At 42.2% G+C, this 123,437-nt stretch overlaps 7 protein-coding genes and 1 non-coding gene across 12 annotated transcripts; 6 read left to right on the forward strand and 2 right to left on the reverse strand.

The window, feature by feature from the left end:
* Window positions 1-11,142: 11,142 nt before the first annotated feature.
* On the forward strand, window positions 11,143-45,563 carry LOC147249470 (sushi, von Willebrand factor type A, EGF and pentraxin domain-containing protein 1-like). Its single transcript, XM_086225118.1, has 39 exons — window positions 11,143-11,929; window positions 12,035-12,217; window positions 13,564-13,669; window positions 13,835-13,911; window positions 14,058-14,240; window positions 14,381-14,563; window positions 15,014-15,208; window positions 15,342-15,521; window positions 16,259-16,432; window positions 16,666-16,833; window positions 17,748-17,915; window positions 18,247-18,459; window positions 18,645-18,830; window positions 20,489-20,680; window positions 20,781-20,975; window positions 21,693-21,875; window positions 22,177-22,356; window positions 22,962-23,152; window positions 26,885-27,011; window positions 27,117-27,299; window positions 29,753-29,858; window positions 30,024-30,100; window positions 30,247-30,429; window positions 30,570-30,752; window positions 32,066-32,260; window positions 32,394-32,573; window positions 34,037-34,231; window positions 34,365-34,544; window positions 35,282-35,455; window positions 35,689-35,856; window positions 39,213-39,299; window positions 39,529-39,708; window positions 40,159-40,264; window positions 40,357-40,433; window positions 42,557-42,748; window positions 42,849-43,043; window positions 43,581-43,763; window positions 44,065-44,244; window positions 44,850-45,563. Exons 1-39 carry the CDS (start codon window positions 11,860-11,862, stop codon window positions 45,041-45,043), a joined length of 6,372 nt encoding a protein of 2,123 aa, XP_086081244.1. The 5' UTR covers window positions 11,143-11,859; the 3' UTR covers window positions 45,044-45,563.
* Window positions 45,564-48,366: 2,803 nt separating this feature from the next.
* Window positions 48,367-70,311, reverse strand: aspm (assembly factor for spindle microtubules). Its single transcript, XM_086224065.1, has 26 exons — window positions 69,920-70,311; window positions 68,888-69,031; window positions 66,803-68,354; window positions 65,860-65,958; window positions 65,305-65,406; window positions 65,061-65,207; window positions 64,726-64,965; window positions 64,570-64,637; window positions 64,010-64,151; window positions 63,469-63,599; window positions 62,773-62,948; window positions 61,788-61,933; window positions 60,969-61,054; window positions 60,683-60,895; window positions 59,939-60,143; window positions 59,274-59,416; window positions 58,769-58,897; window positions 58,191-58,385; window positions 52,863-57,485; window positions 52,332-52,481; window positions 52,056-52,247; window positions 51,472-51,664; window positions 51,145-51,299; window positions 48,972-49,148; window positions 48,695-48,867; window positions 48,367-48,593 (listed from the first exon to the last, which is right to left on the reverse strand). Exons 1-26 carry the CDS (start codon window positions 70,187-70,189, stop codon window positions 48,491-48,493), a joined length of 9,954 nt encoding a protein of 3,317 aa, XP_086080191.1. The 5' UTR covers window positions 70,190-70,311; the 3' UTR covers window positions 48,367-48,490.
* A 573-nt stretch (window positions 70,312-70,884) lies between these two features.
* Window positions 70,885-70,956, forward strand: trnah-gug (transfer RNA histidin (anticodon GUG)). The gene has a single exon. It is a non-coding gene; the product is annotated as a tRNA-His (tRNA).
* Window positions 70,957-73,937: 2,981 nt separating this feature from the next.
* depdc1 (DEP domain containing 1) lies at window positions 73,938-82,652 on the forward strand. The gene is made up of 12 exons (XM_086224820.1): window positions 73,938-74,157; window positions 75,125-75,390; window positions 75,502-75,646; window positions 75,746-75,867; window positions 76,012-76,142; window positions 76,318-76,365; window positions 76,920-77,057; window positions 77,412-78,431; window positions 79,350-79,522; window positions 80,289-80,465; window positions 80,549-80,755; window positions 81,403-82,652. The coding sequence occupies exons 1-12, from the start codon at window positions 74,110-74,112 to the stop codon at window positions 81,538-81,540; spliced, it is 2,613 nt and encodes an 870-aa protein (XP_086080946.1). The 5' UTR covers window positions 73,938-74,109; the 3' UTR covers window positions 81,541-82,652.
* Window positions 82,653-83,611: 959 nt separating this feature from the next.
* Window positions 83,612-91,615, forward strand: LOC147249474 (retinal Mueller cells isomerohydrolase-like). 5 transcript variants are annotated; one of them, XM_086223566.1, is made up of 14 exons: window positions 83,612-83,761; window positions 85,363-85,445; window positions 85,535-85,593; window positions 86,496-86,603; window positions 87,195-87,336; window positions 87,641-87,788; window positions 88,102-88,183; window positions 88,448-88,580; window positions 88,815-88,957; window positions 89,029-89,158; window positions 89,321-89,435; window positions 89,743-89,837; window positions 89,926-90,037; window positions 90,665-91,615. In XM_086223566.1, exons 2-14 carry the CDS (start codon window positions 85,419-85,421, stop codon window positions 90,808-90,810), a joined length of 1,440 nt encoding a protein of 479 aa, XP_086079692.1. In that variant the 5' UTR covers window positions 83,612-83,761; window positions 85,363-85,418; the 3' UTR covers window positions 90,811-91,615. The 5 variants fall into 5 exon arrangements, with proteins under 5 accessions (XP_086079692.1, XP_086079691.1, XP_086079693.1 ...); XM_086223565.1 differs by having other exon boundaries at window positions 85,535-85,685; window positions 90,665-91,614; XM_086223567.1 differs by lacking the exon at window positions 83,612-83,761 and having other exon boundaries at window positions 85,115-85,445.
* LOC147249475 (methylcrotonoyl-CoA carboxylase beta chain, mitochondrial) lies at window positions 90,762-98,719 on the reverse strand. The gene is made up of 13 exons (XM_086223563.1): window positions 98,583-98,719; window positions 97,493-97,576; window positions 96,862-97,026; window positions 96,233-96,429; window positions 95,868-96,046; window positions 95,610-95,690; window positions 95,002-95,180; window positions 94,629-94,848; window positions 93,953-94,044; window positions 93,615-93,771; window positions 93,383-93,505; window positions 92,968-93,198; window positions 90,762-92,716 (listed from the first exon to the last, which is right to left on the reverse strand). The coding sequence occupies exons 1-13, from the start codon at window positions 98,600-98,602 to the stop codon at window positions 92,630-92,632; spliced, it is 1,815 nt and encodes a 604-aa protein (XP_086079689.1). The 5' UTR covers window positions 98,603-98,719; the 3' UTR covers window positions 90,762-92,629.
* Window positions 98,720-100,222: 1,503 nt separating this feature from the next.
* On the forward strand, window positions 100,223-102,391 carry fkbp2 (FKBP prolyl isomerase 2). Its single transcript, XM_086223569.1, has 2 exons — window positions 100,223-100,847; window positions 101,961-102,391. The coding sequence occupies exon 1, from the start codon at window positions 100,396-100,398 to the stop codon at window positions 100,807-100,809; it is 414 nt and encodes a 137-aa protein (XP_086079695.1). The 5' UTR covers window positions 100,223-100,395; the 3' UTR covers window positions 100,810-100,847; window positions 101,961-102,391.
* Window positions 102,392-103,031: 640 nt separating this feature from the next.
* Window positions 103,032-106,590, forward strand: ncbp2 (nuclear cap binding protein subunit 2). The gene is made up of 5 exons (XM_086223978.1): window positions 103,032-103,193; window positions 104,221-104,307; window positions 104,568-104,662; window positions 104,821-104,959; window positions 106,072-106,590. The coding sequence occupies exons 1-5, from the start codon at window positions 103,119-103,121 to the stop codon at window positions 106,168-106,170; spliced, it is 495 nt and encodes a 164-aa protein (XP_086080104.1). The 5' UTR covers window positions 103,032-103,118; the 3' UTR covers window positions 106,171-106,590.
* Window positions 106,591-123,437: the final 16,847 nt, after the last annotated feature.

A 123,437-nucleotide genomic window follows, 5' to 3' on the forward strand; every position in this document is an offset into this window, starting at 1 on the left:
ACACAGCAGCTCCAGTGATGACTTAAGTGCTCGTCTTCCTGACTGAGCTCATTAACAACATCAGTAAGGATGCATGAAAATATACATATGCAGTGACCTAGTTTCCTGCGAAGCTACTCTTGCTCCAGCTGAGCACTATCACAGGGCCATCTATAAATAATAGTGCCGCCGTGAGTTGGCTCCATTTTGCTCTGACCCCACAGAGCGACTGATTTTAGATTGAGTCTCCAGGGAAGCTATTGAAACTGACCTCAGGGAGTCTGTTCAAGAGGTTTTAGGAGGGAAGCTACACTATTTTGTCTCATGGGCGTTGCGTGATTTTCAGTCAGCATTAACGCCATCGGGGTCTAATGTCTCCCTTGTAGTATTCTAGATGTGCAGCTAGAGGATCAATAGCTACAGGACAGATTGGATTTTGCAAGAATAATAGCCTTCATTTGCACGGTCGCTCTCTCTTACTTGCCTTTAGGTAGAAAGAGTAGGATGCAAACAAACATATTTTGGTTGCACAGAGATTCACATTCAAGGTGATGGGAGGAATTATCCCCCTGACGGAACAGCTGGCAGGTGAAGTGCCTTGCTTAAGAAAGTACATACTTACGGATGGAGGAGACAGCAACTCTGACTCTTGCAAATACAAAAACATGGCTCACCTACATCCATTTCCTGGCCAGTTCTGGCATTTCAAAAGCACTGGGTAAGTGTGGCTCAGTCGTAGTTCAACCAATGCACCCGAAAACAACATGGTCCCTCTCTGATGTACCAAAAAGTTGTTTTTGTTTGTTTATTGCACCTTTTACAGGGAAACCCATGAGTACCAGGAGCTGAAAGTTCACCTTGTTGGAGGTACACACTGTTGGGCTCTGTTTGTGTCAGAACTAAAAAAAACAAAACCAAAAAACTTTTATTTGATTTTGCAGAGAAACAACTCCAAATTTCCATATTTCATTTTTTTTGCAAATTGTTTCAAGATAATGTGACTGCTTGGATATTAATTCACCACCATGTTCTTGAAAGCATCTTCATTTTTATGAGCTATTCTTTAAACCTGGGAAGGACTGAACAAAGGTCGTGATTAAAATGAGTGTGGAGCTGCTGTTGTGACATCACAAGATTACACTGAGGCGAAAGCGATGTTAATTGGCTTGGAGGCTGAAAAAAAACCCTTGTTTTGACTTGGACAGAGACTTGAACCAGTCTCATCATTATAATATAATTTCCTTTTTTGTTGTCATCCAGGGACACGGAAATAAACACATTCTAATAAATAAAACTTTGTGAACTCATATAGACTTTGATTAAAAATGATTATCTCCATTTGAAAATGCAATTCTTCAACACAGAAATTATTATTACCATTTGTATGATTCAACCATTGCTGTTGTGGCTACCATTTGAAACTATTCAGCATCCGGCAGCGGTAAAACTTCACAAGCTGAAACTGAGTCCTTTTCCTTGCTATGTTTTGGTTGTTAGCGAGCCACTAATTTTAGCCTAACTAGCAGGTTAGCAGGTTGTGGAGGATGTAATCAGGAAATACCAACATCAGCTCTGCTGCAATAAACCCGTACCTGATTTAGACTTTTTATGAGGCAAAATGCAGCCTCCGCTTGGCTGCTCGGTGACTGAATGAACATGCAAGAATGAAATGAATAAGGAAATTAAAAAGGAAATAGGAATAATGTGAGAAAATCGTAATCTCGGTTTTTGAGGGAGGAATATTGTGATGAACATGTTATCAAGAGGGGCTGCACGGTGGTGCAGTGGTCAGCACTGTCGCCTCACAGCAAGAAGGTTCCGGGTTCGAGTCCCGGCTCGGGCGCGGGATCTTTCTGTATGGAGTCTACATGTTCTCCCTGTTCCTGCGTGGGTTCTCTCTGGTACTCCGGCTTCCTCCCACAGTCCAAAGACATCAAGAGGGGACTAGGCTGATTGATACTCTAAATTGACCGTAGGTGTGAATGTGAGTGTGAATGGTTGTTCGTCTCTCTATGTTGGCCCTGTGATGGACTGGCGACCTGTCCAGGGTGAACCCCACCTCTCGCCTGTAGATGCTGGGATAGGCTCCAGGCCCCCCACGACCCTTACTTGTAAGGAATAAGCGGAAGACGACGATGGATGGATGTCATCAAGTTTCACTTACTGTTTCACTTACTGAATTTGAAGACTGTGGAGCAGGTTAAGTGTTGGAAAAACTTGCGTTGCGTTCGGGTATTTTTAGTTGTGACTTAAATAATGCCTGCTGAAATTGAGGGAAGCTGTAAATCGGATTACCGCTTTGTTATTTTTTCGAAAACAACACGTGGGATAAATGATAGTGTTGTAGTGGCATCAAACATCTAAAATTCCATTTTAAAAGTCCACTACCTGCTTCCATACAAAACATAAAAGAGGTGTTTTAAAGTCTCTCTGCGCTTCCTCACTCTGGCTTTGTATCAGCACAAATTCAATTATAGAGCCACTGCCATTGCTGAATGTCATCTTATTTGCAGATATATGCTTGCATCTCTACATAGTACATTATTTTTCATCCAACTCTGACTGCGGCTCCTGAAAATCTTTCCTAACTAGATTTCTCAGCCAGCTTTGCCTCTGATAAAAAATGTTCTTTCATCAATCTGATCCACAAATGGCCCATCAAAGTGGCCACACAATGACTTTATTAGGTTTTCCTTTGCCTTTTCACCTGCAAATGGTTGAAAAATTAACCCAAATATAGCTCATATATTTCTCAACAGTCATTTAACACAACCCACTGAGTGTAATTTCCTATCCCAGAGACAAAGCTTAGGTAAAGTGAGTATTTTAAGTATTGCTTTGGAACATATTTGATGCATTTATCACATGAATCAGTAGCAACGTCATAAACAGGAGAATGACACACAGTAATCCCTTTATTCCCTTTCAGCTCCTCTGAACTAATGAAGAGTTATTACAGAGGTTAGTCGACCACAGGGACTCTCTCTCTCTCTCTCTCTCTCTCTCTCTCTCTCTCTCTCTCTCTCTCTCTCTCTCTCTCTCTCTCTCTCTCAGGAATTAAAGTTAATTGACTGTACCGGGGATTAGGTAAGGCCAGGAGCAAAGACTGCCATTTGAGATGCAAAGTCATCCTACATCCTCAAATTGAATGGATTACTTTCACCACAGTCCTCTGTATTTTTGTCATATTTAACTACAGCTGGTGGGAATCATGCAGCCACAGTATGTTTTCCTCCTGTGAAGCCGTTGAGCTCAACGTAGGCTTGGACCAAAAATCCCAGACTTCCCCATCTCAAACCTTTTCCTATGGATGACAACTGTTCAGTTATACTGCAATAATCAAAGAATGGCTTGGTGTTCAATGCATCGGTGTCATGCATGCCGACGGCACTGTGCACAACAGATGTAAGTCTGCTGCTGATGCAGGATTTATTTTTGAAAAAAATGTCAGAAAAACGGATTATTTACAAATAAAACGTGGTGTTGCTGTTGCCCTGTGTAGTGATGCAAACTGATGTAATTCATAGCCAAATTCTTATCGATCAATTGATTTAATAGCTCAAATGGCGTTGTGTGATCAAGATGTCAAGGGAGAGGTCATAGGTGCATTACATGCAAATAACCAATAGGGCAAATGGCGCAGGGAAGTCAGATCCGATTGCAGGAGACGCATTTTAAAGCCAAGCGTGAACGCACTCAGCGGGGTTTTCCACTTGTGGTCCAATCACTGTTTGCGATGACAGTTTTTGTTGTTGTCAGCCCTCCAGTATGAAACCAATGTTCCCTGAACTCTGGATTCACCAAGAAGTTACAAAAGAAAAACCTCTTGTCTGAAATATAGACATGAGGGTTGAGCAGCAAGTCTGCTGAATCCTGAGAATGTTTCTTTAACACAACACATGTTTGAGGCCTTGCAGCCGTGACGTAGCATCATCATAGGTGAGAGGTTGATGGGTTGGGCTTCTAGCTCTCTTGGACTCTGTAGGAAACTGTCGAGGGGGGGGGGGGGGGGGGCTCAGTGGTCCAGCTCCTGCGCACTGAGCTTGTTCTGTCAGCACGATGACAGCAGCAAGCATCAACGTACCAGCCAGCTTTCAGTTCTACTTCTCCATTCTTGTTCAGACTGCCAGAATCCTTCCAACCTTTTTTAGAATGTAAATATTACATTAAGACACCATTTTTAAGCTTGAGTATTTTGGAGCTGAATATTAATCAGTTTGACCCTACGGAATGCTTTTCTTGTCAGGCTATGTCATGGTTCCCTGTCCGTCAACACATTTCCTTCAGGACATATAGTTCATTTGGTTACATCAGCTAGCCTTGCTGCACTGATGAATTATTTCTGCAGCCTGAGAACTGCCAGAGCTGTGTGCATTGCCTTGGTTCTTCTGCAGCTGAAAGAGCAGAAAGACAGAGAATAGATCCTTTCACTGATGGGGGATTTTGAAGACACATTTATAGTATTTTTAGACCAAAATCCAGACGATTTGACCTGAGACAATGTTGAGTTTGTCAGCAGGTTTCTTGCCAGAGCATTGAAACACCCCTCAGACCAGACTGAAAATCTGCAACTTTTGTTTACAGTTTCACAGCTGCATGCAGCCTCCACACATGTTCTGAGGCTATAGATAGCTTAAGGTGTGAAAGTGGTCACATAAATAAAGAGGAAGAGCCTCTAATAATAGCTGAGATGGGGAACAGGCTTGGAGTAAAAATCTGACAACATTATTTTCCCGGAATATAAATTGACTCAAGTATGAGTATTTTGGCACAAAGACAGAAAGCATTTTGCTGATGCATTCCAAATTGACACCATCTTCCACCCGTCTCATCACTCATCTGGTTACTTTTGACGAGTGGCGAGGCAACTGGAGTAAGTAAGTGTTCCCTGCATGTTGGATGGCTTGTGATTGGGCTTTTTGAAACAAGGAGTTGAACTCTTCAGTGACCTCCTGTTTCATCACTCTGAATCATTCATTATTCCTCCACAAGTAAGAAGCTGCGGGAGGCTGAGCTGCAGAGAGGAGATAGAACGGATTTGAGTCGATCAGCCATGTGTTTCAACAAGGCCTCTTTTCTTGACAGGCCGCTGTACGAAACATCAGGATCAAAGATTCACTGGAACATAAATGAGTATCGACTCTGCAGAAAGCCAGTGAAAGCTGAGACTAAGACTGTATGAATATGATGAGGGGGGAGGGGTCCCTATCAGGAGTAGGTTATGTGTTTCTTCCAACTGAAAGGAGGCGTAGTTCAAACTTTTCTGCAAGACAAGCGCAGGGCTTTTACTTTCTAATCCCAGATAATTGTTTTATTTGATTACATTTCTTTAAAAAGCTTCAAAAGACCAAAAAATAATTTCATGACATTTCTGCTGTTTTTCAATATGAGTTTTGTGCACTGCAGGTATTAAAGGTCTGCTTGGCCATATGCAAATGATCATTTATTGGATTTCCCTATCAAAATCTGACAGGGTCCCTCAGTGTTGCCTTAAGTGATGAGTGAATATTACCTCAAAATAAAATCACTTCCTGGCTTCGGCTCATCCTGCATCCTAACAATAAAAATTAGACGATGGCAAACATAGCTAAAAGCACTGCAAAGTTAAATAGATCATCCTATGTCTAAGTTCATGGGTTCTTCCAGGGCTCATGTTGTACCCCTCCACCGAGTTTCAAGAGCGGATGAACAAATTATCATCAAAACAGGTTCATATATTTTCTTCTGGATCATGCAATGCCAACGGAATTTGATCCAAATCCCTCTGAGGCCTGTCCAGAAAGACTGCGACTGGCTGAATCCTGCCCAGCTAGATCTTTGTAATGATCCTGATCTTTTCATCAAAATCAGATTGGTAGGTGAGGTATTATATGAACACACAAACATGTCAATGATCACATTAACTCTTGTTGTTGTTTTCTTATTTTAATCGGAAACGTTTGATGTGAAAGTCCATAATAGGATGTTCTGCAATTCGTTTTCGGTTGGATTTTATTCATGCATCCTCTGCCTGGTGACTTTGGGCACCTCGTTTTGAGATTTGACTCAGTGAGAAGTAGCGAAGCTCCAGAAGGGTTTTATACGATGTTTGTGCATGCTGTCAGTTCTGTTTATCACAAAGAAAATGAGAATCAGTCAAAATCTGAATCCACAAGTGAACCTTAGATATATTTCCCCCAGGACACACAGGACAGGATTGCAGTTTTTGTTTCTAATTCCGGGTGTAAATATAATCAGGTTGATTCATATACAATCCGGATTCACATTTATTAAACCGTCCCACCCGGAAACTGCAATCAATTTCACACCAATTCAAGCAAAATCTTCTAAAACTGCTAGGTTTTGCAATTCTGAAATTTTTTTGCCAGATCTCTCAACATTGAAAATACACATTCATTCAATTTAAACCATACTTGGCCATATTTGAAGACCTTGTAATTTGATAAAACTCCTGTGTCCAAGCCCAGAGCTGCGCCGTGCCCAACAGAGTGCTTAGAGGACATTGTTAGAGGAAACCATATTTAGCGGAGATTCTTCTTAGCATTGAAATACATTTGTTCTTTGACGACACAACACCTCCACAGCATGCAGTGCTCAATCCAAACTTCTCTGGTCATTAACACAGGAAGTGAAGTTCATGTGGTCCCATCATGAGAACTAAGTTACCGTGGCTGTATAACTCCTCATAACACATTTTCCCGCAAACACCAATTGTCGCACTTCTCTGCATCAATCAAATCAGAACCAACCAATATGGTGATGTGTCAAACCGTCGCACTTGTTCAGGTGAATACTGGGGAACAAAGCAAACCCTTCCTTCACCATATCAAATATTTTGTCTTGTTTCGTAATTTCTACTCATTTCTCCAATTTTACACAGAATGTGTTTTAATTTCTGAGAAAATCAGCTCCAGAATCAAGCGTTGTTGTTGTTGTTGTTGTTGTTGTTTCCAAAACAGCATATCTCATCCAGATGAAATCAGGTTTTCAATTAATCTTTTTCTTTAGAATATATACACGACAGTAGCTTTCTTTCCCCCCACCCCAAAAAAATAAATAAATAAAATTCAACCTTTTGCCTTTCCCCTGTAATATAATCTATTGTTTTCACAAGCTAGCCCTTACAAAACATTATCAGTTGGTCTTCTGGAAAACACCCAGTTCATTAACCTGTGAAGAGGAAAACATAGCTGCTTACTGTATATCATTATCATTAATCTGAACTCCTCGGGGAGGGTTTACTGTTTGTTTGCTGTGGGCTTAGACGTTCATGTGAATAAACAGGCTCAGATTATCCAACACGCTGATTTTAGCAGCAACCTCAAACACATCCCTGCTCATCTGGAGCATGACCATATTATCTCTAAAAGGTGCAGATGAGAAGATCAAATTCACACAAATTAAAAACTAACCCCATCCGTGGCAGAATTATTCATGGGGCAAATTTTATATCAGTTGGATACATTATTTATAACCCTTTACCGTCATGTATATTTCACATTATACTCAATAATGGATTTAGAGGGAGACTGAATCAGTTCAGTATCTTCCTCCTTTGCCATAAAAATGTTCAATGATCTATTAGTTTAGAAAAATAAACCTGTGACAACCAGAAAACTGGAAATGACTCATTGCAGTTGCAATGACCTTGACCTTTGACCACAAATTTGTTTTTTGGTCATCCTTGTGTCCAAGTGGATTTTTGTATTCTGTTTGAACCCATTTACTTAAGGTGTCCTGAGATATACTCTTCATTATAGGGGACATTGACTTTTGACCACCAAGACCTTTTTTAGTTCATCCTTGAGTCCCAGTGGAGATTTGCGGCGAGTTAGAAGAAATTCTCGATGCACTTCAGAGATGGTTGTATGAACGGGCCGGACATGGACGGACAGGTGGACAACCCGAACACACAATACCTCTGAACTTCTAAAACTTGAACCAGTTTCCTCCATGGTCCCTGCAACCACACCACAGCTGGTTTGATTCACGTGGTTCTGGCTCTACAGCTGCTGTTACATATCCTTCATTATGTTCCTGGAGGTCTTGCTGGTTCCTCCTTTGTGGAAATGAAAGGCACAGAGGCCTGTCACTTTACAGAGGCCTCGGAGGGCAACACGCCCAATGCAGCCTGGTTATTGTACATTTTCTACCCTTTGAGTGAAAATGAAGACCTTTTTCTCAGTGTGTGTCGGCTTGTTTGTGCTTTTATACTGCACAGACAGCTCCATTTCATCAAAAGACCAAATTTCCATCTGTGAATTACTTTTTATGTCTAAATGTATTTTAGCTACATCTTTAATTAGGAGTCTTTATGTTTGAAAGGGAAATTTTGAACAGGATTCAGACCTTTTTTTCATCATGAAATTTCACATCCATAAATAATAAAAGATGGCTTGAATGGAAGTCAGAAATAGCCTCAATAGTCAGAATTCAACACTTTCAGTACCTCCTCTGTGTGCAGCCAAATGAGCATGAGGACACAGGCTTGCAGAAGCAAAACCATGTCAACGTGTCCCCTAAAGTACATAAACAGTGCAAAGGTCAGGTAGCATTTGTGCATTAAATCCTTTTAATACCAAGTACTGTAAGCACAAGCTGAACAGGATATTTCAGGTCAATAATAAATACTGGCAGAAATGAAAACCGGTTGGAGCCCATTTTTGTTCCTGTCCAACCTTGCTGTGATAATAGAAAATCTGTAATTTATCATATTCTAATTGATTCTTTTATTTTATCCTTTTTTCCTGTATTTTTCTTCAGCTTACTGCTCTCTGCTCTACCCTTATGGATCACTTCTGCCCTCTGGTGGAGACATCTAACAAGGGCACAGTCGGAAGTAAAGAACAAGCTTATGAAAATAACTGTGCCAAAGCGGCATTTTTGCCAATGAATCCTTATTTTCTTCGCACATTTGAGTACATTCATAATCACTTTGCTGCAGCAGACTATTGTCGTGGGACAAATGCCCTCTATGAGCCTGTACGAGACCGTATGTGCTGCAGGTGGATATATTTAGCCACTGCAGCATCCACACTAAGTGTAGCCTAGCATCTAGGCTGTCAGGCCCCTGTGGGAATGGAGTAGAGTGATGTGGGTGGCCCGGGGGGAACTGAATCTGCCTGTATTCCTCAGCTGCCTCTCATCTGTGCTCTGAAGAAGGCAGACCCATAAAAAACACAGAAATGAAACCTGCATTTGACCTTATTATAAATGTGAAATTATGTTGACTTCCAGTAAGACGATGCATTGGACTATGGAAATGCAGCTTTCTGATATTTCATTCACTGACTGGATATCTGGCTGTTCCTACTGCAAAGATTCACAGCTTCTTATCTTGAAAAATGTATTTTATACAAGCGATGCTCTTTTCACACAAGTACTTGTGTCAAAACAAAATCAAGTAAGAGAGCGCGTTAGATGTTTTCCGACCAAGCAGTCACAAAGTTATTGGAACGAGCCACCGATCAACAGCGCTGGACAGCACTCCGTTGGACTGTCTTTCACCAGTGAACAAACTCGTGCATCTCTTGTTGCTCATGTTGCGCTGGAACAATGCGAAAGCTGAAAGATCTAAAAAGGTTCCTTTAAAACGGGTTTGTAGGACTACAGTTGTTACCAGTTCCTTTAGCTCAGGTGCACCAAACTGTAGCAAAAAGCAAAATGATCTTTTGTTGTGTTGTTCAAAAAAATCTGAACGATGAGGCTGATTTCACCAAACTTAGAAGGGGAGTGCAGGTCACTTTTACATCATGGAAAATTGCCTTTTCCTTCTCTGGTTTTGGCTCCTCGATGGAGATATACAAGTATACAAGCTCTCCGGGTCTCTTTTTGCTTAAGAATTATGAGCCCTCATTTCCCATATATTGACTAAATTATGATTTTACTTCTTAAGTTTTCATCCTCTTTATTAATAATAAAGTCTTTATTAGCCTTTCAAGTCTGTTTGGTCCAGTGGTGTCAAATTCTTCTATGCTCTTGTATTTAATACACCATCCACCAAAATGTCACCCTTTTTTCATGCCTCACATCCTTTTTTCAGATTTATGAAATAATTTCCAAATATACATAAAAAAAAAAAAACACAGATGAACTGGCTCCATGTAGAGGACCTCTCACTGAGGAGAAGACATCTGCTGGTTAAGGGTTTGGTATTCTGCACCATCTTCTTTAACTTTTCATTTTTCTGAATCAAAAAGGCCTGGTTTGAGCTTGTTTGCTCGTATCAAATTGCACCCATTCAACAGTTATTAGAGCAGCAGGTGATTCTTAGTTGAAATTTGGGACTTTAATATGAAAACGGTCCATCACATTATAATGTTGCTACGTCTGTGTTCCAGTTTAATGTGTCTCTTTGCATTATTGCCTGTCCACTGCCTCAGGAGGTCACTGCTGAGCAACTCCCACAGCAGCTGTGTCCTTTAGTGTAGTGTGGTGAGGAAAAACCAAATGTGAATAAAATAGTAGCTATTGACCTGTACGTGAGTGTTGTTTTGTGTCACTGTGTTGCAGTTTGCTGTCTGTACCGTCAGATGGAGGGACTGGGAAAGATTTGTCATGCAGGAGGAGCCAAAACTGCATCAAATACAGGACACATGCAGGACTGTTTTTTGATGCAGTAACAATCTCACACCATTTTGGTCTATTTAATTTTTTGAGGAACAGAACCAGCCTTCCGGGTCTTGACACACAGTCTTAGGTTAGGGTTACTTTCCATGATGAGTCTTTTGAACCGTTCGTTGTCTGGCCCTTCACCTAGGACCAGTCCATCTTGGGTGTCCCTACCAGGGGAAAAATGCCCCCAACAGCATAGCTCCTAGGGTCCTTAGGGCACTCAAACTCCTCCACCACGATAAGGTGACAGTTCCAGGAGGAGAAAGCTTTAAAAGTAATAATTAAAATGTTAAAATCAATTCAAAAACCAAAGTAGAGATGCTAATCTGGGGTAATTTCTAGTGTGCGAAACAGTCGAGAATACAAACAATTGCAGGCTGTAAAAGAAGTTGCTGTGTGCTGTTACAAATCAAAAAAGAGACAAGTATGACGTGCATTTGTGTGTTCAGCTACCCACAAACTACCTTCAGGTTTGAGCAAGTTGTTCGAAAAACAAACTATGAAGCATGTTGTGAAATAAAGGCAAGTTTGCATTGCTTAGCAACTCTGTCAGACCGTCTGTGTGACGCATTCCAACACAGACTTTTATATGTAAAAACCTTTTGTCTAATTGTCAGTGAAATTCAGCTTGATTCCCCATTTTCTTTGGTAGTCATACTTTTGGTCAAGTCCTGCTCCAGCAAGCTGCTCTCCTTTGTTTTTTTTTAATCTCATACTGACTCCAGAATAGTCACAGCTGACTTTGCAGCCTTTGTTTGCTTTATTGATCACTGCAAATGATTACCAAGGACGTAAATCAAAGAGAAAAGAAACGCCAAACTTTTCGGAAAACTTTTACATACACACTGAATGAAGCAAACAGGTTGGCATTCCATTTAACAACATTTTAAGATAGACTTAATGGTGCCCATGATACATACAGTATAACTCATCCTTCAATATAAATAGTATATATAAGAACATGTATTGAGGATTTTATTAAGGCTCAAGTGCATCATATAATGTGTGTGTGTGTGTGTGTGTGTGTGTGTGTGTGTGTGTGTGTGTGTGTGTGTGATTGTGACTGTGTGAATTCACTTCTCACTTCCTCTTTTCTCCTCTTGTCTGCTCCTCACCAGTCTGAGATGTTATTGGAGGCTGGAACAGACTTGCGTAATTCATTGGGCAATCCCCTTTTTGAAGTGCACTTTTTGCCCACACATAAAATAGTGTTTCAGTCCCAAGTTTCTAGTCCTGCGTGGTGGGTTCAGGGTGAGGAAAATAAAAATGCACCCAATAACCAAAGGCTGTGTTCTATTTTTGTGGATGCATACGCTGACCTTCATAAAATGTGAAGGTAAGACAAAACATGAAAACATTCAAGTTGGTGTGAGTTTATCTTTCAGGGTGATATTTTGCTGTCTGAATTTTAACGTGCATTTTATTTACTTTTGTTTCTCAGACTGTACACTTGCCCAGTTTTTAGAGAGTTCCCTGTTTGATTCAAATTTTGACATCACCAACTTGGACCAGAGCTATCCTGCTGGGAAACAAGTGAGGGTGCCCTGCAACATTGGCTACAGTGGCTTTTTCAAACTGACCTGTAAGGAGGGGAAATGGCAGTCTCTTGGTGATTTGTGTAAAGGTAAGTTACAGTTCTGCATTCATTGTATTTATTGTGGACTCATCAAAGGAAAGGAAGATTAGATATTGGTCTTTAGTTGGCCAAAACTTCTGGGTCCAGGGTTGTTTTTTTGAGGAGGGTTTAATTACTGCTACTTTAAAGGACTGAGGGACGTAACCAGATACCAGCGACACACTGATCATATCTAAGAGGGAGGTGCGAGCGAGGGGTAGAGAGTCTTTAAGCAGCTTAGTTGGGATGAAGTCTAGAACACCGGTGGATGGTTTTGAGGAGGAAATCATTGTACGAAGCTCATGAAGGCTAATGGGAGAAAAACATTCAAAGTGTATGTTTGGTCCAACAGTTAGCTCCAGGGTTTCTGGGGTTATAGGTGACATGCTGTCAGCTGATGGCTGGAGGAGAAGAATTTTCTCTCTAATTAATAGAATTTTGTCATTGAAGAAGTCCATGAAATCTTTGCTTCCCAAGGAAACAAGAATACTTGGTTCAATCGAGCTGTGGCTCTCTGTCCGTCTGGCTCCAGTACTTGTCAAGACAGCATTTGTCTGAATGTGCAGCTCCCTATTATACGTCAAACAAAAAAAGAAAGAAGTCAAGTGTTTCTGTAAAGAGTCTCACTAACTTGTGGAAAAGCACTTATTTACCATCCAAACAAGAGCTAGATGGATCAAATACCCTGCGAGAGCTGCAGCCCATATAGACCAGCTGACTGCTAGTTAGCTGGTCACAATGAATGATAGCAGATGGACAGGTTAGCCAGTAAAACTCCGTCTTGCTGCTGCTCAACTTCCAAAACCTGTTGTTCCTCCTCTGTGTATTCTGGTTCTCCTCATTCTCTCTGCCAAAGCTTGCAAGGATGAGCGTTTACTCTTCAAGCCTTCAACAATAATTTTTTTTTTTTGGGGGGGGGGGGGGTTGGCCAATCTTTAAAGTTTCTGCATTAAATCACTGCAGCTAGTCACGACGATATGTTTGACTCGGAAACGATCATAATGATCATATATCAAGCACAACTCATGTAAGCCCATGTTGTAGAAAACACTTCCCCTCCACCACCATTCATTACAGTAAGCTAACTAGCTGTCAGCCAGTCTGGAGGAGAGAAGACTATCATCTTGTCCAGCTCTCTGGAAGTTGGATACTTCCCATAAAGTTGGCATGTTCCTTTCAATTTTTTTTTTCAAATTTCAAAAAAATTATTCATGGAGGACTAAATCAAATACATTTTCTTTAGAATTCAAGAAAAAAAATAGTTTTGTTGCTGGAATTAAGTTCAGTGCACTATTTTATGACATAATGTCTGCAATGTACTTAATCATAATCCCTCTTTTTTTTCTTTATTTAAGCGAGGCCATGTGGTCATCCAGGTGATGCCCCGTTTGCTGACTTTCATCTGCACAAAGGCGATGATTTTGTCTTTGGATCGCAAGTTGTGTACACCTGCCACAAAGGGTATACAAATATTAGTGACAATAAACTCATACTGTTGTTCTCGTATTTCTTGCTGCCATTTTCTGATCTAGACACTGTGCACTCCAAGGATTTCCTTTCAAATTGGCCTCTCTTAATAACACTTTTTCATTATACTGTCCATTTCGTATATTACACTTATTTCAGGTATCAAATGGTCAGTCGGACAAACTCCCGGCAATGCATGGCGGGGGGCTGGGATGGTGTTGTACCTGTCTGTGAAGGTAAGAGCTACAATACAGGATCTGCAAACGCATGGAGAAATGTCTGTTTATCTCTGTAAATCAGACATAAGTCTTTATTACTCACAGCTTTTTACGTTTGAACTTCAGGAGTCGTTCAAATGATTTCATCTTCTGTCTCCTTGTAGCTCAACAGTGCCCAGAGATTTATGTGGAAAGTAATGTCAATGTAGTTGGTGATCCTGTGGAAGCAACCTTTGGAAATGTGGTGCGATTCAGCTGCAAGTCCAGTTCTGAAATCCTGATCGGACCGACAGAGATCTACTGTGACGAAGGGGGAGAGTGGAGTGGCCCACCTTCAAAATGTGAAGGTACATCCTGACAAAGGGACAGCCAACATATTCATACATGCCTGCCTCCATGTGTGCACCTTAAGACCAGATGATCTGCTTTTTTCATAAACAGTTGTTAAAGTCACATTAACACGTGCTTGTCTTGTGTTCTTCAACAGAAATAAAATGCACAGTACCTCTCATTGAAAATGGTTTTGTCAACGGGGACCAAAACGAGTACAAAGAACATGATGTCTTGCTTTTTGAATGCAATTCTAAATACAAACCCAGTGAGGACAGACCTTCAAAATGCACAAAAGCAGGAATACGAGCAGAATGGAGCCCCACTCCCAGGTGTGAGAGTAAGTATATTGGAACATGGCATGGTAATTTGATTCTATATAGAACACTGAAGTGGCAATGTACAGAGTTTTTCCCTCGAATAAATAAAAGCATTGGAACAACATGCATCTAGTGACCAGAAGTTAATCATAGCATGGGCAAAGTTATCTTTTTTGCTTGTGGCCACAAATCAATCAAGCTGTGGGATCAAGTTAAATCTTATAGCTGAAAGCTCATGAAATAGTTGGAACATGTTACAACTTCTGGCAAGAAAATTAATCAAAATTGTGGGAGCAGCTGGTATCTTGGGGCCACAATTTAAATAATGGTTAAAAAAAGAAGAAGTTATATCTGATGAAGGAAGTCTCTCTTTATAGCAGCTCAACGGTTCCACTCGTGTTGTGATGGAGGTCATGATGTCCTTCTCGTTATAACCAACCAACAATTCTGCTCATTTCCCAAAAATGCAGTCATAAAATGTCAACTTACCCTGCCGGCACTTGAAGGAACCAGCTATGACCCTCCTACCAAGAGTATGTTTTCACCTGATGACACAGTCAAAGTCATGTGTGGAGAACAGCACTGGATTTCTAATCACAATCAAACCTCAGCAGTTTCGACCTGCTTGAGCAGCGGAGAATGGAGCATTAGACCCATATGCAAAGGTATCAAGAAACCTCTCTGTCCAGGGACTTTTTATGTTGTTCTCTGTTGTGTTTCAAGGGTTCAGGAGCCATGGTTATGACGATGAATTTGATCTTGATCACTTCATGTGCACAATTCTGTCTCCTATTCTAGAGGTCACATGCAACAATCGTCGGCACAACACTATATATTCCTGGTACATATATTGGGGGGAAAAAATACTACTGGGCAGAAGAGTAAATTATGCATGTAAGTCAGGCTACAAAAAACCAGATGGCTTCAGCTGGCTCACATGCACAAGAAGTGGTTGGACTCCGGATCCACCGTGTCAAGGTATCTTTAAGTGAACGTTATTCAGTTGCAGTTAATTTTGTGTTCATATGGGGTTGAAAGTACATTGAATGAAATTCTTAAAACAAGAGACATACAGTCACGCTATTCATCGATCATGTCACAATCTGCTTTGGAACAGCAAGTATTTGCCCTTTTACACAGAAAGTTATGGAATTCTCTACCAAACACCAAAAAAAGGAATTCATACAGAACCACTGCTGATGGACACATCCAGAAAACAGAAGCTTGTTCATCAGGATTCATATTCACCAAACATCGACCACTGGAACTTTTCCATAGACCAAAGAACTTTTTTAATACTTTAAATCTACGGCTGAAAAAAACGTCACATCCATAAGTTTCCGCCTGCAGAACGTCCTCGATCCAGTCGTGGTTGAAGACTGATCACCGCGCTGAGCGTCTGGTTCACCACAAACCCAGAGGCTGCTACATCTTAAGAATGCATTCATACAGTAATCAAAGACCAGCAGACACCAGGATAAACAGAACATCACAACTACATATGAGACTCTGGGAATGTTCACTGACGTCGGTGTGTCATGGACCACGACACACAGGGAGACTCCACTGAAATATAGCTACACTACACAACATTTTAACACAACGTATCAATACTAAGGGCTGGGATAGTGACACATTATTGTGAGTTTAAAAAAATATAGATTTATTTTACGGCTGTTGCAAGTTAACTGAATCTCCCTTTTTTTTCTTTTCAGAAAAAACATGCCCCAGATTTGAACTCCAATATGCAGATATCATCAATGACAAGCAGGAATACAAATTAAATGAACAGGCCAATTATGTCTGCAAGAACATGTATGAAGGGCAATTCACTCTGACCTGTTCTGAAAGTGGATGGTATCCAGACAATCCAATCCAAAAGTGTAGAGGTAAGGAAGTAACAAAGTGACTTTTACATGCTATTTTCAGTAGTAACAGAGTTTAAGAAAGGTATTGATGATGGCAAAACGTACCAAAACTAAATCCATGTGCAGACTGTGTTCATTTGGGCTCATTTGTGTCATAAGGGTATTAGGGTAGGTGTGACAAAGATAAAACAGACAAAATAGAGAGCTTGTCTACTGTTCTTTCTTACTTCAGGGTTCCATTTGATTTGTTTCAGAGCGCTCATGCCAAAGACCTGACATCAGCAATGCACACATCACCTACAACAGCAAGTATACGTACAGATCCGGTGAAAGCTTAGGATATCAATGCACGATGGACAATAACCAAAGGTTTTATGCGACCTGTGACCGCGGTGATTGGAGTGGACTCAATAGCTGTCCAGGTGAGTATCATGCTTTTAGGGGCATTTGGTGTTGCTGTAGTTAGTGCCTCATGTGTTTGAGGAATATTTGAAAGTGTACAGTTGTATTTACTGTCAGTGACCGAGCGGTAAAACTAAACGTGCAAACTCATACCCCTTTTCCCACAACACACACCCATATACTCTTTCAACCTGGGTGAACCAGCTCGTGAAAAGTAGAAGGAGCTCCCTGGTGAAACGATTGGGATTATGGACCCAAATGCAACACACTCGAAACAGGAGTTGAATTCGAAAATGTCCTTTATTCAGGCTTAACAGAAAACTGAAAATGTCCTCAAAAGAAACTGAACTGGCAAAAAACAGGCCGTCAAAAAACAGAGGCAGACTTGTACTTCTCAAGGGCAGAAGTGGTTCCAGGGCTGAGGCAAAGGGTCAGATCAAGCAGGGTCGAAGCTGGGAAGTCAGGCCGAGCGATATCGCTGGAGAGTTTCGCACAAACACGTCACTATCAGGCGGAGAACAAAGGGAGAGGGAGACCTGTATAGTGTGGGGACAGGTGCAGGTGATTGATGTTGATTGGCAGAGGAGGCGGCTGAGGGAGTGAGTAAGTGAGTGGTAGTGCATTCAGGGAGACACGGAGAAACCAGTGGTGAACTGCAAACCATGACACCTCGTTTGTTTTTCTCTGATGCTTTTGACATCAAACAGTGACTGTGATTCTGTTGCATTTTTGGCTCCGGCCTTTTTTTCAAACTCAGAACTGACTGATCGATGTTCGAGCGCGTCATCACGTGAAGACAGAGGGGTTGACGAACAGCCAAGTCTTTTGTACTTCTCAAGGCTGGAAAATCTGTCTAATCATGTTGTGGCTGTGTGCAAAAAAAAAATAATAATAATACATCGACTGATTCTATCTGTCTGTGACTATTTGACAGGAACTAAACCATGTCCAAAACTCACATTGGAAAATGGTTTTGCGGTTGGTCCATTCAGTGACATGTCCTACTACACTTGCAACAACGGCTATAAACTCCGCAGCAAAGGCTGGTGGGGTGAAGCCAAATGTGATAAAGGCATCTGGACTGGAGTCGAGCAATGTGTCGGTAATTAATTTTTCATTGCCTAACGACTGACATGTTAAACAAGAAAATGAAAGGAGAGTTAGGTACTTGCAATATAGGAATGCTTCCGTCTATATTGTGCGATGCAGAGAGATTTACAGAGATGAGCTTAATGGGAACTGTGAGAACCTTTTAGCGAGCATGTAAAGGCTGTCTTATACATGCACGTGCAGCACTGTTGGCTTTAACGTCTCTCAGTATACCATGTTGTTCTCGACGTTTGACCTGGTTTGTTCTATCATGCTATGTATGACTTACTAACTGCTCGTTTGCTGGCATCAGTATACTCACTGAATTCTTTGTGCAACTCTAGAGGCAAGTATGTGTGGAGACGTACCTGCAATTCCTAATGCAGAAGTGAAACTGGAAGCTAAAGTGAATGGACGCCACCAAAGCGCTGTGATTACTTGTAAGGAAGGATACCAGGCTAACATTAGCCACTTAACTTGTCACGAAGGAGAATGGCACTCAAACGTATCGTCCCTCAAAACCATCTGTAAACGGGACCCATCTTCAGTTTTATCAGGTGTGATGTCATTACAAAGTATTTCACCAATTGTGAATTCTTTTGATTTCCTTTTGAGTCATAATATTTCTATTTGTTGAATTATTTCAGTTCTGATCTTCAACATTTTCCTGTTCTTCTGGGGGGTTTTTTTGTGAAGCAGTTTTCAGAAGTGCTTTACACTTAAGTAATGTTATATTTTGCAGCTGTGGCTCAAACCTGTGGTCCCCCGTCAAAAGTTTACAATGCAGTCATCATGACCCCATATCAGCAAGAATACCTGTCTGACTCTCAAGTCACTTACCAGTGCCGTGCTGCATACAAGATGGAGGGAGAAGACACGATTAGATGCCACAATGGGAAATGGGAAGAGAAGAACATCACTTGTGCACGTACGTACTTTAAAAAGTCAAGTCAATTTTATTTGTACGGCGCCAAATCAGAACAAACGTTACCTCCTGACTCTTTACAAGTAGAGCGGGTCCAGTACCACACTCCTTCAATGAATCTACACCCGACAATTCTCCATCAGCAAGCACATCCTGCAACAGCAGCAACAAAAAGCTTCCCTTTCAAAGGCAGGAACGTGGAGTAGATCCAGGATCAGTAGGGACAGACGTCTGCTTTGACCAGCTGGGGGGAAAGAGAGCAGGAGAGCGGGGCAGAGACAAAGACAGATAATGGAGGAAATCAGGTACAGAGAAGGAAAAAGAGGGAAAGAGACAGAGAGAGAGAAAGGGAAGGGACTGATGGACAGATGGGGACCTGAGCAGGTGGAGCTATGGATGGCCGCTTGAGCCTCTTCAGGTCTGTAGCCTCCTCCAGCAGCACCCGGGATCTGGGATGTGGGGAGCCTGAAGGCTCTGAAGAAGATGACTTAGAAACACATAGGAGTGTGATTTATGTATAAGAGAGATATATGAAGAGAGGAGGAGAGCGAAGCCCAGTGCACCATGGGAGATCCCCTGGCAGTCTAAGCCTATAGCAGCATATCTAAGGGCCAGCCTAAGCAGTCTTAACCTTAGACGCAAGAAGGGGGGTGCTACAGGTGCTGCAGTCCCCCTTGTAATCGTACCAGCCACCCCCCCCCCCCCCCCCCCCCCCCGCTGGGGGGCTGTGGACTAACATAATATTGCACAAAGAGACATTAAATAAAAAACTGTATAGATAGATGGATATAAAAAACATAACATGCTGTGTTGACATAAGAATAAAATGATGGGCAGCGTATGAGATATAAACTGATACTAAATTATTTAAATATTTCATTGATAAAAGACCAGCCTTCTACTCAGGAAGTGCTTTGCTGCTTTCATCACCTTAAACTCTAAATGACTTCCAGCGTCCTTTGTTATGCAATGGATGCTGTTTTTGTTTTTTAACCTGAAGCCTGCCTTTATTCATGTTGATGTTGAGTTTGACTTGTGACCCGAGTCTCTCATGTACGTGGTTGATGATTGAAATGGACAGCATTCACAAACATTTTATCTTTTTTTTTTTTTTTTGCGTTCTGTAACAAGCTCAAAGACGTGGAGCAGATAATGACCTTCCTTCTGGATAAAGAGAGTTATGTGGAAGGGGAAGTCTTAATATATTAGTGTGTGACATCTGTCGTTAAAATTCAGAGAAATGCAAAATGACTCAACTGGAAGTGGAGTGAACCAATAACATGTATAAGAATAAAGGATCTGCTAACGCATGGAGAAATGTCTGTTTATCTCAGTAAATCAGACACAAGTCTGTATTACTCACAGCTTTTGATGTTTGAACTTCAGGAGTCGTTCAAATGACTTCATCTTCTGTCTCCTTGTAGCTCAACAGTGCCCAGAGATTTATGTGGAAAGTAATGTCAATGTCGTTGGTGTTCTAGTATTATAGTATATATACTTCTATATTAAAGCTGAAAACACACTGACGCTCTACCGGGAGGCTGCTTCCTCTTTTGCCGCCCAACTTTTACTTTCAGAGGTTTACGTTTATTCATCCATCAGAATCTTGTTCATTTTCCACTTTTTTCAGTGACCTTACTGACCATTTGTGTCTCTTTCAGCTTTGCCCTGTGACCTGCCACCTGCAGATGCAGGGATCATAGTCAAAGGTCTTCCAGACAATGATGAAACCGTCCTTCCTGACCGCTTCCTCACGTTCAGTTGTGATGACCCTGGGAAACATCTGAACGGCAGCTCCACGCTGATATGTGGCAAAGATGGACAGTGGGATCATCCCTTCCCCACTTGTGAAGGTCAGGTTTCCAGGTCAAACACTATAAAGAAAAGGACATAAACCTCTCAGTTAACTGTTTGATGATGTTTGGTTTTTGTCTGTTTGTTTTAAATTTCTAGACATCACTTGTAAAATTGCCGCGGTTCCCCCTGCTCTCACTGTAGTTGGACTGCCACAAGCAAATGAAATAATAAACATTGGACATAAGTTACGGTTTCACTGCAGTGATGACAACTTATATACTTTGGAAGGGACTGAAGAAGTGCAATGTTTAGAAACTGGGGAGTGGAATAACCCCTTTCCAACATGCTCTGGTGAGTTCAGTCTTAACCATTTCAAACAGAAAATAAAGGAGTCCTTTTATGAATTTGTAGTAAAAAATTCTGCTTCAATTTAAAGTTAAAACTCCTATAATCTTAAAATTCTCATGAAATTTCCATCCATCCATTTTCTTGCACTTATTCCTGTTAAGCGTCGCGGGATGGCTGGAGCCTATCGCTGCGGCTACAGCCAAGAGGTGGGGTTTACTCCGGACAGGTTGCCAGTCCGTCACAGGGCCAACACATATAGACAGACAACCATTCACACTCACAGTCACGCCTCAATCAGTTTTGAGAATCCAATCAGCTTCGTCCCCAATCGCATGTCTTCAGACGGTGGGAGGAAGCCGTAGTACAGGAAAGATGCCCCGCAGGCACAGGGAGAACATGTAGACTCCACACGGAAAGACCCCGTGCTTGAGCCGGGACTCGAACCCAGAACCTTCTTGCTGGGAGGCAACAGTGCTAACCACTGCACCACCGTGCCACCCTCATGAAATATAAATATCCATTTCCTTGTGCACCTATACATCAGCCAAACATGAAGGGAAAAAAATGAATTTTTTTCTAGATTTTTGAAGAATTTTTTTAAGAGATTGGTGGTTCCTGCTAAACAATTTTGAATGGACGAACTACACCACATGGATGACATGGATGTTTGACTGTTTTTATTAACCTCTTCAATGAACCTGAGTTTCTTCCTTCACACAGAGAAATGCCAAGTTCCATATGTTCCCATCAATGTTGCCACAACAAGCTCATATGGCACATATGTAAGAGGAGGACAAAAATTAAGGTTTACTTGCCAATTGCAAGGGCAATTTCTTCAAGGGAAAAATGAAGTCACATGTTTAAGAAATGGCAAGTGGAGTGATCCCTTCCCAAAATGTGGAGGTAAATACATTCATCTCCTTTTCATCTCAGGCTTGATTATTGCTCTACTTGACCTCCATTAGAAATGCTCTTTCAACTGCACAGTTGTTTGGTTGTCAGGTGGAACAGTCTGCAGGGTTAGAGGAATGTCCCTGTCTGGTGGACTGATGAAGTTAGCCAGCTTTATTCATGAGGGGTGGGAGGTAGAATTCTGGTGATTATTGTTTTAGACTGGAATGTCCAATTTTGGTTGAAAATAAAACCTAAGCTCAGTGAAAACCACCCAATGAAGAGTCACCCTGATCATGACTTTCTCTTCCAGCTCCTTTGGGTTGTGGTCAAGCACCTCCCCTTATTGATGGTGACATCAAGTTTTCTGTTAAATTTACTCATCAAAATAATGAGCAGGTGCGATACACCTGTAAGAGATACTACTTCATGGAGGGCACGCCTTACAAAACCTGCGTCAATGGCGAATGGAGGGGAGACATAAGATGCCTCAGTAAGTCACAACTCTCTTTGGATGAATCAAGGCACTGGTCGTGCTTCCTTTCACTGTCAAAGGAATTGAAGTGCTCAACTCCATCAGCTGCTTTAAAACAAGGCTACACAATCAGAATCTCATCCAAAAAGGGCGTACCAGCAACATTACGCATGGCTGTAACAGAGCAGGAGAGCCATCTCACAGCGACAGATGGAGAAAAGATGGAACAGTGATTTAAACCTTTGAAGGGAAGAAATCTTCAAGTGGTGAACATATGGTGTAAGACTGTTCCTAGAAGGCTGCAGGGATGACCTCGTTCTGGAGACAAACCCATCACCATAGTTTCCCTCGACCAAAAGCTAAAGGCATTTTAACACTGGAATATGGATTACTGATTATTCCATAGAACAAAATGATAAAATATCATCCACAGATCTTATTTTATCAGTTTAAAAATCCCGTTTAATTTTAGACAAGGGAACCAGACATGAAGGAACACTGGCTCTCCTCTGGTTGTTACATCTCTTTCCTACACACTCATTCTGTCTGTACTGTTGCTGTGGATGGAGACGATGCCCTGTCATTTCTACTATTAACACATTTATATCTGCTGTCTCTTACAGAGCCCTGCACTCTGGACAGAGAAGTTATGAACAAACACCACGTTGAATTCAAATATAGACGTGATGACAAATTGTATTCATCTCACAACGATGAAATTGAGTTCCGTTGTCAGTATGGAAGAAGACACGTTGGCAACCTGTTGATGCGTCAGACCTGTCTTGAAGGTGTTATACACATTCCCACTTGTCAATAAGGCTTTTAGAACAGGGAGTGATAAACATTTGCTGGATAAACAAATATACAGATTATTAGAGTCACTAGTTATGTGATGATTTACTGTCTTCGGCACTGTCTGGTCATGTAAGTACGACCTCTACATCCACTTTTTACGACTCCTGCATGAATAAAGAAAAGCGCGACTGTTTACTTTTTAGGTTATAACCTTGTCTTGAGAAAACTTTCCTGTGAATATGGCTTTAAAATGTTAAGTTTGAAGACATGAATGTAAGGAAACTATGTTTAAATGAATGGATCCCCAGCTGTTCACTGCCGAGTGAACGTGCTTAAATAAAAATGAAAAATGTTCACAATCTGCATGTTTTAATCATGTTCACAACATCGCCTCCTGGCAGCAGCAAAGCCCACTGAAAGGAATAAGGTGGCATCGGTGAGGCTGGTAATGTTTTTGTGTTAAGAGGCGGCGTGGCTCCGAAGGTGGAAGTAACTGAGGGGATGCTGGCCCGAGCCTCTCTTCCCTGGTGACCATGTTGAAGTGTCCTACAGTAACATACGCAACCCCGAATGAACATGAACGGGTGAATGCAGCAACAATGCCAAGTGACTTCTCCTGAGGTAGACATTTGAGTAAATGCGGTCCATTTACCACTGGATGTTCCTGTCAAACTTAAATCCGTCCATCCTCAATCCAAAAAAGGGTGTGAGGTTTTGTGTCAGGGCCTCTTCTCAAGTAAACCAAGTGTCCTGAAGCCTCCACATGATTTCATCGCAACTTCATTTACGCCATGTTTTTAGCCATGTTGGCCTTGGTTTACCGAGGCCTAAAAATACTTGCCAGGTCAACAGGGGAAAACCAGAGCTTGCATCAGGGACCATTTCTTAGGGGAAAATTTGTGCACAGGGCATTACTTTTTTGGTTATCAACACAGCACAGAAAATGAAGGCTCTCCCACCAGCGTAATATGCTGCCAGTAACACACCTTCAACACCTGTTGTCCCCTGCCATTAGAACACAAGAAGAAGAAAATGGAGCAGTGTGTCACCCATATCTGGCTGTAAGTACTAAAGAGACTGAGTGGTAGGGGCTCCTCTCTCAACAATATACATGGTACTTTTTGTCATCGGCCACAAGTTCAACCCATCTGTGATCAAGCAGAAGAATCAGCAATATTCTGAGAATATCAAAATTTGTCATCAAAACCCTGAGGCAGAAGAGGATGCTTTCAAGTGGTCTCATAATTCTCAGTTCTGTGTTTATGATCAAATTTTCAATAGAAATGACAAAAATGTGGTTAAAGGTACAAGAGAATCGGAGTCTGCACACGTCAGCTTTTCAAGACTTGATTTGTTTCACCAAGAAATCAATCTGGGGAAAAAAGACAAAAAAAACCCAAATGACCCCTTTGACCAGATGTAGGTTAAATACCAAATTATAATCTACAAGAGGGAAGCATGGAAATGTAAAGTTGTGGTGTCTTTTTCAATGTAATCATGTTAAGTTTGTGACATATATAACAAACAGTTTCGTTGGTTTTCAGTGGTAGGAACTCACTGTTGTTGCACAGGGAACATTTTATGTCGGCTTTCAATACATGAGGGGATTCATATATCAGGGTTTGGCAAGCAAGAGCTCGGCTCACTGCAGGTCCTTGGTGTCCCCAGCTGACAACAACAGTGACACTTGTTTAGTACACATTTTGAGCAACACTGTGTGAAAGGTCAAAGACTGATTGATTATATCAGAAACATTAAATTGCATCTGACTCAAATTAAAATGTACCTGTATGGGCTCATCAGGCTGATGTGAAAATATATAAACCGTTAAAGGAAGCTTTATTTAATGTGAATTATTACGTCAATGTCAGTTTGTCTGTTACTGTGCCAGAGATACTGTGCTCTTGATAAGGTTTGCTGGAAGTTTTGGTATTGCTTAAGTGAACGGTGTGTGTGTGTGTGTGTGTGTGTGTGTGTGTGTGTGTGTGTGTGTGTGTGTGTGTGTGTGTGTGTGTTATTGGTCATGTTGTGTTCATACAGCCTTGTGCAGTCTCACTGAGCTGTCCATGTTGGGTCACTCCCAGAGGACTGCAGCTGAGGACAAGGGGTCTCGCTTCACTTTGACTCTCACTCGACGCTGCACACCTGCTCGCCAAAATGCGACTGTCTCTAATCCTTGTCTTTCTTGACTTGTGGGCAAGCTTGGAAGTGTCTTTGTCACAGAACGGTAAGATGGACTTTTTGAAATACCAGAGATTTAGCTGTGTGGAGCTCTGTGTTGAAGGCTTGAGACATTTCAAAATGTTCCATTCCATTCCATACATTGTTTGCTTCCATTTTTTATGTACTAACACATTTCCCTGAAGACCAGACGTTTGTCAATTTTTAACATGTGCATGTCTTTGTTCTTAAACAGAAATAAAATGAACACTACCTTTCCTTACTCCAGTCATGGTTGAAGACTGATCACCGCGCTGAACGTCTGGTTCACCACAAACCCAGAGGCTGCTACATCTTAAAAATACATTCATACAGTAATCAAAGCCCAGCAGACACCAGGATAAACACAACATCACAACTACATATGAGACTCTGGGAATGTTCACTGACGTCGGTGTGTCATGGACCACGACACACAGGGAGACTCCACCTGCTGTCAATACGAAAAAGCTGAAACAATGACCTCACAAGGCAAACATCTCATAAGACACAACACACTATTTGGGTCATTTATTATGATATAATGCAATGTATAATTTACTGATCATGTCAATAGAGCTGTAAATACAACTTGCTGCTTTCCACCTGGGGAGGTCATCGTGTGTATCACATTATATTGTTCACTCAGTGGACAAGTATAGTCATTTCATTCCCTGTGAGAGCTGCAGCCCACACAGACCGAGCTGACTACTAATTTTACTGCTTGTAAAAGATCCCATGTGCTTTTGGTTAAGAGAAAATGCAAATATGCATAAGAGATGTCAAGGTGTCCAGGTCAAAGCAAGTTGTTCGAAAAACAAACTATGAAGCATGTTGCGAAATAAAGGCAAGTTTGCATTGCTTAGCAACTCTGTCAGACCGTCTGTGTGACGCATTCCAACACAGACTTTTATATGTAAAAACCTTTTGTCTAATTGACAGTGAAATTCAGCTTGATTCCCCATTTTCTTTGGTAGTCATACTTTTGGTCAAGTCCTGCTCCAGCAAGCTGCTCTCCTTTGTTTTTTTTTAATCTCATACTGACTCCAGAATAGTCACAGCTGACTTTGCAGCCTTTGTTTGCTTTATTGATCACTGCAAATGATTACCAAGGACGTAAATCAAAGAGAAAAGAAACGCCAAACTTTTCGGAAAACTTTTACATACACACTGAATGAAGCAAACAGGTTGGCATTGCATTTAACAACATTTTAAGATAGACTTAATGGTGCCCATGATACATACAGTATAACTCATCCTTCAATATAAATAGTATATATAAGAACATGTATTGAGGATTTTATTAAGGCTCAAGCACATCATATCATCTGTGTGTGTGTGTGTGTGTGTGTGTGTGTGTGTGTGTGTGTGTGTGTGTGTGTGTGTGTGTGTGTGTGTGATTGTGACTGTGTGAATTCACTTCTCACTTCCTCTTTTCTCCTCTTGTCTGCTCCTCACCAGTCTGAGATGTTATTGGAGGCTGGAACAGACTTGCGTAATTCATTGGGCAATCCCCTTTTTGAAGTGCACTATTTGCCCACACATAAAATAGTGTTTCAGTCCCAAGTTTCTTGTCCTGCGTGGTGGGTTCAGGGTGAGGAAAATAAAAATGCACCCAATAACCAAAGGCTGTGTTCTATTTTTGTGGATGCATACGCTGACCTTCATAAAATGTGAAGGTAAGACAAAACATGAAAACATTCAAGTTGGTGTGAGTTTATCTTTCAGGGTGATATTTTGCTGTCTGAATTTTAACGTGCATTTTATTTACTTTTGTTTCTCAGACTGTACACTTGCCCAGTTTTCAGAGAGTTCCCTGTTTGATTCAAATTTTGACATCACCAACTTGGACCAGAGCTATCCTGCTGGGAAACAAGTGAGGGTGCCCTGCAACATTGGCTACAGTGGCTTTTTCAAACTGACCTGTGAGGAGGGGAAATGGCAGTCTCGTGGTGATTTGTGTAAAGGTAAGTTACAGTTCTGCATTCATTGTATTTATTGTGGACTCATCAAGGACAAAGCCCTTCAAGCAACAAAGACTATTATGTTTATACTGTCAGATTTATCCAAAGGCCTTCATATAAAAGAGAAACCCCATAAATTGTTGTGTTTTTGTGGGATAACAGGGATTGGTTTCAGACATTATAATCTCAGTTCAAGAAATATTGATGAGTATCTAGAGTCATCACTTACTTGAGAATTTTTTGCTAGAAATTTGCCAAATACACTTGTCAAGACAGCATTTGTCGAAACATGTAGCTCCCTATTCTATGTCAAAAGAAAGAAGTCAAATATTTCCGTAAAGTGACTCACTAACTTGTAGAAAAACCCTTATTTACCATCCTAACATGAGCTAGATGGATCAGATACCCTAAGAGAGCTGCAGCCCATTTAGACGTTTATATCCCCTCGATTGAGTTGGCCCAACCTGATGTTCTTGAGGCTAACCTACCAGCGGAGCAAGATGAACCTGAAGGTGTTGACTCTGAGAAGGAATCTATCAGCCTTGGTTCTGAGGAAGACAAGGAAGACGACGCCTTCTCCCCCTTGGCGACATCACCTATCGCTGCAGCAGCCTGTCCGGCTGCACCCAGTGGCTGCTAGCACAGACTTGCACGAGACCTGTAAAGCCTGATTAATGTTTCTGCGTCGTGGCGACGCCGTACCTACGCCGTCAACGCAGACCCCTACGCCGTAGCCCGACGTGCACCTCCAAAAAATCCTGACGTTTCACGTCAACGGACTGTGATTGGTCCGCTCACACGACGTTTCCGGTTCAGCACAACAACACCGCCATTTTTAAAGTTTCTGTGGTGAGAGCAACACGCAAAAATAAAAACGGACTATGTCGAAGAAAGAGTTATCGAGGAGGTTCGCAAGTATGACCACCTTTACAACTTCCATTGTTGTCTCTGTCTCTGACCCATGTGCTATGACCGGAAGAAAACTAAGGAATTCGACAAGAGTCCCCCAAAACCCTACGAAGATAAAGCCACACCCCTCTAGTGGCTTGGCGGTGAATTACAGAGCAATGCGTTCCCTCGACGCAGAACTATAAATGCACAATGACGATGTAGGGGCTACGACGTAGGGGCTACGGCGTAGGTACGGCGTAGGTACGGCGTAGGTACGGCGTCGCCACGACGCAGAAGCATAAATCAGGCTTAAGAGGGCAGCCGCAAGGTTAACATCCAGTGGCCTGAAGCCCCCGCCAGGACCGTTATGTTTCACTACAAGAGTAAATGGCTCCCAAAAGCCAAAGCCTCCGCCAGTCTGCTGCTGCCACTTTCCCTGAATTCCTGGAGGTAGCAATGCAGACATGGAGCAAGCCTCTATCAGCAAAAGACCCCATCCACTGTTGTCACACTGGATTGTAGATGCTATGACCATAGCCCAAAGTAGCAAGGGGTAGGAACCCCCACTGGGCTTGCAAGCACATTCCAGCCATGGAATGGCTGCATCCTGGGCACTCTTTTGAGGTGTCTCCGTGGAGGAGATATAAGGCTGCCAGCTGGGCAACGCCTCACACTTTCACCAGATTCTACAGGTTGGATGTTACAGCGGCAACACTGTCCCACTCAGTATTGAGGGTAGGGTCACTCAACGTGTCTGCTTGATGACCCGTGTTTTATCAGTTTTTGAGGTGGCTTTGCCTGGCAATACGGGAGTAACGATATCCCATAGTGAGATACCGAGCGAATGTTGAAAGAAAACTTAGGGTTAAGGAATTAACCAAGGTTTTCTGTGAGTTACCAAACCACCCTCCTTGCCTGGAGCCAGGAAGAGGTGTGGAGGCTTTTATCATCAGAGGTTGACCCTCCTCCTTGAAGCAGACGTCACTTCTGGCTGCCAGTCAAGACTAGCGTAGTGTAATATTGCTTCTGGGGACAGTACAGGGGCCATGCTCCATCATGTGATACCCAACTCTTGTATCAGAAAATCTTCCCTAACCCTCACTTTTTTGGCCAATCTTTTGAAGTTCTGAATTGAATCGCTGCAGCCAGTCACGACGAATTTGATTCGAAAAATTCGAAAAACACAGTTTGATTCGAAAAATGATAATGTTCAATATTTCCAGTGATCATATATCAAGCACAGCTCATGTAAGATCATGTTGTAGAAAACACTTCCCCTCCACCATTCATTACAGTAAGCTAACTAGCTGTCAGCCAGTCTGGAGGAGAGAAGACTATCTATCATCTTGTCTGGCCCTCTGCAATTTGCATACTTCCAAGAAAAGTTGGCATGTTCCTTCAGTTTTTTTTCAAATTACAATAAAATTATTCATAGAGTACAAAATCAAATAAATTTTTACTTTTGACTTGACGAAAACATTTAGTGTTGCCGCTGGAATTTAGTCCAGTACCCTGTTTTATGACACTGTAATGTACTTACCCATAATCTCTCTTACTTTTTTAAGCGAGGCCATGTGGTCATCCAGGTGATGCCCCGTTTGCTGACTTTCATCTGCACAAAGGCGATGATTTTGTCTTTGGATCGCAAGTTGTGTACACCTGCCACAAAGGGTATACAAATATTAGTGACAATAAACTCATACTATTGTTCTCGTATTTCTTGCTGCCATTTTCTGATCTAGACACTGTGCACTCCAAGGATTTCCTTTCAAATTGGCCTCTCTTAATAACACTTTTTCATTATACTGTCCATTTCGTATATTACACTTATTTCAGGTATCAAATGGTCAGTCGGACAAACTCCCGGCAATGCATGGCGGGGGGCTGGGATGGTGTTGTACCTGTCTGTGAAGGTAAGAGCTACAATACAGGATCTGCAAACGCATGGAGAAATGTCTGTTTATCTCTGTAAATCAGACATAAGTCTTTATTACTCACAGCTTTTTACGTTTGAACTTCAGGAGTCGTTCAAATGATTTCATCTTCTGTCTCCTTGTAGCTCAACAGTGCCCAGAGATTTATGTGGAAAGTAATGTCAATGTAGTTGGTGATCCTGTGGAAGCAACCTTTGGAAATGTGGTGCAATTCAGCTGCAAGTCCAGTTCTGAAATCCTGATCGGACCGACAGAGATCTACTGTGACGAAGGGGGAGAGTGGAGTGGCCCACCTTCAAAATGTGAAGGTACATCCTGACAAAGGGACAGCCAACATATTCATACATGCCTGCCTCCATGTGTGCACCTTAAGACCAGATGATCTGCTTTTTTCATAAACAGTTGTTAAAGTCACATTAACACGTGCTTGTCTTGTGTTCTTCAACAGAAATAAAATGCACAGTACCTCTCATTGAAAATGGTTTTGTCAACGGGGACCAAAACGAGTACAAAGAACATGATGTCTTGCTTTTTGAATGCAATTCTAAATACAAACCCAGTGAGGACAGACCTTCAAAATGCACAAAAGCAGGAATACGAGCAGAATGGAGCCCCACTCCCAGGTGTGAGAGTAAGTATATTGGAACATGGCATGGTAATTTGATTCTATATAGAACACTGAAGTGGCAATGTACAGAGTTTTTCCCTCGAATAAATAAAAGCATTGGAACAACATACATTTAGTGACCAGAAGTTAATGGACAAAGTTATCATAGTAGCTTTGTCATCTTCCTCTGCTTACCCGGGATCCCGGGGCAGCAGCCTCAGCAATGAAGCCCAGACTGTCCTCTCCCCAGCAACCTCCACCAGCTCTTCCGGGGGAATCCCAAGGCGGTCCCACAGTAACTAAGAGATATAATCCCGCTAGCGTGTCCTAGGTCAGCCCCAAGGCTTCCTCCCTGTCGGAGATGCCTGGAAGACCTCCCAAGGGAGGTGTCCAGGAGGCATCCGCGCCAGATGCCCGAACCACCTCAACTGACTCCTCTCGACACGGAGGAGCAGCGGCTCTACTCTGAGTCCCTCTTGAATGACTGAGCTTCTCAACCTATCTCTTAGGGAGAGCCCAGCCACCCTGCGGAGGAATCTCATTTTGGCCGCTTGTATTTGTCATCTTATTCTTTCAGTCATTACCCAAAGCTCATGACGATAGGTGAGGGTTGAAACAGAGATTGACCGGTAAATTGAGAACCTTGCCTTTTGGTTAAGCTTCCTCTTTACCACAATGGACCAATTTAGCACATCACTGCGGACGCCACCCCAGTCTGCCTGTCATTCTCCCGCTCCATCTTACCCTCACCCGTGGACAAGATCCCTAGATACTTAAACTCCTTAGCCCATGAGGTCCGGCCAGGCCAGATCCCCCCGTGGACCAACCACCTGCAAGGGGACCTGGAAGGCTCCGGTGCAGTGTGATTTGGGCAGCAGACCAAGGCGGGAGCCTTGTCTGTCTGATCCCCAGGCATGCAAGCTGGCTTTTGGGTCATGGAATGTCACCTCTCTGGTGGGGAAGGAACCCGAGCTGGTGGAAGAGGCTGAGCGTTACTGGCTAGATATCGTCGGCCTCACCTCGACACATAGCTCTGGGTCCAGAACCCAAGTCCTTGAGAGGGGTAGGACTCTCTTACTAGCTTGTGGCCACAAATCAATCAAGCTGTTGGATCAAGTTAAATATTATACCTGAAAGCTCATGAAATAGTTCGAACATGTTACAACTTCTGACAAAATTAATCAAAATTGTGGGAGCAGCTGATATCTTTGGGCCACAATTTAAATGTTAAAGTTTAAGTTATATATGGTGAATGGCAACTCAACGGTCCCACTCGTGAAATGTAGTGCATTTTGTTATAACCAACCAACAATTTTGCTCATTTCCCAAAAATGCAGTTATAAAATGTCAACTTACCCTGCCGGCACTTGAAGGAACCACCTATGACCCTCCTTTCAAGAATTTGTTTTCACCTGGTGATACAGTCAAAGTCATGTGTGGAGAACAGCACTGGATTTCTAATCACAATCAAACTTCAGCAGTTTCGACCTGCTTGAGCAGTGGAGAATGGAGCATTAGACCCATATGCAAAGGTATCAAAAAATCTTTCTGTCCAAGGACTTTTTATGTTGTTCTCTGTTGTGTTTAAAGGGTTCAGGAGCCATGGTTATGACGATGAATTTGATCTTGATCACTTAATGTGCACAATTCTGTCTCTTATTCTAGAGGTCACATGCAACAATCGTCAGGACCCCACTATACATTCCTGGAATATAATTTGGGGGGAAAAAATACTACTGGGCAAAAGAATATATTATGAATGTAAGTCAGGCTACAAAAGACCAAATGGCTTCAGCTGGCTCACATGCACAAGAAATGGTTGGACTCCGGATCCACCGTGTCAAGGTATCTTTAAGTTAACGTTATCAATCCATCCATCCTTTTTGTTTTGCATGTCCTGTTCAGGGTCCCGGCCGCCCAGTTTCCTTCGGGCGAGACGCAGGGTTCACTACTGCCAGCAATGCGTACCAGACTCTCACTCCTCCTGCAGAAAGACTGATTGGCCCCTGGTCAGGGAACATCCAACCCATACTCTCGCAGTATTATACCCTCCCCCCCACAGGATGCTCCTGAGAACATGGTCATAACCCCTCTCATAATACACAAAGCACATGTGGACTGGTTGGGCAAACTCCCATGCCCCTTCCAGCACCCAAGTGAGGTTGGAGAGCTGATCCACGGTTCCATGGCCAGGACGAAAACCACATCACTTGTCCTTGATCTGAGGTTTGACTATCGCCCTCACCCTCTTATCCAGTACCCTGGCGCAGACCTTTCCAGGGAGGCTGAGGAGTGTGATCCCCGAAAGTTGGAACACACCCTCTGAAAGATGGGGACCACCACACCGGTCTGCCACACTAAAGGCACCACTCCTGATGTCCACGCAATGTTGCAGAGACATGTCAACCAAGACAGCCCTACAACATCCATAGCTTTGAGATAACCAGCGCTGAAGTCATCCACCCCGGAAGCTCTGCCTCAACGACTTCTGGCCTGGAGATTGGACACCCCTGCCCCAATTACTCCCCTAAATCTGTTTCCTGCATGGAATACATATTGGTGGGATTGAGCAGTTCCTCAAAGTATTTCTTCCACCGTCCAATTATCTCTCCAGTTAACATCTGCAGCCTCTTGTCCCCACTGTAAACAGTAGGGGCAAGTTGCCACCTCCTGGCCCTGAGGCACAGGACGGTTTGCCAGAACCTTTTTGGAGCCAAATGATTCTCCGTGGCCTCACTGAACTCCTCCCATGCCTGAGATTTTGCCTCGGTGGCCGCCTTGGCCACACACCATTTGGCCTGCCAGTACCAGTCAGCTGCCTCTGGAGACCCAGAAATAAGCCACGCCCTGTCGGCCTCCTTCTTGAGCCTGAAGGCCCCCCTCATCTCTGGGGTCCACCAGTGAGTTTGGGGATTAACGCCGCGACCAGCCCCAGCAGCCTTACAGTCACAGCTCACAACAGCCACCTCAACGATGGAAGAGCAGAACATGGTCCATTCATAATCAGTGTCCCCCAGTGCCCCCTAAATGCGGTCAAGCGCTGCCAGAGATCAGAGTTGAAGATCATCCTGATAGGGTCTTCTACCAAGAACCGTCACCTTATTGTGGTGGAAGAGTTTGAGTGCCCTAAGGACCCGTGGAGCTATGCTGTCTGGGGCATAAAATTGTAACAAAAAGTTAAATCTGGTGAAGAATATCTCTCTTTATAGCAGCTCAGTGGTTCCACTTGTGAACTGTAATTGATGGAGGTCATGTAGTACATTTTGTTATAACCAACAAACAATTTTGCTCATTTCCCAAAAATGCAGTCATAAAATGTCAACTTACCCTGCCGGCACTTGAAGGAACCAGCTATGACCCTCCTACCAAGAGTATGTTTTCACCTGGTGACACAGTCAAAGTCATGTGTGGAGATCAGCACTGGTTTTCTAATCACAATCAAACTTCAGCAGTTTCAACCTGCTTGAGCAGTGGGAAATGGAGCATTAGAGCCATATGTGAAGGTATCAAGAAACCTCTCTGTCCAGGGACTTTTTATGTTGTTCTCTGTTGTGTTTCAAGGGTTCAGGAGCCATGGTTATGACAATGAATTTGATCTTGATCACTTAATGTGCACAATTCTGTCTCCTATTCTAGAGGTTACATGCAACAATCGTCAGGACCCCACTATACATTCCTGGAATATAATTTGGGGGGAAAAAATACTTCCCGGAAAAAGAGTATATTATGAATGTAAGTCAGGCTACAAAAGACCAAATGGCTTCAACTGGCTCACATGCACAAGAAATGGTTGGACTCCGGATCCACCGTGTCAAGGTATCTTTAAATTAACATTATTAATCCATCCATCCATTTTCTATTGCTTGTCCTTTTATGAGTCCCAGCTGCTCAGCTTTCTTCAGACAAGAGGCAGGGTTCACCCTGCCAGTCCATCGCAGGGCCAACACATATAGACAGACAACCATTGGCTCTCCAGCCACACCTACCGAGTTTTTGGAGTCTGGATTAACCTCGTCCCCTCTTGATGTCTTTGGACTGTGGGAGGAAGCCGGAGTACCAGAGACAACCCACGCAGGCACAGGAAGTACATGCAGACTCCACACAAGAAGACCCTGTGCTCAACCGGGGCTTGAATCCAGAACCTTCCGACTATGAGGCGACAGTGCTGACCACTGCACCACCATGCTGCCCATGTTAACATTATTAAATTGCAGTTAATTTTGTGTCCATATGGGGTTGAAAATTACTGACTGCGACATCTTAAAAATGCATTCATACAGTAATCAATGACCAGCAGACACCAGGATAAACAGAAAATCACAACCTCACTCTGGTAATGTTCACTGACGTTTGTGTGTCATGGACCACAACAGACAAAGAGACTCCACTGAAATATAGCTACACTACACAACATTTTAACACAACTTGTCAATACTAAGGGCTGGGATAGTGACACATGATTGTGCGTTTTAAAAAAAATTGCAATGTATTTCTGTATAGATTTATTTTACGGCTGTTGCAAGTTAACTGCATCTTCCTTTTTTTCTTTTCAGAAAAAACATGCCCAAGATTTGAACTCCAATATGCAGATATCATCAATGACAAGCAGGAATACAAATTAAATGAACAGGCCAATTATGTCTGCAAGAACATGTATGAAGGGCAATTCACTCTGACCTGTTATGAAAGTGGATGGTATGCAACCAATCCAAACCAATTTTGTAGAGGTAAGGAAGTAACACAGTGACTTTTACATGCTATTTTCAGTAGTAACAGAGTTTAAGAAAGGTATTGATGATGGCAAAACGTACCAAAACTAAATCCATGTGCAGACTGTGTTCATTTGGGCTCATTTGTGTCATAAGGGTATTAGGGTAGGTGTGACAAAGATAAAACAGACAAAATAGAGAGCTTGTCTACTGTTCTTTCTTACTTCAGGGTTCCATTTGATTTGTTTCAGAGCGCTCATGCCAAAGACCTGACATCAGCAATGCACACATCACCTACAACAGCAAGTATACGTACAGATCCGGTGAAAGCTTAGGATATCAATGCACGATGGACAATAACCAAAGGTTTTATGCGACCTGTGACCGCGGTGATTGGAGTGGACTCAATAGCTGTCCAGGTGAGTATCATGCTTTTAGGGGCATTTGGTGTTGCTGTAGTTAGTGCCTCATGTGTTTGAGGAATATTTGAAAGTGTACAGTTGTATTTACTGTCAGTGACCGAGCGGTAAAACTAAACGTGCAAACTCATACCCCTTTTCCCACAACACACACCCATATACTCTTTCAACCTGGGTGAACCAGCTCGTAAAAAGTAGAAGGAGCTCCCTGGTTTGTTTTTCTCAAAGGCGTGGAGCAGATAATGACCTTCCCTCTGGATAAAGAGAGTTATGTGGAAGGGGAAGTCTTAGTGTGTAACATCTGTCATTAAAATTCAGAGAAATGCAAAATGAGTCAACTGGAAGTGGAGTGAACCAATAACATGTATAAGAATAAAGGATCTGCTAACGCATGGAGAAATGTGTGTTTATCTCAGTAAATCAGACACAAGTCTGTATTACTCACAGCTTTTTATGTTTGAACTTCAGGAGTCGTTCAAATGATTTCATCTTCTGTCTCCTTGTAGCTCAACAGTGCCCAGAGATTTATGTGGAAAGTAATGTCAATGTAGTTGGAAGAAATGAAATGATAAGAAATGTCACGCAGATGAGACATGAGATTATCGTCACCATGCAGCATATAGGATGACAATCACATGACAATGATACTGAGGTTTAGCAGGTGGACTGTTTCCATGAAAATGTAAAGAAATATAAGTGTTAGAATTTATTTTGATAGCATAGAATTTAATTTAGCGCCATCGGGCCACGACCTCCAGCTCTTGCTGGGACAGTTTGCAGCCGAATGTGAAGCGGCTGGGATGAGAATCAGCACCTCCAAGTCTGAGGCCATGGTCCTCTGCCGGAAAAGGGTGGTTTGCCCACTCCGGGTCGGGGGGGGAGGTCTTACCTCAGGTGGAGGAGTTTAAGTATCTCGGGGTCTTGTTCACGAGTGAGGGTAAGATGGAGCGGGAGATTGACAGGCGGATTGGGGCGGCATCCGCAGTCTTGCGGTTGCTAAACCAGTCTGTTGTGGTGAAGAGGGAGCTTAGCCAAAAGGCGAGGCTCTTGATTTACCGGTCAATCTACGTTCCAATCCTCACCTATGGTCATGAGCTTTGGGTAATGACTGAAAGAACAAGATCGTGAATACAAGCGGCCGAAATGAGTGTCCTCCGCAGGGTGGCTGGGCTCTCCCTTAGAGACAGGGTGAGAAGCTCAGTCATTCGGGAGGGACTCAGAGTAGAACCGCTGCTCCTCCATGTCGAGAGGAGCCAGTTGAGGTGGTTCGGGCATCTGGTGAGGATGCCTCCTGGGCGCCTCCCTCTGGAGGTTTTCCAGGCATGTCCAACTGGGAGGAGGCCTCGAGGCCGACCCAGGACACGGTGGAGGGATTATATCTCTCGGCTGGCCTGGGAACGCCTCGGGATCCTCCCGGAAGAGCTGGTTGAAGTGGCTGGGGAGAGGGCAGTCTGGGCTTCCTTGCTGAGACTGCTGCCCCCGCGACCCGGACCCACCGGATGAAGCGGAGGACGACGAAGACGAAGAAGAATTTAATTAACATCTACTCAAATTTGCTTTGTGATTCTAAACATAGTTTTCTTTCACAGATCTCATCCACTAAAAGTGATGTTGCTTTTACTGGCGTACAAAAGAAACCTCAAGAAAAATATCAAGAGAAAATTTTGTGTTTCATTTTTTCTAGTAACATTTTGGTCAAAATCTAATAGAAGAAATCTTTAATGACTGTGATTGTTGGATAGAAAGATACTGAATTGTTAGTTTAATAATGAAATGTTTTAAAACATTTTATAAAGGAAAAATTACTGTAATTGTGAAAAAAATAAAATATACACAGGAACTGTGTTTGTCTTTTCGTCATTTCACTAATTTATACAGTTTTTGAAAGAGAAAGGGATCAGAGGCTCTTGAGATGCTGTAGCAAAAGTGTGCGTCCATGTGTGTGAGATAAAAAGAAGAGCCAACATGAAGGAAAAGCCTAGAACATTCAGAAGCTGATTTACAATTGCGTCATGACAAAAACAGCAGCATCAAAAGTTTCTCGTAAAGTTTCACAATAAAATTGTAAAAAAGACAATGAAAATGACAAAAATGTGGTTAAAGGTACGATTCCTGAGAATCGGAGTCTGCACACGTCAGCTTTTCAAGACTTGATTTGTTTCATCAAGAAATCAATCTGAGAGAAAAAAAAAAAAAAAAAAAGCAAAGTGACCTGTTTGACCTGAACAGTTTCGTTGGTTTTCAGTGGTAGGAACTCACTGTTGTTGCACAGGGAACATTTTATGTCGGCTTTCAATACATGAGGGAATTCCTATATCAGGGTTTGGCAAGCAAGAGCTCGGCTCACTGCAGGTCCTTGGTGTCCCCAGCTGACAACAACAGTGACACTTGTTTAGTACACATTTTGAGCAACACTGTTGTGAGTCATTATCGTGTCAGTAGACGCTGTCCTCTGAAAGTTGTGAATTGCTTCACTGGGCGTTCATGGAAGGATTTGTCAAACGGACTTTGTAGTATCGTGTCAACACTCTTCATGAAAATGTTTCATACGATGTCCAAACCAGGCAGAAACTGTTTTTTTTACTTGGCAAAACACACACACACACACACACACACACACACACACACACACACACACACACAACCAGAATGTGCTGCATTTGAGCTGCATAATTGATGTTTAAATGTTGTTGTGTATGAGATTGTTGATTCATTTTTTTGTTGTTTTCATTCTTCATGATTGAAGATTTACTTTTCTTCTTTCTTCTGCAAAGCAAAAGCAATATTGCTTAAAAATAATAAACCTCTAATTGCATCATTCCCAGTGGAATCCATTCCATTTTTGCTGGTATTAGTACCTGTGCATTTTTGAGTACAAAGTTTTGGGTAAAATATCATTTAAGTGTCCAGGGCCATTCAGGTCAAAGACTGATTGATTATATCAGAAACATTAAATTGCATCTGACTCAAATTAAAATGTACCTGTATGGGCTCATCAGGCTGATGTGAAAATATATAAACCGTTAAAGGAAGCTTTATTTAATGTGAATTATTACGTCAATGTCAGTTTGTCTGTTACTGTGCCAGAGATACTGTGCTCTTGATAAGGATTTCGGGAAGTTTTAGTGTCACTTGTGTGAACTCTGTGTGTTTGTGTGTGTGTGTGTGTGTGTGTGTGTGTGTGTGTGTGTGTGTGTGTGTTATTGGTCATGTTGTGTTCATACAGCCTTGTGCAATCTCACTGAGCTGTCCGTGTTGGGTCACTCCCAGAGGACTGCAGCTGAGGACAAACACTCTTGAGTTATGCTCAGCATTTTAAAGGGGTCTCGCTTCACTTTGACTCTCACTCGACGCTGCACACCTGCTCGCCAAAATGCGACTGTCTCTAATCCTTGTCTGTCTTGACTTGTGGGCAAGCTTGGAAGTGTCTTTGTCACAGAACGGTAAGATGGACTTTTTGAAGTACCAGAGATTTAGCTTTGTGGAGCTCTGTGTTGAAGGCTTGAGACATTTCAAAATGTTCCATTTACATTGTTTGCTTCTGTTATTTCTGTACGGACAAACACATTTCCACTAAATTAGAGGTAAAAGGCTTTCTGTTGACATATTTTAAATGGCATCTATAGATAAGGCACATAATCATTGATTGTCACCCATGTTGTTCTTTTTTAGGATGTTCACTGCTTCCAATTGTTCCTCACGGCTTCGTGTCAGAAGAAACCAAAAAGACTGAGTATCATGAAGGACATTTGATCCATTTCACCTGTGAAACTGGTTACATATCAGGTCCAACCATCAGATATAATTGTACAAGGACAGGCTGGAAGGCGATCCACAGAGGGAGCTGCTACCGTGAGTTCAGTGCCCTTCTGACTTTTATTTTTGTCCGTGTATGTTTATGAACTGGGTGACTGCAGTCATGACTTTGCAATAAACAGTTTTTAAAGTGAGGGAATAAGAAGAATATTAAGAGTAAGACAAGGGTTTATTTGTTATTCATAATAATAAAAGTAACAATACACCATTCAAAGCTTAAAATCAAAAATAAAGGTTATAACCGCCATATTGTAGTTATTGACAAGAACAATACAGCTGCTCGCTGGAGCAAATTTCACTTTAGCATCAAGCTGAATGCATGTTGCTGGCTCTTTCAGCATTTTGGCATCACAATGAACTAATTCAAGGAAAAATATCCTCATAAGCTCAAAGACACTCATTTTAGAGGACTTGAATGGATAAGTACACGAAATTAATTCAAAACTGATGAATATTGTGATGGGGTTTTTTTTGTCTTCTTTTCAGTGAAGCCATGTCCACTTCCTGATGACACCCCCAATGGCTATTTTCAAATCACCCATGGTAAAGACTTTGTTTTTGGGACAACTATCCAATACTTCTGTTATGAAGGGTATGCGGATTGAAGATGATCAACAGAAATAGACATAGTATCCTTATTTCATGTTTGAGATGGAATAAAATTGGTGGTGTGTGTTTTTACAGGTACCAAATGGTGGGGAGGGCCACCACCAGGACTTGTTTGTCTGACGGATGGACCAACCGTGTACCGATATGTGAACGTAAGTCGCAAAAACAAAAAAAACATCAATTTGTGGGATGCATCCTCCCTATCTCAAAAAACAGACCCGTGAAATGGGATGAGTCATTTTTAGTGGGCCACTATGGATGGAACCTAAAGAATTGATCAGCAAAACTTTAAATCAAATCATTCGTTCAATAATCTTTTGTTTTTGGAAAAAATAATCAACTACTGAGGGTTTTGAATTTACTTTAGAAGCCCTGACAAGTTTAGACTTACCTTACACACACACACACACACACACACACACACACACACACACACACACACACACACACATCCCACCTCAGTTTTGCATCAGTTTTTCTCAGGAAGTTTTACTTTAGCTTTAACTTTTAATCCACGAATACATTCCTTTAAGTGACTGTTTCTTTGTTGTTGTTGTTGTTGTTGTTGTTGTTTTGAAATCGACATTGATGTCGCGGTGGACTGACAGCTCAGCACAGAGAGAGAGAAGCAATGTGTTGCAAGATCTCCCGAGTCTGTTGCTGAGACAGAGACAAATGAGAGAGAAAATGCCATTTAGGTGTCAGAATGTTTGGAAGATATCTGGCTTGTGAAAAATGGCTCTAAACAGGAAATTACTCTGTTCTGTCTCTGAAACATCAATGCCTAGATGACTTCCCAGGAATGACGATGAAACTAGAAAGCACTCAAGTGGTGCATACGCCTGCCAAAATGAACTTTCAGCCCCTGGCACTTTCATGCTTGGATCCTAATTAAAGCAGTGATGAGCAGGTCCTTGCACCCCCACCACCATGGCAGCGCGTGTCTGTTCGGAGGAGCAAGAGAAAAGTGACACTTGATAATATTTGCATTTGCATGAGGAGCAAGATGATGCATCCACTTCCTGTGTCCACTAGATGGTGCTAGACACTTGTTGCGTATAATATTGCTGTGTATATTAGTCTTGAGTGTTACAAGTGTCATTTTGATCAAACGGTGTTTGCGGCATTAGGCTAATTTTCCGCTAGGAGAGGTTTTCAGGTCAAGATCTGCCCGTGTGGAGTCCAGTGACTGGAATAGGCTCAGCTTATTGAGCAGTCCTAGTGCCTGTACCACAGTTTCCTGAGGTTTGTGTGCTGTTCTTCACTTCTGAATTACTCACTGAAACGTATGCATACACAGAGCGTGACAGTGGTGCAGTGGTCAGCACTGTCACCTCCCAGCAAGAAGGTTCCAGGTTGTGTGGAGTCTCCATGTTCTCCCTGTGCCTGCGTGGGTTCTCTCTGGTACTCTGGTAATCACCTGTTGTGATTTGTGATCAGCAGGTTTTTGGCTGGAGGCAGACCCAGAGGAACCAGCCATCTAAAACAGGATGAGATTTGTGTGACGTAAACGCGTGTGTGACATGAGCAGATCTGAGCAGACTTTTGCATCTTTAACAGTTTAGATGGGAAGACAACGGTGGAGCCTTTATAAGTTTTCCACTCTGGAGGGTGGTTCCAGTATTTGCGTATTCAAGCTCCCAAAATGCCGTCACCCTCTAAACGAAAATCACTTCCAATAAAATATTTTTTTGTTTTTGTTCACCCGCCAAGGCTGCACGGTGGTGCAGTGGTCAGCACTGTGGCCTCACAGCGAGAAGGTTCCGGGTTCCGGAGTCCCGGCTCGGGCATGGGATCTTTCTGTGTGGAGTTTGCATGTTCTCCCCGTGTCTGCGTGGGTTCTCTCTGGTACTCCGGCTTCCTCCCACAGTCCAAAGACATGCAATTGGGGACGAGGCTGATTGGATTCTCTAAATTGACCGTAGGTGTGAATGTGAGTGTGGATGACGATGGATGGATGGATGTTCACCTGCCAGCATTGTCATGTAAACAGGGCCTAAACTGACCGTAGGCGTGGCTGTGAGAGCCAATGGTTGTCTGTCTATGGGTTGCATGGATGGATGGATGGACATATTAACGTTAGATGATTGGGTCCATATAAAAGTATCACAGTTCTATATTAAAGCTGAAAACACACTGACGCTCTACCGGGAGGCTGCTTCCTCTTTTGCCGCCCAACTTTTACTTTCAGAGGTTTACGTTTATTCATCCATCAGAATCTTGTTCATTTTCCACTTTTTTCAGTGACCTTACTGACCATTTGTGTCTCTTTCAGCTTTGTCCTGTGACCTGCCACCTGCAGATGCAGGGATCATAGTCAAAGGTCTTCCAGACAATGATGAAACCGTCCTTCCTGACCGCTTCCTCACGTTCAGTTGTGATGACCCTGGGAAACATCTGAACGGCAGCTCCACGCTGATATGTGGCAAAGATGGACAGTGGGATCATCCCTTCCCCACTTGTGAAGGTCAGGTTTCCAGGTCAAACACTATAAAGAAAAGGACATAAACCTCTCAGTTAACTGTTTGATGATGACTGGTTTTTGTCTGTTTGTTTTAAATTTCTAGACATCACTTGTAAAATTGCCGCGGTTCCCCCTGCTCTCACTGTAGTTGGACTGCCACAAGCAAATGAAATAATAAACATTGGACATAAGTTACGGTTTCACTGCAGTGATGACAACTTATATACTTTGGAAGGGACTGAAGAAGTGCAATGTTTAGAAACTGGGGAGTGGAATAACCCCTTTCCAACATGCTCTGGTGAGTTCAGTCTTAACCATTTCAAACAGAAAATAAAGGAGTCCTTTTATGAATTTGTAGTAAAAAAAATTTGCTTCTATTTTAAATTAAAACTCCTGTAATGTAAAAATCCTCATGAAAAATAAAATGCCATTTCTTTGTGCCACTTATACAACAGCATTCGGCCAAACATGAAGGAAAATAATGTAGGTTTTTTTTTTCTAAATTTTTGAATTTTTTTAGTTGTTTTTTTTTATAGGGATTGATTGTTGGTTCCTGCTAAACAATTTTAAATGGAACGTGCACCGCAGGGACCTGCAAGCTAGCTCACTGGATTCTAACTCTAGCGCTCTTTTTCCTCCCTTTTTTTTTAACTTAACCCTCGATTTAGAAGAAGTAAAAAGCATTGTTCGTTTTTGTGAAGCTCCTTGGCTGGTGTAAAATTGCTGACAATGATATAATAAATGATAATTGACTTGGCAAAGTCAGATCGGAAGGCTGATGTTTGACTGTTTTTATTAACCTCTTCAATAAACCTGAGTTTCTTCCTTCACACAGAGAAATGCCAAGTTCCATATGTTCCCATCAATGTTGCCACAACAAGCTCATATGGCACATATGTACGAGGAGGACAAAAATTAAGGTTTACTTGCCAATTGCAAGGGCAATTTCTTCAAGGGAAAAATGAAGTCACATGTTTAAGAAATGGCAAGTGGAGTGATCCCTTCCCAAAATGTGGAGGTAAATACATTCATCTCCTTTTCATCTCAGGCTTGATTATTGCTCTACTTGACCTCCATTAGAAATGCTCTTTCAACTGCACAGTTGTTTGGTTGTCAGGTGGAACAGTCTGCAGGGTTAGAGGAATGTCCCTGTCTGGTGGACTGATGAAGTTAGCCAGCTTTATTCATGAGGGGTGGGAGGTAGAATTCTGGTGATTATTGTTTTAGACTGGAATGTCCAATTTTGGTTGAAAATAAAACCTAAGCTCAGTGAAAACCACCCAATGAAGAGTCACCCTGATCATGACTTTCTCTTCCAGCTCCTTTGGGTTGTGGTCAAGCACCTCCCCTTATTGATGGTGACATCAAGTTTTCTGTTAAATTTGCTCATCAACATAATGAGCAGGTGCGATACACCTGTAAGAGATACTACATTTTGGAGGGCACGCCTTACAAAACCTGCGTCAATGGCGAATGGAGGGGAGACATAAAATGCCTCAGTAAGTCACAACTCTCTTTGGATGAATCAAGGCACTGGTCGTGCTTCCTTTCACTGTCAAAGGAATTGAAGTGCTCAACTCCATCAGCTGCTTTAAAACAAGGCTACACAATCAGAATCTCATCCAAAAAGGGCGTACCAGCAACATTACGCATGGCTGTAACAGAGCAGGAGAGCCATCTCACAGCGACAGATGGAGAAAAGATGGAACAGTGATTTAAACCTTTGAAGGGAAGAAATCTTCAAGTGGTGAACATATGGTGTAAGACTGTTCCTAGAAGGCTGCAGGGATGACCTCGTTCTGGAGACAAACCCATCACCATAGTTTCCCTCGACCAAAAGCTAAAGGCATTTTCACACTGGAATATGGATTACTGATTATTCCATAGAACAAAATGATAAAATATCATCCACAGATCTTATTTTATCAGTTTAAAAATCCCGTTTAATTTTAGACAAGGGAACCAGACATGAAGGAACACTGGCTCTCCTCTGGTTGTTACATCTCTTTCCTACACACTCATTCTGTCTGTACTGTTGCTGTGGATGGAGACGATGCCCTGTCATTTCTACTATTAACACATTTATATCTGCTGTCTCTTACAGAGCCCTGCACTGTGGACAGAGAAGTTATGAACAAACACCACGTTGAATTCAAATATAGACGTGATGACAAATTGTATTCATCTCACAACGATGAAATTGAGTTCCGTTGTCAGTATGGAAGAAGACACGTTGGCAACCTGTTGATGCGTCAGACCTGTCTTGAAGGTGTTATACACATTCCCACTTGTCAATAAGGCTTTTAGAACAGGGAGTGATAAGCATTTGCTGGATAAACAAATATACAGATTATTAGAGTCACTAGTTATGTGATGATTTACTGTCTTCGGCACTGTCTGGTCATGTCAGTACGACCTCTACATCCACTTTTTACGACTCCTGCATGAATAAAGAAAAGCGCGACTGTTTACTTTTTAGGTTATAACCTTGTCTTGAGAAAACTTTCCTGTGAATATGGCTTTAAAATGTTAAGTTTGAAGACATGAATGTAAGGAAACTATGTTTAAATGAATGGATCCCCAGCTGTTCACTGCCGAGTGAACGTGCTTAAATAAAAATGAAAAATGTTCACAATCTGCATGTTTTAATCATGTTCACAACATCGCCTCCTGGCAGCAGCAAAGCCCACTGGAAGGAATAAGGTGGCATCGGTGAGGCTGGTAATGTTTTTGTGTTAAGAGGCGGCGTGGCTCCGAAGGTGGAAGTAACTGAGGGGATGCTGGCCCGAGCCTCTCTTCCCTGGTGACCATGTTGAAGTGTCCTACAGTAACATACGCAACCCCGAATGAACATGAACGGGTGAATGCAGCAACAATGCCAAGTGACTTCTCTTAATCTGTTAGCTCTTTTAACTGGGGGGGGGGGGGGGGGGGGGCTCAAATGAAGGCTTGTTCTAGCAGTCTGTGGCAGCGTCCCCTGAAGGGCCACATTTTTGATTGCTGTATCACCACTACTCCCTCTTAAAAGTTGTAAATGCTGCAAATGATGAAGGGGAAGGGCAGCTGCAGATTACAGCCTGACTTGGGGTGAAAAAAGTCAGAATTGCAACACTTAAATTGTAATTTCTCTGCTCTCCCTTTTAGCCCTACGGGACTGTCAAAGCCCGCTCACCCCTTGAAAACTGAGGCACCAAAGACACTGTTAGGCAACTGTAGAGACATAATGAACAGATTGAATCCATCTATCACGTTATGCTGGGTGGACCGGACAAAACCTGCTCCAATGGTGAATGGACAGGACAGATTAAATGTCTCAGTAAATCACAAGTTCATTCATGTTCTTTGTCTTGGTAATTTTGCATAAACATATTGGAATTTCTACTTTTTCATGTTGATGTGTTCTTCATATTGAACTGATAGTTCAACCAAAAAGCCTTCACAAATAGTTGTCTTGAGCTCATGAGGACATTTGTTGTTCTTCATTACTTCGCCATGAGTCCAGAAACTGTCCTGATGAGTATGTTAAGCTGGAAGCTAATGGACACTGACTGCTACCCGACCACATGGCAATGCTCTCCAGAAATGAATGTTTTGGACATTTTTAGCCATCAGCCACCATTAGCTTCAAGCTAAAAATACATAGCTGGTTCTCACTGTATCCTGGAGTCCCAAAGATGTAATCTTTGTTGAGAAAGGCAAAATACACTATGAGGGAAGTACTGCTTGAACGTGTCTTTTCAAGCTGTAAACATTCTTTATCCAACACGAGCAATTCGCCTGTATGTATTCATGCTGACTTTAATAAAGTTATGTATCTGCTCTCTCTGGCAGAACCCTGCACCTGGGAATAGAACAGCTGGAGCAACACAACATTGTGCTTTAACACATACGTGGGAGGGATACTTTGTGTTCAGCCCATAACGATGTATTAGCATTCGTGCTTACTGCCCATGCATCAGAGGTGTGTTGATGGTGTGCAGACGCCCACTTGCCAATGAAGGTTTCCGTCAAGTCAACCGTGTTGGCAGGACAAATGACTTCCTAATTGGTTTTGTCACGATCAAACACTGTACCTCAGTGACACGTGAGGTCGATGGAATGGAACAAACACTGGAAAGCGTGATGTTGAGAGCATACATGAACCCACCCAACACTCACAGCAACACCACAAAACTCCTGTGGTTTCATTTTCACCACAACAGGATGTCACTTCACCTTTTCTGAGTCATCATCATAAAGACGAAGGTAAGACAAGGGTCGAAAATAAAATCATATGATTTTCCGGACTGCACTGGAACTAAAGCAATCCTTCAACCAAGTACTCACATAGGTGTGTTGAGCTCACACGCACAAAACTTCTTTGGGGCTCAAAAACACAGCAGTGATAAGTTTCTTTCTCATTTCGAATAATCACATTTTCAACCTTATACAGGCTTGGGTGACCATTTATAAGTAGGAAACATGGTCCTCACATTACTGAATGGGAGCAAAACACAAGAACCAAATGAACTTCCACACACATCTGCTGCCACTCCGCTCTTACAGTCCCCAACTGTCAAGTGTAACTGGGATCTAATTATTATTTTTATTAATTATGGGGTATTCGTAAGCAACCAGTAATAATTTCCAAAGCAGATTAATTTGAATTGGACTCTAGTTTTGACTACATCACACAACCCTAAAACATAAAAAGAATTAAGTCCTTTATATTTAGAGGCCCAGTGTTAACAGGTTTTTGTCTTGCAGTTCTACACAGAGGGGGTCCGGACCCCCTCGGGAGTTCAGACGCCGATGAGCATAGCAAGGTGCTTTCCAGAAAAGATGGGAAAAAAATTAAGTTCAAGCCTTGAACCATCTCCATGCGTGGTGGGGGGTCATGAGTCCATGACACCTATAATTAGGGGTCATTAGATGAGAAGATTGACAACCCCTGCTGGAGATAAAAATGCAGTTTGCCCTCTTATCACTGGTAAAAGTGTTAGATTTCTGGTCATTTATCACTGGTTGAAAAATGATCAATGACCTGCCCTGTGTTCACCATTTGAAACATTTAAAAAAGCAAAACAAAAACATGTTTAAGGAAAGAACACAATTTGATTTCGATGGAAAGCCTTGCTTGCCAACACCTCTTGCAAACTCCAATAGCGAGATGACACGATGATAAAAGGAAGTGATGGGCATGAGCTGGCTGGACAAACAGGTCAGTGATTGACCGGCACTGTGGGACACAACCTGAAACATGCTCATCTGTTCTCTGCTTCTCCTCACGTCGTACAAAAAAGTACTTTTAGTGCAGAACTTTGAGGTTCGCTTACAGTTTAACAATTCCTTCTAAAAAAAAAAAAACAATAGTACTTGAGTTGTTGTGCATTCGGTTTTTGGTGACTCGATAGGCAAACTTTGCAGGAACAACTATGTTGTGGTCATTCTAGTTGAAGGGTTAAGCCATAATAGTCCCCTTCATTAATTATTCTGTTCACTGGGATAATAAAGTGCTGCAGTAGGGGAGGAATGTGATCATTTGAATGATGCATGCGGAATTATGAACTGACCTGGCCTTCCTTCACCTGTGCAAGTATGCTAATCACAGTGATACAAAAAACACCTGCTGATGCATGTGATAACCAAACCAACCCATTTAATATGTACAAGTTAAAACAGAAAAGCAAAAAAAACAGGTACATAGAAACATTTTTTTCTCGTGTAAAAAACGATTGAGATGACAGCTGGAGGGTTAAAAACTATTTACAAGACAATAGTCAAAGTTTCTGCCACCATTTGAATGGCCCTGAGAGGGTCCACGACATCTTTGAGCTTGTCCTTCCTGAGAACCCAGTCCGGAGCAAATCTGGAAAACAAAAACCAAGTGTCAGTTCCTCCTGCAGACACACTGCATTTAAATCCATGTACAGCAAACTCAGCGGGTGCGTATTTTCTCCAAGTACACACTTTGGCAAAGGACGGGATTTACGGGGCGTTGCTTGAACATAGAAGCTGCCGTTGATCGACGCATTCATCTTCTGTTTGGTGACGGTTCTTTCTGCGTCCAGCTTGTGTTTGCGGGCAGTGAGGCGGTAAATACTACGGATCCTCTCCAAGATCTTGGGTAGCCTCATAACCTCCTGGAGACAGAATAAGGTTTGCATTCGATTTGTTGTATATATAGTAGGTGACATTTTCTGTAATTAGTGATACGTCTTTTGCATTTGAGTCTCTAACTACAAACCACAGCACGGTGTTTGTCTTGCAGGAGGAGAGCCAGAAGGAAGCAGGCCTTGGTAAAGATGCTGCCACCCTTTTCTGCCACTTTGTCACCAGCCTTCTCTCTGTACCTCTGCAGCAGGTCCACCAGCGTCTCTACAGAGTTCTCCACCAAATACACTGCCTCAATGGTTTTGTGGTACTGAGGGAGCGAATGAAGGAGTCGAAGCGAGCAAAAAAAAGGGGGGAAAAAATGAGAAAATTGAGATTGAAATCAGTTTAATCACATGTGCATCAGTCTGAAGGTCAAGAGTTAAATATCTAAACTAGGTGCTGACAAGGACCTCATGCTATGATACATGTCACAATAAATGGTTCACAAAATGATCTCATGATATACTACAAGCGCACCTGAGTGGTCTCATGAATGTACCTCACTTTATACTTACAACTCAACAGAAAAATGAGTCACAACTCTCGCATTCAAAATTTTCCTTCTAATTTATAAGAAAGATTTTTGCAAATTTGCACAGCTGTGGTGAGTGAATACACGAAAGGTTGCTGCCATCACATACAAAGGCCATGGTATGATTTTATACATTGTGATGCAATAAATACTAATCAGTACAATGTTGTGGGAACAAAAGTGTTCTATTGCTGTATTGATTGTATTGTGCAGGTCCAGTCTGAATCGTTCCCAGGTTCCATGAACTCCCGATGTAAAACCTGAGGCTACTGCGAACACATTCTCCCACAGATGAACTGAATGCGTTGCAAGTCCAGCAACCATGAAGCAATAATGGAATTCCCAAATATGAATAATAGAGAGGGGAAATCAAAGGTTGTGAGAGAACCAGACTCATCATGGTTTAAAACTCCAGGAAGTTAAAAGAAGAACCAAAACTAATCTTGGTGTTTTTGTTATCGATGTTCGTAACTCCCCAGCCAAGGATCCGTTTGATGGGAATTTATGTCCGCTTTCAAAAGGTAATTGCCGTGAAACAACCTGAAAACTGAATCATTGCTCTCATCCAAGTGCTTTGCTCCCTCCACAGCTGCTCGCTTGATGGACAGTTGTCACTCTCTCTCTTCACTCTACCACTGCTCACTCTTGTTCACTCTCCAGATCGTTCCCCTTTATTCACTGGCTTGGCAACTGAGCTCATTCGCTCTTCCTGTTCAGCACTCGGGACAAAGGAACGGAGGGATGGGTGATGAAAATGAGCTCAGACCCCAACACTCTATAAATGTGAGGGAATCATGGCTGTTGTGTAATGTGCCTCACCCAACATTAAGCCGTCCAACATTAGGTAACATTCATCACATTTACTCGATGATTTCACAGTACAAGGAATTGGTGTATGAGGGGGGTGAATCCTGCGTTTGCTCATGCCTGCTGGGACGGCGGCTCCCCACACCTACTTTTCTCTCTGTACCATTGGTCGTTCTTACCTTACCGGTGCGGAACTGAAGATTCGTACAAAAAATAAAAATAAAACATATCAGGGAGCCCATGTATTCAGAGTGTTTAGTCTTTAAAACATGTTCCTTACTCTTCATCAATACGCTTTAAAGTTGGATAAGGCAAAAATTGAAAAACACTATCCTCTGTGATTAACATAGTTTTAAAATAGTTCATATTTCAAAGCCATACATCAGCTTTTATTAATGAAATATTTACTTTACATCTGGCAGGCTGAATTGTGCACAGGCCCTGCAGCTCTGCTTTACCACCTTATGCCTTCATAATCATGTCAGGCCGTGTTCTCACACTCTTCCTATTTCACAATTATTTTTTTTCCATAGAATCTCTTCCTGATCTCACATTACTTTCAATTGCCATGAGTAGAAATGCAGACATTGCAGATTATGCCTGAATTATTGACACTGATGTGCATTTTGGCAACAGAAACCACATGAGACCAGAGAATATGAGTTCTTAGTTTCTGTTCCACAAACAAACTTCTGTCTCAATCTGAACGTCAGTCAGATGATGTAAAAGGAACTGAAAGTCTGAGGACATGAGGAATCAGATGGTGGAAAAAAAGAAAAAATAATCCTTACTCAAGACATTAACAATTTAACCTTCATAGGAGGGAAACCGGACTAACTACAGCGTTATATTCCCTTCCTCTTAACACCTGAGAATGGCTGGCAAAGTCCTTTACATGGCAACAGCATTTAAACAGACCAGGTACCTTAGACAGGTTGAGGAGGATCTGGATGGAGAAGGTGATGACATCCATGCAGGGGACGCTTCTGTTGCAGCAGCGGACCAGTGTGAAGATGACGCTGGTGGCTCCGCTCTCTACCAGCTGCTCACAACACACCGGAGACAACCTGGTGGCCGTTTCTGCACGCACACACACATTACTCTATTGGGGCTGACTGTCAGAATTCTGAAGGTGCACGCTTTTTGTACTCTATACTTGATTAAATTTTACATTTCACAATTTCGGGTGCACAAGTTTACCATCCTTCTCAACACTCAAACACTTTTCTCCCAGACATTGCAAGGAACATACCCAGGTTTTTTAGGGCCTCCAGAATGTAGGAGAATTGTTTGTATCGAAGAAGGTAGTCCAGGGCAGATGATGTCTTGTTGCAAAGTTTGTCCTCCTCCCGGGCACCGGCAGAGACTTGACGCAAGTTTTGTCTCAACTTTACCATCTTGGGATTGTCGTTCAGTCGGCGGGAGCAGTGTCCTCTCCACAGAGCCTACGAGGAGAACAGGAGATGAAAAGAAGAAAAGGATGGTTATCGCCTTTCCTTCAGTGTATAAGTGTGTGTCAGCGAGTGACTGTAAAGCACTTGGAGTATCATTAAGGTGGAAAACGCTACATAGACTGAATCATTTAATATCATAAATGTGCTCTGCTGTCCATAAGGAAGATTATTTTTGTTTACTTAAGACTGGGGAAGTTTATATGTGTCTCAGCTCTCTAGTCAGTTGCTGTGTTGGTACCAATACGTTCCACCCAAGCTGAACACTGCACTGCTGCACATTCGTTGTAAGAGCTCTCCCTACAGGACACTGTCCTATGAAACAACAGAGATTAATGAGAGTGTCTTTAAATGCCACAACTGATTTCACCACTGACTGTGATACCTGAGCTTTGGCAATGCCCCGTTGAACCCTCTTCTGGCGCCTGAGGAGGATGAACCTCCGGACAGCCTGCTGGATGACTGATGCAGCCTTGTGGCGACGAGTGAGCCAGCGCTTGACTGCTCTCTGGGCTGTAACCACCTTCCTTCTGTCTTCCAAATACCGTCTTCGTTGCTGCCTCAATCGCACCCAACACTACACAGATAAGAAAACCAAGAATCAGTTGATACAAGTTTGTACTCTTCATACTCCTATTTTATTCATCCTTTGCTGCTGTACCTGTATGGTGACAACAGAATGGATCTGTCTTTTAGCTGACTCCAAGACCCAGTGGGCTCGCAAAGCTCTCTGGATCTTTATGGCACTGAGGTGGTGGAAGGCTGCCCCAGTGAAACGGCGTCTCCTCTCAGCCTTTGCTGCCTCTCGTGCCTGAATGATGGATGTGAAGCAATTGATTTAATGCATATTTTAAATGCATTTGGGACAAATAAAGGTGAAACTTATCAAAACAGACATTCTCTAACAGAGCTATCAGGTTTTCCTTGTTTTCCACGACATACATGATATAGCTTAATATAAAACATGAGCAAATCATAGAAGACTTTTTTAGCAATCAGTTGCCATTAGCTTTAAACTTAATATGCATGGCTGGCTGTTTCTGTATGAAAGTCCATATTTTCAAATTAGATACCCATTAACTCAACTTTGTACATCAGACACCTTCTTTGCATCTTTTAAAAAATAACTAGTCAAAGTAGATGGATAGAATGCTCAATGAAAATCGATGCACATGTACACAAAGCTAGTTACCTGTTGTTTTGCAATCCAGGTTCTGCAGTGACTCTGAAGTGTGATGGTGGCCTGTCTTATTTGGGTGTAGTTGTTCCTCTCCTTCCTGCAGAGGTGTGCTGCCCGGACCTTCTGCTGTAGCTTCACAACTGCCTCCCTCTTCTTGTGGAACCTGCGCCTCTGAACCAAGCATCTCCAGTGCGACTGGATCAAAGTGGCAGCTTGACTTTGCCGATGAATGTCTCTCCTGACACAGTGGCCTCTAAATGCAGCCTGAAGGATAATGGTGGACTGTCTGATTTTCTTGAACCAATGCCTCTCTTGTCTCTGAAGAACACAGGCCCGGTAGTACCTCTGAATGGTAATGGCTGACAAGCGCATGGCCTGGAACTTCAAACCATCCGCATGCATTCTGAATGCAGACTGGATCACAGTGGCAGCCTGATGCCAACCAGCAATCTGTTGGCGAGCTTGATGGCCTCTGAATGTTGCCTGAATGATGATTGCTGCACTTCGCATTTCCACATATTGTCTCCTTTGTGCTTTGGCTGCAACAGCAGCCCGAAATTTTCGCTGAACTGTTACTACAGATGATTTCAAAGTCAGATACTGCTTGCACTCATAGTGGGCTCTAAAAACTCTCTGGATAACACTGGCAGCTTGATGCCTTTGTCTGATGGATCGTCTGGTTTTCATTCCACGATATGCAGCCTGTAACCTGATGACAGCTTTCCTGCACTCTTGGTAATTTTGAACTTCAGCGTTTCTCTGTCTCTGAGCTCTGAACCTCTGTTGTAAGACACAGGCGGCCCAGCGTTGTTTCCTGAAGGCCAACTGCTGCTTATGTCTCTTGAAGTTGACTTGAATGACAGTAGCTGCCCACTGCATCTTTGCAATGTTGCCCCGCACACAATGACCTCTGAAAGCTGCCTGGAGAATGATAGCAGAACGTTTAAATCTAAGGAAGGCCGCCCTTTGTTGTTTCTGAAGAACATAGGCACGGTAGTATCTCTGGATGAAAACAGCGGAAAGGCGCATGGCCTGGAATTTGACTTCCTCTCTGTGTCTTCTGAAGGCAGACTGGATCACAGTGGCAGCCTGATGCCAGCAAGCAACACCTCTCCTAACTTGCTGTGCTCTGAATGCTGCCTGCAGAATGACAGCAGCACAGCACATTTTTTGGTATTTTTGCATTTGCTCTTTTGCAGTTGCATTGGCCCGATACTGCCGCTGCATGGCGAGGACTGAGGATTTTAAGGCAAGAAAACGCTTGCGCTCCCAGTGTGATGTGTAAGCTCTCTGGATAATGGTGGCAGCACAGTGATTTTGTCTGACCTTCTGCCTTGATTTCATTCCACGATATGCAGCCTGTAACCTGATGACAGCTTTCCTGCACTCTTGGTAATTTTGAACTTCAGCGTTTCTCTGTCTCTGAGCTCTGAACCTCTGTTGTAAGACACAGGCGGCCCAGCGTTGTTTCCTGAAGGCCAACTGCTGCTTATGTCTCTTGAAGTTGACTTGAATGACAGTAGCTGCCCACTGCATCTTTGCAATGTTGCTACGCACACAATGACCTCTGAAGGCTGCCTGGAGAATGACTGTAGAATATTTAACTTTCAGGAACTTTTCTCTTTCCTGTCTTTGAAGAATACAGGCCCGGTAGGATCTTTGGATAATAATGGCAGACAAGCGCATGGCCTGAAATTTGACTCTCTCTCTGTGCCTTCTGAAAGCAGACTGAATCCTTGTGGCTGCTTGATGCCAGCGAACAACATCTTTTCTGACCTGTCTCCCTCTGTATGCTGCCTGGAAGATGACTGCAGCCCTTTGCATTTGTAAATACCGTTTCCTGTCTTCCTTCTCTGCTACTGTGGCCCGATACTTCCGCTGAATGGCGAGGACTGAGGATTTTAAGGCAAGAAAATGCTTGCGCTCCCGGTGTGATGTGTAAGCTCTCTGGATAATGGTGGCAGCACAGTGATTTTGTCTGACCTTCTGCCTTGATTTCATTCCACGATATGCAGCCTGTAACCTGATGACAGCTTTCCTGCACTCTTGGTAATTTTGAACTTCAGCGTTTCTCTGTCTCTGAGCTCTGAACCTCTGTTGTAAGACACAGGCGGCCCAGCGTTGTTTCCTGAAGGCCAACTGCTGCTTATGTCTCTTGAAGTTGACTTGAATGACAGTAGCTGCCCACTGCATCTTTGCAATGTTGCCCCGCACACAATGACCTCTGAAGGCTGCCTGGAGAATGATAGCAGAACGTTTAAATCTAAGGAAGGCCGCCCTTTGTTGTTTCTGAAGAACATAGGCACGGTAGTATCTCTGGATGAAAACAGCGGAAAGGCGCATGGCCTGGAATTTGACTTCCTCTCTGTGTCTTCTGAAGGCAGACTGGATCACAGTGGCAGCCTGATGCCAGCAAGCAACACCTCTCCTAACTTGCTGTGCTCTGAATGCTGCTTGTAGGATAATTGCTGCACTGCGGATTTGCAAATACTTTTTCCTTTGTTCTTTTGATCCAACTGTTGCTCGATACCTTTGCTGAATGGTGAGGACTGCAGATTTACAGGTAAGAAACTGCTTGTGCTCACAGTGGGCTCTGTAAGCTCTCTGGATAAAACTGGCAGCCTGATGCTTTTGTTTTATGATTCGTCTGGATTTCATTCCACGAAAGGCAGCTTGTAATACAACAGCAGCATTCCTCTTGGCGCTCAGAGTTTGCTTCTCCTGTCTCATTTTCTTGTTCGCTCTGTGACGTGCTTGCACTACACTGACAGCCCAGTGGAGCCTCTTGTAGAAAGTTTTCTGTTGGTACATTCGAAATTGAGATTGTATAGTTACCGCAGCTTTATGCTTAATGCGCAACTGCTTTCTCACCCCATATCCTCTATAGGCTGACTGCAGACAAATGGCAGCCCTGTGCTTCAAAAGATAGTCCTGACGGACTTTTCTTGTCAGGGTCACAGCTCTGTACCACTTCTGACAAACCACAGCTGCTGCTTTGATAGCAAGGAATTTATTTCTATCCTGCATGGTACGGAAACTTTTCTGAATGACTGCAGCAGCACGGTGCATCTCTGCAATCTCCATCCTTGCCCTGTGGCCACGATATGCTGCTTGGATGACCACAGCAGCTGATTTCATAGTTCTGTACCTCTGCATCTGTTGATCCCTGAGCATTTTTGCCCTGTAGCGTTCCTGAAGAATGATGGCAGCACACTTGGTAGCAAGGTACGCCATTCGCACTTTGTACATCCTGAACTGAGCCTGGATTGCTCTGGCTGCATCACTCCTCTTCTTTAAGTTGTCCCTCACTCTATATCCACGGTAAACTGTTTGTATTTTTAAGGCAGCCCTCTTTAGCTCTCTGTAGTTATGTTGCTGGGCCCTACAGAGCAGAAGAGCTTTAAACCGAGTCTGGATAATAATGACTGCACTTTGAAGGAGAATATATTGTTTCCTGCTTAAAAGCATCCTAACTGAAGACTGAATGATTGTTGCCGCCTTGTGCTTTTTCCTCAGATCCGCCCGAACTTGCATGCCTTTAAATCCAGCTTGGAGTGTGATGCACGCTGCTCTCTTCTGCAAATACGCTTGTCTTGTGTCTTTTCCAGCCACGTATGCTCTGTAGTGACGCTGGATGACTACAGCTGCTGCCTTTTTCGACCTGTACTCTGCTTGAGCCTTGTGTCGACAATAGTGGGCGCGAATCAATGTAGCACACTGGTGGTATTTCTCTATCCTCTTCCTGTCAGCTCGACCTCTCCAGTGAGCTTGTATGACGAGTACAGCCTTTCTGAGCCCATCATAGTCTTTCTTTGTCTTCTGAGCCAAGATTGTGGCTCTATATTTTTGTTGTATCACAGCTGCGGCTTTTCTCATAATGAGGTAGCGCCGCTGGGCAGCGTACTTTCTAAAAGCTGTCTGGATCACAGTTGCTCTCTTGTGCTGTTCCTTCAGCAAGTCCCGAGCCACTTTCCGATGATAAGCTGCCTGTATGGTTCTGGCAGCACAGCGCATCCTCTCAAACCTTTGCCTCTCCATATCTCTTTTCACCGAGCCCCTGAACCACTGCTGGATTATGACTGAGGCCAGTTTCATTTTCATCACCTGCTTTCTGACTTTATGCCCTCTAAAGGCACTCTGGATAACAATTGCAGAGTTGTGCAGAAGCCTCAGTTTCTGAAAACACTGCCTCTGTGCACAACCTCTGTATTGGGCTTGAATGAGCACGATGCTTCTCTTAGTCCTCTCATATTTATGGCGATGCCTCTGCATTCTGTACCAAGACTGAATCCTTACAGCCGCAGCCGTTCCTCGAGCCATTTTTTCCCGGTACCATTTCTTAAATGTGGCTTGTATCACCTTTGCGGCAAAATTTTCCCTCTCCATTTTCTTGGTTTTCCATCTTCTGTATCCCCTCTGTATTTTCACCACCGCAGTTTTAAGGGAGAGATAACATTCCCGTTCTTTTCTTGCAAAATTCCATAAACGCGAGTATTTCTGAATGACTGCTGTTGCCCAGCAAATTCTTGCAAAAGCAACGACTGCCCTCCTCATTCGCCAATTTGCTTGGACAACAATTGTGTAGTATCGGAGCCGCTGGTAAACCCGCATGGCTGTAAACATTCTCCATTGGGCCTGCACAGACATGACAAGACACATATTTTTCAAAAAGCAATTCCACCGGCCAGTTTCATGAAACAAGTGTTCTTGCAGTAAAAAAAAAAAAATTAAAAATGGACAAACATTATCAGACGAAATGCTAAATCACAAAGGTTTCAACAGACGTGGGCAACTACTGATGCCTGCTGATGTTAAAGTTCAATTGAAGGTGTTTTTACATATTTACACATATATTGGAATCCATTCATGAGGTGTACACTACAAGACTTTTTTTAGGCCTCAATTTACAGACAGGAAGCAGAGCCTAAAGGTTGTTTGTAACTCTTTGCTCCAAACACCTACAGGAATGTCTCTGCCCCAATCAGTGCAATTCCTGAAACAAAGCTAATATCATACAAACTTGAGGCTTCTATAGGAGGAGATGCCATTATTTCAAACCCTGCTCACTCAATGCAAGTTGACCTCAGAGGGATTTTCACCTCAAACCTTAGTGTCCACCTCTGTCAGAAGTAAGATATCAGGCTTTGCTTCCTGTCTGCATGTCTAAATCAAGGGCTAAAAAAACTCTTAAGTGTTAAAGAACAAATTTGTGTGTATGAATGTGAATCTGTGAAGAGCAGTTCCATGCACAGTTTTCAATACCCAATCTTAATATCAGCATGGATGGTCATGTACATCATGCCAAAAACCATTTTGATACCAGCCTTTTTCAACACCTACCTGGATAACAGTTGCTGCTTCATGCTGCAGAACCTGAAGTTGAGCCTCTTTTTCCAGCCTCAGTCGTTTGCGAGCCACATAACCCCTCCAGACTGATTGGATGATTACGGAAGCTTGGGTCTGCCTCTTAGCTCTGCGCTTCTCGAGAAAACTCCTCACAACTAACTGGATTTTCACAGCAGCTGCATTACATTCCTGTGCCCAAACAAGAACCAGGGTTATGAATGCAGTATTTCTTACTACGCCTGGCTGTCAAATTCAGACAGAGGACCGCCTGTAAAATAACCACACATGAAATGCCTAACCCCTGAATTCATTTTCCTCTTAAATACAAGAATCAAAGGTAGACTTTCCTGAGACTGACTAATTTCTAGGTTTATGCTCCGGAGTGACCCTTTAATTATTCCGAACCCTTCTTTATGACTATCACAGATATAGAATACAATATAGTTATTCAGGTTTGTAATATGGCCATTAATACAGGGAAGTTACCAAAAAAAAAGTCTTTGTATCATGAATTTCAGAATTATTTTCCAACTATTTTATTCAGTGCAATATCACAAACATGGTACTACAACCTTGTAGAGCTCCAGGTCTTTCTTTAGTTTGTATTTCCTCCAGGCTCCTTGTATGACCCGAGCAGCTCTGGTTTCGTTACGTAGGTCCAGAAGTCGTGTGCACAGGAAGGACAGATAGGACATGACAACCTGGAGGGGAAGGATTATACACAGAGTTAGAGATGGAGAAATAACTCTGGTCCTTTATCACCTCTTGAAATTTGATTGAAATATGTTCATTTGCAGCATTTGAAAAAATGAATAGCTGCATTTTTGCATGTTGTGGAAGAACATCCCATAAAATTATTGAATGACAATGTTCTTTTAAGTATGCCATAACCTGCGAAACACTGTGCAAAGGGACATCCTTGTTGCATCAGGTAATCCAAAGAAGGAAAAAAAAAGAAGAGGGAAAACAAAGGTAATTTGACTGACTTTTACACGAGAACTTAATATGAGTACTGTCTCGTCAGGTTCTGTCCTACGTGTGTGGTCCAAATCAAGAAAAGATTTGGTTTGCACTAGCCTTCTCGTTGGGGATGGTGTTGGACATGTCTGCTGGGTTGATCATGGCAGGGACTCCGCCCAGGAACGCCACAGCACTGTTGACCAGTCTGAAGTTGTTTTTCTCATTTTCCAGGAGCTCTTTGAATTCCACAGAGGGAGAATCTAGGCCAAGTGATACCATAAAAGAAGTGAGTAAGAAATATGAATTGCAACGTTCCCACAAATAAATATACCGGTAACTAAAGTCATTTTACCAATATGCGATTGCTATCAAACTCAAGTCACTGTAATAAAAAATTATAATTGTCCTACATCCAATGCTATTCCATGATTTGGAAGACTTCCTTCCTTAATTCCAATTCTTTTTTTTTTTTTATTCAGATCAAGGTTTGTTTTACGCAGAGCTCACATTAGTTAACTTTATTGTAAATGACTCAGGGTGAACAAAGAGGCTAATTAATGTTTCAAGCTCCTACAAGTGAATTTCCTAAGCATGAAGTTACCCAAAATCCTAACTAATGTGCTGAATGTATTTTTTAAAAAAACACAACAAAAAAAACTAGACAATAACTTTCGTTAATTCTATTCTTTCCCACAAATACCCTGTCATCATTCATCATTGATCTGTGTCACCACTGATGTTTAAAATCCAAACTGAAGACAAAGCACAAAGCTGACATGTACCGTTCAAGCCTGCCGGCAACGAGTCAAAGGAGTTGTCAGAGTCGCTGGCTGAGCAGTTGAGCTCCAGGCGACCCCTCAGTGAGCACTCGACAGTCTGAGTGGTGCTGTGACTGACAGATTCCTCTGGCAGGAGACCGGGATGGTAGTGGTGGATTAGGTAGCAGAGGACACGACCGTCCGAGAATGACACAGTGAAATTCTCGACCTGCATAAGACAGACAACAGTTTATTCCCTGTATTATTTGTAGAGGAACATCTATGACATTTTCAGGTATGATGGCCTTTCGAATAATCATCATTCAAATAAGCCGGAAAAGGATGTAAATAGAGTACCAATTTAATAGAGTTAACTCAGACTTTATTGCATTTTCAGATGTAACCAGCCTGGTAGTAATTACTCTAGTGTTTTCATGACGGCTTACAGTCAGAAGTATAGGGTTCATATACATTTAGCCCAAATATTTCCATGACATGTCCTCAAATTTTAGGAAAAATCTCATGACCATACCGTCTCTGGTTACAGGTCAATAATAAGCTCTAAAATCCATGTCTACATTTACCAGCGTGTATCTAAACAAAAAGGTTGACGAAAGATGTGGTTTTCTACAACAACAAAAAATACATATTAGAAAAAAAAAATCAATATCAAACAGAACTGATTTTCCGCAGTCAATGTGAACTGAACCAGTGGTTGCTGTGAGGCATTTGTCCGCAAAATATTGACTTTATTTTCTCACAACTCACCTTTATATTGTAGAAGTCACACACAGCACAGACCCAGTCCATGAGCAGGGTGATCTTCATGCTGCTGTGTTTGTACGGCACCCGGGACTTTACAGGACTGGGCTGAAGAACCCAGCTAGCCTTCAGAGACGCCAGCTTCCTTTTGGTCCTCGAGGTTCTCCTCAGGTAGCCAATTTCCTCCCTCAGCTGATCCTCATCCAAAATCACCTCCACCTAAACAACAGATCCTCTGAGTATCAAGTAAACCCTTCAACAGATGTTCTACGGACTAAAGTCAGATGCACACCTGGAAGGCGAAAATGAGTTTCCACAGGAGGCTGAGTGTTTTCTCTCGGTGTCCGTCCACAATATCTCTAGACTCAATGATGGAACCTGAAAATGGGGACAAAAGCGCAACAGTTCGTCAATTTCTTTATGCTTTACTGCCAGGATTTCATTCATTACCACCTAAGGACCGAGGAGTTGAACCCCCCCTACTGAAAACTCTTGGCCTCCAGGAAATTGGAATTTTATATTATTTTCCAACTTTTTCAGTAACTGAAGTTATTGGTTGTAGCTTTTACTCATCTAAATGATAAGTTCTTTCTGATGATGGACACATAAAACACAATTACTAGCAGCAACAGTTTTGGCATTAAAAACACCGCATAGTAAAGTCAGCGCATGACTTTTGAAAATGTATTTAAAAGTATCAGGTCTTGTTATTTGGTGGCATTATTCACATCTCATTTTGACTTACATCTTTAAATGGCACGTTTTATCTTAGACACCTTGTTTACTCTGACATTTGCAGAACCTTCTGTTCTCACACTTGCAACAGAGTCAGAAAGGTCAAGGCAATTCAGTGTTGTCACTGTGCAGGTGAAAGTTATTTAAGATGAAACGGCGAAATGAATGGAAATGTTGGTTGTTAATTCTCTAGTGAAAGATGAGGAATGTCCACAAGTGTGCATCGGTGGGGGGAAAAAAGATGTGTAATTTTAAGACAATGAATATGGAACACTGGTCAAAGAAAATTGAATGAAGGCACATGGAATCTCATCGTGTAGATGGAAGACGGCTTTTCATGCTGGGAGTCTGTGTTTTGCATGTAAATCATCATTACCGTGTTCATCCCTGAGGTTGACTCCTTTGCTTTTGAGCACTTGAAAAGTGATGTCAACGTTGTGGACTTTCTGCAGGCGGCTGATGGCTGGCAGTCGGAGCTTTGCTGACAAATCCCACTGCTGGGCGAGGAGCTCCATCACTCGCCTGGAGGAAGAATCAGCATATGTCCACCAAAAAAACAAAAACAAAAAAAAATTATCTTGGGTGGGGGGGGGCAACAATGATGAGAAATCACTTTAGTAACACATTATTACAGTTCCACCTCTGCTGGTGCTTTAGCTTTGAATGATGAAGCTGCTCATTATGGATCAACTAATTAATCAGTAGTTCAGTTTGTTTCAAGTGTTAATGCCTGCCTGCCATGTTAGACGCTGTGGTGAGACAGCAGTTTACTCAGGCCTGCTGGGTGGTTTACACTGGTATGTAAGTCTGTCTTTACAGAGTCATGCAGACAAAGAATTGAATGGGGTCATTTAAAAGTGCACAAACCCATGAGAGCCGAGGCAGGGCACACTGGAGGGAAATATATTCTTTTAAAAAAAATTTAACAAATAATGAAGTTGTGTTTGTACAGTAATCAGTGAGGGCCCTCCCCCGGAAACACTCCACTCTGCCAGTGTTTTGACAGGAAATCTCAGCTCTGTGCCACCAAGTGGGTGTTGTGATACGATTGGTTGAAATTGATCAGTAGACGCTGACCAAAGTCCAACCTCAAAACCGGATGAGACTTAACATGCTTCCCTGTGCATCAGGAAATTGCCACGAAATGTGACAGTGTGAAACGTTCCAATGAGGTGAACCATTATCAGAGAGTAGATGCTTCAGTTAGATATCAGCCATCAGCGAGAGAGACAAAGGAGGAACACACCCCATCTGAACCTGAACTTTTGAATGAAGAGTCAATGAAATGCTCCTCATGTGGAAGGGACAAACATCCCAACAGGGATTCGAGCTTTGCAGTGCAATTATTTGGTTTCACTCACACTAGACGAATCCCACATTTTAAATCCACTGCCAGATTCTTCACAGCGAAGTTGAACTCATCCAGGGGCTTTTGAACGTGGGAGACGGGTAACCCGAGGTAGCCTAGATGCCGGGGGAGGATCCCCTCCCCACTCAGAAAGTCTCTGGAGAAGGCGAGGAGTAGGTCTTTGCTTGTCTGTATGAAACAAAGAAGGAGCAAAAGAAAGTGTGTCAGATTGATTCAACCCAAAAAAGATCCACTGAGAGAAACACAGGAATAAACACTGTCATGACAGGTTTTCACTATGTAGATTAAAATTCATAAAGTATGAAGTTGGAGGGGAATGTGAGGTTTACTTTCAGGTCTGTTCTCCCCTGGCTCTAAAAATATGAGGTGCATTTTCTTCTCATACACTGATGGATTCCATTTACTACCTGTGTTCTTTTTTTTTTCCAGATTTTTAAAAACTTTTTACAGGAAAAAAAAAAAAATCAGACAAACTTCTGTTGGTATTCTCCCTAATTTTTGAGTAAGTAAAAATAGAAGTCTTAAATAACAGACAATGGCATCCTCAGAATTGAAGCAAGAAATGATTACTTAAATGAAGCAAGTTTGATACCTGACTCATATGATAGAGCTGTCCCTTTGGCCTTTAATGAGGGGACCATTTTGAGCTCTTTAATGGACTCAATGCCCACTATGGGCCTTGGCCTACCTTGAACTCTGCATCCATGCAGAACAGACAGGGGTCGTGCTCAATCAGTCGAGACTCTTTGGCCTTGTCTAAGAAGCAAACCAGCAGCAGCAGCTTCTTCAGAGTGAAGCGGGACAGCGCCTCCTCATGGCCTAACCAAGAAAGTTACAGATTTTAACCAAGGTTTCACCACCACCTCTGCAAATAAATTCTATTACTGAAGCATTTGATAAAATCTAAAAATATAGATGACTTTTAAAAGAACACATCTGTCTTACATGAGGAAATATAGCTCAATTAGCAGCATTTATTTCCTCATCTTCATCCCTGCCTGACTGAATTCAAACTTTCCCAAAAAATCATCACAAATTCTGCGTATTTACTGCTAGACATCTTTAAAAAAATGCCAGTTTCCTTTCTAAGACTTCACATGATGAATCTTTAGTTATGAGAAATGAATTGACAACGTGAGGTTGATCAGTCCCACATCAGTCACATTAATATGGATGAGTGTTTAAAATGCTAAAATTTTGTTCAAAATGACTGTAAATGACTTCATTACCATCTTTGTAAAGGTGAGGCACTTTGGGGTGTCTGAACTCAGCAGCGATGTCTGGGTTCCATAGAAGTCGCTGGAGAATGAACATAGCCAGGCCCAAGGCATCGCTGTTGCTCTCCAGCGAGATCAACTCCCCGTAGATCGTCTGGGAAGGACCCACGGAACGTTCATATAATAAAGTCATAAACCAGATTATTGAGCCTGACAAATGCAATGTGATCACATGAGATGAAGGAGATCACCGAAGCAAGAAAATGCCTGAAATTGACATGAAAGCCGAAAAAAATAATTTTACAGAAAAACTCATAATTGTATAATCTGTCCATTCATTTCTATTGTTAAAAACAGGATAAAGGATCAAAATCTGAAAACTGCACGCACATTTTGCCCTTCAAGAACTGAATGTTTTGACATTTGAATTATCTGTCCAGCTGAACATATGAAAGAGTTGAAAGTGTGCAAAAACATTCATCGCAAGAATAACAAAGATTCTGATGACATACAAATAAATGCATAAGCCCTCACATTAAAAAGCAGAAGATAACAGTGCTGTGTATTCGTACCTCAAGTCCAATTCGTAACCACAGTGGATTGTAGGAAAGAAGCCAGTTGAGGACCTTTTGGCGCTCACCTGAAAGACAACAAAAACAGAAGAAAGCAGTTGTAAGCAAATACAGCAGTAAAATGGCAGGTTTTATTTCTGAAAAAAAGATTTCTACCTATATCCTTCCAAAGATGGCGGTCTTTTCGGATGAGCAGCCTCTTAGCTTCCACCTCCAGCTCCAACCTCCGAATGGCCTTGACCATCCCCTCTGATGTGAACAGCTGGCAGGCAGAACGACGGAGGCGGTTCAGCTTCCGCCGGGCTGTGTAGGTGCTGAAAGACATCTCCTCTTTGGTGGGTGCTTTGGGCACACTGAACTTGTCATTGCAGCCCATGGCAAGGGACACAGCACTCACTAAAATGGAAAAAGGAAAAAAAAATAAAATTCCTGGATTACAGATTCATATACATCACTAGTAAGTCCTGCTGACGTCGATGAACAGATGCTACCTTTAGTGACCTCAGTGACAACTTTAAAGTCATCTGGGGTGAGGACATAGTTGATCCACCATGTGAAACCCCTCTCCTGCTTCTCAATCCATCTCTCGTCATAAAACATGTTCTTGGCGGCAAATGGCATTGGGTGTCTTGGTATGGCTGGAAGAAAAACAAGAGTAGCTGAAACACAACTGATCAAAAACAGATGATGAAACACCACAGAAGCACATTCTGTAATTTCCTGCCTTTGAATTACCTGTTTGGGCAGGTTTAATGAAGGTCAGCTTTGACTGTGCTACAGCAACAACTTTTACCGTCTTCAGGGACGAGGGACCAGATGACTTCAGAGAGGTGGCACCTAGCAACGATGGAAACCAGTCTTCATTTCACAACAGATTATAAAAGACCAGTGAGATTTAAATTATGGGTGTACAAGTACTGCAAGAGGGCCATGATACATCATTTATAGAAAAACATTTTTTGACTTTGTTTGAAATCAAAATGTCATGTGCTTGTGTTGGACAACTGTAGGATCATTTTTACTTGTAATGATCTGCTATTGCAATACGATTTGCAAATTAAAAAGGATGCTCTTAATTTTTGAGGTGACGTGTAACAAGCAAAGGTGTTTTCTTAAAGCTGTAGAGTACAATGGGCAGGTAGAACATCTACACTATAATATAATTTTACATTACCAGTCGCAGCACTAGCTGATATTTACCTAAAACTGTTTAATTTATGAAATGAAACAACATCAGGAAATACTTAGTTTTAATCTCAAGTGCTGAGGTGTGTGTAGATGGTGTCGTACCTCGTGAGGCGAGTTTGGAGATCGGTTGTTTCACCTTGGCAGGTGCTGCAGACTTTTTAGCCTTTAAAGATGATGATGATGACACTGAGCGCACTGACCCTGAAACAGAGAGGCAGCATTTTGTAACTAATAGAAGGTCTAGAAACAAATAAACAGTTCTCTCCATCTTTAGGAGATTCAAAGTACCACAAAATAATCCACATACATGATATTAAACACTGGAAGCTTCTCTGAATGCATGGCTCTGAACAAAAACATATTTGCCTTGACTAATTGATATTAGATTTATTTAAAAAAAAAAAACTAATTTAAAAATCAATGATCCCACATTCTACCATCAGAATGTTGTAAGTGTTCCATTATCTACAACAAAAAGTACAATGACTGAGTACAAATCAAATGTGACAGTCAAATTCACTTACACCCGTCAGGTCACTTAATAAATCCAGTTTAAAGAGAAAGTTAAAATGACCATTAGGGTAGTTTATGGTGATGCAGTCTGACAGGCGCTTTAGTCAGAAATGGAATTATTTGATTAGCCTGCAGTTTCAAACTTCATGTCTTTCCAGCACAGACTTTTGAATAGATACTCTTCTGCCTTAATACCTCAGCTACTAATGCACTGATACATTTTTTTTTGCAGTGATCCCTTAAATATGATTCAAACAACTGTGACAAAGATAATATTGGGGACAGAGCATTTTACCATTCAACATTATTGTCTAAAACGAAACCCGCGCAGCACAGGGGCACTGCGCCCTCTACTGAAAAGAAATGATGAAAGGACATCATTGCTGAATTAAACCAAGCCACATTAGCTAACACCAGCTAACTCTGACAAGTAAAGCGAGGCCCGAGACTATACCAGTATATATGAGATAAGCAAATATAGGCCAGTTATAAAAGCAGGCTGATCATTTGGTCTGATCCTTAATTTGCTCACCTGTAGTTCTCGGCGGTTGCCTTTGAGCAGTACGTCTCCTCTCTGGTGATGATCTGGTGGGCTCAGGTTTCCTAGCTGCCACCTTGGTCCTTTTAACCTGCTCTGCTTTCCCATTATCCTCGATCCTCCCATTACTTTTCAAATACTCTTCACTCTTCCTCTTCTTGGTCTTCAGTGCCAAGTGAACGGGAAATAAGTCCTCCTGCACAGCTGGAGTTGCAGATATGGGTTCAGGTAGAGCAGCTGTTGGAGACTGCTCATGCACATTTGACGTGAGGTTGCAGGGTATGGGTGAAGACTGACCCAAGGGTGATAGAGAGGGGCTCGTAAATGTGACAGGACCAGTGACCCCAGGAGGTGGGGAAGTAACTGAGAAAATGAAGCGAGAAGGAGCCATGGGCAGAGGGGAGGTGACAGGGAAGGTAACGGGTGTGGGCGAGCCATCAATTCGTGGAGTTGGGCTGGAGGAAGAAAACTCCTGGGACTGTCTGTTAACACACAAGGAGCCAGTTTCCCCTAAGCTCTGCTGCCCCCTGGTCCTCACGTCCAGGCCTATGACAGGAAGGCGTGGGGTGCCCGGTCCAGACTCACACCAACTGTTGCCATCAGACAGCTCAAGCGTGTTCTCCAACAGCCTTCGTCTTGACTTCTTTATTTTTCTTCCACTTGGACAGTTTTCTGTCACTGGTGCTTTGCTCTTGATCACAGTGTCGGAGTTAAAGGATGCCTTTTTGCTTCCTTCCACTGCATTATCACACTCAACAACCTCACTCACAGGAACCTCTTTGCTAACAAAGAAAGTCAGTCTCGGCTCATTGGACTCGGACAGCTCTGGACTATCAGGTAATGCATTTTTGTCTGATCCACAGCTTTGTCTCCCACTCTTACAATCCAGGGAATCGGAAAAGTAACAAGTAGAACTAGTGTCACAAGGACTGCCATTAACCTGACTCAGGTCAGAGTCAATGAGGGCCAGGGCGTCTTTCAAAGATGGAACAGTGGCTCTGTGTAACATACCGCCAGCATCAGCCCCTGACTTCATGGGAGCAGGAAGTGGGCTTTCAACAGTCTGAATATTCGGCATGAGCTTCCTAAACCTCTCTGGTGTCCCAATGGGTGACAATGTCCTGTTAAGCATTTTAGTAAGTTCTTTGTTTTCAAGTGTTCTTCCAAGCCCAACATCTGGACTTACAGACATGTCTGCCACCCTTGAAGCTGGGACAAGCAGAACAAGAGGAGAGTTTCTCTGAGCATTCTGAAGATTCTCCTGCTCTGAGAACTCCTGAATGAGATTTAAAGCCTTGTGCTCCTCTGATTTCCGAGGGCGGTAGTCAGTGGGACTGTGTTTGGAGATGGATCTCTCTCTCACAGCTCTGCCCTCGTTGAGAGAGGTGAGCGGGCTACGGGGCTTATCACGTTTGTACTGTGGCTCTCGGGACACCTGTATGGTTTTATTAGCAGCCATCTTCCAAGGGGCCTCCATCTTCTTTCCCCTGGGGACTGCCATGTTTTCACCCCCCCTTTTGTTTTTGATTGTGTCCCATAAGCTTTTCTGAAACACAACAAAAACAAGTGGCATTATAGATTAGTATCAGTGACAGCAGGCCAAAAAAACAGCACACTGAAAAAAAAATGAGAGTCACAACTAAAACACATGTATGCCAATGAAATTCCATGAACTTTAACACAGGGAACATTTTCACAACCATTAATTCACTGAGACGTCAGTCACACGTGAAAACAAACAGAAATCAATGGTAAATTTGACCAGCATATATTTGACTAAAATGAATGACAAGCTACATGGTTTGATACAAAATGAAAATGTTTGTCAATGTGAGCTACAAGAGATTTTTCTCAGTTTATAATAACTGAACCACATATATTCTAATATCCAGATATTCATAAAGCAAATTTCCATGACTGCCCTAAATGCTCTGGATTTATTTTTCTAAAAAAACTTTGCCAAGACTGGAAATTGCCTTTTTCAAATTCAATGATTTCCCAGGTTCTCATACTCATTTCAACCTTGGTTCTATGATTTTTCTTCTCTTGTTTGTGTAAAATCTGAATTAATATACCAACCTTCTTCTTTTTTGGTGCTTCTGCTCTCCCAAGCAACACAGCCTGAAGCTTGAGGACGCCATTGGCATTGAGGACGATCAGCTCTCTGATTCCACCGTCTTCTGCTGGCGTCCAGGTTATTTTCAGGTTGAATGAGCCCTGTGGCTGCAAGCACAAGAACAATGCAAAACAGAGACCAACTGTGACAAGGAATGAACAGAACACCGAAAAGAAAAAAAATACAGCAGGGTACGGTTTAGAATCGCACAATGAAATATGTCTCAGCATATGATTTTATCATGTCAGTACAATACTTTAGATGTTTTACTGAATATTAGATGTTAATCTGTGGACAGCTTGGGTTTTAAACAAATATGTACATGTAATTGTATTGATCTGGACCATACCAATTTATTAGCTGGTCAATATTATGTTTTAGTGCAGGCGCTGCACTGAGGTCAACTTAAACATTCATTCTTCTGAAGGAGGAGAAATGTTCCACCTTCAATATTTATCTTTGTCATAACTACGTAATTCATAATGTGCACTCCAATCTATAAAAATAATATTGGAAAAGTTATACAAAGGTTACTCAACACACCAAACGTAGCTGCCATGACATCATATGAAAAACCATGAGCTCTTGTGCCGCTCACTATATTCTGTCCATCTATCTATGCCAACATACACAGATCCAACGACTTTATCACCATATATTGCAATATGGTATCAATGCAAGGAGGGGGAATATCAAAGTATCCTAGAAAAAATATTGTAATATATTGCTGTTATAATTCTGCACTTAATTGCACAAAAAAGTGACATCAATGCTTAAGAATAATCAAATAATCTAAAAAAAAAACCGCTTTTTCCAATGTTGTTACTTTACCTTGGTTCATCTTTGAACTGTGGTGTGACAAGTGTGATAGCAGCTTTCGCTAACAAGCTCACACTAACACCGCTTACGTCCCGATCGATTTAGTTCGTGATATTTACGTCATTGCTGTTTTACTCCCTTTTTGCCATGTATATCAATTAATTCTGAAATGGTACCTGGACTGTGAACGCGTTGTGGTCCACAGAGAAGCCTTTACTGGACGGGATCTTGTCAATGGTAACCGCCGCCTCTGCATCCACTGTCGGGTTTTCAATCCGTAAAACAGCCGACTTTGAGGTGCCCAACTTCACGGTTCCAAATGTTACAAAAGGAGCCTTTGAGAACAGGGTCAAACTCAAAATGGGAACGTCATTTTCCTTATTGGCGTCTTCTTTCCTTACAGGACTGAAGTCGAGGAATCCCCTCTGTGCTGAGGCTGTAGCCATTGTTAAAATAACGATGAAAATCACGAAAACGCTAGCTACATGTTTGTTGGTTCGCGCGAGCTTGTGCCGAGGGTGGCCGCTTGTCGAGCCTGTACGTTGATCCACGCTGCCTTCGTCAACACTCCGACCGATCTGGTTTGAAATTCCACCGTGTTGCTTGTTATCCAATCATAAGCGAGGGACGGCCGCACCTCGTCCAATGGCAAAAGAGAAATCTTTAAAACCGTACGAATACAGTTCCATCAGCCAATCAGCTGGCGATTTAGTTTTTAAAAAGCCATACGTCACATTCAACGCGGAAATGCAATAAATAAATAAAACAGCATATCACTCTGTCCAATATTCATTTTACTCCAAAGATATAATTTAATCGAATTCCACAAAATCAGACAGTAACAAACCGAATAAAATTTAACTGCAGGACTGTTTTAAAGCACAACACATGTCTTTTTGTCGATCGTGGAGTACATTCAGTTATTTTTATTTTTTTACACAGAAGTGAGACATCACCTTGGATGTGTTCATCTTTGCTGTAGTGTTCCATACTCTTCCATATTGATGTAATACTCAAACAATATGTTATTTAACGTGATGGGCTCGTAAATGTAATCGAAATATGACTATTTCCACAAAAGTTAATGTTTTAGATAAGTAAATACATAAATTTATGCGGCACAGTCGGACTAAAGCAGCTCGCCGTGATCGTATAGTGGTTAGTACTCTGCGTTGTGGCCGCAGCAACCCCGGTTCGAATCCGGGTCACGGCATGTTTTGATGAATTTGAAGAGGCAAATACCTACGTACTAAATTGTAGTCTCGAGAGTTGATCAGATAGTTCATCAGCGTTATAGTAATGTTTTTGGGTAACTACGAAGCATACTGCACTCAAAAAATGGCACGTCTGTACTCTATTTTGTGAATAAAAAAAGGGTCCATTATAAAAAGAAACGATATTTCTTCCCACTGTAAAATTGAATCAGTATTACTGATTTTATTATTTGTAAGAGGAACATAAAAGCTGTACCTGGTGGATGTGGAATTAGTTTTAGTGATTGTAGCTTTACCAGCATCCTTAAAAAACACCTTATCTGTAAAAGCTTCCCGTTATACTTCAAGTTACTCTTGAGTTCATTAGGTTATACCATGGCCTGATCCAAACCTATTTGTTAAGATTATTTTTTACTTCATAGTTAGGCTACAGTAAGATTGGGTCAAAGCGTATTTACCACGATGCCCAGTTTCATTATGTAAACAGTACTTCTCACTGTTCCCCAAAAATCATGTGGAAGATTTCTTAAAAAGATGGTACTTACAGATGGGGGCAGCATTGCCCAAAAGTTCAGTCCAAGCATTGCCAGTGCACTGGCCCAAAATGTATTAAATCTTACACTGCATTTAAATATCAAAATGTTGTTGTTTTTATATTTGTGTAGCTTTAAGGTTATTAATTCTTGATAGACAGAGAACAATTAGAACATTCGAGTATTTGACTGAATTAGTCAAGGAATTAATAGTTTATGTGTGTTATTTTTTTCCGTTGAGTCCTACATATTTGTCAGTTGTTTTTTGGTCAAGATTCTCTCATTGGGCTACATTTCTACATTTGACCTTGATTATGACTTAGATTTATCTTACACTGGAAAAACGAATTGGATTGGAATGACACAAAAAGTGTTTTTTTATGACAGTGTTATCAAATTATCAAGTGGTCGTATGACTTGTCAAGTCATGTGATGTGTTTAAAGGGTTTCTGTGAAAAAAAATTGGGATTTAAAAGGAGAAAGAGTTACTTCGAACCAGAGCTATATTGTCATGAATGCATAACCCTGTGATATTAAGAACTGTTGAGTTTTCATTGGTTGAAAATGAGTTTTGCTTATGTACAAAGGGTAACTCTCCAAATGAGTCTGTAATGAAACAATATTTTTAGCTTTGTAAAAAACCAGGTGGAAATTAATTTCATCCATTCATTTTCTACCACTTATCCTGTTAAGGGTTGCGGGGGGTGGAGCCTATCCCAGCAGCCTTTGGGGGAGAGGAGAGGTTTACCCACAATGGGTTACCAGGCCATGGCAGGGCCAACACATATAGACAGACAACCATTCACACTCACAGTCACACCTACGGTCAATTTAGAGTATGGATGGACATCTGCCCATTGTTTATCCTCCAGGAGAATTCCACCCGCATTGGTGACGCAAATTGTACGCACTCTCCCCCTCCCTCTCATGCTTCTGACCTCCCCCCATCCTCTCCACCTCCTCAGGTGGCAGCGCCGCCGCCCTGGCTGCAGCCAACCCACCCCCAGGAACAGCGCCATGGCGCACACTTCTAGGCCTCACACACTCTCTCTGCCTCCATTTGAACAACGGACTGCTCAGGTTTAGTGTACATACACAAAAAAAAGGAATATGTGCTTTGTTTAATTCTAATGTGTGCCATTATTACGATCAACCAGTAATAATAGTGACTATTTGTGATAGCTGTACCAAGCAAGTGAATGTACAGTAATAATTTCGCCTTGGGCTCGATCCCTTGGTGACAATAAAGCTATTCTGATTCTGGATTATCCTCATCCCCTCTTGATGTCTTTGGACTGTGGGAGCAAGCCGGAGTACCCAGAGAACCCATGCAGGAACAGGGAGAACATGCAGACTCCACACAGAAAGATCCTGTGCCCAAGTCGCGGCTCGAACCCTGAATCCTCTTGCTGTGAGGCAACAGTGAGGACCACTGCCGAAATTAATTTCACTTTTGCACCAAGTATCTATGGAAAAATGTGCAAATTCTTGATTTCTTTTGGCTGTTTTCTGAAAATCTCAGTAAAAAAAAAAAATTGCAATGCATTTGAATAAAAAACAAATTACCGGCTCTTTTAGGATAATGCATCAAGTCAAAGTGTAAGTAACACATTCAGCAGCTAAACTTTCTATTTCTTTTCCCTGGGCTAATGCTAAAAAGGTAAAACTTGCTGGTCTGTGTTTTGGCATTGAGTATATAATTGAGACGAGGAGGCCTTGAACCAAAACCTATAAATGGTTATTTTATAGTTTTCCGTGCTGCCTCATATCTGTGCTCAGTCTGCAAACTCTGATTTGTCTCTATTGATATCTTTGTGGAAGCAGCCTCATTTATCCAAACACAATTAAAGACTTCTTTTCACATGGGCCATTTGCATGTCTTCTTTAAGAGGTCCCTCAACTTGGTGGTTATGGATGTGTCTCACATTTTACTCCACAACTGGTGTCTTTGTCCAGTCAGTAGACTACCACTATTTGAGGGAATCTCACCAACAGATGGTTGATTTACAACAGTGAGACCTACGGGAAGTTGGAGGACATTAGCATGTCTATAGCAGTGGCCGGAGCCAACCCCACCCTTGCAATTCCTTTTTTTGAGAAGTCCCTAACCCCAAAGTCTGACCCCCACTTGTCTATAACTGATTTTCCTCACAGAAGACCTGTCATGGTATGTTAATGTGACTGCCCTCTTCACCCAGCAACACAATACAATGCCACAGACACCACATCTCCTGTAACTACTCGCTAGGAGTGGATCTAATTATTTTCAACGAGTGGGCTGAGGAAAATATTGCTCTCACCAATAAACCACAATGAAATAATCACAGTCGTAATGTTTTCCTGCTACATTCCAGTCGGGCAGTTTGTTTTCGCCCCCACCCGCTTTTCTCATTGAGCCGACACGTGACCCGTGGAATGACCAATCAGGTGCCAGAAGAGCACGGCTCGTAATTTTGAACAGACGGAGAGCAGCTGCAGATTAGTGGAGCTGGCAATGCCTCTCCCTCAGAGCTGAGACCGTAACATTCGAGCAGCTTTTCCCGATGTAATGGACATATTCATCCCGTGTCACTTCGACTGAGCTGAAACACCAGTGCTGACATTATTTTTCTGATTAACATGAGCTCCCATATTGTCACCCCCGGGCCGTATCGAGCCACGAAACTGGTAAGTGAACGTTAGCCAATAAACCTAGCTAGCTAACAGTTCCATCGTCCGCGGCGATGCCATAAAATTAGCCGTTTTCAATATAAACCTTTCTTGTTGTGTCGAATAGAAGTTATTTACGGTGTGTGTCTGCTTTTTTATTGAGGAATTGTTGATTATAATTCGGCACAAAAGTTCCACTCGGTCAAAACTACTTTGAATACCTGTATGACTGACTTTAGTTTCATGGATGATTCCAACCTAACCAGCAAATTCATAACTGACGTTTACCTGGCGATTTTTCGGGATTTTTTCTTTTCTTTTTTGCCTGACATGTCAGTTTTTTTTTGTATTATTTTCTAAAGTCTATGCATTATTATTGTATTATAAAAATCCTACAAGATGTGCGCTCTCACAGCATTTAATCTTAATCTTAATTGTAAGTAAATGTAATCTTAATATATTCAGGATACTAGATAAAGAATCAACAACATGACACATGAGAAGCTAAAATAAATGTCTGGCATTTGCACTGTGTAAAAATAACTTTCTTCTGATCAGAAAGATTTGAGCAGGCAGCAGCTGGGATTGTTAAAGACATTTCACAAGAAAGTTGGTCTTTTTATAATTCACTTAATGCTGGAGTTTCAGTATTTTTAGAATCTGAGGTGAATGAGTCGTCTTTGGAAGAGCTGTTTTCCTGTTACTTTTCTGGTTTGTGAATTTGAACACCAGTTCAGATGACATGTAACCACAAGCTGAAGAGTGTAACATTTAGAAATGGAATAACATTGTTTGTTTTTCGCAGAGAAAAATATCAGACTTTTGGTACTAGCACCAAATTCCAGTTACAAGTATCAAGTGCAGACGTGAATGTTACTTCATCCTAAATGCCATCATATTGAATTGAACACGGCTTGCTGGATTAAAAAATCTCAGCCCAGCTCTGCGTGGATAAATGAAGTCTCCCCTTGTCCTCCCATGGTAGTGGAATGAGGTGACTCGTCTGTTTCGGGCCGGTATGCCCCTCAAGAAGCACCGCCAGAATTTACGGCATTATTCCTCCTGCTTCACCGCCTCGGCTGCTGTGGACTGGCTGCACCAGCTGCTCCGTAGCAACAGCAATTTTGGCCCTGATGTCACCAGGCAACAGACAGTGCAGCTTCTAAAGAAGTTTCTGAAGAACAATGTGATAGAAGATGTGAAGGGCCGCTGGGGCACAGAGGATTTGGAAGATAACCACATGCTGTACAGGTCAGCAAACATTTGCAGACATGTGCTTGAAAGTGTTTTAAAAGATCAAATTCAGTTTATGAGAGAGCACCACAAAAGGTTATGCTGTCTATTTCCTTTCCCTTCCCAAAGATTCCCCTCCACCTCTCCACTGAAGCCCATTCCCTGTCGAAGTGGAACCTCAACATCCAAACCCATTAAGAAAAGACCTTCGCTCAGGGACAAGGAAGGTTTCTTCAAGTTTAAAAGTAACAAAAAGAATGAAAAGGAGACACAGGTGACCTGAACTGGACAGGAATTATATCAGTCTTATGCCTAAATGTTATTTGGATACATAGTAATTGTTGTAAACTGTTGCTCTGTTGATGTCTTTCAGGAAAACGTAGATCCAGTTCATCGAGGTGAGGGAGAGAATCACCCAACAGAGCAGCAGGTGCAGAGACGAGAGCTGACGGTAGATGATGAACAGGAAATCTGGAGGGACATCACCCTGACCCAGTATGAACACACACTCACACTGAGGATAACAAATCGATTTTCTTTCCACACATCCAATTCATGGTTGGTTTGATCATCTTCAGAGTGTAGAAATTCAAGGGCGCCTAGAGTTTTCTTTGTTCAATAAAAATTTGTGGGTTTCAGCTTGCAGAGGATTCTTGGTGTTGCATCCCTCAATGATGTTTTAGACCAGCGTCACGTGAACCCACAGAACATCATCCATAATATGACCAAAGTCAACAAGCATGGGGTGGTCACCCTGGACAACAAGACTAGTAGGTTCTGATCCCTGCTGAAACACAGTCTCTCTTTGTTCCTTTCCATAAGTGTTTGAGTATATGTTTTGATATGAATGCCAAACACATTAAATTAGAGGACATGTGTTTTTAGTTAGTGTGAAGAAGATTTTTATCAGTGGAAATCAGTCTAACTTTCCAATCATCCCTCTAGACGACCTTCCCCACTGGGTTCTGTCTGCCATGAAGAGCCTGGCCAACTGTGAGTAGCAGGGAGCTGAGGATGCTACTTTGCCTTCATTCATACATGTTTTACCTGAGCAAAGACAAACATTACAACATGTTAGCCCATTTTTGTTATTGCATGATCATTTTTGGCACTTGCTAGTTGGGTTTCATGTGGGTTCTCCATCCAGTAATTTTCCATGAGATGTTGAGCACTGGAATTTTTCAAATTTTACTGTTAGATTTTTTTTCTTTTTTCTTGCAAAGCAGTTAGAACGTTTCCAAGGGAATGTGTCTTAATAACAATGGATAAACTACATTATGGGGGTAATTTATACAAAGAACTACATTGTTCCATCACCTGAACCATCTTTGTGGAGAAACACTTCACACACACTCTATTTTCTGAGCTACTGTGCCATTCAACTGTTGAAGAAGATTGAATGCTACCTATACAAATACAATAGCCATGTTTAACATTTTGAGTACAAAGGAAATTGCATTGAAATTTCTTCTGCTTCTCGTGAGTGAAGTGTGAGAGCTCTTTTTATAAATTGTTTATTGTTGTTGCAACTTCCTGTTCATGTCCAGGGCCAAAGTATGACAGTGATCAGCCCTCCTATCCTGGCTTTGAAAGAGACGTCTACAAAACGGTGTCAGATTACTTCTACAGCCTCCCGCAACCGTTGCTCACATATGAACTGTACGAACTGTTTATCAATGTGCTGGGTAGGTATTGCAGTCAGTGATTTCATTGGAATGGCTTTACTGTACTTTTACTTTTACTCTTCGTTATAACAAAGCAGCTAAAAGAATGTGCACCTGACTGGGTTCTTTCAGGATCTTGTGGCTCAATCATGTCTAACAGTACTTTTGGACTGCTAACAGAGGTTTTGGTTGTTGTCTGTTTGTGGAGGTCTAACAGTGACATGAGCATCTGTATTCTCTGTTGGTTTGTGCCTGTTGTGTTGTCTTTGACCAGGTTTGAACTAACTCAAACCTCTCCCTCCCTTATCTGTCTGCTTGCATTGACCCTCTGCCTGCAACACTTGGCTTTTTGTCTCCCTCTTTCCTCGCTTCTAGTCTATAGTGGGTATGTAACAGCACCCACTACACACCAGCGTGGGAAACGCAAGAAGCCTGATCTTCCCTCAGTCCCCCCTCCAGCCAAGGCATCATTTCGCTCCACAGAGTGTCTCCTTCTGTCACTGCTCAGGCAGGGAACATGTGATGAGACGGAGTCACCCATGAGAGAGGTGCTTGGCGGGAAACTTCAGTCAAGGCTGGCGACGCTGACAGGAAGTGATGCCACTGCAGGTGACAGTAAGTGTGGAGGAGGCTTCTTGAGCTTGAGTGCGCTTGGTCCTGCAAGACGCCAAACCAGGAGCTGCTCACTAGAAACTATCCTGGACGACTCTACCCCCCTGACCCGGCAGCAGCTGTTCCTGTCCACTGACAGCCTGGCATCCTGTGTCCATAGCAACAGCAGCCGAAATGACAACTGTGTGACTGAAACACCCTACAGTCACTCAGACTTAACACCTGAATCCAAAGCGACCTTGACTCCTTTTGAAAGAGCTCCAGAAGGTTCTTCTAGGAAAAGACTGCCTACAATCTCCTTACCAGGTCCGTTGGCCACACAGAGGTTGCGAACTTTGCGACCGCGAAGTGTTGGCAGCTGTCTAGATATCGTCATAGAAACCAGAGAAGAGGACGTTAAAGAGACTAAGTGGCAGGGCCGAGCAGCCAGCTGCCTTAATGTGCACACCTCTGCTGACCAGCATCACTCCTCCACTGCGTCACGCTCCTTCTTGTCATCCTATCATCCCTCCTCTGCTTTGCATTGCCCTCTGTCGTCCTCCTCCTCCTCCTCCTCATCTCCTGCGACCAAAGCACAAGGGCCTCATGCTGCTACAGAACCTGCTGTACCAAGAACCGCCTCCAGTACCGCTAATCTTTGGACCCTCCCTACCCCTGCTGTTGTCCGACGCTGCATCAGCTCTCTGGATTTGTCCAAGCTGCCACGACCTGTTTCACTGCTCAAACCGTCTGTCTGTGTGCCCACCAGCAACTCTCAGCCCCCCCAACCCAAACCTGAGCACAGTAAGACCTCCCCTCTACGTGTGTGTATGTGTGTCTGCTTTTCTGCTGATGTCTAATCAAACTAACCCCATCTAACATCTAACCTCAACTAGCATGAGAGGTTTTTCAGAAGTATTGCAAGACATGCAACTCTTATTAATCTCAAATGGGGAGGCAGCAAGAATTGAAGATTTGGAAAGAGTGATTTCACCCCTCTGTAATCTGCGTTTAGTTACATTTTGGAAATCTAGAAATCCCTGACGCAGTTTAAAGCGATACTTTCCCCTAAGTGTCAAATATTCACAAATGGGTGTCTTGAGCTCATAAAGATGCTTTTTCCTCACAGCAGCATCTCTTTGAGTCCAGAAGCCACATATATTGGCACACTTATTTAATCATTTAGTTTTACAACAATTGATGTTTTAGGTCTGGGTTTTACATCCAAAGAGCACATGTTCACAACTCTGCCCTACCTGTCTCAGACGCCATGTTCCTCTTATTTGTAGCTTTTCAGTAGAACTTCACAACTTATTAGATGTTAACAAATCCTACCCGACTCATCTGGAATCATTGCTGTCATTCATTCATCCATTCATAAAGCAAGATCTAGTTATTGCAATGGATGAATGTTGCTATAAGGTATTAGTCTACTGCTGCTTGTTTTCAGAACTGTGGTGGCCCTGATGGCTCAACATATTGCAGTAGAGAGTAAAAGAAGATGCAAAAATACAGAAAACTACATTTGCAATCAATGAAAGGTTGCACATAACTCTATGTACTAGTGTTTACTGTGTGTGAAGCATATTTTTACTCTCTGCAGTTATTTCTGAATGATTTGAACATGCTGGCATATTGATGCTTTCTTTTGTGTACAAAACATTAATCTGACTGCGCTCCTGTACAGTATGGACTTCACCTGCCTCTGTCGTGTGTGTGTAGGTCTTCTCCAGCCTCAGTGTGAGCGTGTGGCCATTGAGGCTCTCCAGCTATGCACCCTCCTCCTTCCCCCTGCATCTCGCAGGAAGTTGCAGCTCCTCATGAGGATGATGTCTCGGATCAGTCAGAACGTGGACATGCCCCGCCTCCACCCTGCCATTGGCACCCGAACACTGGTGTGGAAGAAAACTGCACTCATGATATCTAACCCACGCATATGTTTGTGCCCCAAAAAGTCTGATGTCTGTATAAAGTCTTTGTACGCACTGATATCACTTGGGTTGCCAACTTAAAAGGGGACATTTTGTGAAATATGTGTAATGATTAACATTAGTGGAAGATGTCTTTTCAGCTGCCTCAGTTAAAGTTTTCTGTTTTGGCTGAGGTGGAGTACATGACTACAGGTAACTGGCATAAGTGTCACATTTGCTTTTACACCAGCTCCTCCTTCTTTGGCCTTAACCAGAGAATTGGTAGGATCACCAGTGCATGTCTCAACTCTAAAAACATTTGTAAAAAGGGATAGGATGGAAATGTGCTTTACTTTAACTTCAATTTGTAGATTTCCTAGAAATAAGATATTTACATGCCAACTGAGCTTCTGTCACATTGTCATGGCTAACTCAGGCACTCAAGTAGACCCAGGCAATTGCTAATATTATTGTTGCCTTACTAAGAGGAGGCATCGGGGCCGACCCAGGACACGCTGGAGGGATCATATCTCTCGGCTGGCCTGGGAATGCCCAGGAAGAGCTGGTGGAAGTGGCTGGGGAGAGGGTGGTCTGGGTTTCCCTGCTGAGGCTGCCGGACCCTGATAAGTGGATGACAACAAAAATTAAGATTTGTGGCCGTGCTTTACCTATCAGTGTGAAAATGTCACATGACTCATGTTTTCCTTCTGACTTTGACTCATCTCCATTTTTTTGTGTGATCTTGTTTCAGATGGTTCACACATTTTCAGGCTGTGTTCTAGGCAGTGCTGAGGAGTGTGAGTTGGATGAGCTGTTAGCCACCAGACTGGTCTCATTCCTCATGGACCATCAACAAAGCATACTGTCTGTCCCTGAGTACCTGCTCAGTGCCATCAATGACCACGTCCAGTACCTACGCACTGCACAGGTACACGTGGAACACTGTTGCAGTTTCTACTGAGCTGATGGAGCGGTTGAAATTGCTGAAACGTTCCACTTTTCTGATCACAGATCCCGATCGACACTAAATCCAACACTGATGCTGCCGATCCAGTTTGTGCTCCGATGCCCATCTACGCGTTCTGCCGTCAAATTAGTGGTGCCGAGTTTGAGCAGCAAAAATTGGAATCTTCCCAGAAGGCCATGGAGGAACTACTGGAGATCCTGCTGACGGACCAAAACCTGAGTGAGAAGGACAGACGCAAGAAATTGAAGCAGGTAAAACAAAACAACTTTTTAACAACCTACCAGACCTTTACACATTTTTGAAAAGCATCATATGAATTCATCCATTTTAATTAATTTGCTGTAACTAGTGCCCAGCTGATTGTTAGCCAGTTTTTCCCCTTTTCACAAAATTGGTTCTCACGTAATTCATGGTAATTAACGTACATGCTGGCCGATGCAACAGTTCAGCAGTTTCATGTTGAAATTTGCTCCAACATGATAACATTGAAATGATGCTCAAATGTACATATCACGAATGGATATATGTTGTAGATGGGGCATGGCAGGACTTTGACTTCAAATAGAAATGTGCTTTCATTTTTCACTTCCATATCTAAGAATTGGGCCTCATCAGGCTCTAATCTGAATTTGTCAAAAACAACCATGTTTTACTTTGAAACAGACAGAGCTCTCAGTATTGCACCAATTTCAATAATTTTCTTTCCAAGAAATAATTTTTTTCCAGGTTGCTTCTATTGAAATTGTTTAATGAACTTCTTCCTTTCAAACTTTCCTTTGCAATAATGTCTGATATTCGTTGAATGTAATTGTTCCAGTTATGTTTTCAGTGGTATTAATATTCAGTGACTATTTATTTTAGCATTTTCTCATTCAGACTTTTGTTGTTGTCTGCACAGTTTCAGAAGCAGTACCCAGACATCTACAGTCAGCGGTGTCCCCCTTCAGACCGGGAGAACAGGGCTGAGCACAAGCCAAAGATTAAACCTCCCCTCCTCAACATCAAGAAGACCAAAGTGTTCAGTATCAGGAACTAAATGACCAGCAGGTGTCCCCGTGGTTGAAGACGCCAGTCTTTGTGCTGCACTGGTGTTTGCACTGATGCTCACGTCCTGTTACAATGGAAACTCTGTTATTGCTTCTTTTGTCTCATTATTGTGTCGTTGTGTCTGCCACTGCAGGCTGGGAGACTTATATATATGTGTGTGTGTGTGTGTGTGTATTTATGTTGTGTGTAATGTAGCTGAGGAATATAAAGGCAGGTTGGTTCGGTTCATATGATAGAACATAATGTGTTTTTAACAGGCTCCAGTTTGTAGAATGATTTCTGTTCAGTTTTCCTCTCACCTGTCATCTTTATTCCTGTGTGTGTGTGTGTGTGTGTGTGTGTTTTGGGAGACAAGCAAGTCTGAGATCACTGGTACTTTTGGGAATGATTAGTTGATCGATTAATTTATGAGTGATGACAGTGGGAGCAGCTCTAGACGTTTTTGTTTGAAGTGGTTTTATTAGTATTTTATATTGTAGAAACTTCCTAGCTTTATTTGAAAAGCTCTAGTTTTTTCCAAGTCTGATCATCTCTTCAGTGTTAAATTAGGTTCTTTTTTTCAGTCTTTCATTAGATTCATAAGGGAACATTTGGTCTGCAGGATCTGTTTTTTTTTTCTTTCCGTTTGTGTGCTGTTAAACCTAAATATTTCTTCGCGTTCTTTATTGATTACACCATGTTTTGCACAAGGTTTAGGCTTTATGACTGGCCAACAGCTAATGTCAATCATCATTCTAGTTAATTTATACTAGTGTAACACATACCCCCCCCCCCCCCATTAGTGATATTTAGGGTAAAAGGATACTAAAAGTTACAGCATTTAACATTTGAATGTCTTAAATGTGAAGACTGATGAAATCCATCAATTGAATTTCTTTGAAGTGATAGGTTTTTGAGTGCATACAAGGGAATACAACAAATTGAGCTTGTTGAAGATGTCAGGATATCCTGTATTTATTGATCCTGAGCTATATGAAGTACTAGTTTTAGCCTGATTGGTGGTTGATACCTCAGATGTGTGTGTGTGTAGTTATATATGCAGCAAAGACTTTTACATTTGTTCACTATGCAATTCCTAGAGAAATAAACCTGTTCAAGTGTTCTCATTATATGGTCTCATCCTGTTTCTTTTGTATATAGTAAGCGAGAACAGTGTGTTTTTAAATTGCTCCTCTCTTAATTTGTGTTTTATTCACATCAGTGTTTGAGCTTTTGTTCACAGAAGTACTTGTGGTTAGGAAGCTTCTGAGGGACAAGTACTTCTGAGCTTGCCAAATACTCTATAGTACATGGGGCATGTGGTGGCACAACTCGCGTATTGTTGAAATTCTTCAATTTGGTTGAATTTCTCTGCCTCCTATATTACAGTTTTGTGTTTTCCCATTTCTTCTGATCAAGTGGCTCGAAGTCAATACAGATGTTAACAGACTGGACAAAGAAGACTCACCTTGTTCATGTATTTTATGATCTTCTATATTTTATCTGAGCTTCTGTCAGGCTCCGGCAGCAGTTCCTGGACTGTTCACATGACAGATTACCACCCATCCTTATTAATGCAACCATTTATTCAAACTCATCCTTTCATCCTCTAGTTGGAGGTCAGCTCTCATATATCAAGATGACGGACAAAAAGACTGACGCGGTTGATCTCATTCATTCCTCCTTGTTTCTTCTGTTGCTGTGCCGGCAGCCACAACCAGCCTATTAAAATAGTTGGAGTGTTTCTACAAACTGTCTGGAACTAATTAGATAGGATTCTTTTACATGCACCCCCCCCCCCCCCCCTCCAACAACACAACCACTGCTACAACATGTTTCTAAGCTGACTTCATTGGTGTGATCATTGCTTTTAGGTGTTGTACGTATTTGTCACCGGGTTGTTGTTGTTTTGAAGCCTGGAGAACTTTCACAGAGCTGTGGGCCAGACAGCTGAAAGAAGCAGGGACAAAGCTGGTTTGTTCAAAACCTGAGGAGGAGGAGGAGGAGGGGCTGAAGGAGGAAGAGTAGAAGGGGGAAGAAAGGTGGGAGCAAGCATGCAGAAGCAAAGAAATCCAGGGACAAGAAGGGGAGAGGGAGATATAGTGGAGGAAGGAGGGGGCCCATATTTCCATTTCTCGCCACAGGAAATCTGTGCGTGGTTTAAATGCAGCCTGCAGTCTCTGTTCAAGCTACTTGTGTGTGTGTAGAGAGTTAGAGAACATGGTCAGCCGGTGAGTTTCCTTTTCTTTTCTCAAATGATTTTTGCATGAAAGAAACTAAAGCACATTTTTAAAGTATCAAGAATTATTTTGGATGTCAGGATGGAAAAAAAGCCCGCCTCCAGACTTCACTCTGTTGTTTTTCTTTCAGAAGTGTTCGATGATTAGTCAACTATGTGGACTGTGGCTGACAAAGTTTTGTTCTTTCCTCTCATATTGAAGTGAAACGGACAAACAAGCTCACTGAGACACAATTTTAGAAAAGTGATATTAAAACTGTGGCAGAGAGATGTTCTCAGTTAAACAGCAGACCAGCTCAGACTGCAGTCTCTCTACTTGCTTCATATTGTTTTTTTTATTGTAGGACAAGTTGCGGTGTTTTCATCTGTAGCTTTTAAGGGCTTGTAACTAAGTAAAGAATCAACAAGTCTGGCTCTGATTACTTCAGTGCTGGAAACTCTAGCAACTTACAGCAGTAAAACTGAAGTCTCAGTCTTATGGAAGCTGAGACCAGCCGTCATGTAAAGACATTTTTAAATGCCGTTGTCTTGAGAGGCAAATTATCTCGATATCTCTAGATTACTAAACTCGTTCTCTCATGATAATCAGTTAAATGATCTTTTTATCTGCAGAAAATACATTTTTTTCTCCGGATAGCAAGATATAACAGGGCAAGGAAATGTGTTATCGCCTAATGTATAAAATCTATACTACAAATGTGATTTGTGACATCACAACTGGTTTGGGAACAATGTGCATGAGTGTCATGTGACCCAGTGAATCCAGCTCAATACCAGAGCTTATTACTGACTGGACAAATAAGACGCCATTCTCAAAACAAACCACAAAATGTTTTCTTGTGATTATTTGACCTGTTATCACCTGTTATCGCCGGAAAAAAAGCAGCGTTATCTTTGGAAAATGCTTACTTGTGATCCCGAGATAATTGCTTTCAATAAGAATCAACAAGCACAGCCCATTTTTGGCTTCCATACTTTGCATGAAAAAAACAAAACAAAACATCAGAAGATTCTTCAGGTGTTGTGTCTCACCCAGTCCCTCTCTGTTCAGGACTTCATCATCATTCAATCCTCCTCAGCAAACACTTTGTGACTGAATAGTCCTTTCTCAGCGGAATTGCTTTGTTTTTAACAAAACAGTTTTTAATTCCCACCGTGGAAGACTGCTTGATGCAATCAAAGGTCTAGAACAGGGGTGGGCAACCATGTGCCATGGAGGGCCGTGTGTCTGCAGGTTTTCCTTCCAACCAAACACTTTAACAGGTGATTCCACTGATTAACACACCTTCAGCCACAGAAGAGTGTTAATCAGTGGAATCACCTGTTAAAGTGTTTGGTTGGAAGGAAAACCTGCTGACACACGGCCCTCCATGGCACATGGTTGCCCACCCCTGGTCTAGAACAACTCTGAAGCGACCTCGTTCGCGTCTGCTGAGCAGCCGCTCGAGAAAGACACAAATTTGTGTGACAGAAAACATTTGTAAGGAAAACCTCCTTTGGTAGCATCTCCTGAACCCCGTCAGTCAATCCATGCGTGTGTTTGGAGCAGAAGCTCGTTTTTGTTGGAATTCAGTAATTAATGTTCTGGTCCAGTGTGGAACATCCTGCCGCTGGCTACAGGAAGATCTTTGAGACTGTGGAGGAGCTGAATGAGCCGATACCTGCTCAGATCACCGGTAGGGAAGCTCACCGCTCAACTCGCCGTGTGGGATATCATACCAGCGTTGGAGTTTGTTGATGGTTGTTCTGCATCCTGTGTGTGCAGGGGATTTACCGTCATGGCTGGGTGGAAGTCTTCTCAGGATGGGACCTGGCCTTTTCGAGGTGGGGGGTGAACCTTTCAACCACCTATTTGATGGACAGGCTCTGATCCACAAGTTTGACCTGAGGAATGGTCAGGTGACCTACTACAGGAAGTAGGTCTAGCACTCATTCCCTTCCAAAATAAGGGTACCTTTTAATTTCAAATATTATTGTCCTGATTCCTTGTTATGCCTGTGCGTGGGTGAAAGCTGCAGGCTGACAACATGACGTTTTTTTAGGATGAGGTTCACAAAATTCCTCAGGAACAGGGACTTTTCTCAGAATTGTCTTAAATTTCCATTGGGTCTCAACGATGAACTGGAATTAAGTGTCCAGGTCACTGTCACTTAATATATACACAATACCTCTGGAAGGCCTTCTGGGAATATTTCAAAAGGTCAGCGTCACATATATGCCAGGATGTTGTATTTCGTTCTTTTTTTATGTTGTCTTATCTCTCCCTCTTAATTCTATGTTCTGCATTCAGGTGTTTTGAACCTGTATTAGGAATTTTTAAATGATTTCTTATCACTACAGTATTTAATTTTTTTTAGCCATTGAAAAACACTGACCAACCTATACCGCGAACTCACAGCCTGTCACTTTTGTAAGAATGATTAGGATCCAAATTGAGACACGGATTTCTTTTCACGAGGACATGAGATGTTTGTTCAGTTGAGGCCTGCGGAAGAAAAGAGCTGACGGTAACGCATCCAAACTGGAATGCTGCAAGTGCAGAACCAATCCGTATGCAGCTAGAAGCCACAAAAATCCATCTTTTGGCTTTTCTTTGAAACCACATTTATCGATCACACGGAGTCAGCGGGGTGTTACCCTGGTTTTCATCATAATTCTGACAGTCATATTGAAACAAACATAAATGTCTTGTGGCTTTGTTACACGTGTGTGATGTCCCTGCTCAGGTTTATCAAGACAGACGCATATGTTCGCGCCATGACGGAGAACAGAGTGGTCATCACTGAGTTTGGCACTGCAGCGTACCCTGACCCCTGCAAGAACATCTTCTCCAGGTGACCTGATATCCCCCCACGTAGGAGGGGATGTTCTCTGAGTTAACATTCTCTAAAGGTAGAGAAGGGCGGAAAGAGAACATTGGGGATGTGCTGGAACACTCATTTGGTTCTTAAAATCCTGCAGTCAAATCCTCTATAGGATGTTAGGAATATTTTATGGTCACATAGCAGGGGACTGTTAGGATGTCCAGAAAACGTTCCTCATTTGTTCTCAAATTGTTCCTACCAGGACTTTTTAAGAGGAAGTATTTTCCAGAATTTTATGCGATGATCTCCACAGGTCTAAAGGATGTTGTAAAATCCCTTCGGTTCTTCAAAATGTGGGAGGATGGTATTTCATTGAGAACATTGTATGAAATATTTCTGGAACTCTGAAGCCTTGAAGGACTATTTTTACAAATGTTCCTGTAAAATACTCAGCAAATGTTCCAGGAACTCCCAGAATGTTCCGTGACGGTCCAGTTGAGTTCCAGTATTTCAACGTGTGCCAGGCTGGTTGTTGTTTCGGTTGTTATCATGTGGTGACAGATTGCAAATGGATCTCCAAAGACACCAAAGACTCACTCACCCCTGCCTCTACTTGTGTAGATTCTTTACGTACTTCAGAGGCATCGAGGTCACCGATAACTGCATAGTGAACGTCTATCCAATTGGCGAGGACTTCTACGCCGTCACAGAGACCAATTACATCACCAAGGTTGATCCTGATTCGCTGGAGACTTTAAAGAAGGTGAGAGATGATTGACATTCCATGCTGCATCTTTTCCCAAATACTCACCTTAAAGCAGCTTCAGGGGTCCCAGAAACAACATTACGACTAAGTACTAGAATTGCATGTAATATTTTAATGTGAGTGAATTATTTCCGTCTCTATTAAAGCACAAAAAATACATGTATCTGTTTGTGCATGTAATAGTATTTCTCAAATTTACTTTATATCAAACTTGTATGTGTTTTTGGCAAAGCCATGACACGGACTCTCACCGGGTCTTTTATTTTGAATTCTCTGTCCTGTGTCCATGTCCTATAATTAGGTGGACTTATGTAAGTACCTGTCGGTGAATGGAGTGACAGCCCACCCCCACACTGACACAGATGGTACAGTCTACAACATTGGCAACTGCTTTGGCAAGAACATGAGTCTGGCCTATAACATCATTAAGATCCCCCCTGCTCAGGCAGGTGAGTATAGAAGAGGGAAGAAAGTACTGTAGGTAGTAGCAAAGTGATGAACTAGGTAGATAAGCAAGCAAGTACTGCTGGCAGGTAAGTAGTAGTAAGTACTAGCTATGTATCATGAAACAGATGCAGAGCAACAGAGTTAAAAGAAACAAGAAGGTGACATACAGATTGAAAGAAATGAAAAAAGAGAGAAAGAGCGAGCAAGGGCAGCAGGGAGGACGTAAGTCTTACACTTACCAACAATAGCATTATATTTGAGTTTTTGTATTATTTACTTCTGTATTCTCACTAACACTGTGTACACTTGTTTCAGACGAATCTGACCCTTTAGAGAAATCCCAGGTCGTGGTTCAACTACCCAGCAGTGAGAGGTTAAAACCCTCCTACATACACAGGTACTGAGGCAGCTCTTTTACTTCTAGCCAGAAATACAATGGTACTTGACTGCATCATTACTTGTACACAGGAAACACTACACAAGGATAGAAGTGCTGTAAAGCTGTGCACAGTCAAGAGACAACATGGCAGACAAAACCACCGTTTTAATATTTATATTCATATTTATTTGCTCACAACATTGCTTATTTACTGTTGATTGTGTGTGTGTGTGTGTGTGTGTGTGTGTGTGTGTGTGTGTGTGTGTGTGTGTCTGTGTGTAGTTTCGGGTTGACCGAAAACTATTTTGTGTTTGTGGAGCAGCCAGTGAAGATCAACCTGCTCAAGTTCCTGTCAGCTTGGAGCGTCAGAGGAGCCACGTACATGGACTGCTTTGAGCCCAATGAGAGCATGGGGGTACGTAGGAGACCTCACCTCCTACACCTCATGTGCTCACAGTTTCTAAAGTTGTATTTGGAAGGGAATTTCACTGTCTTTTATATAAACTTGGTTCGTGTGCAGTTTAAGTCAAAGGTTTGGTTGATGGTTAGGGGTGAGGGGCTAGTGAAATCCACTAATATCAGAGGATGTGTGTGTGTGTGTGTGTGTGTGTGTGTGTGTGTGTGTGTGTGTGTGTGTGTGCGCGCGTAGTCATGGTTTCACTTGGCCACTAAGGAGTCAGCAAGTTATTTAAGCAGCCACAAGTTCAGAACATCAGCATTCAACCTCTTTCATCACATCAACACCTATGAAGACCAGGGGTTCATTGTTGTGGACCTCTGCGCGTGGAAAGGGTGAGTGTGATGTGAGTGTGTGTGTGAGTTTCGGAGACTTGGCCCATGCTAATATTTCTGTCTTCTTGCAGTCATGACTTTGTGTATAACTACCTGTACCTGGCCAATCTGAAGAAGGAGTGGGAGGAGGTGAAGAAAGCAGCGATGAGAGCACCTCAGCCGGAAGTCAGGAGATACGTTCTACCACTGGATATTCACAGGGTGAGTAGAGACACACACACACACACACACACACACAATCTTATTTTTCCTAGCTGAAGTGAAGATCCCCCTTCGATTAAGTTATTGATCCAGTTGTAATGTTGATACTCAAACTAATTTTCAATTTCCAATTTCTGCATGTGTGTGTGTGTGTGTGTGTAGGAGGAGCAGGGAAAGAACCTGGTGTCTTTGCCCTACACTACAGCTACTGCTGTTCTGCATAGCAATGGAACCATCTGGGTGGAACCTGAAGTGCTCTTTTCTAGGCCGAGAGAAGGTGACACACCCACCATACACTCACACAACAATTGTACACTTGTAACACAATGAGACAAGGTAATAAATTACATTGCATCGCTGCACCCGTCACAATCATCTTGACCTCTGACCATCAAGATATTTATTATCCATGTTCATGTCCCTGAAAACATTTGTGCCGAATTTTCTGCTCCTGAGATCCAGCGACTTTGACCCACACTGCACTTTACTTGCTGTTTGTCTGGTTTGAGCATTTTTTGCCATGATGCAAATATTTGTTTGGCATCGGTTTCTTTCTCTGTGTTATGTCTCTCTCTGTCTCTCAGCCTTTGAATTTCCACAAATAAACTACTCTCGGTGTCGTGGGAAGAGCTATTCCTTCGTGTACGGTCTGGGACTCAACCACTTCATCCCTGACAGGGTAAGAGAAGTCCTTTCATTTGCAGGAGCAGACATGGGACAGAATCGATGCTGTTGTTGATGATTTTGCTCCTACTGTTTGGATGTAGATCATCAAGCTGAATGTGCAGACCAAAGAGACCTGGGTGTGGCAAGAGGAGGAGTGTTACCCGTCAGAACCGCTGTTCGTACCAACGCCAGGAGCTACAGAGGAGGACGATGGTATAGAACAACACGCAAAGCTTGTCATAATCTCAGTCTTTGATGTCCTGCTTAACGTGTAGGAAAGGACCAGCTGAACGTGAACACTGGCTACAATGACATCATTCTATTTGAGTGACTCAATTACTGAGTATTTCCTCTATTGTATCTCAGTTACAAGCCAAATAATTTCTGTCAAATTAAGAATAAAACCTAAGCTTAAAAAAAATCTCACGCTGTACCTGAAGCTATGGTGCTGAAGTTTTGTCTCTACTTTCAGGCAGTGAGCATTCTTACAACTGTCACTGTTACATTGTAGGCTCTGAGGTTTCCTGCCCTGTTGTGACTGTTGCGGCTGTAAAACTTAGGATGAATTACTTGGAGCATCACGCAACCAGAGAAAAATACTTGTTTCAGTATCAGAAATTGATCCAGGTGGTGTGATAACATCTGGAAAGTCTAAAAGAACCTCACAGTTAAATGTTTTATCCACGTTCACATTAGCAGAGGGTTAGCATTTCACAAGGGGATGTTCATTTATATGAATGGAGCATTCTTTTTCATGTTCTTTATTGATCACTGGAGCATTAAAATATTTGAATTGTTTTGTGTGTGTGTGTGTGTGTGTGTGCATGCGCGCGGCTTTAGGTGTCCTGCTGAGTGTTGTGGTGAAACCAGGGGCAGAGAAACCAGGCTTCCTGCTCATCCTGGATGCCATGAAGCTGACAGAGGTTGCCAGGGCAGAGGTCAACACCCTCATCCCAGTGACCCTCCATGGCACGTACAAGCCGTGATCCATCCAGACTTCCATCCAGACTCGTCCAGGATGGAACCATAATTTCATCTGTCTCATTCACATTCCTGCAAAGAACTGGATCTTTGAGCACTAAGTAGTAATTCTTCGCTTGCCAAGGCTACTGAGGAAGTAAACTAAGGTCAAGAAACACTCTTAAACAAATAGTCTGACTGACTTTGATTGTGCAGAAAAGCAATTACAATTAGCACATTAAAATAGTTTACACACCTACTCCTCTCCCTCATTTTAAATTCCAGATTAAAGTGTACACATACTTTTCTTAATCTCTGTTCAGCGCTGTAACTTTCAAAGCTCCACATGGTACTTTTATACCAGGATCAGCTTTAAGATGATGAGGTCACACATCCTGCTCTTTAGACTTCCACCTAGAATCTGTTTCTGAGCACAAAGAAAATGTGCACAAGCATCACCCTGCATAGTGGAGCTCAATGGATGATTTTCACAGCAGCCATGATGACATGACATCGCAGGCTAAATGCAGGTTTAATTACCTTACTGGCATTCATTACATTAGAATTAATCTGATGACTTGCATCAGTGTTCTACTTGTTATGAGCATTCAAAATGGCTGTGAAAAGGCCCAACAGTTAATGTAGAAACAGAATTAAACAAACGGAGGCATAAAGTCATACTTAATTTGCTTACCTAAGCTTATGGCAGACAGCGTTTTTACCTGCTCATTTATGAAATGATTCTCTGAATAAACATTTGATTTTTATGTCTCTCTACACAAATTCAAACAAGTCTCCCTTTTCCATGTGATTATACTATAATTAAAAAATGAATATGAATATGATACTCAATTTGTGCAAATCTCAGTACACTAATCATGCTTCTGTGGCGTTTCATCATGCACCTAAATGTTTGTGACATCTTTCAAGCAAAAAGTACAAAACAATCACACACACACACACACACATTTGGCAGTTTAAAAAAAATTGTATTTCCAATCCTACTTTATATAAATTAGAAATAAAATTCAAATGATTATTTTAAATCATAATACAGTGTTGGTTACGGTGTGGATATGTTTCTCTCACAAAAACAACCCACTGTAACCTACAATATAATGTGGGGGGGACTCATCCTTCGTTCTGCAGATAGGCACCGAGGTATTGGACAAATCAAAATTGTTAGCCGGTGGTGGTGCTTGACAGCATCGCCGCGTTCATCCCGAACAGCCCATGAATGTATTCAACCTGTACTGAGATATTCTGCTCTCAACTGCACATATCAACCTCGTGGTGGCACGTAGTGAAAAGTTTTGGGCTCGCCAAAGTCATCAGGAGTAATCTTCCAGGGAAGTCCAATCATCCTATAGCCGTTGAAATATTTCAGTCCTGGCTGCCAAGAGTGCGTCTAAAATGGGTCAGCACGAGCAGAGGTAGCCATGATGTGCAAAGATAAGATAAAAAGGAAATGGCGATTCTGTACTTCCTTACTGCATTGTGTTTATCATCTCCTCCAATCTGCTCCCACTCAGCGAGGAGGTAGTGGGTATGCAAAAGACGACTGCTGCTTTTCCGAGGAGGACATTAGAGGATTAGCTTGTGCATGTCGACACACAGGCATTCTGTATGTAGCACCTGTAGTCACATTGTATATGTCAAAAGTATCACAAGAGCTGTCGAACATTCTTATTTTGCCACTCAACGCCTCATGGCATACAAATGCTAATATGCAGTTAGCATGTGTGCTGAGCTGATGGCGTCTGATGGACGGATGAGCAGCCGGACTGGCGGATATCAGCAGCTTCAGGCATCCAGATGAAGAGTAGTCGACAACAATGGAAGGGTTTATATACGGAGAAGTGCTGATTGCAGTTTCTCTGTTGAAAGTTGGTAGTGCTGCTGCTTGATAATGACCAGACAGTCTCTTAGAATCTGCAGACACATTTTGACATTTTTAAGCTGATTGTTATGCTGCTATGTACACAAAAAAACACCCTAAAAGTGTTAAAGTTGTTGCTGTAGCTGATATTAGCTGTATTTCACCATTAGCTGCAAGCTAATACACATGCCTGGCTCTTTCTGTATTCTGTAGACATGCAGAAATGTAAAGAGAGAAAACATCTTCATGAGCCCAAGGCTGAAGTGTCACTTTAAGAGCCAGTGACAAGACCTTGACATTTTACCTTCCGTGTGTCTTGAGGCAGAATGACTCCATCGTCCCAGAGCCGCCCAGAACCATAGAAAGCTGAGCTCTCCTCCTCTAATTTAATGTTCAGGTCTTGCTCTTGTTTCTTCTTCTCTTCTTCCTGCTCACTGTCAGGGTGAAGCAGAGAGTCAGCGTGACCTGGAGCTGTCATGGATACTCTGGCATTGGGCCACAGGAACAGGAAATTAGGGTCAAAGGCCCGGCCACACTAGAAAGAACCAGGAAACAAGATGATTTTAGTGATTCATCCTGAAGATTAAATGAGTGGAGTTAATGATTTTGTATTTATGGTAAATTCTGCTGTGGTTCACAAAAGATTCTTTTGTAAAAAAAAAAAAAAGACCTCTAATAAAGTGTAGGAGATGAGAGCAACCACGGATGAAGAGTCTCACCATCGCATAGCTGTCAGCACCATGGCAACCACCAATCACCACAGTGATTTTGGGCACAGAGGCGCACGCAACTGCTGACATCATTGAACCCTGAGCCTTCAGATGGTTACTGCTGACCTCTGCCTAAAAAAAGAGATACTTCACATCACACACAGCCACCCTGTGTTTATGTGTGTGTGCATGTGCATGCGTCTGTGGGTGTGTGAAGGTGTGAGTTTCTTGGGGTGGATACCTGTCTGGTGGAGAGGGTTAGAGGTGTTATGGGTGCTGTGTTCTGGAGGAAGAGGAGTGGGACGTCTCTTTGGTCACATAACTGGACAAAATGGCTTCCTTTCAGAGCGGCTTCATACGACAGCTCTCCGTTGTTGGCTACAATTCCTACCAGGTGACTGTGGCAGTACAAACACATGAAAATACTACAGATCAGATAGTTAGTGTGTAATCTGAGGCGGATGACTTCATGTGTGTATGGATGTAAACAATGCAAGTGCACCGCACTAACAACTGCAATGATGGCTGATGTTCCTGCTTTCAATGTCCAGGATATGTGTGTATGTTTACACTGTTTACCCATGTATCTTTGCAAAGCCGGTGATAAGTGTAGTTCCATAGCGAGCCTTGAACTCCTGGAAGCGGCTCCCATCTGTCAGCCGACTCACTATCTGGACAAACGGACACAACAAACACCAAACAATTAATATTGACCATTATTTTACGGAGACACTCACAAACATTCACTGTTGCATTTGCGGTAAACTCAGCACGAGGAACAACCGCGTCAACTCGGTCAGTGACAGTAAACACAGGAGGACCTGCAACCAAAGTAGGACAAGTCTGACAGATATCTGTAGTAGACATGGAAGGCTCGAGACTGACGGGTGATTGGAGGATCACACTTTAGCCCCTCCTCAGTCGCCAAACAACCATGAGTGTTGCTTACTCAAAAAAAGTGAAGAGTTTGTAATTGTGAAATAATCAAAGATGAGGTTTTGCTAAAAACTAATTCCTCTAACCAGTTTTCAGGCGAGTCTTTTTTTCAGTACCACCTGTGTCGTTGTTCTATCTGCCCCCAAAATACAACAGAATACCAGCACTCATTAAAAGTATCTAATCACAGGAAGTTATTGTGATTAACCTGATTTAATTCCCAGTACTATGATGCAGTAAGTGCTATTGCCTCTCATACGAGCTTCACAAAGACAGAATAAATGTATGAGGCTGATAGTGTTTGTGTGGATTCTTGTACCATTTTAGCATCCAGACTGTAATTATAACATTTGGGAGCGAGTCCCAGAAGCTCCTCCAAACTATATATTGGCTGCTCTTCTTCTCTCCTCTTCCTCATCTTCTCTTCCTCCTCTTCTTCCTCCTCTGGCAGTTGGAAGTTGAGGGTAGATATGATGTTTCTGGTGTATTCATAAGCTTCCTTCTCTTCCCAGGCAAAATGATCTACGCAGCCACTCACTCTGAAACCACAAAAGAATAAACAGATGATTATGTTAGTTCTTCTAATTCAATGCTTTTCTGTTATTCCAGCACACACAGATCTCTCTGTGGGAAGCTTTAACTGCTGCATTTTACTGTCCGACTTCCAGCGGGTTGGATTGATTTGCACCTACTCAGCATGAAGTCTGGCTCCACCCAGGTCCTCCGGTGTGACTTCTTCTCCCGTGGCGGCCTTGACCAGCGGTGGTCCGCCAAGGAATATAGTCCCTATCTTGTGCACCATCACGGTCTCCTCTGCCATGGTGGGGATGTACGCTCCACCTGCCGTGCATGAACCGCACACCACCGACACCTTCACCACAAGGACGGAGACGTTAATTCTGATGACCAAGTCTTGCAAATGATCCTGTCTGTCATGTGACAGAAAATGTAAGAAGTTAATTCTACTTGATAAAGTTCTGCATCAACACTACAGAGCTGCTCTCCACCCTCTGTGGCCACTGGTTTATTAATGTACTCAAGAACGTCAGGATGTGGGTTTATCAACCATTTAGACATCTGACACTGAAACAAACAACTCAAAATCCAGCCTAAAAATCCCACTGGCCTTTGGTCGAGGGAAACCACAGTGACGCTAAATTTTGGGTTAGCCTACAAAAATCTGTCATCCCTGTGACTATACACAGAAACACGAAAAAGCTATCATGCATTTTTTTCTAATAGTTGATATCTTTTTCCCCTTGTTCTGTTGTACAGTTTGTCCCCTGTTAAATGTGTTTACCTGCGGGATCTTCATGGCAGACATGATGGCTTCATTGTAGAACGTCCGCCCTCCCTGGTTCTTATCAGGAAAGATCTCCGACTGGATGTTTAAACACATACAAAAAATTAGTGACCCTGTGTGTGCGTGTGTGTGAGAGAGAGAGAGAGAGAGAGAGAGAGAGAGAGAGAGAGAGAGAGAGAGAGAGAGAGAGAGAGACAGACAGACAGACAGACAGACAGACAGACACAGAGAGAGAGTGAGTGAGCGAGTGTTTACCTGCAGTGGGAGAAAAGCCCCTCCAGAGTCGACCAGGTAAACGCAGGGCAGTCGGTTCTTTATCGCCACCTCCTGTGCTCGCAGCTGCTTCTTCACTGTGATTGGATAAGCTGTGCCACCTTTCACTGTGGCATCATTGGCAATGAACACACACCACAGGCCGTTGATCCTGCCAATACCTGATCGATACACATACAAGCACACACAGTGCCAAGCAGCGTTAGCAAGAGGTCATGAATTGATCGATATCCGAAATTCTAAAGGTGAAGTTGATGAAGGAAGCCTGGTGCAAACTAGCCAGATTCGATCGGACAGTCCAGTTAGCCAGTACCAAAGGTAAATTCCTCTAGTTAGTGGTTTCTGACCAGTCAGGCATCCAGCTGATGGGATATCTCCGTAAGGAAGACCCAGACCCGCGAATGGTGACAGCTCCAGGAAGTCTTCATCATCTAACAGGTGGCGCAGCCGATCCCTGACCAACAACTTCTTGTTCCTCTGAGTGTGTCGGGAAATTGCGTTGTCCCCGCCTCCTTTCCTCACCTTCTTACTCAACTCCATGTACCTGTTGGCAGGCAGCACAGCTTTTAAACTGTATTATGATATTATTTGTAGCAACAAGATAACTGGTGATATAAAAACTGCACAGTAATGTACAGTACTGCCTTTAATAGCAGAACAGAGAAACATAGTTACAAAAACTATGCAAATTGAGTTCACAAAAAAAAGAAGAAAATAATAGTCACAGAAGTCATAATCCAACTCATGAGAGTTGGTTTGTTCTGTAAAAGTTTACAGGACATTTAACGTTAGCAGTGCTATAAAATATTCTTATCATGAGAACATTTTGAACCGAACAACATATCTTGGATGTTGCAGTACGGGTTAGTCCAACTGTCAGATCATTCAAATTAATGGTTGAAAAACATGGTTTTCTTTATTTGAAAGAAAAGATTTAGTCTGAGCTGAACAGCACAGGCCGACCAGGAGGACCTACTGGTTGTGGCAAGCGTTGCTGTTTCGGAGGTTGGCTTCATAAATGTGCCTGTGGAAGGGCTGGAGGGGCAGGTCCAACACTGGGAAGGCACTCCGGAGAGCTCTCCTCCTCTTGGCTGCAGAGCTCATACGGCGGCCCAAACAATGCTGATGCTGCGCCGGCGTCCTGCACCACCATAGTCGAACATGGGGGGAATATTTAGTTTGTTACATCTCCTTCCAAAACCTTTTAACCTATGTTTATTAACACTAAACAGAACCAATGAAGCTCGGTTGATCTTTTAAACATATTTAGAATAATGTATTCAGATGACCCCTGGCTGTTGGCAACAGGTGATTTTTTTTCTTTCTTTTTGACAGCCCAACATGTCCAAACACAGTATCTGAGAATACAACCTGTGCCTGCCATAAACAGTTATGTGTAGTAGACGTATGACAGCTGTGAGGGTTCTTCATTGCATTCCTGATAGATGTGAGGTCATCGTGACCTTGACCTCTAATCAAAGACATCTTTTCGATATCATTCTTCACATTTGAAAAACAGCCTCCAGGAATTTCTGAGATACTGTGAAAGATGTACAGCAGCCCAAGAGGTGGAACTCAGGTGGGTTCTAATTGAGTGATGACGTCACCTGTGCTGTTTCTCCTCTGCAGCTCTGCAGTCTCTCCGCATCCATGATGGTGACTGACACACTCTTCCCCCACTGCACACACTCCTTCGGGAGACAGGAAGGCAAAAATGAACAGGTGGGTTTTGAGCACTCCTCAGGTTCAGTCTCTTCAGGCCCAGTTAGTTATTAGGGCCTCGTTAGGAATCTGAGCCAGGCATTGGTGGCATGTGTGCATGGCGTCCTGGTCACCACTGTGGATTAGCCGCTGATTTTCTAAAGGTGACAGCGTCGGCACAAACTGGGAACCTGCTCAGGGAGTGTCACATTTTAGTCCTTAGAGGGAAAGAAATGGACTTTGGAAAAAGCTTAAAGGGATGTTTGAGTCCGGGAGAAAATGTGAAGGACACAAATCTTCTGTTTTGTCCAAACTACTGAATAATGATTCAAGAGGGACATGGCTTTTCGTGACACTGCTCCAATACTCTGGAGTACAAATGATCAAATATATTTGATATGTTGTTTAACATGATAAGTTTGTTAAATTCATGTGGAATGCAACTATTTTTTTTGTTTGTTTTCTGACAACTTATAGCAACATTATTTGAAAACACACGAACTGCTGCTCAGGTTTGGGTAACTCTGTTGTATCATGTGTGTTGGCACGCATGATATCTGCTCAATTAATGTAAAAGTTGTTCTCACTCCATAGAGAATCCCTCCCCGGATAAAAGAGGGAATAAACTGCTGAAGCACCTGCCTGTCAATAAGTTACCTCTCAGTACCTTTGAGGTACTTTGACCATACACTTACTCACCTTAACTACAACTTCATGTAGCCTGAATACCACCAATAGTCTGTTAACCTCCAAACACATAACTGTGTTAGCTTTAGGGTAGTTTAAGCTAACACAGGGGCTCAAGCACAACTACGTACACATATTTATAAAGTATTTATACACTGTAATCACGAGTAAAAGAGTAAGTGAGGAAGTCACCGTCCTAATATCCTTCTGAATAAATGTATGCCAAAGGTCGTGAGCCTATACTGAGTACAACATATAAATGAGTACATGGAGTAGAGATTTGTGAATATGAAGTACTGAGGTTCTTACCTCGATATGCAGCGGTACATGTCTGTTTTTATCTGTTGTTTAAAAAATAAAGTCAAAACAACGAGTAGCTGATTAATTGAATAAATCCAACAATAACATCGCCCATTTGCGTCTCGAAGGGCTCTTCCTCTTCCTCTTGTATTTATCAGCGGTTCGCCAGCTGTACTGTGCTCGTACTGCCACCTACTGGACCGCCAGAGGTAACGTTACTGTGATTCCTTCGATTGATAAAATAAAACGAAAAAAGTAGAAGTACTGATTCAAATAGAAGTAAAAGTTCTTAAATGTTCCCAAAAGTACTTAAAGTTATTTCAGGTTTCTTTATCGATGTTTATACGCATATGAATAAAACATAGAAAAACAATACATCTAATAATCTAATAAATTGTACAATGTTGCAGACACAAGGACAAGAGCAATATATTCGTGTGTTGTAGCTGCGTTCATGAGATGTAGTTGCAAATATTGGTCGCTGGAGGAAGCTGTTTGTTCACAACCAATGAAATTGTGTCCTCGAGGAGGAAACATGAGAGGACTTTTTTCAAATTTATTTTTTTTAATAATATTTCTCATGATTGAATCTTTGAGTATTATGGAAGCCCATTTACAAAACACCTGCTCCTGCTCTTCCTGCTCCAGATACCGAGAATAGGCAAATATTATGAGACTCTCGGTTTTGAAATGACGTTTCATGATTATATTTGAGTAAGTTTCATTCACACTGCCACTGGTGTGGGTGCCTTTTCATGGTTTATGCAAGTTCCTTTTGGGTTTAACATTTGAAGGTTTTTTTGTTTTTTGTTTTTTTTTTACTCTCCCCTACAAATATATGTAACAGCTAATTCCATAATTTATAAATATATCCTTGATGTTAACAGATCTTTTTATTATGATGTGATGGAAACACCTGAACATGCTTTTTTTTTTGGGAGGGACGTTTCTGTTAAACATCATGATTTATTATTATCATTACTCACTTTTTAAATCAATTGCTCATTTCTTAAACTAAATTTTACATTAATGACACCCCCAACCCCCCCCCCCCCACAACCTCATACAGCATAATTATACAAACTGATTGAACTCTCATTATGGTATTGCTTTTAATCAGTGCTTGGTGTGACACTACATTGTATGTGTACTACAATATATTATCTTATCATGTTCCAAATGAAATATTGTACTTTTTCCTCCACTTGATTTTTCAGAATTCATTTGTCACTATTTACTATAAAGGGAAAGGCTTTCCACAGAAATTATTGAAGAGGATGTATTTATACTACTAACTTCAAGAGTACACAATCAGAGCAGTACAACTGAAACACTTCAACAAGACCTTCACAGGTCATTGTTTCCAGATCTGAATATTTCTCAGCACTGGAATATATAAATACCATCTTTAATCAGAATCAGAATACTTTATTCATCCCCAAGGGAAATTCTGTTGCGTACTTTTAATACGTAAGTAAACTCAGCTCTAAATACTTCTAGTAGAGTTATATTGTTGAATTATTTTATATCCCTAAATACAAGTAGAATTTAGATTGACCATTTTATTGTCACCATTGTAGCTTCTTCTCGCCACCGGTAGAGGGCAGCAGTCCCACGTTGATGCGTCCAGTCTGCCGGGATCTTCAAGAGAAGAAGAAGAACCGACCAACCGGTAAAATCAGCGTACATCCGCTCACGGTAACACACGTCTCTCTCCGTTCACATTCCTCTTGCTTCGCTTCAAATCTGCTGACCGGCCGTTGGAACGAAGCTTCTCCGAAAACCGAACCGTTATCCCGGAGAAGCCGATCGGATTGCAGCCATGCGGGTGTTTGTGTTGCTGGCGATGACGGTGCTCTCTCTGAGCCCGGCACTGGTCCGCGGAGCCGAGAAGAAGCTGCAGATCGGCATCAAGAAGCGGGTGGACAACTGTCCCATCAAGTCCAGGAAAGGAGACGTGCTGAACATGCACTACACGGGAAAGCTGGAGGACGGGACGGAGTTCGACAGCAGCATCCCCCGCAACAGGCCCTTCACCTTCACCCTGGGAACCGGCCAGGTGATCAAAGGCTGGGACCAGGGCCTGCTGGGGATGTGCGAGGGGGAGAAAAGGAAGTTGGTCATCCCCGCCGAGCTCGGCTACGGGGACCGGGGAGCACCACCGAAGATCCCCGGAGGAGCGACGCTCATCTTCGAGGTGGAGCTGCTCAGCATCGAGAGGAGATCCGACCTTTGATGGAGGAGACACCGACCAGCCGAAGCTACTTTCTAAAGGTAAATGATGTGTGTGCGTGTGCGTGTGCGTGTGCGTGTGTGTGTGTTTGCGCCAGATGTTGGCTGCTTCATCTGGGGACAATAGAAATAATATATTAATGTCTACTCAGTGTTGATTGACAGGTTATTCTGTATGTTTGTTAAGAATAAACTCTTAATGTTGTTATAATTCATTTTTGAGCAACTGTCACGTCAGCAACCATCACAGAAAAATAGTAAAAACATTTAAATCATTTTATAGACCTAAATAATAACAAAAGGTTATTATTAGTGTTATTAGTAATTCGTTTAATTTATTATAGCATTGTCTCAGACATGATATTCACAAAGTGCCTCACAAAATAAAGAGAGTTCAAATTAAAATGGTCAAAGCTAACGATGGAATCAATTCCAAGCCATGGTCCCAAACAACAAAAGCATTTAGCAGCAAGGTTCAAACCAAGCAGCCTGACAGCGGACCAGGCTTCCCTCAGAGGAACAAACCATAAACGCGACTCAGAGGCTCCAGGCTGTCCTCCAGGAGGAAGTTCCAACACCTTCAAGCCAGTAATGAAATGACTGCGAACGACTCTGAACACGTGAAACGTAAGAAAACATGAGACGTAGGCAAGAAAATCTATTTTCGTGTTCACTTTGGGCCAAGAAACACAATAATTATTTTACTTTATTGTTGAATTTGCAAGGCTGATTTCCAGGTTGACCTGCCATCAATAAAAATGTTCTTAAGTTTGTTACGCAAAGACAATTTGAACTCAAAACACTCACACAGCTGCTCGCTGACAGCCAGGGGCTGGGAGGTAGCAGCACTTTTTAAATAACAGGCACAAAAATGATCCCTCTGACATCATTGATTGATTGATTGATTTTTTTTTTTTTTGCCACAATTTTAACTCAGTGTTGTCACATCTGTGTGTGACGATAGAATTTTGTTTTTTATTTAAAATCACACCAAATGCAGTTAATAGAAGCTACATATTTAGATGATTTTTTTTATTGTTTGAAATCGCATTCAGACACTTGAATTTTCAGATGAGTCGGTTGTCAACAGGCCTACGAGGACGCTACGTTATTTCGTGTAATTACTGATGTTTTTATTTGTCTTTTTGCTTCCAGGATTTGCGGCGGCGTTGAGGGAAGATCCCCTGACCTCTGGTGGAGACGACACGTGGGGAGTGGAGTTTTTATCGCCCAGCAGAGCTGCTGCTTTGTTTAATATGCTCTGATTTATTGAATTGAAGTTGGGGATTCCAGAACGGACGGTTGTGTCCTCCTGTTAAACATCCATAGAACGGCGAGCGTTCCTCTACTCCCAGAATTTGACCAGGCTCCCAACGTCAAGCCCGTTCATCTCACTTTTGATTTACCATGATTTGTAAACAAGTAGATTTACGTCTGTTCTTCTTTGTCCCAAAATAGTTTAGAATATTAATATTGTCAACATTTAAGATGGATGACGGATGAGGATACGACTTTTCTTGTTCACTTGAGATATTTGAATTGTGATAATAAAATTTAGACCTCACTGGAACATTTGCAGTCTGAGGTGTTTGGGTTTTTTTTTTAAGCAAATGTTTTAACTTTTTTCCACATTATTTGTTTCACAGGCTCACTTGCCAAATATAACACCAAAGATTATTGAAACAAGTAATTGGTTGAAAGTGTTTTCATGCATGAGATTCACCTGCCAGGTTTCTTTAGACCGCTCTTACTGGTCTGATGAGACATATGGTTAAACAGCATACCAGGAGCAACCGGCACAATATGACAGCAGCCAATAACCTATCACCACACGACACAAATTTTGCAGGAACAAACCTCACAATTTATTTTAGTATTGCATGGAATGAAGTTTTGAGTAGATGAGTTTAAGAAAATAGTTCTCTTTTGGAAGTGTTTATTAGCTTTATTTTCTCACATGATACTATTTCCAGTCCAGTATTGATTTCATTTAGTGATACATGCTTGCATTTTGTTTTCCCTCGTCAGGTTAGAGGAGCTACGGTTATAGAATAATTCCTGACCATTCATTTGTTTGTTCGTTTACTTCACAACTTGCAACGGAATGAATTTACCATGTTGAGGAACTGCATGTCCCGGGTGGTGCCAGCAGAGGGCGCTCCTCAGCAAACGTTACAGTGAATTCTTATCTACCCGGAGCTCTTCAAAGGACGGACATATGAACCGGAAGCACGTCATCGTTGTCCGGCATCAAGCCAGCAACGCGAACGATTGAACGGTGTTTCAGTTCTCATTCACAATTTTTTTTTCAGAATGGCTGTTAAATTGAACGCTCTGAATAGTGATTCTTACATTGATGTTAGTCAGTACAGAGACCAACATTTTAAGGTGAGTAAATTATATATTGTATGTATACATTTTTGTATATAAACGTTTGTTGTGTTAGCTTTTAGCTACCTGGCTGTACCAAACAGCGGGAAGCTCATGGCAGCTTGTGCTTTGAATGGAGCCTTGCATTTAACTGTACGTATTTACCGTTTAGCTATAAAGTATAGTCGCGCAGTTTTCAAGGTTTTGTTTTAAGATATTTGTTTCACTTAATATTGCGGAAACCCTTAACGAAGCATGCGACATACTGCGAGCTACTGAGCCTGATTTCATTTATTGATTCATTAGGCTGGCAAACTGTCAATGTAAATCATAAATTTAAGGTCATGGGGACTTTTTCTTTTTACCAATTTTGACTCTGGTCCTTCTTACAATTTCATTTGACCAAGCTCTCACTGTTCCGGGGTGTATTTTCCTTCACACGTGTCTGCTGTTAAGCTTAGTTGATCAGGTTCTCCAGCATCCAGGAGTTGATAATGAAGCTGGTAAAGCGGCCTTCTGTTTTTAGTCCATGTTGTATTGGAGCAGCTTCCCAGCTTTGGTCTGTGATATGTAAGCATGGAAATGGGCAGTTATCGTACTGTCTGGCTAACATCAACTGTGAACTACAAACTGAGCATCAAAGCCGCAAACCCCCATGACCCATTAAACTGCAGGTTGACCAGTTTCTAGTGGTCAACAGAGAGCTGATTTAAACCCACGATCCATGAATCCAGTGTACCTAACATATCTGATTATTATCAGGTTTTTTTGGTATACTTGCATTCAAGAGAGTCTTTAGTATATGAAATCCTAACACATAATCAAACCTTACATTGGTACTGTAGGCTTTATGTTTATCTATGTGGAGAGTCTAGTGTTGTCTCTGTAAAGTCAGATCATCCAACTATTACTGGGAGTGTGAACGCAGATGAGCTGCCCACCATTTCTAGCTCTGACAGTGGAAACTTCAGCTCTGGCCTTGCTGAGCTTCAATGCTCCACAGTGGCGCGCGTCCTCACACCTGGGATGGTGTTTGTGTTTTCAGGGGAACCGTTATGACCAGGAGAAGCTGCTGAGGCAGAGCCACACTCTATATGTGGGAAACCTCTCCTTCTACACCACTGAGGAGCAGGTAAGCTGCCATCTTCCTGAGAACATCAGTAGTCCTGCTTCCATTGTTTGTTCATTGTATCATAAGATTGTAAGCCTCAGCTAATAGATGTGTCTTGGTAGTTTTTTCAAACCTCTCTGTCCTGTGACTTGATAATAGTAATGAGAATATGTTACTAGATATGTTGGAACGACGCTGTGTCTCAACTCTGTTTCTGTTTCTAAAGTGGGTCAAGCATTTCTATGTCCTCTTACACAATTCTTTGGTTTGCTGTTGTGCAGGTACATGAGCTCTTCTCTAAAAGTGGTGATGTCAAGCGCATCATCATTGGTCTGGATAAAGTCAAGAAGACGGCCTGTGGCTTCTGCTTCGTGGAGTATCCTTGGAAACGTGACCTTCAAATGAAAGCACACACACACCTGCTGTGTTTGCAGTTTTAGCGCAGACGCATGAGCCCTGTTTCTGACTGTCACAGTGAGTAAAAATGGCGTAAACTTGGGATTCAGCATTGGTCCTTAACTCCTGCTGTTCCAGATATTACACACGTGCGGATGCAGAACATGCCATGCGCTTCATTAATGGCACACGGTTGGATGATCGTATCATCAGGACAGACTGGGACACGGGATTTAAGGAGGGGCGACAGTACGGCCGCGGCAAGTCTGGAGGACAGGTGAGGAGTCTGTTGTCTGTTGTGATAAATGTAGCGAGCGTCCAAACAGTGTTGATTGTGTCGGGCCTCTTGATGTGAAAACTGTTCGTGTAGGCTTTTATTAGTCAAAGCAGAAACACTGAGACAGAGGTCAGAAAAACGCTATATTTTAATAAGGAGCCAGTTATGTCCACTTGTTACGTCACTGCCAAAATTAAAAACAATCTCCCTGGAGAGTGGGGAGGTCACTGCTGCTGCTCCCACACTTTCTGCCTCCTTCACATTAAAAATGGTGGACATGGGCACCCTGGTGGCGTGTTGGTTAAGTGCATACCACGTAGGCTGAGGCCGTGCGGAGAACCAGGGATTGATTCCAGCCCAGGGTCCTATTCTGCATGTGATCCCCCTCTCCTGTCATTTCTTCACGATATACCATACAGCAAAGCATTGAAAATGAAAAAAAAAATCGCTGGATATTTTTTTTTAAATACAACATTTTTGCTCAACAATAAAATGCTGCACAACGTGGCATTTGAACAAAATAACATCGACTGAAATGGCATTGGAAAGATCAATGCGCTCTGTGTCACGGCATTTTGATACAAAATGAATAAAGCATGAGAGACAAGGACTTGTATTACTTTGAACAAATACAGAATACCTACATTTTTCATGGAATAGTGCAGAATGACAAATGCGTAAATAATGAAATGTAAATATACCCAACAATGTCCCTCGGCAAGATAGTAACTTTTTAGCATGAACCTTTAGTTCCTTATCTTTTAGGAATATTATGTGTCAGCAAATGAACGCTGAGGTCCATTCATTCTGAAGCTTTCGAACATGATTGTGATGTCAGTGATCTGAGACGATGTTTTTGTACGTAACCCGTTTGGTGAGTTGGAAAAACGAGTCGTCACTACTGCCTGGATTTGATGAGATGGTGGTGGTTAATTGATTCACGATGATGATGTACAGTAGATGCAGCGACAATGTCTCTTGGAAAAATGCAAGAATAAATGTAGCAACCAAAAAACATGTTGTGTTCTTTTTACATTTAAGGTCAATCAGATATGGATGTCAATCAATGAACTTGTTCATTTTTAAATTCTTGCATTCTTCTGGTTGTGTAGGTGAGAGATGAGTACCGGCAGGACTACGACCCGGCCCGGGGCGGCTACGGCAAGTTGGCGGCGCAGCATCGAGTCACAGAAGGCCGCAACAGTTTTTAAAGGGATTGCCAACACAGAACTGCTGCTCTCCACCAGGTTTAAGTCCCAACAGTTCTACGGCGTCTGTCTGTCCTTATGTTGCTACCATGAACTCACCGACAGCGGGTCTGCATGGACCACTGGAGCTCGGATATAAGCAGCTGTTAGTTTTATTCTCCAGGAGGCCAGGATTTCTTTGTGACGAACTCTGCAACTTTGTGAAATTTGCGAAAAAAATGTCCCTACAGGCCCAAGAGGGTCGGATGGCACGTAGTAAGCGTGACGATGAGCTGTGTGAGACACCCTGCAGCATTGTTGCCACGGCCGCTGTAGTTGTAGAAACAGGAAGGAAGCATACTGCCACATTGTCAGTGTCCAGGAAGAGTCCCTAATTGTTTATAGTTTTGTTTTTTTAAAATAAAGCTCATTTTTTTGGTGCTACCTTTTTCTCCTCCCCCTGGGAAGGTTCTGGTTTCACTGGCGTCTGTTTGGCTGATTTTCTTGAAACGTGGTGCTGGATGGATAGAACATGAGATGAGAGAGAATCCTTTCCTTTTTGTGGCAGGTGCAGGATTTTTCTTCAACATTGACAAATTTGCTCCAGTTTTTTTGGACATTTTCATGAAATATGCAGGAAATGCAACATGGATCTTATTCACATTATGCATGTTTTAATGCTCATTTCCAATTCAATTAATTATGCCTTTGGTTCATTCTGGGCCGGCTGAAAAAAAGCACATGTACCGTTAAACACGGATAAGTAAAATAAAAAAGATGATCTGTCACACTCAGACTCAAACCTGTAGACCAGCAAGCCTGTGGGCGATACTGAAAACATGCTGACTGCTCCACAGTTAGAAGACAAGGAGTGTAAAATATGGAAAAATGTAGGAGGTGATGAAATTAGGCCTCATTTATTTATTCAATGCAGTGCAAATGCCTGATAGTGATTTCTAGTCCCCAGGTCACATGACATGGGAGCTTTTGCAAAAAAAAAAAAAAGCTCAAAAAGGCTTTAGGAATAGATTGAAAATAATTCAACTAAATGTACATATAAAAGATTTTAATGCATGAAAAAGAGGTCTCTTATTTCCAGTCCAGGAAAGTTAACTGTTGTACTGTTTTCATGAGTCCTGGGGCCACATGACATGGAAGCGGTTGAAAGTATGGAAGTATATTAAAAATACTGAGTTTTGTTAGATATGACAAAAAAACCCATTTTTAAAAAAATACTGAAGTATACACGTAAAACTTAAAATGCGATAAAAAGATTTCCCCTTTGAAAACAACAAACCAATTTAGTAAATGACCACAAGATGGCAGAAGAGGAGCGCGAGTTGTGAGTCAGGACGTTAACTGTGTATCTTCTGATAAGCCTGAGGTTGGGAGACAGAAACCTGCACTTCCCCGCGTCCCATCGGTGTTGGACGGATAAATGAGACGTAGCAGGAGTGTCGGCGAACTGGATCTGACAGGATCCGGCGCCGCTCGCCTGCCGCCGCTAACTGTCCCTCTTCTGCACGACCTGGACCTCAGCAGACACACATGTTATTTATCAGATGTGCACATCTTTGAACACATAATTTCATTGCCTTTTTTCCCCTCTTTTGCTTTTTGTCATTCATTTTTTGGGTTTCCCTTTCATTTTCCTTTAATTGTACACCGCTGACATCAGTTAAGACTTTTATGATAAAATCAAATGATTCTGGTAATATTGTGTTATCATAATTATTGATATCCTATTTTACGCCCTTCTCTTCTCACTCTCTCACCCGCTGCCTTCACCCTCTGACACTGAGGTGTTGTCCTGCCTCGGGTGTTTGCTCAGGTCCTGTTTCAGGAGGACTCTTTCGGCTTGGTCTGTCTGGCGGAGGCCATGGCTAAAGAGTAAAACTTTGGTTTCAGAGTACAGTAAATCTTTCACAGTGTAGAGTCACTCATTTTTCAGGCTGTCCGTCCGTCGCATCACACCGGGCTGATGCTGACGTGGTGATGCTAATCTTGCAGGACAATCTCAAAACCTGTGGTGTTCCCATGTTTCAAACTAGCCATAGTTATCCAGTTATTGTGGTATTTGAAGGTTAGTTCGGGACTTTACACTGAAATTGCATCCTGATTGTAGTCCACTTACAGTACAAAGAAGCATCCTGGTTGGTCCAGCGACTCCGAGGGAGGTGGAGGCCGTCAGGACCTTTTACCCCCCCGCAGCTGAGCAGAGCAGCTGGCAACTCCCAACTCCATTGGACTTTGTTCTGCCGTCCCAATTATTAACAAACAGCTCATTATCCATAAGATCCGTGCAACCTAATGTCTTGACTTTTTTTTTTTCAATGTTCAATGTTATTCATTTCCAAGTTCCTTCAATGCCAGAGGTGAGGCTCACCAGAGCGTCACATGATGTGTTTCTCGCAGATTTGAAAAATGAGCTTTTATTGAAGTCGAGTCAAGTTCAAACGGGGTCAAGTGAGCATTAGAGGGCGCCGAGGCCAGGGCCGGCGTTGATGAGACATTATGCTGATGAGACGGCTGTTTGGAAAGAGAGAACGAAATTCCTTGAAATCCCCTGCTTTGTCTCACTGAGAAACTCATTACCAGGCCAATCACTGTCTGGTTACAGATGATGTGGTTAGATAACGGTGCGCCAACACCAGGCTCCGGCTCAAGGGTTCGTTATTTCACTGTAAAGGTTGCATCATGACAAGGAGGCCGACGTGAGCTCACTCCCACGGAACTTTACATCACACTGCGTAAAACATGTCTAACGTGACAGAAAAGTCGAATTAAAGACGATAAACGTCAGTGGGAAATTCATTTTCATCGTCAAAACACTGCATGGTTTAAAGTATTTGTTGACTCCGTGTAGCCGTGTGCCAGATGGGTGATGTCCAAGCTGGATGTCCTGAGACGTAGACGTAGATTAGACTGTACTAGCATTAACATCAGCATCCTGTTTCCCTAAAGGGAATTGATTCAGATTCCACTTTGTGTGAAAGCGTAAACATGTTGGGAGTTTTGAAAGAGATTTGAATCAATCAAGAGTAAATGTCATGCTCATGCGTTTCAACTCTTCGAACCATTGAGTGCTTTCTTTGCACTTTAGTATATGCAGCTGATATGAATTTGAGTTTGTGATCTTGTCATGTTTAAACCGCTGAGACTGTGCAGGGAAACTGGGACATTATGTGGTTTTGTTATTGTTAGTTTTCATTATGGTGGGAGAATGTACATCAAATTCTAATTCTCTTTATTTGCTGTCACATCGCACATTTCTCTCCAGAGAGGGGACAATGACTTGATTCTCTGAGATGCTTTCTGACAAAATCAGTTCATGAGGCACTTCCACCATTGGAAAAAGTAGCAATAAATGTATAATTAGCCTTTGGGGAATAAGAATTAGCATAAAGGAATGAGTTACGTAAAGCTGTGAAGCAGGTGAGCATCTCTCAGTCTGGAAGCTCATCTCATTTAGGGAAATGGAAAAAATAGAGGAAAAGTTCGTCAATATTTTGATAGTATTCATGACTTTCAGTTCATCCTTCATTTTAAACACAACGTGAAGATCATGAAATGATGTTGGATAAAGACGCTAATGTGTGTTTATTCTATAATTTATGTCTGTTTGTGATAGCCTAAAAGTAAATATGTGTAATTCTTGCATAATTAATACGAAGAATGTATTAATACAAGAGAAACTCATTCATTTTTAAACTTTGAAAGGGCAGACCAGCATAATTCTGCTTTGTGAATCAATTTGAAATACCAGAAAATATATACACTTGTTACAATTTTAAAAGATTTTATCTTAATTTGGTGTTCCGACTCCTCTGAAGTGAGCAGATCAGGTCAAAGTAGGTTTTTTTTTCTTTTTTACATTGAAAAAAATTAGCATTTCAGTCTCAGATGTGACTCATTTAGCCTGAAGTTATCAGAAAACAGGCTAATTGATTTCTGTCTTCACACAGAAACCGGCTTTTATATTCAGCAAGACAATACAGTTGGAAAAGACTTGTAATTCAAATAAAAAAACAAATTCTCTGTGTCTTAAACAACATCAAGCGTTAATGCACAGAAGAATTTCTTCCACTACTGTTCTTCGTTACTCCGGGAGAATACCGCCAGGCGCCATTTCAGATCTTTGTGAGAGAAAAAAAAAATGCAATTATTGAGGGAGACAAATGTCAGAGAACGATGGCAGGAAAAGTCAAAACTAATGAATGTCAGAGAGCAAAATAAAGGTGTGATCCGTAACGTATCTGTCCTGCTTTGAGTTTAGTAAACAGCTTTTATTTGCTTCTCGGGGGATTTCAAATAGACGGCTTTTGATAACATGTCCTGCTGCATTATTTCCTCCTCCTCCTCCTCCCTCTTTGTCTCCCAGTCGTGTGGTGCTCTGCTCGGATCAGTCCTCCGTCCGTCAGCAGGTGATCGACACAGATGAAAGAGGCATCCGCAGCCTGACAGGTGGAGAAAATAGCACAGATGGAAGGGTGAGTTAGAGAGGGCAGGGAGGGAAAGGAAAAGCTATTTCTGAGGAGGGAAACTCATTTGTCGAGGATATGTAGCCTGGGGTGGTATTAAATGCATTAAGAGCAACTGAGATGTGTTATTACTAAGCTTTGCAAAACGCCATTATTAGAAAAGACGACTTATCAAACATGCACAGGATGTATTTCCTTTCATATGTTCTGGCTCTCAAACTATTGCACACATTGGAAGGTGGTTTGACTTATAAAGCTGTGAATTGACTGAACAGCAAGGTTGCATAATATAGATATTCTTTAAATGTCAAGACTGGAACAGAGGAAAAAGCATGTTTATTCCAAAATGAGCTGAAAACGAACAGAATGCTCGTGCTCATTTCATATGCGGTTACTCTCATTAAAACGAGGCCGCATCAAATCTCTCGCGATGCAGCCGGACGCCCGGACAAAGAAACGAAGTCAAATCGGAAACTTGTTAAAAATCTTAAGTTGCACAGCAGCTTATTGGTTAGGGAAGATAAGAATTAAAGTTGCGCTGTGAATGAGTGAGCTGTCGAGTTCATTTACAGTCCGCACTCAAAAAACGTCTTATCGCCATTTTCATCATTTAACAGCAGGCCAGAAACAAAGACCCTGAGATTAGACGCCGCCAAGGACCTTCGCTATTCATGTTTCTTTAACCAATGTATTGTGATTATTTCTATTTTTATGGCTCACGGTGACATAACTCAAACTTTCGGGGCTTACTACATGAAATCAGTCTGACTTCATTAGTTTTTCATTCTTCTTGCTCATATCTGAGTGTAATGTGAAAAACAAAAGGCTTTTAGTTCATTTTTGGCAACGGCAACAGCACCTGAGACTAAGACAGGAAACCGAGAGAATGCAGTAAACATTAATGATCCATCCCTCTGAAATCGGGTCGCACCTCCAGCAGAGGACCCCAGACTTCTCTTTTCTTTTTCCCTGCATTAGCCAGTCCTGACTTTGAAACCCTGAGGCGTTCCACCGGGTTCCCATGGAGATAGAAACCCTCCACCTCATCTTCCGTCTTGGTCGTGGCCTCCTCCTTGCTGGGGTTGCCTGGAAAACCTCCCTGGGGAGACACAGATGCCCAAATCGCCTCACCTTCCTTCCTCAGATGACTGAGCTGCCCACCGTATCCCTCAGTGAGATCATTTCCTTCTGTCCTCAGAGACATTCTTGCCTCCCTCCGGGGAAAACTCATTTAAGATATTTACCATGGGAGCACAAACCGACCGGGAGGTTGAGAGCTGCTGGCTCTGCTCTCCTGTCATCACAACAATGCAATAAAGTGGGTGCGAGGGAGTGGGAGTGCACTTCTGCTGTGTGGCCCAAACACAAATGTTCATACAGGTTAAACCACAACATGAGCGCTGCATTTCTCTCAGCTGTCTGCCATTTTTATGTGAAATTACTTTGAAAAGAATCTCAACCACCTGCAAAGGTGCTAGAGGACTGCACACTTGTGCACGCTTCGATCCAGGTAACACAAAAGCCAGGAGACTTTTATCAGGCAAACCAGATACGAACGTCACCACAATCAGCATTTCTACTTCTTGTGGTTAATACACACAATCCGCACAAACTAAATAGAACATTCAGTGAGCCGATGTACAATCCACAATCGTGAAAGTCTTCAAAAAGCAAGAAGTGTTCGTATTTGCAATGTTTTATACATAAAAGCTGTTTGAAAAGCAGCTTTTAGCATTTGCCTACAGCTGAGAGACCCTGTCTGTCGCTAGCAGGCTGTTGCAGCTCGGAGGCCTCTCGCTGTGAAGCACTGGACCTAATATCACGCTCCACAACGCTTTCAATGCTCCGCAGCATTCTGAGGGTCTCACCTCAGCCCCGCCGGTCAAACAGCAGCGCAATACATGTTCCTCTTGCTCAGTCACTGGAGATCAATGCCAAGTGAGCGAAACCCTTACTGGAGTGAAATTTGCAGTGTCATACTTTGGAGGCTTGTGCTTTCTGTCGTTACTTGCTCAGGTTTGCTAATGACAGACCTGCTGTCAAGTTTGAGGATGGAAACGACATCTCCTGCTTTGGCGCCCGATGCCTCGTGTCTCTAAACGTGCTGCTTGAGGTGAACTCCACCCCATGCTGGAACTGCTGTCAGCTTGAACCACAGAATATCTGGTCTCTTCAGGGCTCCCATTCAAATGGAACACTTTTGTCTCCGCAGGGGATTTTTTTTTTTTTTTTTTTGTCACTCGGTTTCAATTTAGCACGGGTCCATCTCTCGTTCCAATTAGGTAAACACTGATCACGCCCCCTGCGACTCTCTCTCTCCTGACTGAGTAAACACAAGTGAACTATCCATCAACTTCAAAATAGGTGGCTGGGGTAGAGAGATATTTTTCTTTAGCAGAAATGGGATTTTACAGTAAATCTCAATTGAAATCCTTGTGAGGGATGGGGGGACGGTGCAGTGTGTCAAGGCGGGTTACATTTCATTCCCTTTTCTATATAAGTGAAGAAAACACAGAGCACCTGAATACACTATTATTGCAAGGTCAGTACACGCGTGTTTTTCCTCACATACCTGAAGTGATATGCAGCCTTGCAGATACTTAACTATGTGTTATGTGTTTACCAAACTTTTGAGATTCTAGAGTTTTGGCCTCCAGCCCTGAAACTGGTTTTGGACATAGAAGAAGGACCTTTTATGACATCATCACAACAGTGCATTGTTGTCAGGTAATTAGTAACAAATGTCGAGTGGGGAAGTTGATGCATGTTGGTGTCATCACTCAGTCTTGTGTTCCACATTACACACAGAGGCAAGTTCTGGCTTTGATTAGATCGATTCCATTGTAGATTTGTAGAATCTTGACAACTTACCAAGCAAAAGCCCGACGGACCCACCCACGGGTCCGGGAAAAATGGTATGAAATTAATTGCCTCATAAACTGCAGTGGTGGTATTTTTTTTTCTCCTGATGGTGCTAAATCAGCACTGCCAGCAAGTTCTATCAAATTTGGTACAGTTATAGTCAAGGAGGTTGTGAGGGGATTCAGTTCTGCGGACGGGATCGTTGCTATCATGATGTTACATGATAACAGCAAGCGTTTCACTGACCCTGGGAGAATATTTGAGCTCCTAACTATCCGTGGAGTCCTCGATCATGCTTGGAGACCTCATCGCTGCTGAGCTGGTCTTGATTCATGTAGGGTTTATGTCTTTTCATGTGAACCTGACCTCAAGCACCATTAGGGCTTCAGAGTTTAACTTGGCTGATTGGGTTATTTTCCGGGGGCCCCTATAAAAGTATGAGCGTACCAAACAACAGCTTTGATCCCTCGAACAAGTAATAAAGATGCTTAGTTAAGGATCACTCATGCACATCCCTGGGAGGTGCTGCTTGTAGGAAGAAGAAAGGCAGAACATCAAGAATAAATTGTTCTTGGCAGGATTTGGATGAATGAAAAGCGACTAAGCACTCCTCCAAGAACACTGCAGGACTTCAATAATACATCTTTTTTCAATCAGGTTTATTATTCAGATGATTCTGATGATTACTGATGTGAAAATTATGTTCGGAAAAAAATGATGAGGAATACACAACAACTGAAGAAGGGGCTGGGGAGGAGATTTGTCTTTGTGTCCTCATATGCAGCTGCGGTTGCTGATAAAAGTACTAAAATACAGCTGATACTTACTTACTATGATTTACTGCCAGAAGTAACAGTTACATCTGGGCTGTATGTCTCTCTAGATGTCCGGACTGTGAGAGCTTCCACAGCCTCGGTACTTTGTAAGCTGGTGATTTAAATCACTGACGAACATCAGACAAAACATTATATAATATGTTTATTAACTGTGAGTGAGGCCCCTGGAGCAGAAGGGATTTTAATGTCCGTCCACATAAATATTGCAACTATCAAATACCCGGTTGCCTGTCCAGGGTGAACCCCGCCTCTCGCCCGATGCCAGCTGGGATAGGCTCCAGCCCGACCCTTAACGAATAAGCAGCATAGAAAACTGATGGATGGATGGATGGAAATACCCAGTTGAGTTATTGTCAGTCAGAACCAAAATATCATTCCATTTCCAGCACACTGATCAATGAACCTTAAACAGAGAAATCCTTTCCCCCTTTTTACATGTAGTTGAACTGAAATGGATTCTGACTCATATTTAAGGTGGAATTCAAATGAAAATGTTTGTCAGCCTAATTAACAAATCAAATTCTAGATAAGTCAGAACATCCACATTTAAATTAATCTCAGATGGAAGTTATTTTCACTGCTGGGAAATCTTTCAGCACTCAATCCAGCCGGAGAAAACGTAGCTCACCAACAACAACAATAGAACCTCTTCATCATCTCCCTCTTGTCTTGTTATTTATTTTCTCCCTGAACTTCTGGTCATCTGAGGAACAGATTAGATAAGACTGGAGCCGTTGGTGGAATGTTGCCCAGCAGCAGCAGCTCCCTGCGGACCGAGGTCCTCCTTATCATTTCCTCAGGTTTGCCGGTGATGACCAGGACGAGCTGCAGCTGACAAATGAGCAGAATCCTGCCAAACTAGTGTCAGGTGGGTTCATGTTAAACCCTGTCAGCCTCCATCTGCTTGAGCAACACGTTGGCTGGCTTGGGAGACCAGACCTATATTTATCCTCCCTAGAAATGTCTGTTGGGCGTCTGTCTTTTTGTCAGATCGTGTGTTTCTGTATCAACCAGAAATTCTATCTCCATGCATCTCACTGAGAAAACTGTATCACACGAGGCCAATTACATCCAGCACTGAAGTATGTACAGCTGAGGAGCAAGACACAATTAGGCTGTTTATTATTTGGGGATTCATTTGAAGAATAAGGAGTTCGACCTGTGATGAACACGGAGCAGTCCGTACATGTATGGACACAACCTGTGGCGTACGGCACCTGATTTATGAGGACAGCCGCTCCACTGGGACTGGTGTCCAGTCAGGTGATGGAGACTGAAAGGTTCAATTTACTGGTGAGATTTCGGTGACATCACCTGTTTGGGAAAGATAAATTGATATTTGGCGTTGTACTATTATTGTCTTTACGGCAAACATTTAATGCTTGAGAAACATCCAGATGAGAAAGAGAGTAACTTCTATATTCACCAGCAGGAGCGAGAGAGATGGAGCTGTGAGTGATGCAAGATAAGGTTCTGTCTGCTGTGTTTAGGGTGTCTCCCAGCCTCCCAGCGACATTTTCCCTCAGACGGCACTTGATCATGTGAAAGTAGAGGTGCAATGCACACAAGATGAATTCAGGATGCTTTGTGATCCGATTCACCAAACCACCGTCAGAGTAGGTCAGGGACGCGTTTGGACAGCATTGAACTGAAGTCTAAATGCAAATGTGTCTCCAATCTTTGTACAACAACTCTGACACCTGTCATCAAAACTACCTGAGGTGGGTTCATCCACCCCAGCAGTGAGTTTAATGCTGCGTGTGCATTGTAGGGTTGACCCCCAGTCTTCACCCGTCTCCATGGCCCACCAGACTTCCAGGTTGTCCTGTGGTCAGCAGCAGCTAAGATAGAAGTAGCAGAACATCCCGTTCTCCTCTGCTTTTTCAGTATTCCAGTTGTTGAAGACGGCTTCTTCTCCTACTCGGAAAAGCAAGCAGAAGTCCATGTGACAACACCGCCTAAGGAACGGTGAGCATCTGTTTCTTTTTCCATTATTGTTGTTTTACCAGCACAAAGACAAGTGGGTGTCACAGCCTACTGCTGGAAGGGCGTCTGCTGACATTCATGAGAGGAAAAAGACAAAACAATTCTGCTGCAGTGCATTTCTCCTTGTGTCAAGAGTCTGTATATGGGCTGAATCAAGCCAGCGGTAATGTGGGGAATTGAACCAGCGACTAAAAATTTGTCCCCCTTTTTGTTCAGGGATGATTGCGCTACAGACACAAAGCTTTGAAACAGATGACGTACAAGACGGAGCATTGTTCTCGTCTTTTCATGAGCCGTATCTTTCCACCACAGCGCAGGTTACACCCTGATTAATTTCCTTTAAATAATCCTTTTAATTAAATAGGTGAAATGAAAAGCTATTTTGGGGCTATAACAGCTCGCAGCTTCTCTTTGGATTATTAATGAATGATGAAAAAGACAAAATCATATTTTCAGGCTGTCAGGAACTCAACAGCTGCGCTGAATCCTGGATCAATGACACGTGAGGCCTCTGGAATTAGACAGAGTGAGCTTATATACAGTTAAAGCAGTGCCATGTAATCAATAAATGTTAGGAATCCCTGAAGAGACCCTCCAACACCATTAACCCTCCCCACAGGAAGAGAGGAAATGATGTGTCTGTCTGATGGGAAACAAGTCATAAGCTGGTGCTTATGTTTATCATTAGGATTTTTCACAGGCAGCTGCATTTTTGTGATCATCCTCAACATGATGATGATCTCAGACTTGCAAAGTTGAGCTGACAAGCCATGAATCAAACCAACTTTTCCTCCAGCGAGACACCGGAGGCTTCTGGCTCAATGCTGCAGTTAAAATAATTAATTGTGACAATAATAAATAAGCTGGTAATGAACGAAGCAGCAGAGATGATGGAAGGTGATTACGATTTTCGAAGCCCAAAATACTGGAATGTTTAAATGATGAGCCGGAGGAAACATGAATACTGGCATTGCCTTTATATACTGTTGTTTTCTCTTCTCTTGCCTGACCTTGCGTGGTAAATCTCCTCTCATAAGTAACACCTTGAGGCTGTGTTTGTTTTCGTTACAAGGGTGACTGGGCAGAGATGGGAAGCGGCTTTCAGCTAAACTGACAAAACCTTCGCAGCCACTCTGGCTAGAATACTGTACAATTGCCCAGTGCCGATTCGCACTTGGATTGCATCAATAATATAATGATAATAAATACCAGGGGTGTGGAACTGAACCAATTGCATGTCTACTGGTGTAGTTCCCTGTTGTACCTAGTGCATGCTAGGATTGGCCTGCTGCTATGTGTACTTCGTAAAAGGGGATGTTAAAGTATTCTGGCTTCTTTTGCAATGACGCTGAACAAAGAACTGAACTCATCAAGACATAAGTCATGACAGCATCAACTCAAATGAAGAAATAATTTAGTCAGTAGCAAAAAATAATGACGTCCGCTTAGTTCCTCCACTCCCCCACATTACTGGTTGTGCTACATCTGAGTCTTGTCCTGTCACGCCTGCTGCTCACGAGCCTCAGACGGGACACATGCAGGACATTATAGTGATGAAATATCAAATATTCAAAATATTCAGCGCTTGCACCTTGTGTAACAAAGCAGGGAGTTATGGAGTTGATCATGCCCTCTACGACAGCATCGCTCTGGAATCTCTCCTATCTGAGCTGGCATTTTCATTCTACAGCACGGAGGCATCCTGCGCCGGGAGAATTTCAGCTCCCAAATTTCATTTTATTCTGCGATCAAGATTAATTAATTGATCCAAGAGTCAGCCTTATTCTGGGAGGACACTGTTCATTACACAGTGTATGTGACAATAAAACCCGACTCTCATTTTACTTTGATGTTTTTTGAAGGTTAAGAGGTCAGCCACCAGTTAGAGAATTATTCAGTTTGATCTTATCTAATAGATTAATTTATCATTCTATTGTTAGATTTGCCTTTATTTTAATGAATAATTTATTGCCGAGAATCTGTCACTGTTTATATGCAAAGAACTTGATCATTTTATTTGATAGAGGGTTTAGAGGTCAGCTGCTAGTTTTACAATTATACAGTTTTATCCGTTTTATTTTAAAATGTGTTTCCAACTTTTGAAATGAATACAATAAACTTTTAAACCCAGAAAACACCAATAACTGAGCTAAGTGAGAGGTAAATAGCCCATGAATGTGCTGCTTACGTTCGCTAAATGCATTTAGAATCAGAGGAGCTGTTTTATGATATTCACGAACGCCGGCTGCTGAAACTCCACTGCTGACTATTCATGAGACCATTAATACATTCAGATTTCCTCAACAGGATTTCAGACCTACAAAAAAATGAATGGAGTTCAACACTAGAACTATTGGTCACCCCATGACAGGTGCTAACTCTGCATTTTCCAATCACAAGCAGAGGTCTGTGGCAGATGTGACCCTGAACAGCAGTAAGTGGTTTTGGGAAATTAATCATTAATAAAACAAAATTGTGCATTTTGCAGGATTTCTCAGTGATAGAGAACTCTCAATGAAGCCTTGGTCTTGTTTTAAGGACAGTTTTCAGCCAAAAGCCCAAAGCGTCCAACGGCAGATGTTGTGAGATAAAACTTAAGAGGAACTGAACATTGATCCCTCAGATGACTGCATTTGGTTTGCAAAGTAAACAAGACAAAAATAAGGACAGGAGACCGCTGAGCTGCTGAGAAACAGCTGCAAAATCTGGTGATTCATTACATTTAGCAGCGGGATTTTTAATATGTGTCATGGATGCAACGAGGATATGTAAAACAGTTCTGAGTGAGAGGGTTCAAAGAAGGAAAAAGGTTTTTGAGTGCAATCTTGGAAAAAAAAAAAAAGTCACTTTAGGAAATGAGATGTAGATTCAGCTATACCCACGACTGAAAAATCCATGATTGATGTATAGAAAATGGATATTAGTGATGAATATTTTAAACTTCATAACCTGTGTGCTATTTGTGCATTGTTGCGAAATTCTTATAGATCCACACTGGCTGTATTATTTTTTTTTGGTTATTTTAGCTGCACTGTTGAGTAAAACCTGAATTGTTGGTCTTTTTTTTTTATCTTCCAACCTCCTCAAGAAATCATCCTGACACAATCCGCAATTTCAAGAATAATTGCTGGACAGGCCACACTGCCAGCTAAATCTGAAATTATTCCCTTATCACCTGTCATTGCCAATTGATTTGCAGTGGTAGAATATAAGCACACTGGAGAAAAAAAAATGGAAGAAAAAAAGTTCATTATTGGATGCTATCTTCGTATTTAGATAACTGTATTTATTGGTACGAGGAAGCTTCACCAAGCGCACATGCTCTTTTTAAGCAGAGGTTACACACAATTACACCTGGGTGCAGTCCAAAGATAGCACCCACTCTCACTCTCTCGGAGCACGGCCAATTATGATGATAGCCACAGTCAACATTATAAGCAGCAAAATGAAATTTCATCATCCCATATCAGCCGACCCTGACCATAAAGGACACTGGGGTTGAGTCACCGTCGTTTTCTATCAATATTCAGAGTGAATCAACCCAGACCTGCAGAAAACTCCTGAGTTAAATGTACTGTGTCCAGGCTAGCTAGTCGTCTCTTGCAGCCGGATGGGACGGAGACGTCTGACTCGAGCCGTTATAGTTTGTCTACTCAAAATGCTTGTTTGTGTTTTTGTAAGCCAATATGGTGCCCTTGTGTTGATAAGAGGAGACCCGACAACCACCCCCCTCTTGTGGTATTTTGAGTTCTGGTGTTGTGATGTCCAAGGACTTCAGTTTTCCAGTGGATGAATTTATATTTAGTCTTCATAATTTTTTTAAAATAATTTAAGTCTGATTAAAAACGTTGATATTACCAAGCCAGGAGGTGAACAAGATGTCCTTTGGCACCAGCTTCATTTGAAAGCTGCACAAATCACCACTGGTGCTAAACCCAGGATGGAGCTTCATCCCTTTGCAAAATAGCATCGGCAGTGAACCACATTCTATTCAGGAAACCTCTTAACTGGTATTTTCTTATTCGTGAATATCTTTGCAACTATTCACGGAAAGAACCAAGCAGACGTGGGCTATTTTAAAACCCAAAGTTTATCAATATATTTCCTGTGTGTTCAGATCACTGTTGGAAGCAAAGGGGACCTTGAAAGCGGCAGCACGGAGAAACTGGAGGAGGCAGAGAATCAAACTAATTGTGCTGTGGGATTTTCAGTTGTGGTCCAGATGAACCAGACTAGTCAGCTCATCAACACCAGGACAATGTCAAGTTTTGATAACAACTTGGATAACCAGTCAGGCAGGACTTCTAAAACAAACATTCTGAGAATATTTCAAAGACGGACACTGAGCATGTTTGTCCACCCATTATGGAAAAGGCTTCATAAACCAATCACAGCCTATCGGGGTTTCCCAACAATCGTATTTCGTGCCATCTCTGGTGTTAAATAACAGCTCTTCTTCCTGGGCTTAGTGCTGCTCAAAAGGATTATAATTGTTTTATAGAAACACAATACTACTAATAACAGTATGACAGTGGATTGAGCCAGATGTCGCAGAGCAATAGGGGGATGTCTGGCTACGTTAGAATAGATTCCTGTTAAGAGTTCCAATGCTCAGCCTGTGTGTGATGTAAATGAGCCCACTGAGATGCTACACTCTCAAATAGAGATGACACAGTTGAAACTGATGATGACTTTATGCATCAGCTAAAATGTCCTTGTCTCCTTGGATTTTTAAAGCCAAACCTGCATGAATGTGCCATCCCCCACCAGACACTTTGTAATGTTCATGATGTATGAGCAGGGTGGAATTCGTACACTTGTTGCCCGTTTCACAAAAAGGAGCATGTCGGTTTTAATCAAAGAACGTTATTGGGCGAAATGTAGAAGTAATAAAAGAAATGCTGAAACAACAATCAACAATGTTGATGTGAAGCACAAGTGAAGGAGTTGGGGACCCATCAGGAAACCGTTCATAGCCTCACGAGCAGCTTCGACTGGATTAAAGTTTGACAAGCAAAAGGAGTGTTGGTATTGTGTGTGTGTGTGTGTGTGTGTGTGTGTGTTACACTGCATGAGATAGTGCAAGAATGTGTGCATCTGTTTACATATTAATGTGCCAAAAGATTTCAATATCAAAGTGAAGCGGATGTCTGGATAAATGAGGCAATTATTTTCATGGACTCCTCTGAGACTCATTTGCACTATATGCTAAGTAGAGCTAACAGCAGGTGAGACAGGATGTTACCTATCTGACACCACATACTTAAATCTGTCCCTTAAATAGATTTGGACTAAGTACGTAATTTCTTTGAAAACAGTTTTGGTCCACACTCGCATTTTCAGGTCATTTATGCCTCCAGGGAAAAAGCTGATGTTGTTCTTGTCCTTTCTTTTTGAGTCATTATCCAGTCAGGACTGTATCTTGTTTTAGAATCGGGTTTAGTCACTTCCTGTTTTATTTTGATGTTGGTCCCTGAGTATTTGTTGCTGGTTGAGGCTGTTTTCTTGTTGTTCCATGTAATCTTCTACAGTGTTCCTTGTTTTCTGGCGTTATTTCCCAATTCCCATAGTTATTTTTCTCTGTTAACGACCCACGACAGAACGAGTGTCTGTAATGTGAGTCGAGAAGGTACAAGCAACTTGGCCCCCAACATTTACACAACCATTCCCTCCTTAAATACAAAGATCTGTTCAAAGTTTAAGAACACAAGACATGTGTCCTTCACTCCTCAGTAGCAGCTGCTCCCTTCCCCCCTGGAACCCTCAACTTCACTGTATTTGCTGACTGAGGTTTGACCTCCGCTGCAGCTCTGCCTGATGCATTGTTAACATAAATACAAGTTCAACCTCCAGAGCAGAAACACAAGGAAATTATTTAGTACAGACTGACAGATTTGATGTGCACCCAGCACTCACGACCGTCTGCACACCCTCAGACCAACACAGCCAAGTCTGTCCTATCACTGAGCTGAACTCTGCTCTCGGCCAGCAGGGAAGGAATCAGTCCAGCATGCAGAGAGCAGACCGACTTAAAATCAGTCAAACTCTTTTCATGATAGTCTGCATTTTTTAAATATTATTTTTTTCTGTATCTGCACTAGGTTTTCTTCCTTACGGTTGGATTCTTTTCAGATCAGTTTCTTGTTGCATTTGATTATCTAATTTGAAACCAATACAGATCGTATTCAGTTTGATTAAACTTAGGAGTAACAAGTATAACTGCAAAGTGTATATTTGAATTCAAAAGGGGATGGGGATATTTTCATGCCAATGTTTAAAGGACATCTCCGAGAGGAAGAAAGTCAGCCGGCTGAGATGAAAAGATGCAATTTCAAAACGTGCGAGAAATTATTTCTGTCACTCCTCCACTGCAGAATGGTTTCACTGTAAGGCACTTTCATCTGATCCCTCAGATATGGCAACAAATAATCAAGAGGACAAATAGCATCAACCCAATTTCCAATTTTGCTTTTCACAGTGTGAGAGCTTTGTGGTGGAGACATAGAGCCCTATAGAGAGAGAGAGTTTGCATTTTCAGAACCGTTTTCTATACCTCACAAGTGTTTTGTATGGAGAGGAAAAGCAAAGTCCTTGAGGGACCAAAGCCTGCAAGTGGAGAGGGATAAAAACAGACTAAAAGGCAAAGAGAGAGAGAGAGAGAGAGAGAGAGAGAGAGAGAGAGAGAGAGAGAGAGAGAGAGAGAGAGAAAATGAGTATGCTGCTTTGAAGTTCTGTGACATTTTCTCTGCAATGCTTTCTTGTCATTTATTGTAAATTTACACTCATCGGTGGCTGTTAGTGTGTGTGTGTGTATATATATATATATATGTATATGTATATATATATGTATATGTATATGTATATGTGTGTGTGTGAGTATGTGTGTGTGTGTTAAACACTGTTCTTCATTTCATGGTTTAAACCCATATTACCACAAAACTCCAATGTATTATTACTGAATCTAAATGCTACCAATGTGGATGGATGATACCAAGAACTCAAACACAAATTCAAGCCAAAGTTTGCTAAATCGTCTTTTTAATCCACCCAAGGGGTGAAATAATTACATAAATATTTATGAGGTTTGTATTTTTGTATATGTGGACTGTGGACTGACCTTTTTCTT

The sequence above is a fragment of the Aulostomus chinensis genome, chromosome 14 (assembly GCF_037954235.1).
Source record: "Aulostomus chinensis isolate RoL2024-O1b breed Wild chromosome 14, RoL_Achi_v1.0, whole genome shotgun sequence".
Lineage (NCBI taxonomy): Eukaryota > Metazoa > Chordata > Actinopteri > Syngnathiformes > Aulostomidae > Aulostomus > Aulostomus chinensis.

Excerpts from the sequence above, each read along its gene's own strand:
- aspm (XM_086224065.1), bottom strand. The coding sequence starts at position 70,189 with ATGGCTACAGCCTCAGCACAGAGGGGATTCCTCGACTTCAGTCCTGTA. Across the intron at positions 61,934-62,772 it reads AAATGTGGGATTCGTCTAGT|GCGAGTGATGGAGCTCCTCG; the intron begins GTGAGTGAAACC and ends TTCTTCCTCCAG. Across the intron at positions 52,482-52,862 it reads CCTGGATTGCAAAACAACAG|GCACGAGAGGCAGCAAAGGC; the intron begins GTAACTAGCTTT and ends TCCATCATTCAG.
- ncbp2 (XM_086223978.1), top strand. The coding sequence starts at position 103,119 with ATGGCTGTTAAATTGAACGCTCTGAATAGTGATTCTTACATTGATGTT. Across the intron at positions 104,308-104,567 it reads TCTACACCACTGAGGAGCAG|GTACATGAGCTCTTCTCTAA; the intron begins GTAAGCTGCCAT and ends GCTGTTGTGCAG. Across the intron at positions 104,663-104,820 it reads TGTGGCTTCTGCTTCGTGGA|ATATTACACACGTGCGGATG; the intron begins GTATCCTTGGAA and ends CTGCTGTTCCAG.
- LOC147249475 (XM_086223563.1), bottom strand. The coding sequence starts at position 98,602 with ATGTACCGCTGCATATCGAG. Across the intron at positions 97,027-97,492 it reads GCAGAGGAGAAACAGCACAG|GACGCCGGCGCAGCATCAGC; the intron begins GTGACGTCATCA and ends ATGGTGGTGCAG. Across the intron at positions 96,047-96,232 it reads ATCAGCTGGATGCCTGACTG|GTATTGGCAGGATCAACGGC; the intron begins GTCAGAAACCAC and ends TGTATCGATCAG.
- depdc1 (XM_086224820.1), top strand. The coding sequence starts at position 74,110 with ATGAGCTCCCATATTGTCACCCCCGGGCCGTATCGAGCCACGAAACTG. Across the intron at positions 75,391-75,501 it reads GATAACCACATGCTGTACAG|ATTCCCCTCCACCTCTCCAC; the intron begins GTCAGCAAACAT and ends CCCTTCCCAAAG. Across the intron at positions 76,143-76,317 it reads CACCCTGGACAACAAGACTA|ACGACCTTCCCCACTGGGTT; the intron begins GTAGGTTCTGAT and ends TCATCCCTCTAG.
- LOC147249474 (XM_086223564.1), top strand. The coding sequence starts at position 85,349 with ATGTTCTGGTCCAGTGTGGAACATCCTGCCGCTGGCTACAGGAAGATC. Across the intron at positions 87,789-88,101 it reads GATCCCCCCTGCTCAGGCAG|ACGAATCTGACCCTTTAGAG; the intron begins GTGAGTATAGAA and ends CACTTGTTTCAG. Across the intron at positions 88,184-88,447 it reads AAACCCTCCTACATACACAG|TTTCGGGTTGACCGAAAACT; the intron begins GTACTGAGGCAG and ends GTCTGTGTGTAG.
- LOC147249470 (XM_086225118.1), top strand. The coding sequence starts at position 11,860 with ATGCACCCAATAACCAAAGGCTGTGTTCTATTTTTGTGGATGCATACG. Across the intron at positions 17,916-18,246 it reads TGGAGTCGAGCAATGTGTCG|AGGCAAGTATGTGTGGAGAC; the intron begins GTAATTAATTTT and ends GTGCAACTCTAG. Across the intron at positions 22,357-22,961 it reads GGGAGACATAAGATGCCTCA|AGCCCTGCACTCTGGACAGA; the intron begins GTAAGTCACAAC and ends TGTCTCTTACAG.
- fkbp2 (XM_086223569.1), top strand. The coding sequence starts at position 100,396 with ATGCGGGTGTTTGTGTTGCTGGCGATGACGGTGCTCTCTCTGAGCCCG.